Consider the following 109,561-nt stretch of genomic DNA (forward strand, 5'->3'; position numbering starts at 1 on the left):
AGGAAGTGCCTCCTCCTGCTTTCTGGGACCGAAGAACTTTTCCCTGCAACAAGAGTGCGTAGAGCAAGGCCAAGCTGGACGTGTGGGTGGAGGGGTCTGAGGATCCTAGCCTACCCCACTCCTCTGCTAGGAAGGCGCCCTAGGCAGAGGGCTCCACCTGCCTGCGGAGCTGCCTCTCAAGGTCCGTGCCCGTCCTCAGCCTCCCCAGTCACCCCCTCTGGAGGCCCCAGTGACCGCTGCTGCCTCAGGCTCCTTCTGGCATCAGCCCGGCGTGCCAAGGAGGTGGTGGGTGCCGTGTAACTCAGGTGAGTGACAGAGGCCCAGATAGGTGGGGGCACAGTCCCTGGCCAACCCTGAGGCCCCTAGGCCTCTCACCAGCGGCTGCTTTGCCGTAGGACTTGGGGGGCAGGTACCGCCCTACTGGCTGTGTCTCTGGGCCCCTGGCCTTGGTGTCGGTTAACCTGCCTTCTGGGGCCGAGAGGGGTGCTGTCCCAGCTCCCCAGTTCCCTTCGGTGGAGTAAGGCACGTAGCAGAGAGGGGAGCTCAGGAGTCTTTTAAGATTTAAAGGGCAAGGCAGCCATGGAAAGCCACAAAGCTGGGAGCCAGCCACACCCGCTCCCACACAGGATGGGCAGGCTGCGGGCTGTGAGAGCCCCTCCCGGCTTTTGACCCCCTCGCCGTGGCCTCACGGGAGAGCGCTCAGCATCCCTGAGGCTGGATCAGAAGGAACCTGCCTGCTGCTGTGTCCACTTGTTCCTTGAAGACATCTGGTCCCCTCACAGTACCGAATTTGGTCACAGGCCTGGCTCAGTCCAGACCAGGCCAGGCCTTTGGGAGCCGCTGCTTGTCCTGGGGCCAGAGGCAGGTGGGCAGGGAGAGGGCACAGCCAGCGGCCCCAGGGCTCCTCTGCTGCCCTGGGCCGTCTTTACCGCTGTTTCCAGCCCTTGTCCTGTCCTCCAATCTGAAAGCAGCCCCTTCATCTGAGCTGCAGAGCAGGCGCCAGATATGCTCGTTGGCTGGGTGTCCTTAGTGCAGGTGCCTGTGCCTTCGGTGGTCAGACCTGGTCTGTCAGGACCCCTCAGTGTCACCGTAACGTAGGCAAAAGCCCCTGATGGTGCTGTTACACAGCTGGCTGTCACTCAGGCCTCTGCGCAAAGGCTGCCTCCCGAGCCCCTGCCCCGGCCACGCCCCAGCCACGCCCCATGCCATCTCCCGGTTTAATCTGCTTCACAGAAACGCTGGCTGACTGACATTTCTTGCTTATCCATCTGTCTCTCACCCACTAAGATGTTCACTCCGTGAGCGCAGGGGTAATCTGTGGGACCTGGCCCCGAGGTCAGTGCCAGCCACTTCCAGTCCTTCCCATGTATGTTGAATGAATGAGTGAGCAGACAGCTGTGTGACCTCAGGCAGGTGGCCATGCTTAGCCTCGGTTTCTTCATCTAAAATGTGAATCTGACCCACTTCCTAACACAATTGCCTGCCTTGTCTTGAGTCGCCGAAGCTGTGAGCGGTAAGAATTGCCCAGCCCTACAGATGTGGAAATGGACGTGGACACATCATAAAAGCATTCTGTGAGACACCTCTGCCCCCAAACTATAAAGTCGAATACAGTGAAGCCCCTCCTGGGCCTCACTTGTGGTGGGTGCTGCTTTCAGCTTCTAGGGACCCAGACGTGGGAAGTGGACGTGTTTCTTGCCTCCTTTCAGAGGAAGCCCAGAGGGAGGCTATCCGCTGGGCCTGTGAACGTGCCTTCCTATAAGGGCATCTCAGGATTCTTCCTTCTGGGCCCTCTTCTAAAACCAAACCAGGGCACAGATCACTGCCAGCCCCACAGCGCGAGCCCATGCTTTGTTCCCGCACAGAGGTGATATCAGCCCAGAGCAGAGACAGGCACTTGACATTTCCACGAGCCTGGGCAGCCTCTTCCAGGACGGACACAGTGTCTGGCAGCTGCTTTGAGGACTGTTGACACCAGTTCACCGGCTCTCTTCCTGCCTTCAAAACCCCCAGGGGTGTCAGAGGACCCCAGGCTACATGGACCAGTTGTCTAGTCCAGTCCCTTCTCTGTCCTCCCACATCCCAGAAACGCCAGGGCAGGGCCAGGGCTGGCCTCGGAGCCCCACCCATTGCATCAAGACCAGAACCCAGGGCTGTTGCCACACCCTCATGATCAAGCTCCCACAACTTGTCACTTGAGCAAAGCCATCCTGTGGTCCAGACAGTGCTGAGCTCAAGAACCTCCTGTATCTCCAGCCTCCAGCCTCCAGCACCTGCTGTTGGAGTCATCTGTGCCCTTGCTCATCCCTCCAGTCCCGAGACACCCCTACCCCGCTGGCCCCCTCCACCCTAGACCCTCCCCTCTGTCATCTCAGCAGCCCATACCAGACCCTGAGCAGGATCTAAGAAATGTCAGATGAGCATGAACAGATAGATGAATTGCCCAGAGAATAAGTTCTGGAACTTTCTACAGGAAATACCTTTACTCTATAGATAACCCCCATCCCAGTGCCCCCAGAGTTTTGGAGTTTGTAAGAGATCAGTTGTTTCATGATTTATTTTGCATATCTAAGGTGAATTCTTCAGTCAAACCCCATGTTTGGGATAATAACCATGTTTGGTTTTGTACAAAAGCTACATTTCTCTTTTCCAAAAATAACATTTAAAATTACTTATTACCAAGTAAATCAATGCTTCAGAAAGCACACCATATCACTTCTCTAGGTTTGTAGACCTCAGCTCATCACGGAACCAGCAGGGTCCAGGCTGAAGGGCCCAGGTGATGCTACCAAACGTGCTAGTTGTTGAGTGCCAGGTGAGAACTTGGAAGGAGTTGCCACTCTGAGGGCCGCCCCCTCGCACCTGGTGCTACCAGGTAAGTCCAAACGTTCATGGGGTCCTGTTATCAGCCCCCACTTTACAGATGAATAAATGAAACAAACAGGCTGAGGAGTCTGGGCAAGTGGTTAGGGGACAGATTCCTGCACAGGATCAGAAAGAACTTTCTAATGGTTTGTTGTTGAACACTGGGAGGGGCTGCCTGTGGGAGGGAGGTGGGCAGTTTCCTGTCATCACAGGTGTGTGACTAGAGGCTGCACCCACCCGGTACCCAATGGGAGAATTGAGCAACAGACCCCAGCCAGGCTGCACATCAGAGCCATGTGGGAATGAAGAGGGGGTGGTTGTTAAAAATAACATGTCTAGGCCCCACCCTGGACTCAAAAATCAGAACCTCCAGTGGGAGGCCCATGAGTCTGGAATCTTACAAGACCGCATGTGCTGGAGGTTCTTGACTGGAGGCCAGGCTGGAAGGCTCTGCCATTCTGCCCCCTCTGTGTGCCCTTGCGTGATGTGGTGCTTCTGTTTGCCCTGTATCTGCGTGCCCCTGGTGACCTTGGACGAGGTCCATAAATGGATCCCAGGCTAGTCTTCTCCAAATTTGTGAAAACAGAAACAAAAAAAACAGCTGCCATTTAAAGAGTTATAACTATGTGCCAAGCATGTACCTGACATGTGATGTCTCATTTAACAGTTAACGACTTAGCAAGGGATGGGTCTCAGTGACCCCCCTATGGAGATGAGGAAGTAAGACTTGGAGAGGATAAGAAGTCACCCCAAATCACACAGCGGAACTGAGCACTTCCTTCTGTGCACCGATGTTTCCTCTTGAGTTTCAAAGGCCCTTCTAGGGATTCGACAGCGATCTCTCAGGGCCAGTTTAACCTGCTGGGACGTCCTGATTTTCCCCAGTGGGGAGGGAAGCTTTCACAGCAGTGGCCCTCCGAGATCCGAGCTCCTACTGGAGTTTTGTCACCTGGTCTGTCTTGTCCACTGGGATTGGGAACGAGGGAGGTACCGAGCCTTCCCCAACACTGGGACTTGCCCCCTAACTTCATACCTGGTAGGAATCAGCCATGGCCCTGTTGTGGAGGAGCTTGCAGGCTGGGGTACCCCTGACCAAGGTCTGGGGGCCCCTGGAAGGTTGTCTGGAGGAAATGGAGTTGCATCTTAAAGGAGAAGTAGGAGTTAGCTCGTAGAGAAGGAGGAGAGGCAGCTCCAGGTGACCGGAAAGGCCGGACACAGACCCGGACTGCGGAGGGCCCGTGGGGCAGCAGGCAGGCGGGTTAGGGAGGCCATGAGTGCCAGGCTGACCCTTCTCCCAAGGCCAGGGGAGACTGTGCAAGGTTTGAGCAGGCAGCGTGTGAGGAGCTGACAGGGCAGCTAGGAGGCAGGCAGTGGAGATGGTTGAGGGGGGTTGCCTGCACTAGTCTTTTCCAAGAGACTCTGACCCCTCAGGCTGAATCCCAGCAGGCCAGCCCCAGAGCAGGGCCTGGGAAGTGATGTACACACCAGAAGCTTCCACGACTTTGGAGAAAGGGCCTGAAGTTGAAAGGCCTTGCAGGTGCCAGGAAGAAGCACTCTCTGACTGGGTAGTGGGCCCACCACCAGGCCCCTTGGCCCTTGCCCACCCAGCCCCCAGCCTGCACCCTGGTTGAGCCAGAGCAGACCCCTACCCTCCTGTGGACCGGCCAGGCCCTTTGTGCATCTGTGTGTTTGTTGATGCTCCTTGCTGCCCAGAGGGCCTTTTTCAGAGGTGAGAACTGCTCCGAACCCCAAGACCCGGCTAACATCACCTCCCTCCCCAGGGACACCTTCCCCTGCTCAGCCCTGCTCCCAGGCTCCCATGAGCACAGGGCATCACTACCCTGGATTCGGTGAGAACCTGTGAGCATGTGGCCCCTGCACAGGGCAGCGTTTGTGATGGCGAATTGAGCTGGACCCAGCTGCTCTGTGGGAGGGCATGACCTCACTAGAGTGGCCAAGAGCTCGGGAAGGAGGGTGCCCCTAAGCAGGATGCACAGACTGCTATGGGCCTCTTCACAAAAATGTATTAGAAAATTGTGCTTTATGACTGCATTGGTATAAAGACAAATATATGGATTACATATTAAAACATTTTCTTCAAACTGAAAGTTAATTTTTTTCAATCTTTTTGAAAAGAAAGGAAACTATTTCCGTGGGTCCCTAAAAGTCTGGTGGGCCTGAGGCACTGTGTCTGCTGTGCCTGATGAATGGGTGCTGCTGGGTGGGGACCAACAGGGCTTTCGCCAGTTCCCCTTAGTGGGGTGTTCTGCATTTGGGGTCCCGCCCAGCCTTTTGGCACTTGCAAGCACCCCGGGGAACTCAGACCCTGGAAGATCCAAGAAGAGTCCAAGGAGGTGCAGAGATGAAGGCAGACGTGTTCCTGAGCGCTCTAGGCTCCTCGCCTCGCAGCCTTTTCCTTGGCTGAATATCCCTCCTGGTGCTACCTTCCCCTTCTCTCTCTCTAGCAGCAAAGTGCTGAGCGCCAGTTGCGGGCAGCCGCACCCTGTGCTTGGGAGAGTGGAGAGAGGCGGAAGTCAGAAACAACCGGTTAAGACTCCCACCCCTCCACCTACGGTGGGGAGCACTTTGTGATACATATAATCGTTGAATCACTGTCACACCTGAAACTAGTAGAATGTGTATCAGCTATTCTTCGATTTTAAAAATTAGAAAAACACAGATAAATGCATACATACATACTAAGATATTGAAATAAAAATAATAATAAGATTCCTGCCCTGAAGGGGTTCACGGTCTCGGGGAGACAAACCAGCCCCTGGAGATCCAGCCAGAATGGGCCCGAGACCCGGGCCAATGGGGAGGTCCTTCCAGATGACGGGTTCTGGGGAGCTTCCCAAGGTGCGGGCTGGAGTATTTCTGAAGGGCCGGGCTTCCTGGCACTGCCAGGCAAGTCCTGATGACTTTGTTAAAGGTGGCAGATTAAACTCATGCACCAAAATGGTTTCCCTTCTAAAACCCCTTGAAGACTATGGAAAGGGCTTTCTTTTCCTTTTTCCTAAGGTATAAACCCACAAGATGGGGCACTCAGGACTGGAGACAACGTCAGTGCCATTTTGAAGCTGGGAAGTAAAGGCAGAGTGAAGACTGACTCAAGGGACTCAGAAAAGCCACATCCCAGTGAGGCCTGGTGGCCAAGCTTCGGCAGGACAACCTGCAGAGCCACCGATGGCTCAGGCCGAGTGGGCAGCCCCAGGTGGGGCTAGTGGGCAGGGACAGAATATGGAGCAGTCAGATCCCCAAGTCCCTTTCCAGAACTGCCAGGCAGTCACCCTTCCTGAGCCCAGGAGAAACGCAGACTCATTCTCTGGCAACAGTCCTCCAGGGGTCCTGGCCTAGGGCGGGGTCCTCGTCCAGGGAACTGAGTGAGGGCTCAGTGCGGGGTCCTCGTCCTGTCCCCGGCCCTACTCCCAGGGGCAGGCGGGGCTCTGAAGCTTCCTCCCTGGAGAACCAGATCCTCTCAAGAACAAGGTCCTACATATACTGACATGGGGGGTCCCCAACAAGGGTCCCTCATTCCTCCCTTCAGTGGCATATCCTAACACACCCTGAGGAACGAGTTGACTCTTTGACAATGTGTATCTAGAACTTCAATAAATAAGGTGAATGTTAAAAAGACAAAAAGAACCAGCCATGACCTACCAGTTCCACCCCCAGGAAATGAAAACACATATTATCTGTACAGAAATTATGCACAAATGTTCATGGCAGCACTACTCACAATAGGCAGAAGCTGAAACAGCCCGGATGCTTGTCAGCGGAGGATAAGCAGATGTACCCACACCCGGGAATATGACTTGGCCATGAGAAGGAATGAGGTTCTGACCCAGGCCACATAGATGAACCTTGAGGACATTCTGCTCAGTGAAAGAGCCAGACACAAAGGCCACATATTGCATTATTCCTTTTAAATGAAATGTCCCAAATAGGCGAATCCAGAAAGACAGAAAGCAGCTTAGGTTGCCAGGGGCTGGGGCAGGGGGGGTGTTCACTTAATGGATGCAGGGTATTTTTCTAGGGTGATGAGAAAGTCTGAAACTAGAAAGAGATCGTGGTTGCACAGCATTGGGAATGCGCTAAGTGCCACCTAGGATGCTTTAAAACGTACGCTTTAAACTGTACGCTTTAAAATGGCTCATTGTATGTTATGCAAACTTCACCTCAATTAAAAATAAAAGAGAACCAGCCAAGACCTCCGAGCTCTAGGCGGCGGCTCCTCTAGGCTTGGAAAATACCTGGATTACCCGCTTGGTTAGGCGTCCAGTAGAAAGATAATACAAGCCCCAAATGCTATGTTAGGTTTCCCGGTAGTCACTTTTTAAAAAGTAAAAAGAAGTGAAATTAATTTTAATGCTATGGTTTCTTTAACACACTATAACCCAAATATTATATTTCATTTCAACAATTTCATTCAATGAATATTATCATTTCAACATGTAATCAGTATAAAAATTACTAATGTGATCTCTATTTCATTCTACATCTTTGAAATATGGGTGCATTTTACCTGCACAGAACACAAGTGCGGGCCAGCCACATTCTCGTGCTCCACGGTCACTCATGGATTCTGGTCACTCCACTGGGTGGTGTGGCTCTGAAGTGTCACAGACTGGAGTCTCTGGACATAATCTGCAGAATATGAGGGTTTTGAGGTTTAGTGAGGTTTGAATCTATGAATTAAAACCAAAATGGCTGTAATCCTATTTAGGTATCTGAACAACCACCTTAAAAGTAAGTCCTAAATTAAGCATGCAATTACCATAAGATCCAGCAACTCCTTATCTAGGTAAATACCCAAGAAAACTGACCTCAGGGATTCAGATACTTGTACACCAACATTCATAGAAGCATCATTCACAAAAGTGAAAAGGTGAAAACAACCCATTGATGGATGAAATGCTATCAATGGATGAATGGATAAGCAAAATGTGACATAGCCATACAATTGGAATAGTACTGAGCCTTAAAAAGAAAGGGAATTTTGACACAGGCTACTTGTGAACCTTGAGGACATTGTGCTAAGTGAAGTCAGCCAGTCACAAAGACTCCCTCAAGTGTGGTACCCAGAGTAGTCAAATTCATGGAGACAGAAGTTAGAACAGTGTTGCTGGGGGCTGAGGAGGGGTGGAGGGTTGTTAGTGTTTGGTGGACACAGAATTTCAGTTTGAGAAGATGAAGAAGTTCAGGAGATGGCCGGTGGTGATGGTTACTTAATGCTACTGAAGTGTACACTTACAAGTGGTAAAAATGGCAAATTTTATGTTATGTATATTTTACCACAATTAAAAAAAAAAAAAAAGACCTGTCGCCCAGAGTATTTGGGTTTGTGTTGACTAGGGCAGCTGAGACTTTATAGTCACTGGTAGCTAATGAGAAAAGATGGGGAGAAACTTAGGGCCCAGCCAAGGTGTGGGTGCCCAGGGCTGCCATGTGCTGCCCAGATGCTGATGAAGCTGGGGACTCATGGATGGATGAGGGTGAGCACAGGGGATGCAGGTCTGTGCTGAGAGCTGGCAAGGTCTCTTCCTGCTGCCAACTTGAATTTTTATTGGTTCTGCTAATATTCTTTTTATTTGTTTTTTGTAAAACTGCTTTAGTGTTAATGTTGGAGGCAAATATACACACAAGAGGTTTATACCAGGCTCTGTGTCTGTGCATAGCTAAGAAACACTACAATAAAAATAACTGAAGACAGCCCCAGGAGCCATGAGAAACTTTTTCCTTAAAGAAGTGTTCATGTGTTGCTGGGTTTTGAGTAATGCTGTGGTTTGGTTTCTGGGTCTGTGTCCCTTGAGGCATGGTCATCTCTGGGTCCCCAGGGGCCAGTACCGGAGCCAGTCTCTGAATTATTTCCTGAATAAGTGAGTGAATATCCTGAATGCAAGTATGGCAGAAGGACAGTTTCCTGAATAATTGAGTGAATAAGGCCCTGAGCTGAATAAGGCCCTGCCCAGCGGGTGACGGACTAAACAAGGAAATGGTAATAAGTATATCTTCATATGACAAGAGCAGCAAAAGGAATTGGGGGGAGGGGTTCCTTGTGGCCCCTTCTCTGACCCTCAGGTCCATTCCAGGCTCCAGGCCCCTCTGGGGAGGTCTGCCCTGCTGCTCTCTGGAGGGCCTGGTCAGGCCTGCTGTGAGCTGCAAGTCTGCCCTGGCCCGACAGCCCCAGGGAGGGCTCCAGCACCAGCGGCAAAGAAAACCAGATTTGGTGGGGGCTTGGGGCGGTGACTTGCCCAGGATTGCACAGCCTCGGGGGCTCCTCGGAATAGGGCCCAGGCCTCTGACCCCACTGGGCCATCGCATTATATGGCATGGCTGTGTGATCTTGGGCAGGTCATGTTCCAGTTCTGAGCCTCAGTTTCTCTCCTGTAGATGAGGTCTCCAGTGGCAGGCCAGAGCACTGCAGGGATCAGCAGGCCTAGGTTTTCCTGGGAGGGTGGAGGGGGCGGCCCAGGAAAGGAGGAGTAATTGCCCCTTTCCTGCTCTTGGGCTGGGGACGCCAGAATCTCATAGTTCACAAACACAAATGTAGGAGACCTGGCCTGTGCCCTGCTCTACACCTGATCTTGTGGGGCAGGAGTCCAGGCACGGGATGACCCCTCCTGCAGTTTCAGGGGCTGCCATGTGACCATCTCTGCCCCCTCCTGCTTCCAGGGCCAAGAGCCAGCAGGCCTGTGACAACAGAAGGGCCGGGAGGGCCGGCTTCACCACCTACTCAGCTGGGCACTGGAAGTACCAGGGTGAAAAGCAGGAGCTCTGAGGCCTGCCCAACAGCTTGACTCAGGGCTGGCTCCGCACTTGCTGCCTCTGGGACTTCCAAATCTCTCCCAGCCTCGGTTCCCACATCTGTAAAGTGAAGATGGTCCCTTCCAGGTGGCAGGGGGAGCAGACTGTGGAAGGGTAAACCATCCTGTACTGGCCACGGGTGTTTTTGTAAGTGATGATAATCTTGGTGGCCGAGGAGTGGTGGCCCCTAGAAATGGGGACACTTCACATCCTCCCTTAAGCTCCAGAGGATCTATTTCCTGTGAACTGCTGAGAACGTGCTCAGGAAGCTGGGGGACTGAGGATTCCACGCTCAGCAATGTCTCTTTCCCACTGTGTGGGGTGGGCAGCTCACGCCCCCTCTCTGGGCCTCTGCTTCCTCTTCGGAGGCTGGTTGTGAGGATAGCTTCGGGCCCAGCCCCCCAGGGGCCAGCCTAGGGCCCCAGCTGCTTTGAAGCCCCTGGGACAGATGACGTGGCCTGCTTAGGCAACCCTGGCACCCACCCAGGCTCCTTGCGGTGCAGAGATGATCAACAAGATAAAGCAAGGCCAGAGTGTGGGGACAGGGCTTTCGGGAGACAGCAAGCGGGGAGCAGTGCATGTGTCCAGCCTTTAGGAACGGATGGGGAGTGGGAGGCGCAGCTGGGCCTGTGGGTTGGTGTGGACCCCCACCTGGGGCCCTGGCACTAAGGATAGCGGTGGCAGTGGCACCAGGGTGGTCTTAGGGGGTCTTGGTAGCCCTAATCCACCAGCCCCGAGCCTCTCCTGTGTGGACAGTGGGTTCCACTGTCCCTTGGGATGGGCCAAGCCCCCCAGTTTCTGGTGATCTCTCAGACAGGAAATGAGCTGGTGGGAGCAGGGGAAGGAGAGCAGCGAGGGGGCGGTGGGGGCGCCCTCACTGTGTGGCCTCGGTTCCCATTTCTCTGGGTTCTGTGCACCCCAGGCCTCTGAGGGCTGAGCCCTTCCATGCCTCACCCCACAGGAGGGACTAGTGTGGAGGACAGGCAGGCGAGCAGCAGGGGCTTCATGGGACTGGGAAAGGTGTGCTGGTGGACGGCCTTGTGCTCCCCTTCAAAATCGCCCTGGCTGGTGGCCACTGACTCATCCTCATCATCCCCAGACCGGAAAGGACGCGGGTGTGGTGGGAGGAGGGCAGGCGCTGATGGGCTCGCCCAGGTCAGGGTGGAGTCTTGAACTCTGTGACCTTGGGGAAGTCACTTTGTCTCTCAGCCTTAACCCTTATTCTGGCTGCTGGGGCCACACCACGTGCCTCACAGGGGCTAGGGGCTTGGAAGCAGTGCCCAGCGGGTCCCTGCAGCGGCAGTAGCCCCCGTGGAGCCCTGCCGTCTCCCAGGGTCTGGAGCCTGGCCAGCTGGGGAGCAGTCGCCCAACTCAGTCCTGGAGAATTTTTAACTGCAAAGACCCAAACTCCGGGAGCCAGGTGACTCCCCTGAGATGGGGGAGGACAATGGTGCTCTTTGCCTCCACCCCATCCCCTTTGGCTGGTGGGGTGGGAAGCAGCAGTGCGGCCATCAGGAAGGGGCTGTCATCCCGCGGGGCAGGACTATGGGCTCTGGGCCCTCCAGGGAGCCGGGTCAGCTGCGCTCCGCACGCGCCCCGGGGTTCAGCCGAGCTCAACTCACCAGGCTCGCTGGCTCTGCACACTCACTCCAGCCCTCTGGCGCTGTTGTTATTCCCGTTTGGGGGAATCCAAGTCCCGGGGAGGCGATGTTAGTTTCCCAGGCTCCCAGTGGACGTGGGACTTGAACTCGGTCTGACTGTCAAGTTGCTGTGGTCCTGAGATGTCAGGGCCTTACGATTTTGTGACTTGAAGGGTATCAGTTTTTACTGCTGAGTAACAACCCAGCCTCCAGACGTAGTGACGTGCTCCGGGTCCTGCAGTTCACACGGCGCTGGGCAGGGGCGGCTCGCCTCTGCTGTGTGCCACATTGGCCGGGGGGCCCCACCAGCCTCCTCGTGTGTCTGATGCTCCAGGGGGGGTGGCTCAAGAGCCAGGGCAGGTTGGGCCCCTCTCCTCCCTTCGTGGTCTCTGGGCTTCTGCCTCCATGAAGCCTGTCTCTGGCAGGCTCATCCGATTCCTCACAGGGCCTCTGGCTTCCAAGCTGGAGAAAGTGGATGCCGCAAGGCCCCTTAAGGCCCAGGCCTGGCACCTCTCAGTCACCTCCATCTCGCAAGTGGCACACAGGCCGGCCAGACTCTGGGGAAGGGAAATGGCGGGCTGTGCGGTCTGGGTTCCAGGGAGGGACGGGATCATTGGCAGCTGTTCTCACACCCAAGGATCCTGCCCTGGGAGTGGGTAATTGCTGACAGACTCCTGTGACAAGGAGAGTTGATGGTGACCCATGGGAAGGCAGAGGAGGGAGACCCAGCTGCTGTGGGACAGGAAGGTAAGCCAGCTCTGGCCAGGCCCCCAAGCACCGAAAGCCTCAGCACACCCTTCCCCTCATCAGGCCCCAGGTCCTTCCCTCCCTGGGCCCCAGCTTCCCTGCTTCCTGCCCCACCGGCCCCAAGGTGTGAGATGGCCAAGCCCCAGAGGGGAATGAGGCCGGGCCTGCTTGCCTTCATAAACTCATGCTGTGGGCCCTGCCCTGGCTTGGCTTTGCTGCAAAGGCAGGTTGCAGTGCTGGGGCCCTTGACCTTGCTGTGCCCTGCCCTGGGCCTCCCTGATGATGAGAAGCTTTCTCTGGGCAACTCCACCCCAGCTTACCCGAGCCTCACAGGTTCTGAGAAAATGTTGTCCCAGGTAAAGATGTTCATGGGGGTTGGTGGAGAGGAGACCATGCAGTCTCGCCCCCGTGTTCACCCCCAGAGACCACAGGAACTGCACAGACCCCCTGGCACAAGCTCTGGAGTTCAATCCGCTCTGCCACTCATTGGCTGTATGATCCTGGGAAAGTCATTTACCTTTTTTTGCCTCAGTTTCTCCATTTGAAAACTGGGGAGATGAGAAAGACAAACATGCAGGCTGTTTAATCCTCCGCACCCCTGGGGTGTACGTGTGAGGGGTTATTAGTCTCGTTTTACAGATGAGGAGATGAAGGCACAGAGAGGCCAAGTAACTAGCCCAGGGTCACACAGTCATCATCCCAGAGTCTGTGCTTCATTTACTCCCCCAGTGGCTGCTCCTCTCTCGCAGTTCCTTTTCCTTAATGGCAAAATATACATTTCATAAAATTCACCACGTACAGTTCTGCGTCTTCAGTTCATTCACATTGTTGTGCTACCGTCACCTCCATCCATCTCCAGAATTTTTCCATCTTCCTAAACTAAAACTGTACTCGTTAGAAAATATTCCCCATTTCCTGGCAACCATCATTCTTTCTGTCTCTAAGAATTTGACTCCTTTGGGAACCTCCCATCTGTGGACTCACATTATTGTCCTTTCGGGGCTGGCTTATTTCACTCAGCACAGTATCTTCAAGGCACATCCAAGTTGTGGCACACGTCAGAACTTCCTTCCTTTCAAAGGCCGAATAATACTCCATTGTATATACATATACCACCCTCTGCTTATCCATTCACCCATCAATGACACTTTCACCTTTTGGCTATTATGAGTAGAGATGCTAAGAACATGGGTGTATAAGTATCTGTTCAAGCCCCTGCTTTCTATTATTGGATCATATGATAATTCCATGTTTAATTTTTTGAGGACCTGCCATACTGTTTCACACAGTGGCTGCACTTTTCACACTCTTACCAGCAATGCACAGGGTTCCTGATTCCTTCTCGTACCCCCATGTAACTCCAAGCCCCAGGAAATGTTGGCACCCTGGTGGGCACCTGGCAGGGCCAGGTAAGGAGCTGGCAGAGGTAGGCCAACAGCTCCCGAGGGAAGGGCATGCAGGGCAGGGTTTTCATCATCACCATGGAATTGCTTTGGCTGTTGGATAGCAGCATCTCTTCCTCAGTCCCCTGGCTCTGACCTCCCCTCACCCCACCCTGTAGGCCAAGCCACCCAGGGGCAAAAGGGATGAAAGGGGCCAATGTGAGGGACATATCAGCACGGACAGGCCTTAAGCCAAAGGTCACGGGACAGTCAGACTCTCAAGCAGGATGCTCTCTCTGCTCAGCCGGCCCCTGCCCTGCCCTGCATGGCCTCTGCCGACCCCTCACCCCATCATCCCCCCTCCCCAACCTCAGTTACCTCCTCCGCTGCAGGGGAGGGGTGACATTCCTTGTTGGGACAAGTCCTGAGATGTGGCTTTGTGACCTGGGAGATGCCACTCTCCTTTGAGGAATTCCCAAGGCCAAGCCTCTCACTGTGCAGGTGACTTGGTGAGTTAAGGGCTGTGGGCTCTCTTCTAGAACTTTGGCTCCTGGCTCCCACCCGCACCCCACCTCCATACCCAGCACAGGCCACCAGCTTCCTCCTAGGAGGTGTGAGTCCAGCAGGCCCCAGAAAGTCTGAACTCACTGGAGGCCCTGGTCCCAGGCTGAGAGTGGGTGCTGCCCTCCAGAGAAGGGACCAGAAGCAGGGTCCCTCTTCTGCACAGGCCCTCGTCCTGGTGGGACCTCTTTGGGTCCTAGGGTCCAGACCTCTCCAGCCCCAGTCCTGGGCCATGCACTCTGTCATGGGTTGAAGGCCATGGTTATAGGGACTTGTCCAAGCAGCTTCCTACGGCTCTGAGCAGACCCCAGCTGCACTCTGAGCCATATTTCCTCACTGGTGTAATGGGGGTAGGCTGGAATTCAACTGCCCTCAAAGACCCTCCCCACCAGAAGATTCCATGACCCTAAAGACCCTAAACTTCCAGAAGGGGAGGAGAAGTCACTGAGGGAGGACTCTGTGTGGCCAGAGTTTCTGGGCAACATTTTGGGGCATCTGTGATTAGTAGTATAATGGCACTCACTGTATTCTAAGCACTTACCTGTGTTCTAAGCACTTGTTTAATCTGTACCACATCCCTATGCATAGATAAGATTCTTATTCCTATTTTATAAGAGAGGAAACTGAGGTACAGAGACGTTAAATGGCCCAAAGCACACCGTTAACCTATGCACACCCTGAGGCTGGAACTGCCCAGATGTGGCTTGAATTAGCCTCACACCTGTGCGCCTGGCAGGCCGCTGTCCCCTGCAGCTCTGTGAATGGGCCTGTCCTGGAGACCTCACTACCGTGGAACGCTTTGGCTGTTGGATAGCGGACTCTGAACCCTGCCTGCCCGACCCATGCGTGCTCCACAGTCCTACTCCATAACGGGGCTGAGGCTTTTTTAAGTTGGATTTTTCTGAGCACCTGGGCCTTTCCAGGGGCCAAGTCCTTGTGCTCATGTAGCGGCTTGCAGGAAGCACGCGCTGGTGGCCAGAGCCTCCCCACAGAAATAGGCTGCGTGAGCCGGAGGCCAGGCCAGTCAGGGGAGGTGAAGGCGCCGGCCTGTGGCCTGTGTCTGTGTCTGGGGAGGGCAGGGGCACCTGGGAGAGTGGCTGGCATGGAAAGGTCTGGAAGGCCTGTCACGGGAAGAGCCACTAAAGACCTGGGAAGAGAAGTGGTGGAGGGACTAAAGCCAAATCTCTGAAGGACCGCAGTGCCAATGAAGAAACCAACGTGCTCTGACCAGTCCAGGCAGTGGGATCTAGGATTTCGAACAGCCAAAGCTGCCCCATGGTAGTGAGGTCTCCATGGACAGGCCGCGGGTAAACATCACTGGGCCTGAGCCCCCACCTCCATTTATGGCGTTAGAAGCCCTTTCGCCAAAGCAGGTACTGGTGTGTGGTTGAAAGCAGGGTGCTGGGAGGCAGGAGAGGGGCTCTGTGTGGGCTGTGCACAGCCCCACCCTCCCTCCGCTGGCCCTGTGGAATGTTGTCATGTGAGTTTGTGGGGCGTGCCTAGCAAGGCTTTGTGGGTCCCAGGGGTATGTCCTGTATGTGTGCGCAGGAGGCGTGTCTGTGTGTACAAGGCTTGGTGTGCATGTGTGAGTTCAAGGGAACATGTGGATGTATGTGACACTAGGGTGGGGAGTCTTCCAGTGGGCGCGCCTGCTGGCCATGGGGGCACACTCCGTGCATGTGCCAGGTGTGTGCACACAGGTGTGGGTGTGTCTCCCTCTCTCCGCTGGCATGACCACTGGTGTGACCCGGCCTGTGCCCCTCTGGGACCCAACAGGCCTCCCTCCTGGGCCATCCAAGGGCTGCAGTGGGTGTCACTTGCTTAGCTTTTCCCTGGTGATCAGTCTGACCTTCCACAGCTGTGGCACCTTCGGAGCTTGTGGGGATTCTCAGGCTGAACTGCCTGCTCCGTGTCCCCTGCATGCCTTCCAACTAGGACTAGTCCCTTCCCCATCCATGTAGCCTGGGGGCCATTTCCCATTTTTGCTGTGCTTACAAATCTGCTCCAGCCTTGGAGGCCTGGCTGAGGCATTGCCTCAGCTCCCCAAGTGACCATGGCTGCCTCCCGGCTTCCTTTCTGGCTCAGGTTCTCCTGGGAGCAGAGTTAGGCTGATCCATCTCTGCTCAGCTATAGCTAGGAACTCAGGGCCTGGCACGCAGTAGGTGCTCAGCCAATAAATGGATACAGTCTTCACCCCCCCAAGTGCTGCCTTCCTCTCTCTGGGGTCAGCCACTGTAGGCAAGGTGGGTGGAGACCTGGCCCAGCACTGTAGCCCTGGCTCTGCCTGGCAGCCACTGAGGGGCTTGGTGGATCCATTTCCTCACCGGGGCATCTGGCCTGGGAGGCTCGTGGAGGCTGCTTGAGGGAGGCCTGCCAGAAACAGGAGCCGTTGCCAGAGCTCACAAGTGTGCATTTCATGGTACAAAAGAGGACCAGCATCCTGAGCTGGATCCAAGTGCAGCCACACAGCAGCCCTGGCCCTCGTGGGAGGACTTTCCCAGTCCTTTCCACTTTAGTGGGCACTTATCCAGTAGTGACACACAGGAGTAATGTCTCCCGAACATTCATGGAGGCCAGGGAAGGGGTATTGTCTGAGATTTCCTTCCTATGCACATTTACTGAGCACCCATTATGCACCAGGCTGTACTGGGGAGACAAAGCAGGTCGGGACAGGCAAGATCCTTGCCCTGGTAAGGTTATGTTCTGCGGGGCAAACAGGCAAAAGAACAGAAATAGGAAGTTACCTAGTCTGCTGGGAGGTAAAAAGTGATATGGAGCAAGAAGGGAAGCAGGCAGAGGGAACGGGAGGCTGCACCCAGGTGGGGGGGTTGGGAGGCCCTACATTTGCACCAAGAGTGGAAAGAGGAGGAGCTGTGGGTACCTGGGGGAAGAGCATTGGAGACAGAGGGAACAGCCAGCACAGAGGAGGTGGATGAGCACAGGGAGTGTGGAGGGTGGGGGCCAGGCTGGCACCCAGCTAAGCCAATTGGGGCCTTGTGGCCCCCCAAAGACTCTGGGCTCACTCCAGGTGAAATGGGAGCCACAGCAGGACTTGAGCAGCAGAGGGAGGTGATCTGACCCGTGCTTTCCAGAAGCACAGTGACTCCTCCGGGTGAAGGAACAGAAGCAGTGACACCAGTGGGGAAGCTGCTGCAAGAATGCAGGTGGAAGCCATGGAGGGTGAGAGGGGGCTTCTGGAGCCCACAGGCTCCCTGCGATGGGTGGAGCCTCGAGGAATTCGGGGGAGAGCCCCGGAGGCCCTCACCTGGGTCCTGAGCCCTTGAGAATCAAGAACAGCTGTGGACTCTCTCCTGGGAAAGCATGCATGTGGACATGCACATGTCCACACACACAAATGGGCACACACATGTGTTCATGCATACAAGTGCATCCACACACACAGATACTCACACCCATGTTTACACTTGTATGTGCACACTCACACACTTGCAAACACACATACCGCGCTATGGGGAATTTTAGGAGATTCCTGGACCCCCGGCCTGTCAGGTAATGGACCCCTGTCTAAACCATCCCCTCTACTTGACAAGTGTGGAAACTGAAGCTGGTAGAGAGGAAGAGACCTGCCCAGGCTCACCCTCGCAGGCAGGGCCTGATCAGGAGGACCCAGCCCAGACACACCTGGAGCATCAGGGAACCCCTGCCTTAGGGCCCTCTGTCCCCCAGCACTGAGCTCAGCCCCACAGCAAACCCCATCTCACCCCTGTGCCCAAAGAGCTCACAGGGAGGCCAGGCTGGGAGGCCAGGATACCAGACAGGCAGTCTGGACAGGGTCCGAAGAGGGCCTCAGACCCCTGTAGAAAGCCACAAGGTACAATTCAGGAGGAAGTCGGAGGAGACCTTTGGAGAGGTGGCCTTTGAGCTGCACCCTGGAGGCTGGAGTGGATGGAATAAATGCTTAGAGAAGGGTCGGGAAGGGTAGGCAGAGTCTAGCAGTGGCAAAGGCCTTAAGGAGGGAACTCTCCAAATGGGGTGTGTGCAAAGCCTCTGGGAGCCAGAAGTCAGAGTGGCCTTCAGGGGGAAGGGACACTTGGGTTGGGTCTTGAAAGATGAATAGGAGTTTTTCCATAAAGGCTCTCTGGGCAGAAGGACTAATATATGCCAAGGTGCAGAGCTGAGAAAGTTGGAGAAACTGAAAGCCTGTCAGAGGGCTGTTGGCTGTGTGCTTTTGGGAGGGGCTCAGTGATGCAGGGCCGGGTGGATGAATGAACGGGGTGCAGGTGAGGGAGGGTAGGACACCGGGTCTGGTGACTTCATCCAGCAGGGGATGAGGAAGGGTAGGACTAACGTTTATTGAATACTGCTGGTGGCCCATGTGCTGTCAGGCAGCCACCTTCATGCCCACTCTATAGATGGGCAAGGCTTGGAGCCATCTCAATCTGCTAGGGGCACTGCCTTGCTCCCTGCCTGCCAGAAGCCTCAGCAGGGCTGCTGCTGGCTCCCCAAGTGATTCAGGGGACAACGCCTCACCTCTGGACCCAAGTGATGATCTGGGGAGGGCAGGCGGAGTGCCTGGGGCCAGCAGACCTAGCAGTTGTTCTCAGAGCCAAACTGGTCCCGGGTGAGAAGATGGTGGTGCTGTAAGGCGACACCATGGTGGGCGGCTGAGCCTGTGTCTGGGCTGCTTTGGGCTGCAGGCTCCCGCAGCTTCTTGTCAGGCAGCTTGGCCTCAGAGGACGGCTGTGGGAGGAAGGAGCACCGGCAGGGCCCCTGGCTTCCCCCACATCCGTCTGGGGGCTTGGAGATAGGATGGGAGGTGAGTGAGGCGCAGGGAGAGGGTGGAGAGGTCAAATACCACTGATAAAGTGTGATGTCAGGGCAGTGATTACCCCACTTACCCGGTCAGGAAACTGAGGCTTAGGGCCCTGAAATGACTGGGACACTCAGTGGGGTGGGATTAGAACCCAGGTCTTCATCACGCTAGTATTCAGCTTTTCCACCTGCTGGGCACCCACCGTGTGCCAGACCCCTCTAAATGCTGGAGGGGGAGACACAAAGGGGATGATTCCCCTCTCGGCCCGCTCTCTCCGTGGTGGGCTCCCAGTGCCGCCGGGCCTGCGCTGGGATGGTGGAGAGGTGGGGCCTGGTGCACCCAGCTCTGCCAGGGGCCGGCTGTGTCTCCGGTCCTCCCTGCCAGGCGAGGAGGGCAGACAATTGCCACACACAGACCCAGCACACTTGGAAAGCACATTGGGCGGACAGAGGCTGACTCTAGTACAGCCCAACCAAGGCTGACACCCCTGTGGCCTCCCAAGGAGCCTGGGAATCTGGGAAGGTGGGGAGAACAAAGACCTGAGTGGGGCAAGATTGAAGCAAAAGTTATCAGGCCCCCAGAGTCCTGCAGACCCAGCCAGCTCTGGGCAGGGCCAGGCAGGGCAATCCCATTCTGGTTCCTCCACACAACTGCCCCTGGTGGGGCGCAGGTGGCGGGCTGCATTAGTTCCCTCCCTCTGCATGGGCCTAAAAGCACCCACGTGTGGGTGGGGATGCCCTGGTGAGGGATGCACGCTATAACCCACTGAAGAAGGGCCTTGGGGACACAGCTTTCCCAAAGTGGCCATCCTCTGACAGGTCAAAATGAACAGTCACTGCTTATGTTTTTTAAATGACAGGTAATATGCACACAGACAGCATTAATTAATTCATTTTCACCCCCCACCCCCAGGCAAATATTTATTGAGTGCCTTCTGTGTGCCCAGCCCTGCACTCAGTGCCTAGGAGACAGTCCCCCTGCAGTCATGGTGTCAGGAAAGACTGGATGGCAGGCAACAAGGAGGGCACCTTCCATACAGGGGCCCATTTTACCTTATGAGGGTTGCTTCCTTATGCCCATTTCCCAGATGAGGAAATTCAGGGTTAAGCCACTGGCACAAAAACCCAGATGGAAGCCATATCTCTGTGAACCCAGTTACCCCTGTGCAATGTGACCCCCAACAAGTCCTTACCTTTCACTCCACCCCACTAGGGGCTCAAGGACAGGTGAACACATCTGTTCTGCACCTTATTGAAAAACCAAAGGGAGTCAAGCCATAGGTGCAATGGACTGGTTTTTAGGTCACAACAAAATGGCTTCACATCAAATAAGCTGCATTAAAAAAAAAAAATGTCATGAGGGTAAAATCCTTACTTAGAGGGAAACTGGGTGTGGCTGGGAAGCTTACTTTCCCCTGGACATCCTTCAATAATTTTCAATATAGCACTGTGTGTGGCTATTATCTGTCCACCAAATCAATTAAAACATTTCAAAGTTGGACTAAAAGGCATATCTGTGGCTCAGGCCTTAATCCAGACTTGCTCTAGTCTTGAGGGAAGACAGAGCTTATCTGGAAAGAAAGAGGACACCCAGGTGACAGATGAATGGTGCCACCCACCCACCTGCTATGCACTGTCTGCTGAGAAGAGAGCATGAAAAAGTCCCGTAAACCTGGGTTTGAGTCCCGGCTCCAGGGCTTCCAGTCTTGATATCTTGGGCACCCTTTACTGGGAGCTGTGAAATTGAGAGATATGATATTTTGTGCCTCTTTGGTGCTCGGGGGCCAGCCCCCAGGTTTCCAAGGTACCCAGAACAAATCCATCAGGGAAGCTAGACTTGAAACAGTGCTTCTCTCATGGACCAAAGGATGCCCAAGTTGCTGCAGGAGGCCAGGGGAGGAAGAGCAGATTCTCGTGGAAAGGTTAGGGGCAAGGAAAATGTCTCTGAGATGGCTCTTTCCATATGGCAGGAGTCCCCAGGCAGAGGCATGGAGAGGTGCAGGGGGACCTGGGGAGCAGTATGATAGTTCTATTGGGGGGTGGAAAGAGAAGGTGCAGAGAACCAGCTGGGGAAGCAGGTAGGAGAGAGGGAGAGGCTGACATTTTGGGGGCAGGATAGATGCGATCTGGGGGGAATGACAGAGTACCTGAAGCAGGTGAGTCCTAGGGGTGGTACAAAGGGAGCAGCAATGTGCACAGAGCAGTGCTGGCTAGGAATGGTTTTTACATTTTCAAGTGGTTGGAAAAAAATAAAAAGAATAATCATGTTTCCTGACACATGAAAAATTATGACATTCACAGTTTAGTATTCATAAATAAAGTTTTATTGGAACAGAACCACAATCATTCCTTTACATATTGTCTGTGTTTGATTTTATGCAACGGTGGCACAGTTGAATAGTTGAGACAGAGACCCTACCGGCAGCAAAGCCTAAAGTATTAACTATCTAGCCTTTACAGAAAATAGTTTGCCCACCCTCGGCTTAGAAGGAGCCTCCAGGGAGAGGACAGCAGTGGGGGTGAGTCTGGAGCAGAGGACAGAGCCAGATCACCAGGGTCTCCTGCTATGCCTTGAGCTTAAGATGAGGGCAAGTGGGAGCCACTGAAGGTTTAGAGAGGAGAGTGCTCAGATGAATATTGGAGAAGGGGGTGACTGCTTGGCAAGGATGGATAAAGGTGGGCAGGGGGAACCTGGAGCAGGAAGACAAGTGGGGGGTGGCCTTGGGGCCATCCTTGAGGACATTTGCTGAGACCTAGCCTCCAGGTGTCTCCCTGCGCATCCCCAGGCACCTTCCCTGATGGCCCAGAGCAGTGCTTGCTGCATACCCAGGATGCCCTGCACGCGGGGCGGAAGTGAAGGCTCCACCTGGGCCGCCAGAGCGGAAGAGCAGGAAGCGCGGGAGGCTGCTTCGCAGGCCGGAGCAGGAGCACGTGGAGCCGGGGAGTGAAATGGTGGGCACTTGGAGAACCACTGGTGGCCGGATATCAGGATAGGAGGCCCAAGAGGTAGGCAGGGTCAGGGGACCTCCTGTGCCGCTGAGGGGGTGGGGGAGGGGAAGTTTATGTCCAGGGTCCAGAGCCAACACCGAGAGACCGCACAGTACCTTCGGCCATACGCATGGATAGGAGTGTGAAGCATATAGGCAGGCAAAGGCCTGCGGACCCACCACAGGCTGGTGTACAACCTCCCCCACCCCCCCACCCCACACACAGACCTATGTAGACAGGTAACAGGCCGGTGCTATACACGCATAGCCATAGGAGACAAGGCCTCTGCACGCGGTCACAGATGTTTGTACACATAGTCATAGCTGCCCAGTGCCAGGCACGCCCACAATACAAGACCTGGAGGCCTCTCTGCCCGCGATCATACATGTGTGCACACAGTCATGGTTCGGAAACACGCAGACACAGCCGCCCGTATCCACTCACACACCAGAACACAGCTGTGCATACCCATGTACACACACACCCGGGTACACACTGTAGGTCACACAGACGCATGCACACCGAAAACACTGTCACAGACATCCACGCACACACACTACCGGACACGCAGACCCATGAGCACGCCAGACACACACACTCTGACCCGCCCCGCCTCCCGTCGCACACACACAACCGCACAGGACGCACCGGGCCGTAGGCTGGCGCACGCACGGTCATAGGCAGGGGCGCGCGCACACACACACACATACACACGCACACACAGACACACACACACACACACACACATATTCGATCGCACACGAGGGAGGCGCGGAGCCGCGGCGGCCCGAGATTGCGCTCCGAGACGCCCCCGGCCCCGAGCGGCGAGCGGATCCCGGCTGGCGGCGGAGGGGAGGGGGCTCCGGTGGGGGCGGGGCAGGGGCCAGCGCTGCAGAGCCGCCCGAGCCCGGCGAGAGCAGGCACCTCTGGGCGCAGCGCTCGGGCCTCGACTCCGCACCCCCCGCGCGCCTCCGGCAGGGCCCTCCCCCGCGCCGGTGGGCTCGCCGGGCCCCCTCTGGCGGGCTGGGGTGCAGCCAGGCGGCCGGGCCGGGCCCGCGGGACGGGGTGGAGGTGGGGGCGGGGGGCGGGGATCGGGGCCGGGCCGGGGCCGCGCCGCCTGCGATGCCGGGCGCCCGCCGCAGCCGCCGCCGCTGGAGCCCGGGATGGGGCGAGAGGCTGCGGCGGACGCCAGCATCTCCCCGCCGGGGGCCCCGGGGGCCGCGGAGCCGCCGCCGCCGCTGCTGCCGCCGCTGCTGAGACCCAGCGGGCGATGGGTGAGTTGACCCTGGCATCCGGGAGCCCGCGCCGCAGCCCCTGCATCCCCGCGCTCCCGGCCCTCTGCCTCCATCTCCGCGCCGCCGCCTCCACGCTCGCTGCGCTCCGAGTCACGGCTCCCACGGCCCCCTCCCTGAGCGTGACCTCTGGGGGCGGGGGCGGGAGCACTAGGCTGGGGGCCGGGGCCGAGCGGGGGCGCGGGATGCCGGGGAAGCCACTTGGCTCCGGAGCCCCCTCCCCCAACCCGGCTGTTCCGCGGAGCTCGCCCTGGCCCCGGAGGGCAAAGCCTCGTCCCTTCGACCCCCTCCCCGGGCCTGGGCGGGGGGCGTCCCCGAGGCGCGGGGCTCGAGCTAGGCTTTGTGCGCTGCGCCCTTCCGCTGGGCTGGGGGTGGGAGGCCTCAGCGCCCGCCTTCCCCAGCACCCCCTCCCGCCCCGACCCCAGGCTGCTGCGGCGAAGGCCCAGGCGCAGTCGGGGAGCTGGGCGGGTGCGGGGGCCGGGACTGTAGTGGCTCATGGGGACCAGGCAGAGGAGAGTGGGGAGACAGCCCCCCAAGCCTTTGTTGTGGGTGGGGGCCCCCGCTCTTCCACTGCACTGCCCAGGACGCCGGAGGGAACCTGGCTGGGGGAGGACGCTATAAATATCGGCAAATAGTGAGTTCTGGAACCGGGGGTGGGGAAGGCAGAATGCCCGGGTGTATGGAGGAGTGGTGCCTGGGCTGGGTGCCGCAGCAGCAAAGATGGGTCTCGGCCAGCCCTGATGGCCTGAGGTCTGGTGACCCTCCTAGCTCTGGAAGGCACCCCACGAGTGTGGGCAGGAACACTACCCCGAGAGACCCCCCCGATCCCCTAGAACTAGCACTCCCCATCCCAGATACTCCTCTTCGCGCCTGGGACCCCAGTCCAGATCTGCCTCGATGGAGGAGTTGTGGGCAATGGTGTGTCACCTCCTGGGGACTCACTAAAGATCCCGGCGCAGGGCCAAGCAGTGAGGGTGGAGGGAAAAGCAAGACAAGCCCCTGTATCCGGAGGGGCTGGCAGATCTGTGGGGTTTTCAGCGCTTCCCAGTGCTGAGGAGATGGGCACAGCGTCCTGGGAAAGTTTGAAAGAGGGGCTGCCAGTCCAAAAGGGGGACAGAACTTGCCGAAAAGAGGTGATTAAGGGAAACTGGCTGAGTTCACTCAGTAGAGAAAGTGAGAAGGGCATTCTGGGCAGAGGGAATGGCATACACAACGGCTCGGTGGTACGAGTGCCTGGTGGGTGTTGAGAGGCAGAGGTGGGGCTGGCCAAGCACTGTGAGTGGCCAAAGCGAGCAGTGAGGTGCAGAGGGCGCAGGCTGCCCGGAAGGAGGGCCAGGTGGAGGTGAGTGGTGGGCCAGTCCAGGGAGCTGGCCCTGGCTGCTGAGGACAGCAGGGAGCCCACAGGGCTGGGACAGGGCTGGGGTGATGCCGGCTGGCTTCGCTGCCCCTCTTTTGAGGGGAGCCAGTGCCCTGTTGTGTCTGGGCTGCTTGACTCATGCTGGCCCTCCCTTTGTGTGGTAGCTGGACCGCCACTGGCAAGTCGGCTTTCTGAGCCTCAGTTTCCACATCAGTCGAAGGGGAGACACTGCCACAGCATCGTGGAGAGGACTGAATGAGGTGCATGATGGGTGCCCAGCACCTGGGAAGTTGCAGGGAAATTGCTGGCTGCTGTGTCAGTGTTATTACCTATAAAGCAGGGACATTGAGGTCAGCTGGTGGGCTAGGCCCACCTCATCAGGTGGTGGTGAGGATCATGCGAGAGCTGGATGTGACCGGGAGGGAGCGGAGGGCTGGGGAACTGTGTCCGCGTCCTCAGGTCATTCTAGGAGGAGACCCGAGAGCAGCCCTGAGGAGTGGCTGGGGGCAGGGTGGTCTGCACAGACAGCCTGTTCTCGTCCTTATGGGCACCTACCACCTTTTGGCCCCCCAGCCTTGGCATTCAGGACACCCTGCTCTGTTCTCCAAAGCCAAGGCCTCCTTGTTCCCCATACTGTGTGATGCACCCCCTCCTCCCAGCCAGCTTTAGCCCTCCACCTGGGGACCAGGGCTCCCTTCCAGAAGTTTCTTCAGACATTCAGGCCAACAAATGACGTCCTTCTGTGAGGGACACTGTGCTGGACAGCTGGGTAGAGGGGTCACAGGCCTTGCCCTCGGGAGTGGAATCTGGTTGGGCAGCAGATATCACTGGGCACCCATGCTCTGTCTAGCCCTGAGCTGGCTGCATGGGGGCTGGGGGGTGGGGGGAGTTGTAGTAATTACACCATAAGGCACTCAAGTAAGTGCAAAGTTAAAAGCAAGGATTCTAGATCTAGTGGCCCAGGTTTGCATCCCAGCCCTGCCACCTGCTTACTGTGTGACTATGGGCTGATGACTCTGCCACGGTTTCCTTGTCTCTGAAATGGGGACAATATACATTATTACTATATGAACAGCTTGGTCGGTTTCCTGTGGACATTCACTGGCCACCTTCCAGAATGAGTCTGTCGATTCACCGCTGCCTTCTCAGACTATACCGCTTAGTTTGGAGAGGGATGTGTTGTCCGTATCCCCATTGTCTTTGTCTTTTGTCTCTGAGTTCCTGTGGGCAGCGGCCTGCCTTTCTGTGTCCACTGCTCAAGCAGGGGCAATGGTATGCTGGCAGCAGGCTTTCTGGGAAAAAAATTCCCTGATAACAAGTGTTGGCCGATTACTCTGGTGTAAATCTTCCTAGCAAGGCTCATTTTGAGCCAGCAACAGCTTAATATTCTCATGTGGGAGCTGGTACATGCCAGCTTCAGTAGCAGCGCATTCAGAAGGTGTTTAATAATTGATAGTTGTACAGGAAGAAAGGCCTCAGGGACTGTTGGTCAAGTAGACTGGGGGAGCTGCCAGGCCGTACTGTAGCTGAGAGGGAATTGCAGGGGGGCGCTGAGGACCGGGCAAATGGTTCTCCTGATAAGCACCTCCAGTGGGGTGGAGGGCAGAGGGAGAAGAGAACGGGTGGCCTCCTTTCCTGGGGCCCCACCCTCCCTCTGACCTTGCCTCACACCTGCTCAAGTTCCTTCTCCTATGGGCGCCCCCTTGATCTTGGCCTGGTTTGGGGGTTCTGCACAGAATGGCCAAGCTGGACCCCAAGCTTTAGCCTGCCATCTCTGAGATGTGGGCCAAATACATACGCCTCAAACCTCAAATTCTATTCCTTTGCTTGTACTGTTCCCTCTCCCTGGATATCTATTCCATCTACCCCTTCCTGTATCCCCTGAAACTCTTGTCACCTATCAAAAGCCTCCTCCCTGAAGCTGGCCCTCCACCCCAAATCACACAGACCCTCTCCCCCTTCTGCTGCTGCCCCAGCTTTTCAGCCCTCTCCTCTGCACACTGCCTGCTCACAAATATATTAATAGCTAATATTTATTGCATGTGTACAGCAACCTGTGACAGAGGAACCATGATAATCCCTTTTGCAAATGGGGAAATTGAGTCACAGTGTCTTGTTAGTGCTGACCATTCTTTACATCTTAGCTTGAGTGTCAGTCACCCAGGGAAGCCCACATGAGGCTTGATCTCCTTGCTGCAGGCCCGCAGAGCATCATTTTCTTTAATATGTTTGTTACTTATTGAGAGTTCCTGCTGGACTGGGAGCTTTGTAGACCTACAGGTGCTCAAAAGAACAAATGAATGATTGGCTGAATGAATGATTCTCAGTCCAGGGGAGCAGCCCTTCTCTTCTGCCCATTCCTCCCCGTTCCCCATCCCTGATGGAGGAGACTTACCCTCCAGATGGTGGCCTAAGTATAGCTGGATGGTCACAGGGACCCTGTTTGTCCCTATCTCCCAGAGGGGAAAGTGAGACTTCAGGAGGGCCTGGGAACCTCCCCTGGGCTGGAGGCAGTCCTGGTAGGAGGCTAGTGGACCGCCCTCCCTGGCCTAGAATAGGGCTGACAAGTGGCCTGAGGCCTTGTCCGTAATCCAGGAAGTTACCAGTGTCCCAAAATACTTCTCCTTATACTGCTTAAAGTAGAAATTCCCCCTCCTGGCTCACTTATTTTCATCTTTGCTATAAAAGTAAAATTAGAACAATAAGAATCATTCACACACCTAACCTACTCCATTGTTTTACAAATTTAGAGCTTATTTGCTCAAGACTTTAGTTCCCACCAGTGTGGGAATCCCCAGGGGAGCAGGGTGAGGGCCAGGACAGGTCTGTGCAAGGGAGGGTGGCCAGAGGCAGTGTCCAGGATTCTGGTTGACAGAGACCCATGATGGATGACCTTCCAGGCTGTTCTATATCTTGACCTCCAAGTCATAATAATTTGCTATTTATCGAGTACTTACTATGTGCTGGGTACTGGGCCAAGCATTTTGCATTAGCCCAGAGACACCTCCTAACTTTCTTCGAGGTAAGTACTATTATTATCCCCATTTGGCAGTTTGAGGGTGCCTGGGGCTCAGGGCCAGGAAGTGTCAGGTCTGGGATCGTATCCAGCCTGTAGGACCCAAAGCCTGATGGGGTTGCCCAACTAGGACCCCTTGGTCACCCAGTGGGGACCACTGTCTGAGGCTTGGAGGTCCAAAACAATGTCCTCACCCATGTTCCAACCACTAGATCATCCTCTTTGAGTGACTGATGTCTTGTTTCTCCTTTCTCACAGCCCTGGGCCCTGCCTCTGGGAGCCCTGCTCAGCCTCACCTCGGCAGCTTTGGGAAAGTGGGTAACTTCCTAGGCCCCACCCCACCCTGATGAATCAGAATCCCATCACAGGAGGGAGGGCTGGTTTTAAAAATCCTGCCCTGAGGATTCAGAGGCCCATGGACTCCAAGAACCACTGCCTGGCCCCATGGCATCCAGGCTGCCTTATGAGACCCCCTGCCTCCTGGGACATCCATCCCTGCGACACAGCCCAGCTTCGCACACACTGAGCTGCCCCCTCCTTTGCTTTCATCCCTGCCTGACTTCTCTTCTCCAGGAAACAGGTCCTGGCTGGCTGCGGGGCCTTGGCACCTGGCCTGGTGAGTTGTGGTGGGTGAATGATGCTGGCCAGGGGAGGGGCTGGACACACAGGCCCTCGCAGGAGCTGGCACCGGTTCCTGATACAGAGAAGGCATTTGATAAATATTTCTTAAATATTTGTTGAATGGTGATCATGAAAGTGGCGGGTGAGGGCCACTTCTGGAAACAATGCAGAATGGCAGGTTTAGGTGAAAGATTGAGAAGGTGCCTTCCTGACCACTGCCCAGAACTGTGCTTATTAATGGTTGGAATTTGTATTTACGTCATCAGAGGGAGCAAGATTCCATTTCAGTGTCTCAGGGGCCTTGGGCAGCGCTGATGGAGTAATCCTTGTTCCACTGTATGGAAACTGAGTCTCAGACAGGGGAGGCGCCTTGCTGGGGGTCCCGTACCGGGAGATTCTGCGGCACAGAGCCTGCCCGCTGTGTGAGAGAATGGACGAGTCTGAGCGGCACTCCGCAGTTTTTGAAGTGCTTGCACACATAGTACCTCCCTTTCGTTCTCACTCGGGAGCCTAGCGTTCTCTCCCACCTATGCCCGTGTCCCAGGGCAGGAAAGCCTGCAGCTGCAGGGAGCTCTGTGTGTGTTAAGGGGTACTGAGGGGAGGAAGCCCTCCCAGGCTGAGGGGAGGAGCCGGTGAAGGGGTGCATGTTGGGGGCTCAGGTGCATGGTAGGTGTTTGGGAGCCCACTTGGTTTATCAGGGCAGAGCCAGGCCTGAGCTCAGACTGTAGTGCCAGGCTGGCACTCGGTTGGGTCCTATCTGGTCCAGGACAATCTTCAGTCTTAAACCAAGCCCACAGAGTGTGGGCAACTGGTCCAAGGTCACAGCAGTGTGCCCAAGGTGAAGAGCAGAAGGTGTGAGTCTCCACCATGGTTGGGAAGGTCAGGGGAGCCTGGCAGATGGGCTCTGCCTGCTCAGGGTGACCACTGTTAGCATCACTAAACCATGGGGGAGCTGGCCCCAAGGGGCACCCAGCAAACACCCTCCCAGGAATGTCCAGGAGCCAGGTCTCCTCAGGATGGTTCTGGGGCCCGCATGTCACTGCTGTCAGAAATGTTTGAGGTCACACATGACCACGAACGGTGGCCCTTCACCTACCACTGGTGGGAATGTGATAGACATGTGGTCCCTGCCTACAGGCACTGGCATGTGGGGAGGGGAAATGTACCCACAGCTCAACTGAGACAAGAAATCCAGGTGCTGCCTTTCCCCCTGGGCCTGTGCGGGAGCTGTCCCTCTGTCCAGAACACCCTCCCCTCATCTCCTGGCTGGAGCGCGCTCCTCCTTTAAGAGTCCTCTAGGGAGTCTTGCCTGACCCACACCCCAAGGGCGAGGCGAGCATTCTTGCTGGGGATTTCTGTCTGTCTGCCCCATGGGATGGTGAGAATCTTGCCAGCAGGGCAGGTCTGTTGAGGGCCTAGTAGGAAGTAGCAGTGAAGTGAATGCAGAGGACTGGGTGGAGAGGACTCGGACAGAGGTCAGTAGGGCCAGCAGAGGGCTTGCTCTGCCCTTCCTTCTGTCCAGGTGGCAAAGGAAGGGAGTTACGGGAGAGACCAAGGGGCCTTCCGGTGCAGCTCCTGGAAACAACTCGAGGCACAGCCCAGCCCAGGTGACTGTCACCTCAGCACATTTCACAGAGGAAACATTGAGGCCCAGGGCACTTGCGACTGGGCACCATGGAGAGTGGCCAAGGTCCCTTTGTAGAGTGTGGGAAGACAGCCCAGGGCCGTGGGGCTGCACGCATCCCCACTCCTGTCTCAAGCTGGGGCGTTTCTCCATGGGATTTAGATCTGGGGGAGGATGGGAGGCCCCAGGACTCAGGTGTGTGCTCTGGTTCTCTGACTTAGAGAACAAAGCTCCTTAGACAAAGTGCGCACTGCCCAAAAGCTGGCAGGAAATCCATGGTGACGATTCATCCTGGCAAAATGATGTGCAGGGAAAACAGTCTGTGAGAACTTAGGCCAAATGTTAGCTCAGGGGGTGGTGGGATGGTGGGTGATATTGTCCTGTTTTTTTTTTGCTGTGATTTTCCAATTTTCTAGGACAGATGAGAAACTTTTATAACCAGAAAACTGAAGTTGTAGCCTATAGGAGAGCTGTAAGAAAGGGTGCCCTGAGAACAGCCAGCTCCCCATTTGTTGGATTCTGGGGTTGCTGCTTGTGGGCGGCCTCTGGAGGGACCAGCTGTGGGGTCTCAGCTGGGGGAGCTGCCTTCACGCAGACACGTCCCTCATGACAGGTGCACCTGCGTAAGCAGCTTGTTCTCTCAATCCCAGAAACTGGGTCAGTGAGAGCCCAGGCTCAGGACTGTGAGATGCAGGCCCCCGAGAACCCGTCCAGACCTCCGACCTCCTTCCTGTGGTGCCGTCCAGCCTTTGTCCCTCCTCTGCCACACACCCTACCCGACAGCCTCCAGGCCGCTCCTCTTCCCCATGAACGGTCCTCACCTTCTCACCTTCGGCCTTGGCTGGGCCAGGCCCTCCACCCGGAATGCCGGCCCACTGCAGTCCAGGGCTGCCATCTGCCCAGGAAGCCATTCCTGCCCCTGCCAGCCAGAGGCAGCCCTAGGGACCGGAGCAGCGCCCTGTGGGTGGCCCTCACGGTTGACTGCCTTCCTTCCTGACTCCCTCCACGAAGCACCTGTCTGGTGACCTTCCTACGACATGGTCAGGTTTGGCCTTGTGGGAAAGGTGTGGTGTTTGTGATCACAGCTGAGCCCTGACCCTGAGCGCAGACTCAGTCCGTATCTCCAGGTGCCCTGACTCTGTACCTGGTACAGAGCACTTTTCATTCAGTAAACTATTCACTGAGGGCCCCTTGTGTGCCAGGGACTGGGCTATAAGTGTCAGGGCAACAATCGCCGACTTCAAGATGTGACTGTGTTTTCATGTGTATGTTCTGTGCACGTTACCTGCATGTGAGTACATGGGAATCTCAGTCACATGTGCATGTGTGTCCCTTAGGATGCACCCTGTGTAGTTTTGCCGGTACCTTGAATGTACCTGGTTAATTGATCCAGCAAGTTGCCTGCCAGGAGTTACCATGAACCTTAAAGATCAATGACCCAAGGTCTCCACCCTTGGGAAGTGCCCTTCCGTGGTGCCGTCGCAGTGCAGACACATGAGGCCAGGGGCCAGCAGGGGTGAAGTGGTTGGAGTGGCATCTGGAGAGACAGGGGAGACAGGTGGGGGAGGGCATCCACGGCAGTGTGCTCTGCGAGCCCCATGTAGCCCTGGGAGCCCAGCCTGGGCCCTCCGGGCCAGCCCTTCCTGCTGGCTTCCCTGTGACGGCTGCTGGAGCTGGAGCATGGGGTTGTGGGTCCGAAGCCCTGCTGCTGGGTGCTGGGAGCAGTGTGCAGTACCCTGCAGAGGAAGCGTGTTGGCTGGAGAACATGCAGTAGGGACCCATGGGCAGCTGGAGAACCTGGGCTGCAGAATTTTCTAGGGGAGGAGAACTTGGGGACCAGACATGCGAACACAATGTCCAGAAGGTAGAAGCCCTGGATTCAGACCAGAAAAGGTGGAATATGGAACTCAGAGGGGGAATGGAACAGCAGAGCTTGAATGTGGGCCTTCTAGAGCATGGAACCCCGATGTCAGAGCTGGAATATCAAGTCCGATGTGCCCCAGTGGTCAGTGGGAAACTGAGGCCCAGAGAGGGTGAGGGGGCTTGAGCCTTAGTGAGCAGCAGCGGGCATACACACGAGCCAGGCCCTTGCCACAGCTGGCTGGTGCCTGAACTTAGGCAAGTCGTGTCCTCTCTCCAAGCCTCAGTTTCCTCGTCTGTGAAATGGGGATGTGAGGATGAAATGGGATGGAGCACATCACTGGGGAAGGGGTGCTGCCCTTGGTGCCCAGGGCCTCCCAGAGGCTTAGTGGCATTGCTAACCCCACAGGGACCCCAGCCACTGGATGCCCGGAATGACCTCCTCACCTTGGGATGCTTTTGTTGCTGCTGTGCGTCTCGTCGCCTTCCTCCCAGTGAGCACTGGCAGGCTGCTTCTGCGTCCAGCAGGTGGGCAGGATGATGTCATTAATGGAGCAAGAACAAATCAGTGGCTCCATGACCTTAAGGGACAGGGGCTCGGTGTCTGCAGCCTGTGTGGCGTCCCCGGCCATTTGGTGAGGGCTCACTGAACGTGCCCAGTAGAGACAGGCCCTGACCCAAGGGGGCTGTGGCCTCTTGAAGGCAGGGGTGGGCAGAGAGTAATTGGGGAGGGCAAAAGAGAAAGGGCTCATTGTTCTAGCTTCGTGGAAGCTCACCAGGTGCCCAGAGCTGCCCAGCCCACCAGCAGTGCACCTGCTCCATCGGACTGTTCCCAGCAGGAGGCTAATTGTGCTGCTCAGGTTCCCAGGTCGCAGGAGCTCGAGGCTCTGCATCAGAGGCAGCCGCACTACCTCTCCAGGTCTCCGAGGCCCCTGCAGGTGGACCTTACCAGCCTCCCCTTTTATGCCTCGGCAGACAGGCCCACAGAAAGTAGCAGTTTTTGTGGGGTCCCAGAGCAGTGGTGGCAGGACCAGGGTTCAAGTCTGTTCTTGCACTCAGCAGTGGCCTGCCGATCCTCTACTCTGTGCCAGGCATGGTGCTGGGCACTGAGCACGCAGCAGTGAGCTGTGGTCACTTCATGTGGCCCCCTCCCGCCCGTACCTCCTCATGGCCAGCAGCCATCCTGTTGCTCAGAGTGCTCTGCAGGCTGGGGGTTCATGTCCTGTGTCCCCTCTCTTCGCCACTGCCATTCCACTGAAAGAGATGTGGAGCTCATGCAGCGGAGCCACCTTGTGGGGGTGTGCCAAGCAAGGGCCTCCTGACAGGCAGAACTAACCTGCAGCCACTTTTCCAAGCCCCAGACTGGTTTGAGAGCCAGCAGCATTGACAGAAAGGTGCAGGTTGTGGATCTGAGGGGAGGGTTGTTTATTCATTCAACAAGCCAAGGTTGACACTTCCTTCATGTCAGGCTGTCTGCACAGCTTCCATGTGGGGTGGGGGGCCCTGGGGGGCAGGCCAGCTATGAGACAGCTCAGGCCTTTCCACAGCCTGGGGCCAGGGAGGCCTGGAGGAAGTGCCATAGTTCAGCTGAACCCTCCAAAGATGGGTTGGAGGGCCCGGGGGTGAGATTACACAGAAACTTAGAGCCTTCTAGAGGGTTTGGACTTTGTCCTGAGGGCAGTGGTTCCAAGTGGAGAGGACCTGCTTGGCTCATGGGGAGCAGGCTGGGAGCCCCGCAGGGAGGCCACTGCTGTTGCTCAGGCAACAGCAGATGGTGGCACAACCAGCATGGAACAGCGAGTGGCCCAGGAAGAGGGGTGGGTTGAGACGTATTGGGCGGGGAATAGATGAAGCTGGCAGATGGGTGTACCGGTTCAGCAAGGAGGATTTGGGGTGGTTCCTGTGTTCCTGGCATGAGCAGCTGGGTGGATGGTCGTATCACTGACAGGCCTAGAAGGAGGAATGTCCGGAATGCCTGAAACTGTCAAGCATCCTGCGTGCCAGGCACAGGTCACAGGTTATCAGCTCAGGTTGTTGGAACAACTGTTGGAGAGTTCTTTGTGCCTTGTTTTGCAGTGGAAGGTCCCAGGCAGGATGGGAACTGACTCTAAAGCCCGGGCCGCACTGGGTCTGTTCCTCTTTGTCCCTTACCCCAACGGTACTCTGACCTCTTGAGTACACAGGTGTACCCACCACCTGCCTCTCTGTGCACATGGAGAGGTGCCCGCAAGTGCCACTCCTCTCCTACTGCCTAGGTATTAGGGGACTGACCTCTGCCTCCTCCTGTGCACAGGTACCACCTCCCACCTGAACCTGTGCAGGGATGTACCCACCCCTGTGCATGGACATTCTCTACCCTGCGTGTGGATGCACACTGCCCACCCCAAAGCATGGGTACCTTCCACCCCCCAGGTTGCAACACATGGAACAAAGCCTCTCCTGTGGTGCCTGATTCTGGTGCCCACCTCACCCTGTGCTGCCGAAGGCCCCAGGAGGACAGGGGAGGGGTGGGGCATGTCCCCCCTTCCCTTCCCCCACCTTCAGGCATTCTGAGCTGGAGATGGAGCTGAGGCTTCACACTGAAGTGGCCCTTTGTACATTGTCCAAAAGACAGGCGAGCCTGGTGGGAGGGGCTGGCACTGCCAGGCCTGCCTCCGACAGGGCTAGGGGAGTGGGAGGGGCTGGGGGAAGCAGGGAAGGGGGTGCTTTCTCAGGGCCGCAGGGCAGGGGAGAGTGCCCTGCAAAGTGTGGGTGCCTGTTGGGCAGGCCTGCTGCCCTGGCACCCCCAGACCAGACAATACTTGTCACTCAGAGTCTGTCATCACTTCTCATAAAAGTTCCATTCTCATGCAGCAGTTGTTTCTGGAGCGCCCACTCCAGGCCAGGCTTTGTCCTAGGGAGTGGGTAGCAGTGGGGACCGGTGACTGAGGCCCACAGTGACCCTGCATTCCTGTTGTTGACATTCCAAACAAGCAGCATGTGGGTGGGGGAGACAGACCACATAAACAGGGAGACAGCTTCCGCAGTCAGGAGCCCGCTGGAGCGGATGTCCTGGGGAGGGCACAGCCACATTAGCTGGCTGGTTCAGGCCACTCTGAGCAGGCAGGGGCTTGGGGGAATCTCAGGGAGAGGCATTCCAGGCAGAGGGAACAGCCATTGAGAGGACCCTGAGACAGGCAAGCCTGGGGTGTGGGAGGGATGGAAAGGCAGGGACTGTGGCCTTAGCTGAGTGGGCAGGGGACGTGAGGTCTGCAAAGACCGGATTGGCAGGGCCTGTAGGTTCCGAGAGTTCGAATTTTATTCTGAGTGTGGTAGGGGGGCAGGAGCAGGGGAGACATGGCCAGGTGGGGACTTCGAAGTGATAGAATTTATAGGGTCCAGTGCCAAGTGAAGACACAGGCCCCTTGTTCAAAAATTAAGAATTTCAAGACAGAAGAACAAAGGGGGATCAGGAGGGAGGCCAGGGAGGAGGAAGAGAGTTAAGTCCCGGGAACACTTTGGAGGGAGGTGCCGGCAGGCCTGGAGCAACCCAGCCAGGCACATGGTGAGGCCGTGCATAGAGGGGGACACGCACCTCAGCTCAGGAGCCCAGAGGACTGGTGTGTGTCAAGGTTCTTTGATGGGAGATGGTATCCCATTTAATCCTCATGGGTGAGGGGCTGGGATGGTCCCGCACTGCGGATGGGAACTCTGAGGCCCAGGGATGTGAAGTGACTGCCCGGGATCACATGGGAATCGAGGAGGAGGGGCAGGTGAACTTGAATCCAGCTTCGAGTCCAGATTCCAGGGAGCTGCTGCCTCCTTGCAGTGCCCCAGCCCCCTCCATCTTCTGAGAGACGGGGCTGGGAGCATCTTGTACAATCTGGGCCCAGAAATTAGTTCCATTTCTGGCGGAGGCAGAAAGTGCTCAGCCCCAGCCCCCCTGGCCCTGGTTATCCTCACAGTGAGCCCAAGCAGGTGGGCGTTCTGATCTCCAGTCCACAGATGTGGAAACTGAGGCAGGGCAGAGTTGGTGTGGGCCTGTGGCTCTCACTGCCTTTCTTCTCCAGACAGGGCAGGGCAGGTTATTTGAGTCTGGGAAGCTGAGAGGCTAGGAGGTGGGCAGGAGCTTCAAGCCCGAGGAACAGAGGTCTCTAGGGGCGCTTCCCCCACTGGCCTCAGCGGGCTCCGTGAGGACGTGCGTGATAAACCTGCCTGGGAACTGACACAGTCAGCACTTACTTAAGGACTGGCAGCATCTTCCTGTTTATGAACTGGAAGAAGCTGGGTTCTTCTCCTTCCTCTAAGCAGAAGCTCTGTTAATTAATAATGTGCCCAATTAGTTATTAGAGGCTCATGCTGCCCCTCCTGCTGACTTGGTCCTGTCCTGGTGGACCCTGGCCTCTCTCCTCCTCCTCCTCCCTCCACACCTCCATCCCAGCCAGCCTCCCTCTGCTGAGATGACAGGGCGCCTGTGCCCTGGGAAGGCCCCCCATGCCAGGCATCCTCCCAACTTTCCTTACTTGGGCCTGCAGCAGCCCTGCTGGGTGGGGTTGTCCCACCTAATAGACTGAGGCACTGAGACACAGAGGATGGCCACTCATCCATTCACTGGATGTTCACGGCCCTGCTGTGCACCATGTGTCCCGGGCTGGGGTAGGGCTTGGGTGCTCACAGCTTGCAGGGGAGGCAGATGGGCCGGCAGATTTCTCTCCAGGCTGATGGAGGGCTCCTAAGCAGGCTGGGGTTGAGGGTAGTCCCCCCAGGGGAGTAAAGGGCTAGGCTGAGCGTGGGGGAGGGGGAGAAAGGGTCTTGGGAAAGCAGGAGTTAAAGACCCCTCGTGCGCCCATCCCCCAGCGGCATGAATGCTCATGGCTCTGCCACTCAACATGTTTCTGCACCAGGGTCTGATTTATGTCTTTGCTTTCTCAGGACAAGCCTGGCAAGGGTAATTCCCAGCCGAAAGAATGAGCACCTTGCTAATGGTGGACTTGGGTGTGGAGCCGGGCACTCAATGGCAGTGTGGGTCTCCTCTGGGCCCCCCAGTTTCTCATCCATGGCAGAGTCCAGCCTGGGCTCCTGCGCTCAGAGAGCACCCGCCCTCGCCCCTGGGGCTGTGGGTCACTGGGCCCACGTGCAGATGGACAGCGTGGGTTCTCTGAGGGAGAGCAGGATTCGGACCCAGGTCTCCAGGCTCCTCGCTGCCCCTGCCACCCACCCCCGTTTTGTTGGAGACACTGGGTCCCGGCGACAGAGAGAGTTCACTTCCAGCTCCTCCACCTACACCACGCTCCTCCGTCATTTCCCATCCATTTCCCAATTACGGTGCCCATGGCCTCTTGGGAGTCTGCGTGCAGTTCCCCATGGCCTTCCAGCAGAGAGGGAGCAGGGTGAGGCTCCAAGAGGAGATGGGGTGCTGAAAGCCAATGGTGGACTTGGGCGTGGAGCCGGGCACTCAGTAGCGGGGTGGGTCTCCTCTGGGCCCCCCAGTTTCTCACCTGTAAGACGGGAACTTCGGGTGCTCCCACCTCCCCAGTACCTGGCACCGAGGAGTGGCCCCAGCAGGATGGGGCTGCCTCTCTCACTGCTCTTGGTTACCTGTTTGTACCTCATACAAACAAGGACACTGAGGCAGGAGAGGAGAGGTGACCCAACTAGGAACACGTGGCAGGATACCAGCCTGGGTGAAGGGCAGGGCTGGCGCCAAGCCAGGCAAAGGTCGGCTCCCCATGTAGCAACATAACTGCCACCTGTACTCGGCCTGGGGAACTGGGAGCAGCTGTCAGGGGTGGGGGGTGGGAGCAGGAAACAGCCGCCATCAAGCTGTAAAGGCCAGGCACAGGGTTGTCATCACTGGGACAGGACACTGCGCCTCACCTATGGTTGCCACCCCAGGGACCTGAGGCAGGTACCCATCCGGGGAGGGGAGGGGGGCCTAGAGGGGCCCAGGGAGGGGATGGGTGGAGACCAAGTCAGAAGGCCTAGGGTTGGGTCAGACCTGCCTGCCACCTCCAGAATGAGCCAGGCTGGCCATTCAGACTCCCTGAACCTCATCTGTCATGGTGATGGGGGCTGAAGGAAGGCAAAGATTAGAGAAAGGGGGTGAAGCCCGCAGTGCGCCCTGCCACCAGCCCAGGTTACAGACTGGTGAGGGGTGGCCGTGGGCTCCGGGGTTTGGTGTCCCCAGTCATGCAGCCAGACCCCCTGGCTGGAGGCCAGAGCCAGGCCGGCAGCAGCAGACAGCACGCCCTGGAGCGGTGGGTGCCATTGGTGTGGGGCATGCCCTCTCCCCCATCTCTCTTAGGAGTCCCAGCTAGCCCAGTTAGGATGAGAATAATGGAGAAGGAGGGGGAGAGTGTGGACATGGAAGGCAGTGCACACAGAGGGGCATCCTGGGGCAGGTCTGCGGGGCAGGGCAGGGGTCTGCAGTGCAGGGCGGCAGCCAGCTCCCCCCGAGGAGCTTCAGACTCCCCCTCCGAACCTCCTGAACTCCAGGCCTCGCCTCCAGCTTTCCATACTTTTTAGAGCACCAGCCCCCCTTTACTGGAGAGCCCCACACAGGGCCTGTTTCCGCCGGAGTCAGGTGGGGGGATGGGAAGGGGCCTTGTGAAATATGGTTTTAAATCACTGCAGCCCAGGCTTGCAGAGCACCACCTCCGGGTCTCACTGTTTCAGGAGGTGAGGGGGAGCCTTGGGCAGAGCAGTGGGCAGCTGTACTTCTCCTGGGCATGAGCTTGTTGTGGGAAGTCTGGACAGAGCCAGGGAGGGGTGTGATCCACACACAGCAGGTGGAAGCGAGAGGCCCTTTCCCTGGCAAGGCTGCTGGCAGCAGCCTACATCTTGTGCCCGAAGCCCTGAGTGAGGACCAGCAGATGTGGCGTGGGGGGTGAGTCCTGCTGCTGCCAGCTGTGAGCCTCAGGCGGGACCCCCACCGCCTGTGCCCAGCTCCTCACACCCGGCCACCATAAGGATAAATGGAGGAAGGTGTGTGCACGCCACGCCTGGCACTGGGGGTGCTCAGTGGGCACTGGCTGCCATGAAGAAGGCTGTGATGGCGGAGGTGCCACCTCCTGGGAGGAATGTTCCAGGCCCACCGCTACCCGGCCCTGCCCATCTAGAGCGTTTAGCTGCATCAGGATTTCTGACCCAACAGGGCAGTAACCGAGATAGGGTGCCTAGGCCTCTACCCAGGCAGCCCCTTAAGTTTGGGGACTGTCCTTGCTGTCCCCAGGAGGCTCCTCCCGACTGACTTTGCTGCCACAGCATTGGGGGTTCCCACCACAACGAATTTCGTGCCCTCGACCTGCTGCCTGGAATGCTGTCCCCACTCTGGGAGGTGGCTCCCTCTTGACCTTGGGTCTCAGCTGAAATGTCCTCTCCCTGGCAGACCTCCCTGATCTACCACCCTCCTCTGGCCGGTTTTATCTGTCATCTGCCTTTCCGCCGGGCTGGGCTCCATCGAGGACCTCTCCCAGCCTCTTGCTCCCTGCTGCACCCCCACTCCAAGCCCAGGGACAGTCGGCTCTCTGCACGCACACCAGGGCAAGTCAGGAGCACCGGCACCTGGACTGCTGTCCTCCTGTCCCCCTAGGACCCTTCCCTATAGCCCAGCCCCACGGGGCGGCCATGCCTCTTCACTGCATCCCAGGCAAGCCCGCAACTGGGTGCGACCCCCTGTGCCTGAAATCCCACCCGAGAGCTCAGCCCTCTAGCTTGTCCCAAACATTCACTGAAAAGCCTGCGTGGGCTGGGCCCGCACTGGGCACCGGGAACACAGGGCTGACCCGACTTGCTGAATTCAGTGTGGGAACAGAGCTGAACCAGCAGAAGGCAGTGGTTCGGGGGTTTGTTGTGACAGGCAGAAGCAGGGCCAGGGGAGTCGTGGCCCTGGCTCTGTGCGCTCCAGTCAAGCCTGGGTGGGGCTTTTGACAAGTGCTGAAGGCCTAAAGGCCAGCAGCCCCTGTACCCCTGCCGGGCTGTCCCCACATCTCCTCTCTGGGCTGCTAGGGGGACCTGGACAAGAGCCACTCCCACTCCCGGTGTGGCTGTTTCCCAGGCCCAGTCTGCGCCCCTCCTTTCTAGGCTGTGTGTGAGGTGAAGCCCAGACAGCCCTTCTGAGCCAATGTCCACCACTGCCCTGGGTGGTGTACCTGTCATCTGTCCTCCAGGGGTCACACAGGTCTGGGGCTGGGGGCTGGAGATCCGAGATGGAGGAGACCCATCCCAGCGCCACAGGCCTCTCTGAACTTGCTGTATGACCTTGGCTAAGTCACCGTCCTCTGGGCCTCAGTGCCCTCAGTGAGGGATGGATTCACAGAAAGGGTGTTGAACTTTTTCTGGTATAGAAATTTTTCTACATGTGAAATCTATGAGGAGCTCCAATGTTTAAAATTGAACAGCTGAGAGAATATCTTTTAGATTGCTTTTTGGGGGGGTGGTCCCAGGCTTTGTTTCCTCTCCCTACTTTGCCTCATCCTCAGGTCCTAGAGGCACCTTGGGGGGTTCCAGGGAACCTGGCTTGGAAACACCTGCTCTCAGTGCCCATAGAGCTCTTACGGAGAGATGTGTGTGTCTCTCTGCATCCGGCCCCCTCCCCGCCTCCTGCCCGCCAGGAGTCCCTGCTTCCACCTCAGACGCAAAGTCTCCTCCTCCTGTGACAAATGGTGGCCACATGCCCCTCACCGATGCTGCTTATATACGCATACCAGGTGCCTGCTCTGCCAGGCCCTGTTCCAGCACTTAAAATACATGAATTCCCCACCAGAGCCCTGTGACACGGGCACCGTTTTACCCCATTTCACTGAGGAGTGAACTTGAGGCCCAGGGAACCGGAGAAGCCCGGGTGGCCAGCCAGCCACAGGGGCTGAACGCTGCCTGAGGCCGCCTCCTGCCGGGTGAGGCCAGGCCCGCGCCCACAGCCTCACGCACAGGTGCCCTCCCTGCTTTGCTGCTGACCACCCGCATCTGCTGCTCCTGCCAACTCCGCCCCTTCCTATCCTCCTTCCCAGACTCCGCAGACTCCCAGACTGCCTTGCCCTCAGCCCCACCTTCCTCCAGTTCTGCACGCCAGCCCCCCCTTGTTCCTGGGAAGCCGGCGGCCCCCAGGGCTGCATCCCTCCTGCTCCGTCCCGCAGTCACCCAGCGTTTAATCAGCAGCTCGCTAGCGGCGCCCACCCTGGCCCCACATCCCAGACTGGATGCCCAGGCCATGCCCTCGCGCCCTGGCCCCGGCGCCACGCTGTCCTCCCTCAGCCTGTCCTGCCTCTTCCCTCAGGGCTTGTACAGTCCACCCAGCTCCCTGCCTCTGTTCTCCCCAGTCCAGTTCAATAGCTGTTAGCATGTAGGGCTATTAAAGTTAAAACTTTAATTTAGTTATAAAGTAGTTCCTCAGTCTCCTGACTTCAAGTGCACAGGAGCCACACATGCCTAGGGGCTGGTGTGTTGGACAGCGCACCCCTGGCCGTTTGCACCATCTCAGAGTGCTGTTGGCTGGCTCTGGAAGCTGATTGATTGATCTCCCTCAGACACAGGCTGATGAGGTCACTCCTCTCAGAGCCTTCAGTGGCCTGGGGCTGAGGCCAGTGGCACTTCCACCCTACCCTTTTTAAGTGGAGGCTGTGTGGGTCTCAGGCCCTGGAGAGCAGTGGGTTTGCACAGGTGAGCAGAGGCATGCTCTACAAATTGCTTTACCCTGAGCCTCAGTTTCCTCATGTGAGACGGGGATAGCAGTCCCTACCTCTGAGGATGGTTGTGAGGATCAAGTATATGTAAAACCCCCAGACAACAGCTTGCACACACTTAGGCAGACATTAAGTGGTGACCATCATGTCAACATGCATAAGGCAAGGCAGGGGCAGCTCTCGAGAGGCAGGGCTCACGACAGCTGTGAGCCTTAGTGCTGGACGGTGGGAGCCACCACAGACTTCTGAGCACAGCCATCCCATTGGCTGGTGCCTGAGGATGGCTGATCTGTTTAGCCCCCAGTGTGGACCAATAGAACATGTTGGAATGGTGGAAATGTTCCCTGTCTTCGCTGCCTATGGGCCTCTGGGAACCAGAAGCTGATGTCCTGGGGGGACCAATAACCAGTAGGGAAAGGAGAGGAGGCCCCAGGGAGCCAAGGGTGGGCCTTGGGAACCAGCTTTCTCAGGCACACCCGGCTACTCTGTGGGAAAGTTCACAGGCAGCTGGCGAGGGCCTGGAATCAGGCGGACTGGGGAGGGGTTTGGAGGAAGGAAAGGGGCCAGGGTGCCCTGCAGCTGGCTGTGGGTAGGGGATGGGTGGGGCTCCCCGAGAAAAAGGCTCCTGGGCATGGGCGTTGGACTGGAGCCAAGCCAGCAGAGAGAGTGGGGCTTAGATCCCTGTGCCTGGGTGAGGGCCTGGGCTCCCAGTCAGGCTGGCCCAGAAACTGGCTCACAGTGCAGCTCTGTGTCTCTTCCTGGGCCTCAGTTTCCTTATTTGTGGATGGGAACAGCAGCAGCTGTCACACCTGCCCCGTGATGAGCGGGCTTTGCAGGGCCTTCTGGTCACCTGGGCAGAGGGACCTCTTGGCCGGGACTGGCCCCTCAAGCAGACCCCCTTTCTCTGAGGAGGGCCAGGGGAGCAGAATTCCTGGCCCTTGGGGTCATGGTATACCAGATCCTCCCTTGATCAGGCCTTTTGTGTTTAGCCTGGGGCAGGACCCCCAAACCTGCAGCCCTGGTGGGCCCCCGTCCTACCTGTTAGCAGGTGCAGGATGCCCAGGGAGTCTCCATTTCCATCTGCTTCGTTCCCACAAGCTCTGTGTGGCTGAGTGAGCAGCTTAACTTCTTGAAGCCTCCGTTTCCCCATCTACACACGTGCCTTCTTCCGGGGTTGGTCCTGTGAATCGGCCCCTAGTTTCTCCAGCCCTTGCAGCGCATCACCTGGCACATGGCAAGTTCTTGGTAAATGTTCACCAGTAGCCTTGATGATGCACTGGCTGTGACCCCTGCATGGAGGCTTGGGCCCTGTGGAGCCCTGTCTGATGGATATGAACCGAAAGAATGAATAAGAGTATGAGAGGTGAAGAATTGAACACAGCGTCAGTTTCTTGCCAGAACTCCAGAATCTGTTATATTCTGTAGCCATCTCTTACGCCTGTCTCTCCATGTGGGGTCAGGGAGCCTCATGTTGGAAGGTCTCAGAGTTGGGGGAGGCAGTCACTCTTCACTCTCTTCTGATTCCTGAGACACCAACTTGCTCTGCTTAACCCCAAGGAAAGACCCATAAGCAGTAGCAGAATCTCCAGAAATGCTGATTTAGGCCAAAAGAAGGAAGAATTTCTAGCAGCCCAAAGAGACTGGAATAGGTGGCATTAAGAATTAGACAAGCAGAAGCCAGACAGGCACTTGGCAGGGGCACTTGCCTGGCTTGAAGGTTTGGACACTATTCTCACTCAAGGGCCCTTCAGACCCTGGGGGAGGAGTTGGGACCCTCCAGGGAGCTCCAGATCCCCTTGGTTCTGGCCTCAGGCTCTGAAAGCCAGATGAGTCCCTGAGAATGCCTTGTAGGGTGACGGGTGCCAGTCAGTAGCGAGCAGCCTTCCAACCAGCTCAGTCCTTCGGCAGAGCCATCCAGGAACAAGGCCTGTCTCTTCCATCAAGTCATCTGCACTTGGCTGTCTGGCAGGAAACCCAGATGGAAGGAAAGAAACTGTAATTTTTTAAGAGCGTCTACCAAGTGCCAGGCTCCACACAGGATAATTTTACACCATGGCTCATCCAGGTCTCCCACAGGACTGCAAGGGGAGAAGCTATCTTCTACATCTGAGAAGACTGAGGCTCAGAGAAACTAAGGGCACACAGCTAGAAAGTTACGGTGCTGGGATGCAAACCAAACTTCCAGCAACACTGGAGGCTAATGCTTACTGAGCACCTACTGTATGCCTTGGCACAGTTACTAGTACTTTGCATGGATTAACTTATTTGATTCTCACAGCAACCTTATGAGATAGGACTGTTGTACCTCCATCTTACAGAAAGGGGGAACTGAGGCACAGAGACGTGGAGAAACTTGCCAGGGTCAGAGGCAGTGTTCAGGTCCCATAGTGTAACCACTGGCATACCTTGTGTCTTGGGAGTCACTGTGCACGGCAGAGGTGGCAGTGAAGATGCACGCCCTGCCTTCCTCATGGGGATAGGAAGAGCCCTTAGGTCGTGTGGTATAGGATGGGGATGAAGCAGAAGATGAGCACAGGGAGGGGACTTCAGCTCAAAATCAAGATGCCCTTTCAAGCAAATGAACTAATTCCAGGAAACGTGATGAGGGTACTCTGGGCTGGGGGTTGTAAATGGGCAGATTTATGCCCAGAAGTGGAGACTGAGGGTGGGCTGTGTGACCTCCAAGATGTACCTGCCACACACCCCCGACATTCCACCAGCACCCTGAGCACCTACTAGGTGTTACACCTGTTTGCTGCCAGCTGCTGAACCACAGAGGAGGCTGGCAGGGGCTGGTGAAGCCACGAAGGGCACTCCCCTGGCTCAGCTAAGACCCTGGTTAGCGCAGGGAAGCTCAGGACCACGGAGAGCTCCACAGGCACCCTCCGTCACCCCGGTGACAGCTGTCAGAGCCTGTCCAGGAGGCTGCTGCCCGACTGGCCAACCCCACAGTCAAAGCCTTTGGCCTCCATGGAGCACCTATCTTCTCTCTGGCCAAGGTGCCCCCACTGGACTCAGCCAGGGCCCCAAGCCTGACCTCATGGCTAGGTTGTCGGGTTTGGGCTTATCTGCCTCCCTCCCATACCCCATCAGGCTTCCAAGCAGAGCCCAAAGAAAAAGGGCACAAGGAGAAGGGAGAAGTGGAAAGAGAGAGAGAGAAGGAAGAAAACAGGCCCAGCTAGAACCTTCCAGGAACCATGCAAGTGGACAAGGCCACAGCCTTGAGTCAACATACGGAGAAGAGGCCCAGGGTGGTCAGGTCCTGCCACCATCCTGGGTCAGGGTCAGCCTCAGCATCCCATGTCCATGATCATTTGGCTATCAGGAAGCCCCTGGCCCATCACCCCCACCTTCACACAGGAGACCTAGGCCCCTGGGGCGGGGTGCAACTCTTGGAGTGTACTGAGGGAGCATTGCTCTCGGAGCCCCTGGAGAGCCCTGCAGTTCCTGCCTCCCCTGGAGTCCCAGCCCCTGCAGGCTCAGGCTCTGTCCGGGCTCTACTTGTTCCACTCAGGTTCCCCCCCACCCCGTCTCTGCTCCTTCCCACCCTGAGTCAGGACAGCACCCGCCCAGGCCCTGCCCGGGGCTCACTCCAAGCCTTTGCTCTGGCTACTCCCCTGCCTGCAGGCCCTCTCTCCGCCAGGCTGGGGAATAACACTAGCAATAAGAAGAGCTGAAGTTTATTGAGCACTTTAAGTGCTAGGCACTTCACATGGATTATTATTGAATCCTCACTTCATAGACGGGAAGGAGGAAAGTAATTAACCACCTCAGGGCAACACAGACTGGAAATGGCAGAGCCAGGACGTGAACGGGACAGTCTAGTCCCAGAGTCTGTGCACACTGAAGTGATAGTGAGGAGCCCAGTGCAAGGCAGGGCACTCCTACTGAGCACCTGCTGTGCATAGCTCCCTGCCCTAGGGGACTTGCAGTAAGGCTGTGAGGACACGAACATCAGAGGAGATGAGTCAGCATGGCGAGTGTTGGGAAACGGACAGGCCTATGGATTATTTGAAATGGGCAGGTTAGGAATGATTATATTCATTTCATAGATGGGGGAGTCAAAGCTCAGGGAGGCCAAGGGCCTTGAGGCTCAGGTTCATAGTGTCCGTATGTTCACCATACGGTCACAGAGGGTGATGGTTCCGTGCTCCCTGGGGGGAGTCAGGAAGAGGGTTCAGAGAGCTTAGCGTGGGTTCTGGCTTGGGGCAGATGGGGCAGAAGGTGCTTGGTTTCAAGGGAGACCAACCTTGGCATAGAACAGGCACCTGAGAAATACTTGGTGAATTTTACCGAACTGAGTTAAGAGCCTATGTATGGCTTCTGAACTGCCAAGCATTGCCTTCAGCAGCGCGAGGGACACAGACCAGCATTTTGTCCTCACAGAGCTACTTGTGTGGACCTCAGAGGGCACTGGCCCAGCACATGGGAGACCCCAGGCCCTTCCTCAGCTGAACTTGCCTCTCCAGGCAGGTGCTGACCTCCGTGCCCCTCTTAGGGTCCTGAGTTCCTGCAGGGGCTCAAGCTAATGCATCCCAGGAAGTGGGAGTTGGGAGTGGGAAAGTCTACCCTGCCGAGTCCTACCCCTAAAGCCCACAGGGGTGGGGGGACATCAGCTCCAAATCATCGCTCACCCCACCCCCATCCATCCCATGAAGCTTCCCGGTCAGGCATACTATGGAAAGGACGAGATTGGGATCCAGAGATCAGGGTTAATGGCCAGGTTCTGCCCTCGGCCAGCTGTGTGACTGTGGCCATGCCCTTCACTAGCAGCCTGTGTTGGCGTCTGCAGGGAGAGAAACAGTGGACCCCGTGGAAGCAGAGCCTGCCTCGAAGCCCCGCTCTGCCATTTGCCATCTCCTGGTCAAAGGCTACCTCATCCTTCCTGGAGCTGCCAAATTTGACTTCTTGCTCACCCTTGACATCGAGGTCATCAGGAAATCCAGCAGAATCTGACATCCTTCCGCACATACCCCCAGCCCTGGTGAAAGCCACCCCCATCTCACCTGGATGGCAGGTGCTCACTGCTCACCACTCTTGGGGTGGCGGTCGGTTCTCAGCAGAGCAGCCTAAGTGAGCCTGTTCAAGCCAAAGTCAGGTCACGTCCCTCCCCTGCTCACAATGCTCCCTGAAAGCCACATTTCCAGCCACAGCCCCTGGCTCTGCGTGATCTGGGCCTGCTCGTCCCCCTCCGGTCTGCCCTCCTTGCAATCGCATACTCCCAGCAGACACACCCTCCCCGAGTATGGGCTGCTCCTTCTGCCTGCGGCCTGCTTCCCTTGTACCACCATCTTCAAGTCTCCCTCTCCATGGTGATGCTCGCCCTGACCACCCTATTTGTCACCAAACCCTCTCCCCGCTACCCTTCAGCCTGCTTTATTTTTCTCCAGAGCGTGACTCTTTCTCATGTATGATGTTACTTGACTCATTTATTTTTAGTTTACTGCGGTCCCCTGCCCCACCCCGTATGCGTGCTCCGCAGGGGCAGGGGCGCTCGTCTGCCTTGTCCCCTTCCTCCCAGGGCCAGCACAGTGCCTGGGGCACAGCCAGCTTCCAGTAAGCAGGTGCTGAGTGAATGGTTGATGATGGCTGGGGGAGCACCCTGCCATGCAGTGGTGACTGTTCCATCCACTGCTGGTCTTCACTAGTCACTGGTGGACTCTGTGGAGCCCTGTCACCCCGCTTAGGTTGAACTTGGCAGCCGGAAGGGACTCCGAATGCTTTACCACTGGATAAAATTGTGTGTGTGTCACTGAGCAAGTTACACCCTCCCTCTGGCCTCAGTCTCCTCATCTATAAGATGGGGGTGACAACAGTACCTGCTTCATGTTGGGAGGATTCGGTTGAGTTTGTGCATGTAATATACTCAGGACAGTAGCTGGCTTGTAAGCGTAGGTGACCACCATCAGCTTTATTGTCATGTCTAATGGTTTCTCTATAAAGCTTTATAATGGAGGCAGAAATGCTGCCAGCTGGGGCCTAATTTGGTCCCATGGTTTAGCCTACAACCAGGCCACCTGCACAAGGGAGGGATCCGTCTCGGCTGTGAGGAGGGAGAGAGGCGCTGGCTTGGGAAGAGAATTTATGTTCAGGTCCTGACTTGGCCACCTTCATGTCCTTTGAGAAAAATCTCAAATGGACCCACCACATACCCCACTCATTTTTCTGAGTCTCAGTTTACCCATATATAAAAATGTGACAATTAAAAGACCTCCCAGGGTAGATGAGACTTTCATGCAACTCTTGGTTCCAGTGCTTATTTATTTATTCAGTTTCTTATTAAATGCTACTCAGTCAAAAACATTTATTTGAAGCACTTATCAAAATACATAAAGGTAAGATAAAAAGTGATCAGGCCAGGAATAAGAGTTGAAAAAATACATGTGGCCAGGAGTGAAGTTGTCCCAGAAAATGTGGTCTGTGAGACACCAACCTGCTCCAGGCCGGCCACCATGTGCTTTTGAGTCTCATTAGGCAGCCCGAGCAATGAGCGAGACACACTCAGTTCCTGGAATCATCTCCGTTGGGACCGTATCAAGGGGCCTCACCCCGAAGGCCCCAGTGAAAGGGGGATCCCAGGCACTAGTGAGTCTGTCTTCCGAAGGATACTGCCACCGGATGTAATCAGATCTTGAAAGCCAGCCTAGCTAGGGCATCTGGGTCAGTGTGACCTCGGTGGGGCCACAGGGGCCCTTCTGCGCTAAGCAGGGTGTTCTCCTGCCTCCCTGAGTTCCTCCTACCTTGCTAATAATGCCTTTGTTCACTGCTGCCGGGGGATTTAGCCCTGGCCCGCCCTCTGCAGCTCACAAGCCAGTTTGGTCCCGCAAGGGCTGGGGCTGGAGTATGTCCCACAGAGGCAGAAGGATCAGGGCTGCCATGCCGGGTCCTGAAAGCCCTCAGGTGGGTCACCGTGGGGGTGTCTGCTGTGCTGACCTGTCTGCAGTGTTGCCTTGTGCCTGGTCCCTGCCACAGCGGGAATTCCTGGCCACCTGCCTTTATTGGGCCTCACCCCCTTGCCCCACCACTCCCCTGCTGGCCTGGTCTTGCTTTGCCAGAGCAGGCTGGACTTCACCATAGAGAGGAGCCCAGAAGGTCCACTTCAAAGTGTGGCCAAGGAGCAGTGCCTCCCTCCCACCTTCCCCAAAGCCAGTGAAAACCAGCCCACCTCTGCCCTGGGACAGCTAGGTCAGGCCCTCATCCCCATTGGCCTGCCTGCAGTCAGCTGTGCCAGCCACCCGAGGGGCGGCTCCAGGAGGGCCGGGCATTTAAACGGGTGGAGGTGGGACATCTTGGACCTGATGGCGCAAGCACCACCCTGGCCAGTGGGGGTGAGGACCCGGCTGTTCCTCGCTAGCTTCCTCAGGGCTCCTCACCAAGGGGAGGCCTGGAAGGGCATGTAGCACAGGAGTCAAGCCACCCACATCCCTCCCCCAGCTTTTGTAACTCTGAGCAGGTCCCTGATGTCCCCTACATCCTGGCTTCCTCCCCTATCAAATGAAAGTGTTGGAGGAGATGGTCCTTAAACTCATTCTAGATCAAAGATTTCATGATTCTGCCCCTTCTGACCATTTAGCTTAGAGATTATGTTGGACTTTTCCAATCTTGAGAGAAATGAAAGTTATTAAGCACCTGTTGCACCAGGAATCCTGTACCCATTTCACAGATGTAGAAATTGAGGCTCAGAATGGTGAGGAGCCTTGCATAAGGTCACAGTAGTTCGTAGCCAGGTGTATATTTTTCTGTGCTAACCTCAAAGATAGAGAGTAAGGTGGAGAGTATGGAAGGAAGTCACCCAGATGACCCAGAGAAGAACCTGAGAAGTAAGGAAAACCATAGAAAGGACCTTTTTTTTGTTGTTGTTGGTATCATTATGTACAATTACATGGGCAACATTACAGTTATTAGACTCCCCCCATTATCAAGTCCCCACCACATACTCCATTAGAAAGGACCATTTTAAGGAAAAGAATGTTCTAGGTGGAAGGATGGTACCCCACTCACAGGGATCTGTGGAAGGCGAAATGAAAACACCAGATGCCAAAGGTCAGTTTCTGCCCTGGCCCCTCCTGTGGCTCAGTAGGTCACCCCAGTCAAGTTACTGGTTCCACTTGTCTAAAAGTGTGTCAGCTCCCAGCCTGCTGCCCACTTGCCTGGGTTCGAGGATGAATAAGCTGGATGCTTAGAGTCAGAAGTGCTCCCTTGTCGCACAGGCTCACTCAGAGAGCGTGGAGTTTAGTTCATAGTAATGTGCCCATTGCAGTTTCCTGGCTGAGACAAATGTACCATGGTGACGTAAGATGTTAACACTTGGGGTGACTGGATGAGGAGTGCAAGGGGACCCTTTGTACTATCTTGGCAGCTTTTCTGGTAAGCTACAAATATTCTAAAATAGAAAGTTTGTTTAAATTGTAAAAGAACAATATACAAGGCTCTCCATTCCACAGCCATAATCTAATTGATTGAAATCAAACTGTGTAAATGAATAGAGATTGATTATATTCACGAATCGCTCATGAATAGAGGGTGATTCATTCAAAATAACCATTGAATATTATGTGGGATTTAAAAGGAAATGGTAGATTTATTTCTACTGATCTGAAAATCTCTTTAATCTTATCATTAAGGAAAACAATTTCACGTAGACTTAGTGTCCAGTATAATATTGCTTATGAAAAAATATTAAACCAAGAACAGAAATATTGCATATAAAACCAGTGATACACCTCAAACAGATCAAACCATTTATGCCTTGAGATAAGGTCTAGTGCAGGGCATGGGGTCATGAAGGGAACTTTTACTTAATTTTATTCTTTAAATATGTTAAAATTAAATATAATTTTTTTTTTTTTTTTTAGTGAAAAGGTATGAAAAAGATTTGTCAATATAGTCACAAAAAAAAATGGAAAGAAAGCGGGAACAGAAATAGCACCCTGGGTGGTGCAGAAAGGGGCTCTTGCCCACAGCCTGCGGCCCACTTCCTGTTCCCTTGGGGCCCGTGAGCCCACTCTACTGCAGATTATGCTTTTCCCAGGATGCATTGTGTAATGCAGCTGGTACAGCCAGGGTGGGCAGGCCAGGTGGAGGACCAGGCTGCAGAGAGGGGATGTGTGGTGACCTCTGGTCTCTGGGAGCTAGGGGAGGTCCTGAGTCAGGAAGCATTTCCCTAATGTTGGGGCTTCCTCGTACTTCGTACAGCACTTTGGACTTGCCGGATTGACTTCTGGGGGGCAGGAGGTGATTTCATGCAGGGGCACCAGGCACTGGCCAGAACATTCACAAACATGGTGGCAGCAAAGGCTTCCACTGGTTCCTTAGGAGAAGACCTTCAGGTGCCTTTGCCAGGGTCTGCGGACCCTTGACGTACTTTCTCCCTCTTTCCCGCAGGATGAAGATGAGACGCTACAAGCTCTTTCTGATGTTCTGTATGGCCGGCCTGTGCCTCATCTCCTTCCTGCACTTCTTTAAGACCCTGTCCTATGTCACTTTCCCCCGAGAACTGGCCTCCCTCAGCCCTAATCTCGTGTCCAGCTTCTTCTGGAACAATGCCCCCGTCACGCCCCAGGCCAGCCCAGAGCCAGGCAGTCCTGACCTGCTGCGTACCCCGCTTTATTCCCACTCTCCCCTACTCCAGCCGCTCTCACCAAGCAAGGCCACCGAGGAACTCCACCGGATGGACTTTGTACTGCCCGAGGACACCACCGAGTATTTCGTCCGAACCAAAGCCGGGGGCATCTGCTTCAAACCCGGTACCAAGATGCTGGAGAAGCCCCCATCAGGGCGGCCAGAGGGGAAGACGGAGGGGGGCGACGGCTCGTCAGCCCGGGGCCCCGCCCGGCACCTGCTGAGCGCGCGGGAGCGCCCGGGGGGCCGCGGCGCGCGGCGCAAGTGGGTGGAGTGCATGTGCCTCCCAGGCTGGCACGGGCCCAGCTGCGGCGTGCCCACCGTGGTGCAGTACTCCAACCTGCCCACCAAGGAGCGCCTGGTGCCCCGGGAGGTGCCGCGGCGGGTCATCAACGCCATCAACGTCAACCACGAGTTCGACCTGCTGGACGTGCGCTTCCACGAGCTGGGCGACGTGGTGGACGCCTTCGTGGTGTGCGAGTCCAACTTCACAGCCTACGGGGAACCGCGGCCGCTCAAGTTCCGGGAGATGCTGTCCAACGGCACGTTCGAGTACATCCGGCACAAGGTGCTCTACGTCTTCCTGGACCACTTCCCGCCGGGCGGGCGGCAGGACGGCTGGATCGCCGATGACTACCTGCGCACCTTCCTGACGCAGGATGGCGTGTCGCGGCTGCGCAACCTGCGGCCCGATGACGTCTTCATCATCGACGACGCCGACGAGATCCCCGCACGGGACGGCGTGCTCTTCCTCAAGCTCTACGACGGCTGGACGGAACCCTTCGCCTTCCACATGCGTAAGTCGCTGTACGGCTTCTTCTGGAAGCAGCCGGGCACCCTGGAGGTGGTGTCAGGCTGCACGGTGGACATGCTGCAGACGGTCTATGGGCTGGACGGCATCCGCCTGCGCCGCCGCCAGTACTACACCATGCCCAACTTCCGGCAGTACGAGAACCGCACGGGCCACATCCTGGTGCAGTGGTCTCTGGGCAGCCCCCTACACTTTGCCGGCTGGCACTGCTCCTGGTGCTTCACGCCCGAGGGCATCTACTTCAAGCTCATATCCGCCCAGAACGGAGACTTCCCCCGCTGGGGGGACTACGAGGACAAGCGGGACCTCAATTACATCCGGAGCTTGATCCGCACCGGGGGCTGGTTCGACGGCACGCAGCAGGAATACCCGCCGGCCGACCCCAGTGAACACATGTATGCACCTAAGTACCTGCTCAACAACTATGCCCAGTTCCGCTACCTGCTGGACAACCCCTACCAGGAGCCCAAGAGCACAGCAGCAGGTGGGCGGCGGAGCAAGAGTCTGGAGGGCAGGCCACCCGCCAGGGGCAAATTGGATGCAGTTGGAGGTTAAGGCTGCGTGATTTTATAGGGCCAGTGGCAGAGTTGGGGTGGTGGCTACCCCTCCTATTATCTTCCTGCCACCCTCTGCCTTCTGGCTGGTTCTCAAGAGGACCAGGAGTGGATGGGTGGGAGAAGGGTCAGGTCTGTGAGCTCACAAAACCTCCTTCCCCATCGGGAGAGATGAGTGAGGCCCTTGGGGCCGCCGAGAGTGCTACGGCCAGGAGGTTCCAACTGAGAGTGTGTGATGGTTCCTGGGAAGCAAGGGAGGGCAGTGGGGTGGGGCAGGGAGACTGCAGGAACTCCCCAGGGTGGCCAGAGGAAGCTGGGCCCCTGCTGGGAGAAGCCCACCATTTGGCTTCCAGGGGCTTTGGACCTGTGGTGAGAAAGGGGACAGGGATGCCAGGAAGTCTTGGGGCTCTGTAAATAGATGCACTTGGGTCCAGGAGGAGGAGGGGACCCCAAGGTGGGATGGAATGCCAAGCGGCCTCCGACTGGGATAAGCACAGTGTCCTCAGAAGTGCTGGACCAGACGGAGCTGAGACCTCCACTGTCTGCCGCACAGGACACCCCTGCTCTGGATGGTGTCTGTGCTCCCGGGCCCTCCTAAGCTGACGTAGGCCTGGGGTTTAGGGAACCCAAGAGGAGAGGTTTCTTTTGGTCACAAATCTGGCCTCAACATCCCTTCTTTGTGCATTGCTGTCTTGTGGGCTGCCCACTCTGACCTTTTGAGGCCCAGAGTCCAGTTCTCAGGGCAGGATGGAGCCTAGTAGGTCAGACCTGGGACGGGGGTGCGTGGGGTGAGAGGAGGCTCCCATCACCGCTTTCCACTGGAACCCACAGCCCCAGCTCCCCACCAGCTCAGGTGGAGTCACCCTTGTGTCCCTCCTTGGGGCTGGCTAGGGGCCAGGAAGGGTCTTGAGGCTGCCCTCGGCCTAAGAGGGACATCAAGGCCGGTTGTATGCCATCTCATTCCTCTTAGTTTGCCTCACAGAGGTGGGGGATGTATTTGTCAGAGTAGATTCTAAGCTGCTATAATTAAGAGACCCCAAAATACAATGTTTTAAGCAAGGCAAGTTTGTTTCTAACTTAACTGTCTCGAGGGAGATGGTCCAGAGTTAGCAGGGCCCCGCTCCCTGCTTTTCTTCAAACACACCTTCCAATTCTGGACAGAATGGTGCATCCAGGCCTGGGGGGAGCAGAGAAAGGTTAGGGAAGTGCACACCCTTTCCTGTTAAGGGCATGAGCCAGAAACACGTGGTCACCTCTGATCACATTTTACAGGCCAGGACTTAGTCACAAGGCCATAAGTGGCCGCAAGGGAAGCTGAGAAAGGTAGTCTAAAGCTGTGCTGCCTCATGCGTGGCCTCAGCTGGGGGGCCACTCAGTAAAGGAAGGAGGAGAGGATGTATGTGGGGACAGGGAGCAGCTTTGGCCCAGGGGGAAGGGACAAGGGGTAGTAATGACTGGTGGAATCTTTGGATCCTGCTCTGCTGTTCAGAGCTCCTGGAACAACCTGTTCTTGTACCCCCTCACTGCCAGCCCAGAGCTGGGGTGAAGGCTGGGATGCCCCCTCCCGTGACCCCCTCAGACGTTCATCCAGTGACGCCAGATGCAGAGGCTGCCTGGGGAGCGGTACATGTCTGTGCGTGTGTGTGTGTATTTATGGGCATGGGTGCATGCTTGGTGTGGACTTGTATGTCTCTGTCACTGTATCCTTGTAAATATGTGCTTGTGTGGGGTGTGGGCGCAGGGCCCAGGTCTCCTCTTCCCCAGGACCTGGAGTCATGGCCACACCTCCTGCAGCTCCTCAAAATGACTGAGGCAGAAAGCCCTTGGAAAGCCTGGAAAACAAGGCTAAAAGGGACATGGGGTTTGTCTGTCTGTCTGTCTTTCGGTCCAAGGAACGAGAGTCCTCCTGACCTGAGGGCTGTGTAGCTGAAAGCTTACTGCCTTCCCAGCCTGCCTTGCCCCAGCCCCAGCCTTCCGCCCATCCCTTGCCAGCCTCCAGCCGGGACTTCCTCTGGCTGTCTTACTGGAGGTTTCCTGATGGGCCAGGAAGGAAGGTGTCTCCTTTGCCGCAGCTCTGGGGAAATGTCCAATGTGGGCATGGTCTAGGGAGCTGGCCGTGGAGCAGCCTCTGGTGGGCAGGCGTGAAGCAGGCTGAGGGGGCTCTACTGCCCCCACACTCCCTCCTGTTTAGGGGTACCCCAAGGGAACTCCTCCCTTGTAGTTACAGCAGCCCTGCCCTGGCACCCCCTTGGGGCTGAGAAGTGGTGCAAGAGGTCAGAGTGTCTCCGTGGCTCTGAGTCACCCCAGGCCAGGGCCTGCCCTCCTTACCCAACCACCTCCACTCACCCCTGGGTGGGCAGCCCCTGGGGGCTCCGGAGTCAGGCCCGAGCCCCAACACAGGGCCTCCCTCCCTGACGGCTTCCTCCCCCCATGCCCCTGGCACCCTCAGCTGCCTCAGGGATGCCCCCTCCCCAGGCCGCAGGACACCCTGGCCTCCAGTTCACCAGCTTAGGGGCAGGGGGAGGAAGAGGGGAAGAGCTGACTTGCTGCGCCTCGCCTCCCCTCTAAGGCCCAGGGCGGTTCATGGTCTCCGCCCTGGCCATTGAGCGGAGAGTTCAGCCATCAGAGGGGTGAGGGCTGAGGCGTGGGGCTGTTTCACACACAGTGACGTCATACACTGGGAGGGCCAGGGGCAGCGGAGCCCTGGGCCGCTCCCCCAATGTGAAGGGAAACTGAACAGTGTGAACGCCGGCACACTGCCGGCCCTGTGGCCAAATCCCGATTTCTTGGCCTGGCAACTACTGGCCCCTATGACCTCAGACACGAGGACGCCCAGCCCACCCACAGGTTGTGTTGGTTCCCAGGGGCAGGTGTGGGAGGAATTTGGGGGCAAAGGTGACAGTTGAGGTAGGGAGACAGGACTTGGCCTGGGTAGAAGGCAGGGCCCTGGGAAATGTATAATTTAAGAACACCAATAATAATAATACTATTTTTTTTTGTAAGGGAAAATCAATATGTACATCCTGAAATCATTTTCTCTGTAAATGGTTGGATTTCATTTCACCCTTAAAGGGATGCTTAAAAGAGAAGATAATATTAATAATAAAAACAGCTACAAAGTCTGAAGGGTGTGCATGTGTGGCCAGTTTATGGGTGCTCGGGCGTTGGCAAAGACCCCCTTGCTACCAAGGCTGGGGGTTGGGGTGCGAGCCTTCCCGAGGACCTCATGCTGGTGAGAAGGGGACACAGTGACCTTCTAGCCAGGAGAGCGTCCTTCCCCCCACTGGTGGAAGTGGACTAGCAAGGGAAGGTGCCGGGTGGAGGTTGCAGAAGGAAGAGGTGGGCCTGGGACTAGTGATGCCCACCCTCCAAGGGTGGGTGGTGACGCCCTGGGAATCCAGAGAGGGCTTTGGTGCCTCTACCAGAGGGGACCGGTTCTCCCACAGTTGTGCTCTTGGGCACTGGAGACAAATGCTCTCCCGTTGATGTCAATGCTTCTGAGGTCACACAGCCACTTGGTGGCAGAACAGGGCTGCACCTGGATTCCCAGTGCTGGTCCAGTGGCCAGCCCGCTGGGGCAGGTGAGGATGGCAGCATCTCCCTCCCATGGCACTGACCTTGGACTTGTGCTGTGGTGGTACCTGGGGCCATGCAATGTGGGAGCCTCCTAGAGGCTTCCTCTTGGCTGTGGGTACTGGCATTGTCCTGGTTGGGGGAGCCCTCTGGGTATTTTCTAAGGAGTCTCAGAGATGGTGGGAGTGGACACACTCTGTCTGAACTCTGCCTTGGTACCCCGTGGGGTGTGGCTGCACAACTTCCATGTTAGATGGGGAGACTGAGGCCAGGGATGGGGAGACACTATGTTGGTGGCCAGAGCAGGTTGGAGGCATTGACAGGCTCTGTGGCCTTGGGATGGTTGCATATTCTTTTCCAGACTCAGTCTCCTGTCTGTGGAAATGGCTTATCATAGGCTTTACCATACCCAGAGGACAGCATGAAATAAAGGGAAATGCTGTGCAACCTGTAAAGCCCCATCAGGCTGAGAGACACAAAGAAGTAGTGGTGACTGTGGTCAACATCAATTATTAAAGCACCCATAGGGTCACTTTCCAGGTTAGGGCTTGAGCTATGGGCAGTCAAAACCCCCAAATCCTGAAGGGCCGTCATCCTGGAATTCAAGAAAGTCCCCACCCCTGCACCCCGAGTCATGGAACATTCACAAATCTCTGCTTCAAGCTCTGAAGCATTACAAGGCCATGCGCAGGGCCAGTCCTCTGGCCAGCGTTCCTGGCTCCTCCCTTGCTGTTGCAGTAAATTCCCAGAGACTCAGTTATTGCAGGAAACTCACTCTTTTAAATTAAATCACATTTTACATTTTATTTTTTTGTTTATCAAATATTTATTGCTGAAACACAAACCACCCTGAAATGTCAGACACACCCGGCGATGTATTTGCTCGCGGTTCTGCAGTCTGGGCTGGACTCAGCCGATCACTTCCTCTTCCCCACGGTGGATGGTGGGTGGGCAGCTGCGGCAGGGACATGCTCACCTGCTCAGGCTTGACCTGGGTCACTGGTGACAAAAGAAGGGACAACACACAGTAATGAGCCTCAGCCAGTCAGTGAGTGGTTGCATACCCGATGAGATGGAGTGACCCCTGTAAGCAGGAACCCCGGACTTCACAAACTTGTGGAGATGAGTCTGAGGAGGACCCCGCATCACCCCCGACATCTGCTGCCAAAGACAACATCGCCTGAATCCAATCCCAGGGAACACCGTGAACTCCAATTGACAGAGAATCTGCCCAAAAAACTGGCCTCCTGGATGCACCTCTAATCCCCTCTGTGTCCTTTTGTAGCGTTTGCCAAAAAAAGCCCAACCCTGCATCAAGTATCACAAACCACGTTTCAAGCACCTATGCTAGACTGCTGAAAGTGTCTGGAGACAAAACATTAGCAGTGACACAAATCATAGCTACTGTGGCCTCCACATGTATCCTGGCTGTCCTTGTCATCCTGGCTGACTAACGTGTGTGAGCCCAGCTAAGACCAGAAGAATTTCCTAGTTGAGTTCAACTGAAACATCAGTCAAGTCTCATGAACTCAATTGCTTTAGCCGCTGAGTATGGGGTGGTTTGTTACCCAGCCCAATTGTGTAGATAACTGTTACAGTTTGCTTCTGGTTAACGACTGAAAGGCCACCTCAAACTAGTAAAGCAGAGAAAGAATTTATTGGTTGCTAACAGTAAAGTTTAGTAATAATAAAGGCTTTAGGTACAGCTTGAGGCAGAGCTCATTGTCCCATTGTCATCCAGCTCTCTCTGTGGCTCAGTTCAGCTCAGCTTCCCAACTTGTGTTGGCCCTACTTTCAGATAGGTTTGACCTTCATGTTTGTAAGGTGGCTGCAGCAGCTCCAGGCCTCACACCATCTCATCTTATGTACTCACACAGAAGAAATAGAGCTCCTCTTCCTAAAAGTCCAGGGCCTGGATCCCCTTGACTTGGATGAGGCCATGTGATCATCCCTGAAACAATCAGTGAGACTGGAGAAGGGACAGTGTGGGACATGCTGATTAACCTAGATCTCCCAGAGCCCATTCTATGGTGGGAAAAGGAAGAAGGATATCCCAGAGATATTTGGGACACAGATATCACCACTGGCACAACCTCAGCTACCTCCGTCAGGCATTTCACCAGCCCTTGATCAGCTCCATCTCCTGGATCCTCATCTATGAAGTGAAGGTTTTCACTGGACAGACCTCTGGAGTAGTTGTGAGGCATCTCCTAGCTTGGAACAGAGCCTGGGGCACTGTGGGAGGTTTGTAAGTATGAGTTACCATCACCATGACAATGTCCTCGCCCTCCCATGTCCTCACGTGGCGTGTCTGACACATCGGTCATGCAGCCCTTCTCCGCACCCCTTCCCTTCCCTCCGCGACCCCCTCCTCCCCCTCCCTGACACCCCTTCTTGGTTGCCTTCCTGGCTCTTTTCTACCCCATGCGCCCTTCAATAAGGGGGTTTACCGGGGCTCAGTCCTGGACCCTCTGCTTCTTGACTCTCACCAGGGTGGGGATGGCTTACTCTCCAGGAAGTCCTCTCTCCTGAACATCCAGCCCATGGCTCTACCTGCTTGTTAGATGAGCCCCCAAGGTGGCGAGTCACCTCAGACATCATGGGACCAAATGGAGCTCTGCTGCCCCCGAGGCTGTCCTGTGTACCCTGTCCCGTTGATGACACCTGACCTACCCAATCACAACAGCTAGAAATCTGGGAGTCATCCTTGAATTCTCCCTAATAGTAGCTACCATTCATTGAGCGCCTACTGTGCGACAGGGACTATATTATAACTACCAGGGTCCAAATCCCAGATTCCCTCTTGCTAATCACATGTTCCTTAGACATAAGCCTTCATGTCAGCATTTTTTTGTAAAGTGGGGATGACACCTCCTACCTCAAAGTTGTGGGTATTAAATGATGCGTGTAAAGCAGTTAGCGCAGAGCTGGGCACACAGTAGGCACTCAATAAATGCTAGCTGCAGTGGATATTTGCAGTTGCTCTTCCCAGCATCTCTTCCTTCCAGAACTTCTAAATCATGCATTTTGTTGGGCTTGATATGCACACATGCATGAGACACACCCACACATGCACACACCCAGCTCCTGAGGTAGCCCTGAATGGCTAAGCCCATTGGTACGTGCACTGCCTGGTCAGGGAGATTGCTTTAGGGATGGACGAGTGGTCTAATTTGGGCTAGTGATGCAGAAGAAATGGCTGGAGCTCCTGGAATAGAAATTCTCTTTTAAGAATGATGGAAAAGAGCCCCCAATAACCAGGAAAAAAAAGGGGGGGAAGTGCATAAAAAAAATGGAGTGAAATGGAGCCTCACCTAAAACCCACACAATTAGGACTTCTCAGTTGCAATGGCTCATAAGTTCCCTTTTGAGAAAAACTTTGAGTTCGGTTTTCTGTGATTTACAACCAAAAGTATTCCAACTCTTCTAATCAAAGTGTTGGCTCTGTGAGTTCATGTGCACTACTCTCTTATCCCAGAACCCTTTGCATCACTTTGCACACAACTCTTGCTCACTCTTTCAGACTCCACTTGGGTCAGGCTCTCCAGGAGCCTAGTAGGGGAGGCTGCCTCCCCACACTGGGTTAGGTGCCAATCCTCTGGGCTCCCATCATGCCCCAGTCGACCCCAGCATTGCCCTTTGCACATGGTCTTAGGATTGTCTGCTTTTGTGTTTGTCTCCCATACTTGGGAGCACACAGTCCTCACAAGACTCCATAGCGGTCTGTGGAATGAATGACTGACTGACAAATGAACACTGCTAATATATAAGTGGAGGCACTGGGATTTGAGCCCAGGACTGTCTCCAGTGCTGTCCAATATCCCCACTTCCCTGACACCCTGCTCCCTGAATGTCCCACTCTGCCCACCCAAGGCCTGGGATTCTGTCACATACAACCTACCTGCCCACTAGAGGGTGGGAGGTAGTCTATGGCCCAAACTTCCTCCTCCATAGAATGTTGTCCACAGGATCGGCTGTCCAGACTTGCCACATCTGCTATGTATCACACTGGATCAGTCCCATTGGCCTAATTAGAGCCTCCAGCCTGTCCGGCCAGATGGCCTATCTGAAGACCCAGCATGCTTCACACCAGGCCCTGGTTAGGATGCTCTGCCTTCTAGAAGTTCACATGGGACAAGGCCAGGCCCTCATCCATGCGACTGTCCATCATAAGTAGCCAAAAATAACAATCGTCTCTGTTCCCTGATCAGTTCTGCTAGTCCATCTGCTGTTCTTCCAATAATGTGACTTCTAGACTCCTCACCATTTGATTCTACAAACATTGACCAAGGCCTGGGCTTGTTGGGAGTTAGAGAATACAACATTCTTGAGATTATGGAAGGCAGAAAATTTTCTAATTCAGCCATTCCAGTTTATCATGACCACTTCCTGGGGCAGAGGCTCAGAATGGGGGTGTCCAATTCTAGAAAGTTCTTAGAGGGTCCCCTTGATCACCAGCATTTAAAGCAATCTGGTTAGGATGCTTAAGAAACAATTTAGTTTTTTAAAATTGAGTTCATATCTCAGGAAGCCCCCAGTTAGGTAAGCGATCCCACTCTGTGACAATTAGGCCTTCTGGTCTGACACCCACCGGTCCCACCAACAGCTGTGCCACCATTTTTGCCACTGCTTGCCTTTCAACTCAATCGTAATCGTAGCCTCAATTACTGACTGATTGCTATGTGACAGGCTCTGAAGAAGATACAGAAATTGTAAGATACATTTTCTGCCCTCTAGGCTCTCAGAACTGATTGGGAGTAGGTCAGTGTTCCTTGACCTTGGCACTACTGACATTGTGGGCCAGGTAATTCTTTGTTGGGCTGCCATCCTGTGCCCTGTAGGGGGGTTTGCAGCATCCCTGGCCTCCACCCATTAGACACCAGTTGAATCCACTCCCCCAGGGGTGACAACCAAACGTGCCTCCAGACATTGTTGAATGTCCCCAGGGTGCAAAATCACCCAGGTTCAGAGCCACTGGAGTAGGAGTTCACAGCTGGGGCATCTGTGTACGCACCACGCATTTTGCATATATTACCTCATATAATCTGAAGGTATTTGAGAAGGTTCCCCCACTTTCCAGCTTTGGAGATTGGAGGTGGGGAGCCTAAGATTTAGAGAGATTAGAAATATAAATTGCTCAAAGGCACACAGCTTTCAGGAAGGACTTAACAGCCAGGTCTCCACCACCCTTCTCACGGTGCTACACTGCCCCCTAGTGGGAAATACAGGCATGTCCGCAACTCGAGGGGCCTGCTGCCTCCTTTCCTCCCTTCTCACTGGACACCTCATAGCATTTGAGGCAGCTTATAAGAACACATGCCGTGAAATGGAAGAGCAAATGTATATAAATTAGAATCGTGAAAAATTACAAATAGAAAAGAAAACCAAATCTAGGAAATACACCAACTATTTGGAAAAATACCAAACGCTGAAGGCAAATGCTAAGGGAACGTGCAAGTGTTTAAAGGGGTAGGACCTCTTCTCCCCTTTTGCAGATGGGGAAATGAAGGCTCCAGAACTTGCACAGGCGGCCGCGGAGCTTTGAGGATGAACACGAAAGGAGGGCACCTTCGGATCAGTCTTGCCTACGTGGCAAGGCAGCGTGTGTCTTCCTCAACTCTGTGGCCCCAGCACTCTGCTGCGGGCCCAGGCCCTGCATTGTACTGACACCATGAGCACATAATGACTCACCCTTCCTTGGCGACCCATCTCCCAGGCCTCTAGTTTGCATTATTAGTAGTAGTAGATGTTGATACCCACCCCACAGACATGTCCCCAAACAGTCGGGCCCCAGAAACTCCTCTATCCTGGCAGACCAGGAGACCAGGATAGTCAGGATTCATTTGTCCCCCTCTGTCCTCACCTGCTTTTATGTCAGTGGGAGGTTTTGCCGGGCAGTGTCCTCAGCACCCTAAGACCCAACCAAGCACAGGCCGCATGGTTCTGGGTCTCGCCTCACTGCCTGATGAGGGGCGTCAGCCCTGTTACCTGCCCTCCCGGCTGGGTAGGCGTTTCCTCCTCTGACCATCTGATGTGAGAAGGTGGGGAGACTGGCTTTCCCACCGTGCAGGCATACTCGGAGAGGGCTCTTCCCCTTCTCTGGCCTGCCCTGGGCCAGGGGGTTTGCCAAGACACCTGGGAAGGGAAGACTGCTTTGCCAGCAACTGAGTACAAGGGCATCAGTGGGTCAAATTCTAAGACCCAAAAGACCAGGAGCATGTAGTTATCATCTCAACCACACTCAGGTCTTCCCAAGTTCTGTTCATCCTCGGAAATATATCTTGTCTTAATTACTGGTGTCACCACACCCCACAGAACCTAACCTGGAAATGCAGACATCATCTCTTGCTCTTCCTTCTCTCTCTCTTCTAGTCTCTGCTGACCAATCCACTCTCCATGCTGGGCCACTGCCAGCCCATTCACGGCTTTTAGGCAAATTGGGAAGGGCATCCCTTCCTCAAGACGTTTTACTTCCATCTATTGGAAAATTGCTAGAGCATACTGATTTCATTAGGACAAGACAATTCACACTGCCAAAGAAATGTCATAAGATACATACAGCTCTATAAGGGTCTATGATATGAAAGCTGACCCTTGGATATGTGGTACCCTTGTGCAGTGTGTAACATGAACAACCATACCCAGCAGCCCTGCCTCAACATTCTAGATCCAACCCTATCACCACCCCGTCCCAACTTTAAGATACTCTATAGCTCCCCAACATCTACAGTGTCAAGGCAAAGTTCCTGATGTAGCTCCAGGGAGTCTCTACTACCCTATCATACTACCTCGTTCCATCTCCTTGGACTGGGATAGACACCTGACTCAAAGGCAGCCACTCCATCTACAGGCTGAGCAGCAGTGCGCATGATATGGCCTGGTGTGAAGAGGTAAGCTGGGTCCATCAGCAAGCAGGCTGGAATGGAGGCGAATGGACCAGGTGCAGAAAGAAGCAGCCGTGAGAGATCAGCCTCCAGTCACTGGTTCTGATGGACCCAGACCTGAGCTGGCTTGAATGGAGCTCTGACCCATGAACTCAAGGTTGCCCTACCAGAGCTGCGACTTGGGGGAGGTTACTCTGAGCCAAGAATCATCAAACTCAAAGTAGTTACAATATTCTGAAGACCTGAAGACGGGGCCCTCAAATACAAACAGGAATTTAGTAGGTGATTAAGCTGGCATGTCCTGGCACTTGGGGAAAGAAGGATTATTTCATAAATATTTGACAGCCATTTAGAAGAAAGACTAATTACAATCCTTACCTCACTCCTTACACCAAAGTTAATTCCAGGTGAATGCACCAAAGTTATGAAGTTTTTTTAAAGTACAATTTGGCCAGGCTCTTCTCTCTCTGGGCGGCTGTGCAGCTGAGGGTGTGTGCCGGGTTGGCAGGGAGGGACCGAGCTGGTGAACCTCTGTGACAGCTGCCGCGCGTTTCACCCTGACTGCGCCCAGAGCCCCTAAGCCCACTGTACCCATCGGCCTCCTGTGACACTCTCTTCCTCCCTGGAATGTGCTCAGCTCTCATCTCTTTACCCGCGGCTGCTCTGCCATCTGGGCAGTCTCTTTGGGAAGCCCTGATGATGGGTGAGGACTTCAGGTCCAGCGCCCCTCGGGTTTCTAGCTCCCAGGCTGCACCAGAGTCTTCTGTTTCAGTCCCTTTCCTGAGCTGGAGAAGGTTTTACCTGTGGGCTTGAGCCCAGCGATGCCATTTTGGCTTTCTCTTTCTGTGTTTTAAGGTTCAGTGCTTCGTGGTGGCAGCTGGGAAGATCTGTCATTGTGCTTTGTCATTGTGACTGGTGGGCAGCCAGGCTTTCGCTGGTTCCTCTCCCTCTTCCTCCCCCTGTAGGATGAGAAAACCTCACAAGGCCTTGGTGGACTCAGCAGCCTACAGGAGTCCGATGGGTAATACAAATGAGCGAGCACCCGTGGATGAGACGATAGGGAGTGGTGGCAATTGGGGGGGAGGAGCTGGGGAGCTCATATTCTGTCCAAAGGTAGTGGCTTCTCCTTAGCACAGGTGGGAAGCCCAGTGCTGCAAGATCTTCTAAATATTTAAACAAATCCATAAAAGCCTGTCTTTTATAATTTTCTGGGTCTTACAAAGCTCTTTGTGGAGCAAGAAGAACACTCTTGTTCCGTCCAGCATGTAGACTTCCAGTTTGCCCCTTGAGGAAGTGGAGGCTGTAACCAGCTGACGTGTTGCAGCCTCATCTGTGAAGTGGGTTCCTTGAAACCCGGTCCTAATAGGACTGTGGTAGAGACCAACAGGGGATGAAGAATGTAAAGGGAAATCACGTAACAGTCACTGAGCAGTTGCTCTGTGCTGGGCACTAAACAGTCTCCCCACCCTTCTCCTAAGCCCTGAAACACACACAAGGCAAGTGGAGGAGCTGGTGTCTGGGCACCAGCCCAGCATATCTCTGTGGCCTGCCGGAGAGAGGGTATTCCGTGAATGAGCTTGCATTCTCTTTCCTCTTTGCAACACCACCTGGCAAAACATGGGCAGCAAAGATTTCACAGGCGAATGGTGGAACCTCACTCTTGTCCAGGAATATCGGGTTCTAGCCTGCTGAATTCAGGATCAATGACTTCTGATGACAGCAACCCCATTAGGAGGAAGGCAGCTTCCTCTGAGAGTCCCTTCCAGGTCCCTGACTGGCTCACATCCCGGAGCTTTGCTGATCGGGTTACAACCAACTCCTCCAATCCTCCATCAGCCCTGGCAGTAAGAGGGAACCTTTACTCTGCCCTGGGGAGGTGGGGCTGGGCGGAGCTGTGCTTGCTGTCTTGTTATCCAGCAGCAATTTCCCCTCAATTCAGGGCAACAAGCATTTAAAGAGGGTCTCCATTTTACAAGGCCTCCTGCAGGTCAAAGTAAAGGGACAGACTGGTAAGACCCAGGCCTCAGGGTGCGCAGCCTCTGCTCCCTAGGGAAGCCTGGGGCTGCCCTGTGGGCTCCTTCCCTCCCCTCTTCTCTGCTAGAACAAGTACCAGCCCACCCCCAAGCCAAGCCCAAGGCAACTGGCTTTCCTCTCCCTCCAGTCGTCCTCTCATATTGCCCTTTCCCAGCAAAGCCACTGTCTCCCTTTCCGCTTCATTCAGTCTTCAGCCCCTGGGCCTCTGCCCCCACCCCTCGCTGAGCCCGTCAGGCAGGGACCAGCTCCTGCTTGGGGAAGAATGACACTGCACTCCCTGGGGCACTGGCCTTCGCGACCATGTCCTTCCTTCCCAAGGCCTCCACCACGCTGTCTTCTGACTGTCCTCTGCAGGGTCCTTTGCTCCCTTGGCCTTAGATGCCCGTGTTCCCAGGGCTCCCCTCCTTGTCCCCTTACTCCACCCTCGTCCCTAGTGACTTCATTTATCCCACGGGTGGTCCTGTGCTCCAGACCTGAGCTCAGACCCTAGTCCTGCTGCTTATGGCTCTTGAAGATCCCTTGGCTGTAACTGGGACACTGACAGCCTTATCCTCAGGGGGCTGTGATGAGCGTAGAGGCACACAGGAAGGGCTGAGTCAGTGTTCACTCTTACTGCCCCTGGTGACTCTCTCGAGTGGCCTGGGGACTGATCTGTAGGTCTCAGCCCACAGTCTCATCCCTGTAAAGGGGCAAGGGTGCCCTTCCAAGATGCAAGCCTGATCATGGCACAGCCGTCCCACTGCTACTGGCTCAGGGCCAAACCCCTCTAGGGCTGTGGTCATCTGGGCCCGCCTTCCTCACCAGTCTCATCCTGGGCTCTTCTCGAATTCTCTGGCTCTAGTCCTCTGAGCTTTCCAATGGTCTGTGACTCCTGCCCGGACCACTCCTACCCCTGGACCATTACCTGGTCAGTCCTAAGGCTCAGCCATGGTTCTAATTCCTGCTGCAGATACACTTGACCTACTTCTCTCTCATTCCTTCTCAGCATGAGTCAATTTCAAGGCCAGATTGCTTAGGCACTCACTTAATATAATCCCCTTTTATGAGTGTAGAAACCGAGAGTCAAGAGAGGTTGATGAACTTGAGAGGGCTGCCCAGCCGTCCAGTGACAGAACTGGGCTCCAAACCCAGGACTGACTCCAGACTAATGGTGCTGGTGCCGCAGCCTAAGGCACCCCCACCTTCCCGGGAAACCTCAGGGAAGGTTTCCTTCCCTGCTCACCTGTCCAGCCTTGTATTTCATCCCCCGACCCCGCCATCCCCCACCCCTACTTTAGTGCCCACGCCCCACTTCTGCACTACGTCGTGGCTTTTCTGGTTTCCACAGCACCTGCCGAGGCGTCTCTCAGCACCTGTGTGTTCTTGTCAGCTTTCTCATTGACCCTGGCCTTCTTGAGGATAAGAACTGCATGTTTTATTTCTGCACTCCTGCCTCCAGGCCTGGCACCACACTGGATGCTCACTCAGTGCTGGGTGAATGACTTGGTTAGTACATTGGGAACAGTAATGTTAATTCTCATGGGTCATTTGGCAAAAATGTTTTCTTCATTTTGTCCCAGCATCCTGCCTTAGCCTTCTAGGGCCCAGACCCTTGATCACTGAGGCTTGCCAGGGTCGGAGGCCACAGCTTGAGATTCCCTGAGCTCTTGCCCTGAAACAGGTGTCCTGGGTTCCCAAAGTCTGCCTGTGGGCTCATGGTCCATGTACCCATCCCCGCAGGAGAGAGAATGGCATCTTGTAACGTCACAAGCTGCTGCTTCCTGGGTGTTCACTGGGTGTCAGCTCCCCGATGTTCCAAGAGCACCTTGCATGCCTCCCACATTTGATCCTCAGCATCCTCTGTGGTAGTTCTTTCATCTCCACCTCCGATCCACAGACGAGGAAGCCGAGGCACACAGCTCAAGGCACTTGCCCTGAGCTCACCACCACCCCACTGCTCCTTTCACATCAGATGGGACTTCACCAGCCCCACTCATCTCTCCCAGGCCCTCTGTCTTCCTGGAAAATGTTCATTCATTCATTCACTCCACAATTAAATGCCAACTATGTGTGAGTCGCTGTTCTGGTGAGCAAGTGCTTCCCTCTCACCCTCCATCCACGATCCCGTAAGATGCCGTTGCCATATCCAGATATGACACTGTGGGTTATGTCAAAACTCCAGTATCAGCCTGAGAGATGCCAGAAGGCCTCTTGCCCCAGCAACCGAGCAGAGCTCTGGGATTTGGGTCAGTGCCCTTTGCTGGAGTCTGTGGCCTACTAAGGCACCAGGGATACATGTGTGTGCGAGATGCCTGTTTCACTGCCCCCATCCCCCACCCCATTGCCATGGGATCACTGGAAGCAGGAAGGAGCCTGGTGAGCCTGCAAGTAAAGAGAAGACCTGAAAGAGCAAGAAGGGCCTGGCGGAACTCATCTGAAAGGCAGAACCCCAGGGGGCCTCCCTCCTTCCCTCCTAAAAATAATATTCTACACAACAGGAGGGGCAGGAGGCATATGAAAGATGACCTGCTCTTCCAGCTGGAAATGTCACCAATTAGATTTATTTGGGTCACAAAATATTTCTTTAAAAAGCAAACTAGGGCAGCTACAAGAGTGGAAAGAACACATTTCAGAGTCAGACAGACCAGGGCCCCACTGTGAGTTTCTCAGCTGCCTGGCTCAGGGTCCGAAGCAATGACGGAGCCTCTCAGTCTTGGGTTTCTCATCCGTAACACCGGGATAACCATGCCTCCCAAACAGGGATGTTGGGATCAGACATAATAAAATGTTTATGAAGTCCAAATGTCTGGCACACAATAGGTGCTTAATAAAGGTGGCTGTCAGTGCTGGTGCTGCCTCAGTGGGAGAGGGCGAGGGAGATGACTGCTGGGTTTCATCCTTGTTTCCCCCATGCCAAGCCAGATCTGGGGGAATGGTTCTGAATATCCCAGATGCTACACCCACTATTGCTCCTAAGTCTGAAACCTCCCTCCTTGAGGCCCCCACCTGGGCACCTCCGTTTCCCAGAAGGCCCAGGGGCTCACCATCCCCTGGTGCTGCAGGGGCTCCCTATGTCACAAAGAAGCCTTTTCTCAACTGAGTGGAGATCTGAGGCCCTGGAAAACAGCCTCCTTTTAGCAATTTGGAAAACCTGGATGTGTTCCTGATAGGCTGGAGCAGGGAAGCAGCAAGGCAATCACTTCGGGCCCCCAGGTTATGGTTGACCCTTCTCTCTCATACCCCCAATCGGCAAATGGTGTGGCCTCACCTCCCAATACTTCCAGGACCTGACCACGTACCCCTCCACCGCCACCTACTGGCCACAGCCCCGTCCTCTCCTGCTTGACTTCTGCAGCAGCCTCCTGTCAGTCTCCCTGCTTTAGCTCTTGATCCCTTCAGGTATCAGACTAGCCCCACGGAAAGGGAATCCAGGAACCCTTTCCACGAAGATGGAACCGAATGTGAAGAAGAAAGCCTCTGTTCCTCCCAAAGCCAAAGCCAGGGCAAAGGCTTTGAGGGCCAAGAAGGTGGCACTAGAAGGCATCCACAGACACACAAAAAGACAGGGGCTACACAGCACGCACCTGCCGGCGGCCTGAGGCACTGCTGCTCCGACGGGAAGCCCTGATCTCCTTGGAGGAGCACCCCAGGGGAAACAAGCTTGACCCCTATGTCATCATCAAGTTCTCCACCCACAGAGTCCACCATGACACCAACACACTGTGTTCACTGTTGATGCCAAGACCATCAGCACCAGATCAGACAGGCTGAGAAGACGGCCTGTGGCATCATGTGGCCACAGCCAACACCCCAATGGCATCTGATGGAGAGAAGACATGTTTGGCTCCTGACTATGATGCTTAGGATAGTGTCAACAAAATTGGGATTATCTAAACTGAGTCTAGTTGGCTAATTCTAAATACACATTTTTTCACCACAAACAAACAGAAATCAGGTCCCATCACTACTTGCTCTAAACCCTCCAGTGGGTCCTGTCCAGGGTGCAGTTTCCCCTCCCCTGCCCTGATAAGGACCTCGTGTCCCACCTCTTCCCCAGCTCCTGCTCACCCTCATCCCGCGCTCGCCTCCTCTCTGCTGCTCACAGAACACGGAGCTTAAGGGCTCACCTGGAGGCCAGCACCTGGAATGCTCTTCCTGAAGGTCCTGCTCACACTCCCTTATCAGGCCCTTCTGCACCGCTGTGTGTAAAAAAGCAACCTCCTCCCTCCCACCGCGTTCCCTGTGCTTCATCCTCTGAGCAAGCACTTTTCCTCTGGTTCCTATCACCTCCTCCTAGCCCCACTAGAAGACAGACTTGGCCTTCAGTCCACCCACTGTCTGTGGCAGCGCTTTGAGCATTTAGAGACCTTAACGAGGATTTGTCATACGAGTAAATGAAAGGCCGGGCAACCACTCCCTAAGTGCCCACCCCTACGGTTAGATCCCTCTTAATCCTCACAAAAGCGCCGGGCTGAGAGAGGTTAGGACACTTGCCAGAGGGCAGTTGTCTTCATATGGTGGAGCTGGACCTGGGAGCTAGCTGGACCTGACTCCAAAACCTGACGGTTGCCTTCCCAGAGAGACTAAGTTCCTTGACTTCACCCTGAGCTGCTGGGAGGCGGCTTACAAAGTCCCTAAGACACAGCCCCTGCCCTCAAATCTGGCGACAGAGAAGCAAATGGATAATTAAACAACAGTGCCCGGCAAATAGCAGCTGAGTACGTTTCGTTGTTGAACGGGTTAAGGGCTGGAACATTGGTGTGCAGACGTTTCTAAGAGAGTTTGGATGCAGGGAGAGGAAGGGACTGGAAAGACTTCCGGAGGGGACATTTGAGGTGGACCATGAAGGGTAGGACTTTGCCAGGGGCCAACGGGCCTGGGAAGCAGGAACAGCAACGACGGATGAAAAGAAAGCGATGAGAAAACGAACTTGGAAGAGCCCTGAAAGCCAGGATAGGGGATATAATTAGTGTTACAATCCCCCAGATGTCCCCTTGCCCCAGCCCGAGGTGAGCAGACGGTGCTGGGGTCTGGTCGGACCCCTTGACAGCTACGGGATAGGCCGCAGGGTGAAGGCCTAGCAGGGGCAGCGGCTTCCTGGGAGGGCGAGGCCACCCCAGCCCTCCGGCCCTCGGCCCTCTCCAGCCCACAACGCCGCCGGTCCTGGGTGGGCGGGGCCGAGTGGCCGCGGAAGGCCCCTCCGTGGGTGACATCACGCACGGAGGCGGGGCTCAGGATGTGGGGCGGAGCCCGCGGGTGGGGGCGTGGCCCAACGGGGCCCTGGCCCCGCCTCCAGAAAGGCCTCCGCAGGGAAGACCGGAAGTCCTCCCGCCTCCGCGCGCCTCCATCCTCCTTTCAGTCCCTCCCCTCAGATCGGCACGCAAGGTCGTGTCCCGGAAGTGAAGGGGCCATGTTGGTGGGTGACCCCGGGAGAGGTACCCGGCGAGAAGCGAACCGCGAGGTGTGGTAGTGCGCGCAGGCCGCGGGTGAGTGAGGGGCGGCGTGAGGGCTGGTGGCTCGCCGGGCCTCCCTTCAGAGCGGCGGCCGGCGTCCCTGTTCTGGCCCGGGCTACCGGCCTGGCCGCCGGGGGTCTCGCCCCAGCCCTCCCCGGACCCTCCCCTGGGAGGCCGCTCCGTGGCCCCTTCCAGCCTCAGGAGGTCTCCCGGCATCCCCGAGCCGGCCTGCCCTCTCCGCCCCCAGGGTTGGGGGAGGACCTGGGGACCGGCCGTGGATCAGCCGCCCACTCGCGGAGCGACCTTGTAGTAACAGCCTTCGCGTGACAGTGGCTTCCTACTTCATAAAACACTTTTACTGTTGATTTTCTGGATTCATCTCTCCCACATCGGGAGGTCTTTGGGGAGCCCTTTTGCATTTGAGGAAAAAGGGACAGGGACAGGGATAGTGGCTCGCTCACGCTCACTCAGAAAGTTGGCAAGGCCGAAGCATGATGGCTAACTGACCTCGGACTCAAAGTCCAGATCTTTTTTACCAAATACTACCCCCAGTCAGTCTTATTTCTTGATTTCTGAAAGAGGGGTGATCATTTCTTCTACATAGGGACATTGTGAGCATTCCGCCTTTCATTCAATTTGTTTTTGGAGAGTTTGTGGAGCACCCATAAGTGCTGTACACATGGTAAGATCCCAGTGAATGGTAACTATCCTTAAAGAGGCGGGCAGAGTTGGGGTCGGGCGCAGCCCCTTTTACAGCTGTGCCTATGGGCAAGTTATTTCCTCCTGAAAACTTCTGTTTCCTCCACCTAAAATGAGGATAATGGTGACACTGGATTGTTAATAGAATGAAAAGGGTCATGTGGGGCATGCTTAGAACATGCATGGTATATAGTGAACACTCGATCAGTGTTCTCTGTTAATTATGAGCCCTGAACACCTCATAGGTTCCTTAATTTAAATGTGATAATGGATGACAAAGCACTTTACAAATGATAACACTGTACTTGTGTACGGGTTTATTGTTCCTGAAGGAGATGGTGGCAGTTTATGTGTAACTAAATCTAGTGTTTGTCGAATACCTACAAACCAGGCTAGGTGGCACTAGTAATTGCTGTCCCTGACAGACTGCTTAGTATGTGCCAAGTGCTGTTCTAAACACATCTACATATATTATTAACTCATTTACTCCTCGTACCAATCATATGGGCAGAGTACAGTTGTAGCCCCCATTCTACAGATAAAAGAACTGAGATAAGCACGGAGAGATTAGGAAATTTGCCCAAGGTAATCAATCAGCTCATAAATGGTGGTGCCAGGATTCAAGTATGGCTGAGAGTCCTTGTTTTCAACCACTCAGGACCACTCCTTGTGGTGAAGTTTTATTATACGTGCTTCACATGCATTATCTCATGCAGTTCTCAAAATAGCACTGTGGTAGGTACTGTTTGTATCTCCATTTTGCAACTGAGGAAGCTGATACTCAGAGGGGTTAAGTACTTTGCCTAGAGTCATGTGACACCTTAGTGACAGAACCAGGAATTAAGCCCTGGTCCTTCAGCATAACCTATACTTGCCTAGAAGGGGGAATCTAAAGGCTGGGGTCTAGTCCTAGCCCTGCCACTAAACTGTAGTGTGATTTTGGGCATCTGAAACCTAGATTAAGAACTTCTGAATTGTAGGCCCTTCTGGCATTAGTTCTGACTCTAGGCTTCTGTTTTTTCCCTTCTGCTTATAGCTTGACGCCCAGCCCTTACCAGTCCCCCATGGCCCCATGGAGCCGAGAGGCAGTGCTGGGTCTCTACCGGGCTCTGCTGCGCCAGGGCCGGGAGCTTCACTACACCGATAGAGACTTCTACCTTGCCACCATCCGCCGTGAGTTCCGGAAAAACAAGAAGCTAGAGGATCCTGAGGCCCGGGAGAGGCAGCTGGAAAAGGGCCTGATCTTCCTCCACAGCAAACTGGGCGGGATTATTTAGGATCTTCTTTCACCTCCCATCCTAGTGCCAAGGGAAAGAGGACAGAGGTGCCTTCCATAGACACCCCTGCTCTCTCCCACCCCCGCCTCACAGATGCAGTAAGAAGCTTCAGGTAGGCAGATTGTTGTTCCTATAGGTTTCATTTTTTCTGTTGCAGGGGACCGGGAGAGAGAGAGACACTTTCCTTTTATTGACCAAAGTCTTTTCGTCATTAGAAATCAAATGACCAAAGTCATTAAAAATCAATGGAGGAAACAGACATATTGACAGAAGTATGTTCCCTTATTGCAAAAACACCCTGAGTTTCCAGCCCCACCAGAACAGAATAGTTATCACCATTTTATTTCATAGAACATTTTACATATGAAAGTGTTTAAAAAGACATTGGTTAAATCAGAGCTCAGTTCCAGACTGCCTCGTTCTTCAATTATCTTGTGGGTCAGATAACATAGCGCTGTTCTGTTACAACACAGTCTATAAAGCAAGCACAGTGTATGGGCTTCAGAGGATGGTGCCTGGGCTTAAATTCTGGCACTGCTGCTAATGCTGTGGGATTTAGGGCAAATCACAATCTTTCCAGGCTTCCATTTTTTCATTTGTAAAATGGAAATAATAGTACTTACCTTTTCAGGTGAGAATTAAATGAGGCAGTGCACACACAGCGCTTGGAATGGTACTTAGCAAGCAGTATATTAGCCCTGTTTACTCCTGAAACCAGTGTTACCAAGAAGTCCCACTGTAACACATGATTGTGTTTAATTCAGCAACTTTCCCAGAGGGCCCTCTGTGGCTGTGGCGTTGTGGTAGGCTCTGGGAGAGAGATGAGTGATACGGTCCATCCAGGGGCTCAGTCTAATGCTTCCTCAGTCAGGGAAATAATTCCCGTGTGAGCAGCTGTGTACTAGAGCGTCGTATAAGAGCTTGGGGATGTATAAGAGCTTTTTAAACATTTTCATGTGAAGATGTAACTGCTTGGCTTAGTGTTGTGGGCATCACAGGTGGCATAGAAAAGAAGACATTTCACGTCTACCTCAAATGAGAACTTGAAGCTTGCTGGGCAGGTGAGCAAGAATAAGCAAATGTGGAGGTGGAAACTGCATTTTGTAGTCTGGAAACTCTAGTCCAGCATGAATAGGAAGGTGCACCTGTCTGGAAGGCCACTGACTCCCCTGTGGAGGAGATTGTGACATTTGATAGTAGGGGGACCGTTACAGCTTTGTAAGCAGGGTAGGGGTGTGGAAGGAGGATGGTGGCAGTGGCTGCATGGAGGCTAAATTGGTGAGAGAGCCTAGAGGCAGCAAATCTGGCCAGATGGGATTGGGGTGGGATATAGCTGCGGGACTTGGTGACCAGTTGGCTGAGGCAGGAAGAGGAGAAGGAATGAAGGCTTGCCAGGCGCTATTAACGAGAGAAAGCAGAAGAGCCTTCGGTAATGGCTTTTCGCTACCCTCTTCTACTTAGGGTGATGGGGCAGACCCACCTTGTCAGTGTAAGGCCAGGGGTAGGGTGATGCCCATGGGAGCCTGCTGTGCAGGGAAAGGAAGGGGGTCTGGAAGTGCAATGGGAGTCAACTGAGTCTTTGGTTCCTAGTCTGTTTTGACAGTGAGTTGGGTTACAGGTCACTACCACCACCTCCTCAGAAAACAAACACAAAAGAAAACTCCATGTGGTTAATGGGTCACTTATGCAACACATCTTTGCTGTGTGTCAAACACTGCTGGCCTTGGAGATAGAGCAGTGAGTCAAAATGACCCCAGGAAGCTTATGGTCTAGCGATTAACAGAGAGGAGATGCGAACACAGTGAGACTGCAGACTACTTGGGACCCCCTGTAAGCTACTCCTGCTCAGAAGTGTGAGTTCTTTAAGGTTCAGGTTCAGGTCTTAGCTGCACAATTTACTGACATGTTGACCTTGGGCCAGTTATTTAAGCTGTGCCTGCGTTTCTTCTGTAAATTGGAGACAACAGTATGACTGGCCTCATAGGAGTGTTGTGAGGATAAGGGAATTAAGATGTGAGAATGCCCAGCACATGGCACACACTCAATGTATGTTAGCTAGCCTGTGTACTCAGTTAGATCTGTTTAAGTCATATGACTTCTTTCAGATACAGTAAGTTAGGCTTTTTATCATTCTGTGCTGTCGTCCTAGGAAACTGCAGGGCCTCTGTTCCCATCCCCACTATCCTGGGGTGATGAGCCCATTTTTGTATCTAAGCAGACAGGTTGTACTTGCCTGACATGTTGGCAGTGCTGATTCTCTGACCCCCAGCCCTGCCTGCCATCAGTGTTCTTTCTCCTTGTCCTCTCTTCCCCTGCCTTTTTCTTTGAAATATTTTAACTATTTTGTAGTGTACAGTTTAGTAGTGTTAAGAATACTTGTGTAACAGATCTCCAGAACTTTTTCTGCTCGCAAAACCGAACCTCTGCGCCCATTAAACAGTGTTCCTTGACTGCACCGAGGAGCGCGGCCTCCTCTCCTCGCCAGGGGACCTCCTGTCTCCAGCAGCTCCAAGTTAGTGCAGCAGAACCTGAGTGGAGGGTGTATAGTGGATAAGGAGTTTCAAAGGAAACAAGTTTCAGAATAAGAACTTTTATTTCCCTGTTAGAGTTCGTGGACATGCTCTCCTCTATCAGGTCACCAGGTCTTTGACATCATCTGGTCCTTGGGTGGGGGGGCCCCTATAGCATGAGAATAGGAAGAGCCTTTTCCCCAACCTGCTCAATTTGATTCTTTTGATCTCAAGGCCAGATGGCATCAGTGTGAGTTTTAGTCCATTCTTAGCTGTGTCTCAGAAGGTGAAATGTAATGCAGAGGACAGTGGATTGCTGACTGCCTTCTGGAAGTGACCTGTTGTCCTGTGGATGGAAATCTTAAAAGACTTAATGATTGTCCACATTCATGGAATTTACAGTTTATAGTATTCACATATAGTGTTTTAGTAGGTGTTTTTTCCTCACTACAACCCTACGATTTAGGTTCTGTAGGCAGCATTCTCCTTTTTGTAGCTGAGGGGCTAAGTAAGTCATTGGAGGTCACCCAGCTAATAAGTCAGGGCTCAAAGGCAGGAGCTCATTCCCAGGATTCTGACAGAAACCCAGGCTCTCTCTGTTAATACTGTATTATCAGTTAGATGGGCTAAGGCCTGGGAGGCTCCTCTGGCTTCTGCTTAGAGGGAGGATATGCCCTTCTGGTCCTGCTGCATCACATCCAACCTTACTCAGATGTTGCTTGTATCCAGTGGTTCTTCCTACTGTAAATAGATCAGTAAAGGTTCTTTTGTTTAGTTTTTAAAAAATAAGACAGTGGTTCTTTTGGTTAGTTTTTAAAAAATAAGACAGTGGTCATTGTTATGTGTGGGGAACTGAGTAACATTTGTCCTGATTGGATTACTCTGCCTCAGTGGAGTGGATCTGTCCCTCTGTCTCAGTGGCCACTGGATGGAGAGTGACCAGCCTTCTCACCTGACCCCACCCATACATACAAAGTTGAACTCTCCTTCTTGGCCGCGCTTGCTTTGTGGACTTGAAGTGAGAACATATTTCATTTGGCCAAGTAGTCTCTCATCAGGTCCCTAAACCTAAAGCTTCCAGTGACTTTAAAAGGTAGAGAAAAGAAAAGTGCCACTAAGATTGGGAGCCCTAGTTAGGGAAAAAAAGACTTTTGGACTTGACAGTGACTCTTAATTAACTAGTTGCTGGAATAAATAGAGTCATAAATATTTCTTCCTTGAGGAGTGGGCAGCTATAGGCAAGGGGCAGGAAGTGTGAAATAGTAATACCCAGTTGTAAGGGTGTTAGAAAGAATGTTACTTTGCACTGGAAGGTACATCCAGCGATTGTGGCTCCATCCTCTTATCCTGGGTAGAGTGGGACCCTGAATGGCATACAGCTGTGTTTTTCCTTCTGGGAGTGTATAGGACACAGGAGGTAGAAGGGAGTAGCAGTGTTAAGAGCAGTATTCAGATGGGAATCACTTTGCCATTCTTTATGTGGATCAGGCCCAGTGTTCCAACTCCATGGGAAGTGGGCTTATTTGGGGACAAAGGGGAACTTCAGTCAGGATGACTCCAGGAGGCAAATATGTGCTCACCTTGCTTGAATGCTGTACAGGAGGCACCTCTGTTGTATGTGCCCAGGAACTACAGTTTTAGTTCGTTTCCCAAGTGCATTTGAGCAAATGGACTTTTTGTTTCCAATTAACAACTGCATCTACAGCATCCTTTGTGATTATTTTTGGTCGCATGGTGCCCGCCTCACATGAACTTCTTGTAGTCACCCTCCACACCTTCTCCAGGACACAAAGCATTCGTCAAGTGAGAGTGTCCACAGAGGGTTAGTCCCTTTTTTGGACCTTCCTCACATAGGCACTTGGAGTTAAGTCTCCATGTGCAGTATGTTTGGTCCATGTTGTTTGTGGGTTTTGTTTTTTTTTTTTGCAGAAACCGATTGAGTAGGAACGCTTTGATTTGGGTCAGAGTGAATGTGATGCAGTAGAACAAGCAGCGTGTAGGAGCGGGGTGTCCTGAGTTGTAGAGATGGCTCTGCCTTTCCCCTTCTCGGGGACCTGTGGCCAGTCACCTCCCTGTGTGTGAAGTGATGCGGTCGGGTTAGGTGAGCATTCTCTAACCTATCAGGTTAGACCTAACCTTTCATGAAGTAGTGGCCAAAGGATCAAAACGTGACCTGCATTGTAGTTTTGGGAAGGGGTAGGGAGAGGGTTGCCTTGCTTGTTGGCGTACTTCACTCTAGTGCAAGCAAGGATCGACAGCGAGCTTAATGCTTTCACAAAAGGGGTGGAGAGGATTTCCCACAATTACTCTGATCAGTTCCTCCCCCTTGCACCCAGATGCATCACAGAGGGAGCTGGTATCTCCCTCTCTAGCCTGGAGCCTCCAAGGGTTTGGGAGCCCTAAAGAAAGTACTTGTTGGGGACTGGCCTGATGGGAAGGGCGGAGGATGGATGGCTCCTGGGATCCTAGGTGGTGACGGCTGTGTTCTTTCTTCGTCCTCAGGTGCACGATGGCGGGTGCTGGTGAGCGCAAAGGCAAGAAGGATGACAATGGCATTGGCACGGCTATTGATTTTGTGCTCTCCAATGCCCGGCTGGTGCTGGGGGTGGGTGGGGCAGCCATGCTGGGCATCGCCACACTGGCGGTGAAGCGGGTAAGCGTGTGCCGCGGGTCTGGGGAGGGAGAGGTGGGAGGCTGCCTCTGCAGCAGGCCCCTGACCTGGAGCTAGACTCTGATACTGCTGGTGAGAATTCAGCTTGGTAATTTGGTGTCAGTAGATGAGACCGTAAGAGAATTCAGTAAGTCTGCTTCTAGGATTCGCCCTAAAGAAATCACTGGAGAGACAAATAAAGTTCATCCCAGTGAGATAAACGTTGCAAATAACCAAAATGTCCTTATTTAAAATAGCAACACCTCCACCACAATGCACTTCCTATTCCCTTTTCCTACTTTTTCTTTTTTTTAAAAAATTTTTATTAAGGTATGATTGATATATACTCTTATGAAGGTTTCACCTGAAAAAACAATGTGGTTACTACATTCACCCACACCACCAAGTGCCCACCCACACCCCAATGCAGTCACTGTCCATCAGTGCAGCAAGATGCCAGAGATCCACTATGTCCCTTCTCTGTGATACACTGTTCTCCCCATGATCCCCCACAACCTACTTTTTCTTAATGGTTATCTGCCTTCATACTTTCAACTTGCTTATTATATATTGCTATATATACCTCTACTGGACAGAGAACTCAGTGAGGGCAGGGATTCAGTCTCTTTGGTTTACTGCCTTACTCTGTGCACCTAGAACAATGCCTGGCATGCCCTGGCCATTCAATAAATATTTATTAAATAAATGAATCAGTGTTCAATATTATGGTACATTCATAAGGTACAATGTGGTATAGTCAAAAATGTACCACAGTGTTAAACACTGCCTCATTTTTAGTGATGGGGGAAATGATAAATGAAAAAATCAGGTTTCAAGAGTGTATATAGAGTAGGGTCCTAATTTATGAATATGTATTTCCAGAAAGAAATATATCAAAATATTAACCGTTACCTCTGGGTTGTCACATAATTGATTGGTGTTTCTTACATCATTTAGTATTTCCCAAGATTTTCTGTGTGGAGCAAAGTATTCCCTATCCAGAATACAACAAAGTTGTTGAAAAATAGTAGTTAATTCACTAGGACAAAGCTGCTGGGAAGGAGGGGACCAGGACAAAAGGTGGGTCCATGTGCAGGTCCTCTGTTATTTCAGATGTATGACAGGGCGATCAGTGCCCCTACCAGCCCCACCCGCCTGAGCCATTCAGGGAAAAGGAGTTGGGAAGAACCAGACTGGATGGGCTCCCCCCGATTGTTGAACAGGGACATGAAGACAGGCCTGAGCCGGTCCCTGCAGACTCTTCCCACAGACTCCTCCGCCTTTGACACAGGTGAGAAAGGCTGTTACCCATTCTGGGACTTACCTCTGGGTTCTTGGTACTTACTACTCGTGCATGCAGCAAACATTTCTTGAGCACATATATACCAGGCACCACGCCAGTACTGGGCCAAGCCCTCCTCCTTTCTGGAGCTGAGGCAGCTGTAGATCGAATGAGCATGGGCAGAGTTCACATGCCTCTTTCTCTTGCCTTGGCAGATACATTCTGCCCACCCCGGCCCAAGCCATTGGCCAGGAAGGGCCAGGTAGACTTGAAGAAGTCACGACTCCGCATGTCCCTGCAGGAGAAACTTCTTTCTTACTACCGGAACCGGGCAGCCATCCCTGCTGGTGAGCAGGCTCGGGCCAAGCAAGCTGCTGTGGACATATGTGCTGAGCTCCGGAGCTTCCTGCGGGCCAAGCTGCCTGACATGCCACTTCGGGACATGTACCTGAGTGGCAGCCTCTATGATGACCTGCAGGTAACAAGGTTCTCACGAAGGGTAGGGTTGGGTACTGACCAGGATGCTTCTTGGTAGTACTGTTGGACGAAAGATCCGGGTCCCAGCTTGCCAGAGAAACTGAGGTCTTGCTGCTGCTGAATTCTGCAGTGTGATAGCATTTGGAGATCCCTATCTTGAGTCGTCTTTAACCCTTTCTTGTTTTTAGTCATACTTACACTTCTAAGAAGCTGTCTTCCTTCCTCTACTCTTGCTCCTGTCTCTCCTTTCTAGTTTCTTCTCTTTTTGGGTCTTCAAGGCATGGGGGATGTCCTGTCTACTTCTGTGTCCAGAAATGAGGTACCACATGGAATGAGCATGGGCTCTGGTGTCTGACAGACCTGGGTTGAAAGCCTGTGTGAATTGATACAGTGACGTGAAAGAATTCTTAGTTTTCTTTATTGTTGGTGGAATACAAGATGGTGGGACCTATGTTTGGGGAGGCATATCTCATGAGCAGATTAAATCCCTCAAACCCATTTAATTCTGCTCCAACAGGTGGTGACAGCTGACCACATCCAACTCATTGTGCCCCTTGTGCTGGAGCAGAACCTGTGGTCTTGTATCCCTGGCGAGGACACTATCATGAATGTCCCTGGCTTCTTCCTGGTTCGTCGTGAGAATCCCGAGTATTTCCCTCGTGGCAGCAGTTACTGGGACCGCTGCGTGGTGGGGGGCTACCTCTCCCCAAAGACAGTGGCAGACACGTTTGAGAAGGTCGTGGCTGGCTCCATCAATTGGCCGGCCATAGGGTCTCTCTTGGACTATGTGATCCGACCAGCACCACCCCCAGAGGCCCTGACCCTGGAAGTACAGTATGAGCATGACAAGCATCTCATCATTGACTTTCTGCCATCAGTGACCCTTGGTGACACTGTCTTGGTGGCCAGACCACACCGGCTAGCTCAGTATGACAACCTGTGGCGGCTCAGCCTGCGTCCTGCTGAGACAGCTCGCCTGCGGGCTTTGGACCAGGCCGACTCGGGCTGTCGATCTCTGTGCCTCAAGATCCTCAAGGCTGTGTGCAAGTCCACTCCGGCTCTGGGCCCCCTCACTGCCAGCCAGCTCACCAACGTCATCCTCCACTTGGCCCAGGAGGAGGCTGACTGGTCTCCAGATATGCTGGCAGACCGATTCTTGCAGGCCTTGAGGGGACTCATCAGCTACTTAGAGGCCGGAGTCCTGCCCAGTGCCCTAAGCCCCAAGGTGAACTTATTTGCAGAGCTCACACCTGAAGAGATAGATGAATTGGGGTATACTCTGTACTGCTCCTTGTCTGAGCCAGAGGTGCTGCTGCAGACTTAGGGCAGGTGAAGGCAGAGTGGTTGTCAGGCGGTCGGGGACTGGATTCTCCGTTAGAAACACTTGGCTGCAGAGTTGGTGCGTCACAGGGTCCGTGGGTGCCTCCTGACTCGCTGGTCATCGCCTTGTTTGCTTCATGCTGAATAGCATGACATCTGTTTCCTGTTTTCTCACCCAGCCCCTTCTATTTTTGTTATCAAACACTGTGGCCCCGACTTCTCCCCTCCCCCTTGCTCCAGGCTAATTTTTTTCTACTCAGTGTTCTGCGGGTTGGTCCCAGGGTTTCTGCTCCGTCTGTCCTGCCCATTTCTGCCTGCGCCTTTTTGTGTCTCCCTCTCTTCCTCGTCATTCCTTCTGTTCTGTGCTTTTCCCTGGAACACTTACGCCTGATCAAGATGTTGCCTTTTAGTTGAATGTCACTGAAGAGTCACTGCATGTTTCCAAGATGAACTCTGCACAGTGAGTGCTCCGACAGTATTTACAGTATTTAGGGTTTCTGGGGATAAAGCTGGCAGAAGAGCCAGCCTTTGATCGAGGTTCCTGGAAAAGAAGCCCATTTCCCACCCCCGCTAACTTGTATTCCTTAGTGCTGGGAAGGTCTCTCAAGGGAGCCTGAACTGACCACACGGGTGTGAGGGATCAAGATAAACTGGATCCAAAATTATTTGGAGACTGTTTCTCAGTGGCCATAAGAAGAGTGTGGAGTAGGGGCAGCATGGATGGTGAAGAGGTCCTTGGGAGGAGGAGAGTGCCTCATGTCCGTGCCTCATCGTGGCTGCGCCTGCACCACTGTGTGCAGGAGTCAGATGAGACGGAGGGAAGGGGCCACAAGGCTAGTGCCTCTGCAGCAGGGCACTGTTCCCTCCCGTCCCTGCCCCACCGCCAGTTAGGATAGGGCCTTCAAGGACACAGCCTTAGTGTGAGGTTGGAGGGAGGGTGACAGGCAGCTGAACGTCAGCTGGATGACCCAGTCACCAGTGGGGGCTCAGTGACCATGTTTCTCTCTGCCAGGCCTAGGATGCTGCCTTAGGGCAGGAACAGCCCCAGTAGCCAGCCCTTTATTCCCCAGTGGAGCCAGACGAATGGAAAAGGAGTGTTTGCTGAACTCCTCAGCCACCTCCAGAGGCCAAAAGGCAAGCAACTCTGCGCAGACCTCTCCCCGTCCTGTCCCTTCCCCGCTCCTGGACAGCACAGGGATAACGTGCAGGAGAGGGAGGTGGGGACTTCCCATGTTCCTCCTCGTTTCTGGCTGCTAAAATTGCACTATTTATTGCAATGTAAAAAGTATCCTGAGGGTGAGGAGGAGTGTTTAATACACGGTGTCAGTGCATCTTCTTGTTCTGTGTTTTTTCCTGTTTATGGCAAGAGGTTGATAATTTCTGATCTGCCCAGGCAGTATTTTTTCCCTCTCCTATCGCGTCTTACTGCTTTATCTATTACTACCTCTCCATCAGAGGATTCTGGTGAAGCTCTCTGCAACTGTCTCATTCCTTCCCAATACAGTGACATGAAATGACTTCAAATAGCTCTGAAACCTCAGTTACCCTTTGAATTTAGGGTAGATTCCTGTCCCGTTTTTGTCATGGATTAGGAGATTGAGAACTACACAATGTAGTTAACTTTGGATATATTTGGAGAATCCTCCTGCCTCTTCTCTTGTACATATGCAAGAGTTCCTTAAAGTGGTTCAGTTGTTTCATTTGTTTGAAGGTATTGAGAGAGAATGAAAAATGTGAAGCCCAGAACCCTGAGAGACTCTCCACGCTGGTTGTCCATCAGAGTCAAAATGGACTTTAAAAAGATCGATATGCTTGAGTGCTACCCTGGTGCTACCCTGGGTGGTTGGTCTGGGGTGGAGCCCAGCATTGATGGTTCTGATGCTTGCAGCTCGTGTCCATTAGAAGGGAGGATGAGGGTAGGACTCTCATAAAGTGTTGCAAAAGCATGGGTTATTCTTGATTGAGGTGAAAAGATTTGGTTTTCCCAATGAGAGTATCATAAAGCCTACAATTTTCCCAGGCTGGTGTCTCTGACCATGTAAATATTGTCATTTATTTCCATGTATTTCCAAAAATTAATTCCATGTAAAATACTGGAAGGAGAGTTCAAAAGAGAAAAGATGTAAAAAACTAAGTCCCAAATTATCAAAGCCAAGTGTAGCTGCCATTTGAGTTGATCACTTCTCTTAAAGAACATCTTTCTAAGGTCATCTCTGTCTTTTAACTATGTTTTACAAAACCAAAAAGCAGAACTTTGCCATTTCACAAACAAGGACCTCCTGGAAGTCCTCAGAACTAGCAGCAGTGGGAATTCTCAGCCCTGGTCCTGGTGGCTTTGCCGACAGACTGGGCAAGCCTCATAAAACATGGAAGACAGGCAAGCGCTTTGAGACTCTTGGATAGAAAAGGGCAACATTCTGTGCCCTGCCCCCCCAAACCCTTTAATCTTTGGGGAAAGATGTAGTGCCTCTCCCTGCCTTTTCTGCCTTCCTCCTCAGTATTTATTGCCCACCTTTAAGGCCTGAAGTAATAGCATCTGCTCCTAGTTCTCCATGTAGAAATTTCTTTGCATCATCTTGGTTAAACTCACATTGTTAGCCTTGTGCTTAAAAAATATACTCATCAGCTTGAAAACCTAGTCACTTGGAAAGTGTATTTTGTTTCTCTGTTGCCCCTTCCTAAAAAATTAGTTCAGGACAACAGTGTTTTTTTTTACACTCTTTGTTGTGACTTTCCTTTCAAATAAATAATCGAAGTTCATTGCTAAAGTTGTGTTGGGGCCTGTAGTCTTTCCTCCTGGGTCTCAGCCCCTCTTGGTCCACCTGTTAGCTGATGTTGCTCCCTTGTACTCCACTCAAGGTGTAAGTGCAAATGGTTTTGATGAGGAATCAGCTTCAGGATCAAAATGCCCTGGAAAGGCCCCAAGGGGAATTTTGTAAGTAGGGATCCCTGCTTGTGTCCAGAGTCCTCTGCATGGTACACTTCCTTGAGATTGTGACCCTGTTTGAGAACTCCTGCTCTCGCAGGATTTGTTAGAATTCTGAACTTCCTGCTGAAGCTAAAGCTACAGGCCAAAGAGAATGATGAGAGACACTTAGGTCTAGAGCTGTGAGGCTGTAGCCCTTTTAGACACTGCTGATTCTAAGTGGCCAAATACCAGAGATGTGGGTTCTGGGGTTAAGTGCATACAACATGTTTACCTTTTCATTTTAATCACCCTGCCGTCTTTAAATTCTTGGTCCCTAAGGCCAAGTCCACAATGTGCCTTCCAGTCACTTGACTGCTCTTCAGTAGCAGTTGGTAGATTTGGAATCAGTCACCTGTCTTGGCTAAGTCCATATAGAAGCAGCTTAGCTCTGAGACCCAGAGAACAGCTATCCTTTGTCTCCTTGAGGGAGGAAATAAAGCTGGGGAACATGATGTCCTTATACAGCATGGGAAGAAAATAAAAGTCTCTTTCCCAACAGCTTTGACTTTTCTGTATGGCATGAAACATTTTCCTGGAGGAGTGGTACTGGTTCTGCATTTTCAGCCAGGAGCTTTTCAGTCTGGGTCTCCATAATAGAATGGATGGGATAAGCTACTGTTGGGGTCATTCTTCCAAGACCTCTGCATTGTCAAAACTGGGCTGGTGTTACTTTAATTCCCTAACCATCCCTATGGTCATCCATCAGGAGGCACTGACGCAAAAGGAGGACATGCCCTGTGGGGTCTTAGTTACATCTTTGGAAGACTAGTGGCTCAGCAATTCTTACTGCCTTTGCATGGGAAGACTCGATAACTTGTGTATTTTGATGCTTTGTTTGTAGTTGTTGGTTTCATCTTGGTAAATACTAGAGGAGTCCTCTGAGGACGCAGGATGATGTAGTGGAGAAGGGGAGGGAGAACTGGGTGGTCAGGGTTGGAAAACCTGAGTTCTAATAACAGTAATGGTAACAACCCTCTGTTGAGCGCTTACCAGGTACCAGGCACTTTGCTCAGTGCTTTACATATATATCTTACCTCATTCTAAGGGCAAGGGTACCATCATTAGCTTCATTTTACAGATAAGGAAACTGAGGCTCAGCAAGGATAAGTGACTTAGCACAATGTCTCAGCTAATCAGTGGAAGAGCTAGGATTCTTTTGTGTTTGCCCTTAAAATTTGTCTTCTGAGCCCGCTATCCAATAGTGCCTCCACTGGGAGCTGTTACTTTTGGGCAAGACACTTCAACTCTTAAGCCTTCAGTTTACTATTGTAAACGAATTGTTGGGCTAGATTTAATGAAGTCAATGAAGGGTCTGCAGTTATCTAGGACAGTCCTCCCGTTTTTTGACATCACAGCACTGAAATACTCCTACAGCCCACTGAGATTGGAGGTAGCTCCAGGGCCTGACTATGGAGGGAATTGAGGATGGTGGAGAGCCTTCTTGGCACAGCTCCTCAGTTGAGAAAGCAAGTTGCTCTGACAAGACTGCTGCTGAGAAACACAAACCCCCTGCAAGTGGGTATGGGCTCTCAACTTCGGTCCTCACAGGGCTGTTAAGGACTTGATGGAAGCGGTTGTGCCTGTGAGTTACAGAATTGGGAGTTAATGGGAACTATCCTGAGAGAGATACCAGCCGAACAAAATCTCTCCTTAGGGATTATGCTTTATTTTAGCAAAATGAGTACGTAAAAATACAACAGGTTAAGATACAGGATTATGCATCTTCCCGACTTGACTTTACAGAGCTCAGTAAGGATGCAGAGCTAGCTTTTTGATGGCAGGTGTGCATGTATCGAGTGATCTCCTGAGTGAGGTCCTCAGTCCCCCTTCAGCTACTGAAGGGCTTGCATATGGTGAAAACGCACACGAAATTACATTCCCTTTTGCCCAGTTTTCATCTTCAGGCCTGAACCTGGTCGCTAGTCCGGAGCTTCGCTGTGGCCCACCGGGGGGACCGCAGGGGTGGCCTGACGCCTCTGCTTGAGACGCCCTGGTCTCCCTGGGGCAGGCTACCGGAGGGCCAGGCGGAAGAAGTCACTATAGAAAAACTTGACCCAACAGCGCGCAGACACTAGAACGTAACAGAGAAGCTCCCTGACCTCTCCGCTCCTTCCCGCGCGGCATCCTCGCCGCGAAGCCCGTCCACCTGGTAGTCTGAGCCAATAAAAAGCCTAGATATGTATGATTCACCATGCCTAGCCAATCAGCTTGACAGATGCTCTCCGCCCGCATCTCGCGCGATAACCAGGCGGCTTCGGACTTCACAAAAACCTTCCAAGAGATGAAAGACGTCTCTCCCCGCCTCCGATGCTAATACCGGAAGCGAAGCGTGTGTGAAGGATCCCTCCGCGCTCTCTGGCGGCAGAGGGAAGTGACCCTCTGATCTTGGAAGCCTTGTGAAGTAGTGCGACTTTTTACTTCCTTGAGGTCTCGGAAATAACATTTTCTTTTCACAGATGCACCTTGGGCATAACATTCGTGGGTTGGAAACAGTAGGGGGTGTCGGGTAGGTGGAAACGAGGGTGTGGGCGGTGTGGAGCACGTGATCTCGGCGGAAGGATGTGCTCTGTGATGTGTCTCGCGGCACAACGTCTATAAAGGGCTCCGACGCGCAACCGCCATTTCTTCTCCTCCCGCCTGTCAATGTAGATTCTCCCGGCCAGCGCCTTCGCTCCTCCGCTCCCGCAGCGTCGGCGGCCGCCATGGCGTACTAGAGGCAGCAGTGCCTGCGGCAGGTTGGCCTTCGCAGCGGCGGCAGCAGCACCAGGCTCTGCAGCGGCACCTCCAAGCAACTTAAGCCATGGCGTGAGTACCGGGGCGGGGCCCTCGGCGTGCCCCCGGCCGGGGCTTTCGGGTGGCTTGGGCGCGCCCGCGCCTGGGCGGCGTCGCGGAGGGAAGCGGTTTTACGAGCGCTCGGGACGCGTGGCCCTGTTTGAGGGTCCTTGAGACGCCTGCGCCTCTGAGTGGGGAGAAGCCTCGGCGGCTTCGGGCCCCGCGCTGGCCGGGTCCCGCCTGCCTCCTGCGAAACGTGGCAGAGCCAAGATGGCGGCCGGGCGGCGCCGCAAAGCGGCGTGAGTCACGGGGCGGGGCCGCGGCTGCTCTTGGATCCGGGAGCAGGGATGGCTGTACGCCGAGGGCGTCCATCTTGTGCAGCCGGGCCCGGGAGCAGGGAGGTGGGGCGCGATGGCTCTGGGGCGGCGTGTGTCCGACCTTGCACAGCCCAGGAGAGTGCAGGTTGGCCATCCATCCTCTTCGGTGCAAAGGTGAAATTGTCGGGTTGAGTGATCGCTAATGGGATCTGGTCTGCTTCCTGTTCAGGCTTTTCACGGCATCCAGCAGCAGCGTTGCTGTAACCGACAAAGACACTTTTGAATTGAGCACATTCCTCGATTCCAGTAAAGCCCCACAACATGGCCGAGATCAGCTTCCTGAGCAGCGAGGTGTTGGTGGGGGACTTGATGTCCCCCTTCGACCAGTCGGGTTTGGGGGCTGAAGAAAGCCTAGGCCTCTTAGACGACTACCTGGAGGTGGCCAAGCACTTCAAACCTTATGGGTTCTCTGGTGACAAGGCTAAGGCGGGCTCCTCCGAATGGCTGGCTGTGGATGGGTTGACCAATGTCTCAGATAACAGCAAGGGTGAGTGGGTGTCCTTTATCTGCCAGCAGGTCGGTGACGTGGGCCTGCTGCCTTGTGCGTCTGACTTGGTTCTTTTAAATCTTTTCCAGAGGATGCCTTCTCCGGGACAGATTGGATGGTGGAGAAAATGGATCTGAAGGAGTTTGATTTTGATTCGCTGTTGAATATGGATGATCTGGAAACCATGCCAGATGAGCTTTTGGCCACGTTGGATGATGACACGTGTGATCTCTTTGACCCCCTAGTCCAGGAGACTAATAAGGAGCCCCCCCAGACAGTGAACCCAATTGGCCATCTCCCAGAGAGTTTACCAGAATCAGATCAGATTGCCCCCTTAACTTTCCTGCAACCTCTTCCCCTATCCCCGGGTACCCTGCCCTCCACTCCAGACCATTCCTTTAGTTTAGACCTAGGCAGTGAAGTGGATATCTCTGAGGGAGATAGGAAGCCAGACTCGACCGATTATATTGCCACAATCCCTCAGTGCATAAAGGAGGAGGATGCCCCCTCAGATAATGACAGTGGTATCTGTATGAGCCCAGAGCCCTATTTGAGCTCGCCCCAGCATAGCCCCTCTACCTCCAGGGGCTCCCCAAGTAAGGGCCTATTGTCTCCAGGTGTCTTGTCTGGCACCCCCCGCCCCAAACCCTATGACCTTCCTGGGGAGAGGGTGGCGGCATCAAAAGTAAAAGGTGAAAAACTGGATAAGAAGCTGAAAAAGATGGAGCAGAACAAGACAGCAGCCACTAGGTACCGCCAAAAGAAGAGGGCAGAGCAGGAGGCGCTCACTGGGGAGTGTAAAGAACTAGAAAAGAAGAATGAGGCTCTGAAAGAGAGGGCAGATTCCTTGGCCAAGGAGATCCAGTATCTGAAAGATTTGATAGAGGAGGTCCGCAAAGCAAGGGGGAAGAAGAAAGTCCCCTAGTTAGGGTAGTCAGGAGTGTGCTTGTACATAAGAGGCTTGTGCTATCTCTTGTAATAAATTATTTTGTAGTGAAAGTTAACGTGCAGACACGTTTGTCGAGTTGGAATCAGTCAACTCCGTTTGAAGCAATAGATCCGTGAGTGAGAGTTTGGGCACTTCAAATTTGAGCCCAAGAGTGTTGTTACCTTGGGCTGTAGATGAGGGTTAATGGGCCGAAGAAGTACGTTAGAATCCCTGAAACAGGCGGTGGTACCTGAAGTGAGAGCTGCTGTTAACCCCTGGATGGATTGAGGCTGGGGGCTTAACTTAGGGGGCACTGACAGGTTGGCCAGGACAGCATGTGTCCTAATGCTGTGTGCGTTGTGTTGTGCCAGCATCTGCCATTAGTCTCCAGGTACAGCCCCAGTCCTTGTGAGCTGGCCACATGAAGTGACTTGGCTTGCCGGGAAAGTTCTCAACAGTTACAGATCTCTTACTGGAAGAACCTGTCCAGAGAAGAGCTGTTTTGCTTGAACAAACGGCTTGTAGCTTGAATTCCTGACGAGCTGCACTGGAACCCTCATTGATAAGTTCCCTCAGCTGCCGCGGCTGGCTGGAAGCCACTTGGCCTTAAATGACTGGCTGGCTCATTTTTGCAGGTGTCGTGGGCTCAGGCAGACACTTCCGTATTAGGTTGTGAATACAAAAAACACCCCAACCTGGCAGATGTGCTGGAGAGCCTCTTGCATCCTTGGGGGATCAGCTTGGTTTCAAAACCAGTTTTCCATGTGAAAGGCGCATGTAGATGTAGGGAGTAACGCCGTGGTAAGGGTGGCTGATGGGGGCACTAGACCGTCGTGAGCACTTCTGCATTCCATCACCAAAGTCCCCATAATGAGACCATTTCACGGCCTGTGGAGTGGTACGCAGAGGTGGAGGATCTCAGGTAAAGGCACTATTTGAGGTTAGGGGTGTACTGCCAGAGTGGGAGCTCTTGTCTATTTTGCCCCTCAGAAACAGGTGGCCTACGAGGACTTGAAAGTGGGGACCTCAAATTTCTTGACCTTCCCAATGTCTGCATAGTGATGAGACCCAGCCCACTGCTGGAATACAACTAGTGGTGTCCCAGATGGGAACCTTGGCACCAGGGGGAGATGTTTCACACACGGACCTGAACCTGATGGTCTTGCATGAGTTTGTAGGATCCCCTGTAAGGCCGTGATCCTCAGCAACTTACATCAGGGAGGTTACAACCAGCTATTAAAATTGTCAAGCTCACCCTGACCACCCGGTCTAAGCTTAACTGCTACCCCCCTAAATAAATGGGGACTTACTGGATTAAAGAAATAGCAACTCATCTACAAACACTGGTATGAAAAGCTCTTTATTAAATGCTTGTAAGGATCATCTCACCATCCCCATTTTACAGATGAAACAAGCCTGAGGTTGAGTAACTTGCCCACTGACGTAGAGTTGCCCACACCCACAAGGCAAGGAGGGGACAACATAAAGCAAAAATTCCAGCAGAGGCCATAGGCTCAGATCATAGACCGCACTTGGCCTTTGCTGGCCTGCCCTCCACTCTCATCCTTCACTTGTGCTCCAGCCCAACGTCCCTGCACCTCTGTGCCTTTGTACTTGCTGTTCCCTCTGCCTGAAAGATGGAGAGCACTGTGGCATGGTTGTGAGCTCACAATCCTCGGGAACTAGGTTATGGTTCTTCCTGATGCAAGCCTGGGTTTGGATGCTGGTCCAGGGGCAGCTGGTCCAGGCCATGACAGCGGTATAAGACAGGCCATACTCAGGTACTTGTAGGTACTTGGGAGCCCAGCAGAGGGGAACTAGGGGCTGGGCTGGGATGAGTGAAGTCCAGTACCACACTCCACCTTGCACGAAGCAGCTTGAGGCCCCTGCTAGGCCTTGGCCAGCCTGAGTCCTGGCTGTTCAGGGCAGGGCGGAGCTGTGCTCTAAGCCTGATGGAGTGGGGGTGAGGGCGAGGCGCTGCTTCTAGTTCAGCCCCACGCCAGCCGCTGCCTGGGGCCGCTGTTCTCGGCTTTCGCGCCAGTTTTGTCGTCAGGACAAGCCGGCGGGTCCTGGAGATCAGGAAATGGCCTTCACGTTTCTTTACAATTATTCATGAGCATCCACTGCCCTCATTCTGGCAAGGAAGACAAAACAGCAGTAAAATAAGAAAGACACGTGTTGTGAAGATGGCAGGGAGCGCGCACGCGGAGTGCTGGGGTGGCAGGATTTGCTCCTTAAGATGGGTATTTAGGAACGTCTCCACGAGTCCAAGCCGGCAGGAAGCAAAGAGGCTTGGGCCCAGCAGCCGGGGCAGGGGAGGGGCGCGAAGCTAGGGGGCGGGCCAAACAGCGCCCAGGCCTTGCGCCTGATTGGACTTGAGTCTCCTCTGCATAACCTGGGGAGACCCCGGAACGGGAGAGACAAACTGGGTTCTATCTGAAGAGGGCCCCTCCGGTGAGGGATAGGTAAGCAAGGGCCTCCGCTGTCGTCCAGGCAGTCTGGAGGAACCGGCTGGGGTGGGTGGCTGGGTGGGGGTGCGGAGAGCTGGTAAGGGCTCAAGCAAATCAAGCTTGGATGGGGGTGTAAGGGAGGAGACTAAGATGACGCCAGAACAAGGGGAGGAAAGTTTCCATTTCTTGAGTTGGGGAAAACCAGAGGGGAGCAGGGTTTTAATTTCAGCTTTTCGTTACGGGTAGAGGGTGGGCTTGGTCTCAGGTAGTTTGAAAAGCTGCTTGGGCGTGCAGGTGGGGACAGCAAGGAGGCAGCGGAGTTTGGAGACCAGGAGGAGGTCTTGCTGTGGCATCTGAGGGCTGGGGAGGGGAGCTCACAGCCCCGTGGGGAGACAGCAGATGGTCGCTCGGACCAAGTAGACAGTGACAGCTCCACAGCCAGGACTGTCCAAGGCTGGGCCACCTCAGTGGAGGGAGCAGGGACTTCTGGGTGGGAGGGTATGGCAGGCTGCCTGGAGGAGAGCACCTGAACTGGGCTTCAAAGGCTGGGGAAAGTTGACGTAGAGAGGATGGGGAGAGCACCCCAAGAAAGCCAGCCTGGACAAAGACTCAGACGAAGGAATGAATGGGCACACCCTGTACATGCCTGTCCCACGACACCTCTTCCAGAAGGCTTCCCCAGTCCCCAGCTCTGCCAGTTACCTCATGGGGACCCGCCTCTCATTCTCACAAGCTCTGGGTGGGCCTGCAGCTGGAGCCCCAGTGAGGTCATACCTGGCACGGCAGTCCCGTCCACTCCTGTCCAGCCCCTTGGCCAACCCTTCCAGTCAGAGGACCAGGGAGTGTGGGTGGCCCAAGCATCCTGCCCCACTGTGGAAGCACAGGAAGACATGGCTGGAGCCCTCCTGGTTGGTCACCATCCTTCCCTACTTTGTGCAGCTTTGTCCAAGTTCTCAGTGGCCCCAAGCCACCTGGGAAACGAATGCTTCCAGGTGTTTTATATGGACTAACACATCTCAGCTGGGGAAGGCCGCCGCCTCCTCAGTCTTTTTAGCTCTGGCATGAATGTGGCAACTCAGTGCCCCTTTTGGGCCCTATCCTTTTCCAGATCTGTCACCCAATCCTGGGGCTCATGGTCAGCATCCCCACCCCCCATAGCACACTCTCTCCTCCAGCACCTGCACCATAACTGTCCAGGGGGGCTGTTAAAAGAGATCGCCGAGTGCTACCCCGACCTACTGGGCCAGAATCTCAGGGGTGAACACTAACGTCAGGCGTGTGTAGGGGGCATGAATATGCACCTCTAGTGCTACTTGGTACAAATGTAACATAAGGCTTCCTGGGACACTCACAAGCAGAGAAGGGGCAGGACCCTGCCTTCATCCTCCCCCAGGAGTTGGGTGGTCACTCTACACCTGGGAAGGGCGAAGGAACCTGTAGGTTTGATAATGGAACAATCAGTGTGTCCTTGTGAGAACGGGGCCCTGGAGCTCAGTGGCTAGTAACCCTGTTTTTCTGAGAAGACTCCTGGAGAGAAGAGAACAAGTGCCTGGTCACCTTCTTGCTGAGCTGCTTAAAAGCTGAAGGAGCAAGTCTCCAGAGGTATGTGTGCTCCCCTGGGGCCACTAAGCTCAGCAGGTGAAGGGCGCAGCATTGGAGGAAGACTCCCAGCCTTTCCTGTCTCTTGTTCGGCCTCTCATTTGCTTTTGGAACAAGTCCGTCTCAAGAAGGGAGGTCACCATGGTTTGGAGTCACAGCACCCTCCTCTCCTGTCCACCTGGACCTGGATGCACGGCCTGCTTCCTGCTGCTCAGATGGACGCCACCTGCACTGTCCCGTAACTGGTTAATGACCAGGATCAGACCCCCTGGGGCAGGGGTCTGTGTGTGCCTGTGTCACCCTCTCCCCTTGCACATAAAGGACCTGCTGGCTGACCGTCACTCCCAAGCCGCCCCAGCCGCAGGGAACCCTGCAGAAGTCCTCTAGGACAAGGCCAGGACCTCAGGAAGCCTTTCAGGCAAGGAAAGGGGAGAGAGGGGAGATGGATGGAGCTACTTCAAGGCCAGTGTGGTCGGCATCACCTGCTCACTCACAGATTCCTTGGAGTGCCTGTCCCCAGCATGTGCCTACCGGAAAGGGTGCCGCCTGAGTGTGAACTTGTTTCCTGAGGTCACCCCCAAGTCCCCCACATGTGACAGGTAAGAGGGAATAAAAAGGCAGCCCCCCCCACTGCCCACTGGCACACAAGCCCTGGGCTCAGGCTGTGACGCTGCGCTCACTCCCCAGACCCGGTGCGGGCCTCCTGGATCAAAGCCTCTGGTAGCTGCCGGCACTACTTCTGCCTCAGCGGCTACTTTCTCAGCTGTGGCTGTCACCTCCAGGGAGGAGGGCCCCTCTGGGGTGTGTGAGCAGACACTGGGTGAACTGCTTTCTGGGCAGCCACCTGCACTTGAGCTGGACTAGAACTGACCTGGAGCTGTAAGCATCTCACTGGAGATGCGAGGGAGGGAAGGCCCCATGGTGCCAGAGGAGATGAGAGATACCCGTAAATTAGACCGCAGCACACACACAGCTCTTGGGTCCACGTTTATTAAAGCCTGAAAGCCAACTCCTTGAGGTGTGGCCCCCAAGGGCCCAGTCACTGGCCTCTCCACAGCAAACAGCCCAGAGGCCCTACCTGGGCCAAAGCAAACACAACAGTCAGAAATGCAGCTCCTCCAAAGCCTGCAGATGTCAGCTCTGGTCTGAGTGTAAATCCTCCCAGGGCTTCCAGCTCACCATCTCCATTCCAGCCACCCGCTGGCTCCTGCTCCAGGGCTTCCCTGAGCCAGGCCAGCAGCACAGCGTGTGGCAGGGTCCTGAGGCCAGGAGAGGCTCTGAGGTCAGAGGAGGAGGCTGGGCCTGCGTGCCTTTCCCACTGTGCCCTCCTGGGAGCCTAGCTGCCGAAGTACTCCTGCTGGAACTTCTGGAAGTCTTCCTCAGTGAACACTGTACCCTCAGCCTTCTTCTTCTTAGTCTTGGTCACAGGCCGGTCACAAGCCTTGCGACCCTGGTTCTGACGCACAATCTGGGGATGTGTGTGAGTCAGATCCCTGGATGGTGACTCCTGGCATGAGAGACTGCCCTCTGGAGCCACAGAACCTGGCACAGCCTGCCAAGTGCAACCCTCTCACCTGGCCTCAGCTGTCCCAGGAACCAGGGCACATCATTTCCATTTACAGAGGAGCAAACCAAAGCCCACAGAGGCAAAAGGCCAGACCCAGCCTCCCAGCACCGCAATATAGTCCAGCTCTTAGGAGGCCGGGGTGGCCCAACCTCTGCCCTGCGCTCAGGGCTGAGACTCCCATGGGTTCCAGGAACAGGTTTGGCTCTCATCCCCCAGCCCAACCCTCTGACAAACCTGCTGGGTGACCGACTCAGCCACCTTTCTTCTTGTGCTCGTCATAAACTTCAGGTTTTCTCCAAGGTAGCTTCGACACTCTCGCTTCTGGAACTCAGCTGTGGATGGTGGGAAGGGTGGCATCTTTTCAGATGTACTCTCTGGAAGCCCTCTGGGTCCCTCCTGATGTCTTCCCACTCCACCTCCACCCCCGGGGCCCCGTCATCCCCTCCCTAGATTACTGCAACAGCCTGAGCTCTTTTCTATCAAATCTTCTCTCCACACAGGTCCTACTGAAAGCCCCCCATCGGATCCCAGTTGCTCAGGTGATTTATTCAACAAGTATGTCCCGAGCGCTTACTGTGTATCTGACAGTGTTCTACGTGCAGATAACAGAGTAGAAAATGGAACAGACAAAAACTCATGCTCTCATGGAGCTTATATTCCAGTGGGAAGACAGATTTAGGTAAACAAGGCAAATGCTATTTCAGAGGGTGATACATTTTATGGAGAAAAACAATAGTGAATAGAAATGAGAAATGCCAGGATGGAGGGTTGCAATTCTCAATAGGAGGGTATGAGAAAGCCTCACGGAAATAATATTTTGAGCGAACACTTGGAGAGAGTGTAGCTATCTGGGAGAGGAAAGTTTTAGGTAAGGCAAGGTTCACTCAGCGCAAGGGCCCTGAAGAAATGTGATTAATGTGTCTGAAGAACAGAAAGCAGTGGAATGGGATGGTGAGAGCAGCAGAGATTAGGTTGGAGATGGGGCAGACCACGTGAGACCTCTTCAGGCACCCTAAGGCCTCTGGCTTTCACTGAGTACAATGGAAGCCACTGGAGGGTGCAGAGCAGAGGAGAGACTGGTCCGATCTCTGACCTCACAGAATGATTTTGCCTGCTGTGGCGAGAATAACATGAGTGGTGGGAAGAGAGTGGAAGGGAAGAGGCCAGTTACGAGGCTTCTGCAGTAATCCAGGCAAGAGATGATGTAGCTCCAACCAAGGTGGTGGCCAGAGGGGTTCTTTACTTGGGTTACTGAGGCCCCAGAATCCCCTCACTCATCAATTCTGTACAGTCACATGGTGGACGGGGTGACCCCTGGCCTGGCATGCTATGCTCCTGCTTCACACCAGCATCACTGTTGCTCAAAAGTTGTCTCGCTGTCCTGCCTCCCCACTTTGCTCCTGCTGTTTCCTCCTTAGAATTCAGTTCTTTTAACAAGTAAGTACTTGAACACATCTCTACACAAGGCCCTGGGGATTCAAAACATACCAGGAGCTCATCAAGTTCTGTGCATGGCTAAATACCACACACCATCCAGCCACACCTGACCCTTCCCAAGTCTGTACATCTCATGAAGTGGCACAACTTCCAAGATGCTCTATTAGAAACGGGGCTCTGTACTGGGTGTCTCCCTCTTCCTCCATCCTTACAGCCAATTCATCACCAAAGCCCATCAACACTCCTTCCTCACCACACCCTCCACCAGCACAATTCTTTCGGTATCTGCACATCGCCACAGCCCAGGACACAGCATCTCCCACTTGAACTGAGTGGGTAAGAGCAGGGCTCTGGAAATGCACTGCCTGGTTTCTATCTGTACCAGGGGTCTGTTTCTGCAGCTGTGCAATGGGGGTAACAATAGTACCGACCTTGCAAGGCTGCTGTTATGAATTAAATATGAGAACATTTGTGCAGGGCTCAGAACAGCACAGGGCATACAGAACGTTAACTGTTAAATGCTCCACCTCTGACTCCTGTTCATTACATGTCACCTTTACCAGGCTTCTTACAAATTCTCAACAAACTTCGTTCTGACTCTGCATGAGTTATCCTCTCAGAACACCCTTCCTCAGGCTCACTCTTACACTTCCTTCAGGTCTGGGCCGAAATGTCACACATCCTCAGAGGAGTCTGATTTGGTCTTTTATTCTAAATCACCCTCAGAGCACCACAGTCTTAGTTAATAGGCCTCATCACACTTAGCAATTACCCTGATTTTGAAACTGATGCTTCTCTCCCCACTAGGGCTGTAGACCAGCCGGGACAATGTATTTCGTTCGCCTGCGCATTCCTAGGACCCGGCTCCGCACCTGGCGCTCAGTGTTTCAGAAATGCCTGGCGAACGTTTCAAGCCTTGCCTCAAGCGCCCCCTTCGACCCGAAGGGCGACTCGACCATCTCCTTCCCGAGCTCACCAAGCGCCGACTTGGGCACCTTTCCCTTGGCCGAGTTCCGCAATTTCTGGGCCTGGGTCGCCTTCGCCTTCCTGTTCCGCTTCACCGGAGCCCCGCTCGGCTTGGCCTGGCCTGGCGCGGCGCGAGGGGCTGTAGGGAGAGAGAGGGGAATGAACCCGGGTCGGAGGGCGCAGGGTTCCCATTCCACCGGGACCAAGCCCGGACTGGATCGTCCCGCACCCTTAGGGCTCCTGCCCACTGCCCCTGCCGCACTCCAGCCTGCGCTTGGACGTCCGGGGAAGGTCCCCTCACCCTCGGTAGCCCCCAGCAGCTCGAGACCTCGCCGCAGTAGGGCGGCAGACATGGCTGCGCTTAGCTCGGCCCACGGGCCTCACGCTAGGTCCGCCTATACTGCCCTCTTCTCGGCGGAAACCGGAGCGGGAACAGAAGGTTCCGGAGGGGGGCGGGCGAAAGTACGTTCCTTAGGACGCATGCGTTTGGGTTACCACTTCACCACAAAGAGGAAATAGGGGCGGGAACTTGGGCGGGGCCAACTCGCAGAAGGACGCATCTGTTGTCCAATCCCGGCCCAACCGGTCCTTTGAGCGATAGGCCACGCCTTCTCCCGATAGCCGTTCACATCCAGCCCAGCCTGGTTGGTCAAGCTTCCCGGGGCTGGGCGGGGTGTCATTACTCTTTAATTTTTACGAAAAAGAAAAATACAGAGCGGGATTTTTTTTTCATATACTTCAATCAAAGCAGCATATCGCACAGTTCGCGTGCGGCATGAGAATCTAGCTGTTAAAGGTATTTGCAAAAATGCAAAATAATAAGTGTTTTCCCACTATTTTGCTTCGTTAAATGTAACTGTTTTCATAAAAATAGGTTATTTATGTTAACATGCAATGAGTTGGCTACTGTAACTTTAAATGAGTTAATAGATATTTTTAAAAATTCTGTTTTAGTTTCTAATATGGTAAACATTAGTTGATATTTACACGTACAAAAAGGTTTTTGGGATCCTGAATTTTTTTTTGAGTGTGAAGAGGAGTGGGGAGGAGCTTTGTCTTGTTCATTTTTCCATCTGCAGCTCCTAGCCCAGCTCTGGCATGTAAAAGGTGCTCAATAAATGGGTGGTGAATGAGGAGAAACTACTCACTTCACGGAGCCAATATGTTCTTTGTATACCCAACACTATGGAATGTGGGACACAGAGATGATTCCCCTGGACCTTCCTGGATGAACCTCGCTATCTATTCCAGGAGGGAGAGGCCAAGGAACCTGTGCAGGTGGTATCAGAGGTAGGAATCAAGACAGCCTGGCCTGAGCCTGCGTTTGTGGGCTGCACTCCAGCTCCAGCTGCCAAGCAGTGCTGTGGCGTGGGCTGGGGCTGGTCAAGCCGTAAGGGTCAGAAGGCTTCCCAAAGGAAGAGGAGTTGACCCAGTGGGAGGAGAGAGTCCCAGGCCAGAGGAGCCTGCGGTGAGGACACATCCCCTGGGACAGGAGTGGCCCCAGGAAGGCCCGGGCAGGTGGTCTAATTGGCAGCAGACTCCATGAATTTGCCCTGAAGGCTGTGGGGGACCCTGGAGCCTAGCGTTGTATTCAGCCATGCTCTTTTTTTTCCTGCTTCTAAACCTGACACTTTTTTTTTTTTTTACTTTTTTACGTTATTTAATGTGTACCTCCTCACCCATGCCCCACCATAAGCTCCACAAGGGCAGGTATCTTTGTTTTGTTCCTTGTTATATCTCTAGTGCCTGGAACAGTGGCATCTAGTAAGCGCTCCATAAATGCTCGAACTAGATGGGTGAAAGTGGAGTTTGGGATACCCCGCGGGAGGTCGGGTGGAGACGTCCAGGTGATTGATTGTTGGATGTGTGAAACTGCCCCTCAGGAGGGCAAAGGACCAAGCTCTACCGTACCTCCTTCCTCTTCGCGGTCTGAGGCGGTCAGCACCGGGTCCCCAGGGTGGAGGAAGTCTGTATTCCAAAGTCCCAGGAAGCAGGGTCTCCTGGGGCTGGTGGATTCCTGCAGCGTCCCCAGCTCAGCCCAGCTGTCCTCTGGAGTCCAGCTTCGGTCACTAGATGGCGCTGCAGGACAGCTTTCTCTCACTGGGCGACTCGGCTCTCCGGTCGGCCGCCTCTGGGTGGGAGCGTGGGGTCCGAACAAACGCCTCCTCCCCTAACTGGTTCTTTGCAGACGGCACCACAAGGTGTTCTGCTCTCCCTGCCCTGAGGTCTTATAAAACGGAGCTAGTGACACCCCTCCTGGGCCTGGCCCAGAGGAGTGGGTGGGGAAACTGAGGCAGAGCCACAGGGGAGGGTAGGAGAGGGGATGAGGCCTCCTTGGGAGAGGTCTGCAAGGGGCAGCATTCGGGTGCTCAGCTATTGGGAAGGCTGCAGGGGACTGTGTGACCCTAGGCAATCCCTTAACAGAGAGCGCCTCAGTTTCCTCATCTGTTAAATGGGGCTTAGTTCCCTAAGAAGGTGTGTGTGAAGAGCCAGTGAATCAATACTGGTATAGTACCCAGAGCAGGGTCTGGGTGGGTCAGTGCCCAGGGGTGCACAGCAGATATTACAGACACATCCATTCCCACCCTGAGCAAATGGGAGTGAGTGCCAGACCTACCCTGGACCCCTGAGGGGACAGGCTTAGGGAGGGTAGCTCCCTCCTCCTCTGCCCCTTTCCGTGGGGGGAGGGTGGGTCGTGAGTCTCCCAGGTGGTCCCTGTCCTGGCTGCGTGGCTCTGGGTGAGCTGCTTCACTGCTCTGACCCTGATTTCTCTGGCTGTGCCTGGGTACCCCTCAGTATCTGCTTAGCTGGGGCACACAGAAGAAACAGCACCATGAAATTGCCCCCTCCCTAGCCTCTGTGCCCACTTACCTCATCCCTGTCTCCTTTCTGGCTTTCCTGGAACCAGTTTAACCTCACCAGACCTCAGGGGGTCCAGAGGCTCAGAGGGAGGCAGGTTCTTCTGCAAGGTCACACAGTATTTCAAGAGCAGAGTCAGGACCAGAAGCCAGGTCTGTGAGTCCTGAGTAAGAGTGTGCATGAGTATGTGGGAGTGTGGCCTTTAGAATTGTGTGCTGGGGGCAACTGGGATCTTGTGATTTGCTCTTTCTTGTTTCGCCATCATTCTTCCGCCTCTGTGTGTCTCTTCATCCTTACCTTACCTCAGGGTCTTGTCTTTCTCTCCATGTCTGTGTCCTTCCCTCTCTGTCTCTAAGCTCTCTCTTGGCTCTTCCTCAGTCGCTCTCCCGTCCCCCAAGCTCTTGGCTTCCCTCCACCTTCAAACTGAAAACCTAAATGGAATTTCCAATTGCCTTTTCCGACAGGTGATTTCGTGGCTCCTTGTGTCCCAGCCCTCTCCCTTTTCTCCACCGCCTTGTGGTGCATTACTGCTGAGTCCTCTCTCTGCCTCTCACCTCCGACTCCTGCCAGTGGCTTTGAAGTGTGTTTACAAGAGCACTCAAAAGAAAATCCATTTCTGCCCTGTCTGGTTCCAGATTGATGGGGAGGGTGGGGCGCTCCTCTGCCTGTCTCCCCCTGAGCATACTGTCACTAGGCAATAGCTCCGCAGTTTCCTGGGTCAGGGAGGGGATGATAGGGCCAGGACTGGGAGGATCCTTGGGGTCTGGAGCTGACACAGCTGCTCTGATTCCACAGACTGGGCTCACACAGCTGGGTGCCATGAGCAAGCCACCTTCCTTCTCTGGGCCTGTTTCCTCCTCTTTGAATTGGGCTTGGAGAAGTGTTGTCGAGCCCTCGTCCCAGGGCTGGGGCAAAGGTCAGGGTGAGGATGGGGGTGCACTCAGAGCTTTCTGCTCCTGGGTCCTGAGACCTGGAAGGAGCATGGGTTCTGGAGCCAGGCTATGCATTCAAATTCTGGCTTTTTAATTTACTAGCTGTGTGACCTTGGATAAGTAACATAACCCCTTTGTGCCTTGGCTTCCTTTCTGTGAGCTGATTATAATCACAACCCTTACCTCCTAGAATTGAAGGACTATGGGGACTGAATGAGAAGCATTTGGAATAGCACACTGGGCACCGAGTAAGCACTATATATTTGTAAATGAATGATTGCTATGTGGGTCAACAGTTTGCATGCATAAATATGTACCCATTGAACCTCTGCTCTTGTGATCAGCACACAAGTGGTTTGGGGCCACAGAGAATTATGCCAAGAGCCTGGAGTCAGCAGGTCTGTGTTCAAATGCAGCTTTTGCTACTTACCAACTGTATTTCCTAGGGAGGTTACATCATCTCCCTGAGGTTCATCGCAGGCTGGGGGCTCCTCCCTCACAGGTCTGTTGGAGAGTACAATGAGAAGTTGCATGGAATGTGCTCAGCACTGGGCCTGGCGCTTAATCATGTATTCCCTCAACAAACACCTCCTGAGCACAAACTATGAACAAGGTCATGTGCAGGGAGGTGGGGATTTGGGGTGATGAGAGGCTCTGTCCTAGCCTGGGGTTCCTCACACACTCATGTTACACCCTACACAAGTGTGAGCCTCTGCTGCCCCTCTAGAGCCTGTGTTTGTGACCCCAGAGTTTGTGGTACCCATAGACAGGCCCCAGGAGAACAGCCCCACTGGGGGGCATCTGGTAGAGGCAGAGAGGCTTCTTTTCAATGATTTGAAAGATAAAATTGTTGGCATGACTGATTTTAAGAACTTAAAAGACAAAGGAAGAAGTGGCTGGAAAATCTCTATGGAGATCTGGAGTTGGACAGCAACTCTGGGGAGGAGGTTGAAGATGAGGTCTTTTGAATGGCTTGACCCTCACCAGCCAAAGACACAGCTCTGTCAGGAAGTTGCTGTGTGCCCCTGGCACATCCCTTACTTCCTGGGCCTCAGTCCCCCCTGGGGTAAGATGAGGGGGGTTTCTCAGCCCTGCCAGGCCCCCAGGACCACTGAGATGTTGAAAGGTTACAAGGAGAGGAAGGGGTGAGCCTGGAAGACTCAGGGGACTTGGGGTCCCTCAGCATGCCAACACCCATCTCCCCAGCTAACCGGTATCCTGAGAACTCGCCAGCAGGTAAGGGCCAAGTGGGGAGGTCCTTAGGCAGAGTGGATGGAGCCCAGACTCTGGGGACCTGGCCTCACTGTAAGCCTTACATATGTCCCTTCTTTGTTCAGGGTTAGGGTCCCCACCCGGGCAGTGCGGATAGACACTAGGAGTTTGGTGCTGGAGTGTCAGGGTGGGGCTCTGGGAGAGGGAGGGGTGGAGAGGTTCTGGCTCCCAAAGGGAGGGGGATGTTTCTGTCCCTTCCAGCCTCAGCTTTTTAATTCTAATTACATCCATTAAAATGCAAATTTACAACAAATGCTGGGAATGGAGGCCCTGTTGTCATGGCAACTGGAGTCTGGGGGTAGGGAAGGGGGGAGCCCATCTCCATCTCCTGATCCTTCCTGACTAAGCTGGGGCCCGCCTGGAAGCCCCCACCCCCGACCTCAGGATTAGGAGCATCTCACCCACAGCTTGGGGGGTGTCCTGCCCTGAGACTAGGTCTTCAGGGAAAGGGAGCTGGGTAACTTTGCATAAGTCATTTACCCTTTTGGCCTCAGTTTCCCCATCTGTGAATTGGGAATGACGTTACAGGACTCTCTTGCAGGGTCACCCTGGGGATTCAGTGAACTCTTGTACAGCCGTCAGAGAAGGGGTCTGTCCTCTGGCTGCAGTGCCAGGGGACTGGGTGAAGCATGGCCCGGACCTTTCCCTGTGTGGGCTCAAGCTGTCCCCTGCCCTGGAGTTCTAGCCTTTGACCCATCTGTGGACATGGAGCCAAAAGATGGTGTGGGAATGACCTTCAAGCCCCATGTGGACTCGATTCTTCGGGCTGAAGCTTCCCTTGCACTAATCTTATGGCCTTGGACTTTGTGCTATTCTCTCCCCCCAAGGGGAACGTGGATATCTAAAAAATGGTGGGGGGTGGATCTTTCTGCTCTCAGTGCATCTTAAAACAAGGGAGGATAGAGAGAAGGCACTTCAGGGAGGGAAAGAATTGGCAAGAGAAGCAGGAACAAATGAACATATGGACGGAGAAGTTTCCCTTTTTGCCTCTGCTGCTAAGAAGCTCAGACTGAAATGTGTTATTACTGTAATAAATGTAATTTATTACATTACTATATTGTTAACGGTAATAAGTGTTCATTTCAACTTTCTAGCACATCTAGCTCACTCCTATTTCCTAAGTGATTTCTGATCTATTTTGCTTTTTAAGAAATCCTCTTTAGAAACAGCTGGGAGTATAAATTATAAATTAACAATTATAAGAGAGAGAGAAGGAAAGAGCATGGGCTGCTCTGTGCAAACGTTTCAACCCCCAAAACCTCTGGGTAGTTGTGGCCTTATGCTAAGTGCCAGAGGGGAAGAGGTGGGGTGGTGGGGAGTGCAGGCTGTAAAATGCATCTGATGATTGATTTTGAGTTCTTAATGCTAAACTGGTAGGAATGCATCCTCTGAGAACAAGGGCCTGGCTGAAGGGGCTGGTCTGGGAGGGGCCTGTTACTGAGCCAGATAAGGGCTCATTTCCCAGAAGAGGCTAGAGAATTAGAGAATGTGCATTAACTCCCTTACCAATCTTGACAGGACAGGGCTCCGCATTCACACTCTCTACCGCAGCTTCCTCTGCAATTAGGCAGGGCCAGGAGCTGACTTCTGGCCGAGGGAAGGTTGGTGGCAGGGATGACGCCACTCTGAGCCTGACTTGGCTCTTGAAAGCATCCCTTGCAATCTCCAGCTCATTTTTCTTGCTACTGTGACCTTGGTAAACGTGTTGTGGGAGTCGGGACTGTCTGGTCAGGTGACACATATAAGCAATGAACTATTGTTGTGTTAAAGCTCTGAGATTTCAAGGTCTGTTTGTTATGGCAGCACAACCCCATCATATCCTGACTAGTACCCCTCCCAGTTCCCTCCCTGAAAGTCACTCAGGAACCCCCGGGGTGGGGTTAGGCTTGGGCTCTGGGATGACCTGTGGCATGTGAGGGGCCTGTGAAGAGGCAGAATGAGGGGAGTGGACTTTGTCATAGCTTCAGGGTCATGAGTCTGCTTGGTTGTGAAAACCCGAGTCCTCTGAAGGCTCAGGTTTCAAGAATGCAGAGGACTGAGAAGCCTGGGGCTTGGTCCCTCTAATTCCCAGGCCAGGAGCTAGGGCTTGACAAGGCCTATGGGTGTGCCATGCCTTTGCCTGGGCCGCTGGAGCTTCCTTAACCACAGAGGAGGAAACCTGAAGGTCTGGAGATGGCTTTGAGGTGGGGCTCAGAAAGGAACAAGGGTTAGAGTCCGGCCCTTTCATCCTTACCCCTGCATGCCTTTGCTGGCAAGCCCAGGAGAGTCAGACACCTTTAGGCTTCCTTTGCCAACCTGGAAAGGAGGTTGCACCTGCTCCCCTCAGAAGGACCTCCCTCCCCACAGTCTCAGGTAGCTTCAGGATGCCCACCGTCTTCCTACACAACTTTGCACAAGGCCCTTCCTCTCCCAGGCTCAGTTTTTTTCATCTGCAAAGTGAGATGAAGTAGGAAGGAAAGATTCTATTAAACTTTTTTAAGATTGCTTTAGGTAGTAAGTTTCTACCTAAGAACTTGGAGACCTCTGCCTTTGTAACACCTTCCTTGCTCAAGGAGTAAATTTGCACCCTTCTCCCCCAGTTCTAGGATATTTAGCCAAGCATTTCTTTGGCTCAGCTCAGTCACACAGAAGGAAAGGAAAGGAAGTGAATGGGTATGACAGGCTCTGTGCTAGCTGCTGGGGGTGCCGAGTTGAGTGAGATACTTCCTGCCCTGTGGTGTCCGGTGGGAGAGACAGAAGAATTGGGCCTAGAAAGAGAAATGGGGGAAATAAAGACACTGCAGGTGGGGGGAACAGCATGTGCAAAGACCTGGAGAGGCAGAAGACAGTGTAGGGATGGGGCAAGTATAACTGGAGCATTGGGGAACAGGTATGTGTCAGGGAGCAAGGCTCCTGAGCCTGGCATGTGATGGGGAAAGGGAGGGTTAGCACTCTTCTACAATCCCAGAGGAAAACAAAAATTTAAAAACTGTCAGAAATGTGATGGAGCTGTCAGGAGTGCATGAAACAGCCACGTACCCTGGGAAACGGTAGTCGGGGCTCTGTTCTGTGACAGTGTGAAAAATCACAACCTTTTCATCAAGATGGGTAATAAAAACAGGAAAACTAGCAGTGCTTTGGTTCATCTCTGCTGAGGAGATTGCTCCCAGCCCGCCCAGTTTCCGCCCTCTGGCCTGGATCTGTTTGTGCGTGTCAACACTCGCCCAGCTTTGCAGACACCTCACTCCGCCCTGGTTCCTTGATTTGTCAGCCATCTTCGCTTGTGATGGTCTTCTTGGTCACTGTGGTGATTTGAAAATGATGTCGAAGAAGAAATCACTTTCTCTCCTTGCAAATCTCTGCCTGGGGCGACCTGACTCATAATCCCTCCCCTTTGTATCCTTTCCCTTCCTTCCTGCCACCATCTCTGCCCTCAACCCTACTGAACTGCAGGGAGAGGTGTGGGTGGGAATGGACACCGTCCAGCCCAGGGAAAGATGGGCGGTTCAGCACCATGGACAGCGACACGCCGCCGGCTCTCTTGGAAGAGACCCTGCGGATTCAGCGTTGGGCTGATTGGGTGGCCGGGAATGCCGCCCTAGGCGGTCGGGGTGCAGGGCGCGGGCCGCAGGGGCAGCAGGTGGGGTGTGGGGTCGGGGCGCGCGGTTGATGTCAGAAAAGCTCCCTGTGGGCCCTGAGATGATTTTGCCAATGGAATTCTCTCCTTTGTCGCAAGACTCCCAAACCCCTTCCCCCGAAACGAACACACACAACTCCACTGCTCCCCTGCTCTGCAGCCCTCGGCTGTGCTCTCACTTGCTGCATGCTCCACCCTCCCTTCTCCAGCCCCCAGCCTGCCGGCCCCGGGGCACTCAGCCCCACCACCCCAGGCCCTCACCCCCATCTCCCAGGGGAGTTGCTGGGCCGGCAGTCACAGGAAGCTCTGCTGTGGCTCCTCTAATTACACTGTGTGACCTTGGGCAAGCATCACCCCGCTCCCACCCAACCTCCTGGCATCAGAAAGGGGGTGCTTTGGACCACGTTGTTTCTGAGCTTGGAGCCAAACCTCATGGTCAGCTCCTGGCAGCCAAATACCTTGGTGGGGAGAGCTGTAGGCAAGGGCACGACGTGTGGATGTGTGCCAGCAGCGGCAGGAGGGCACAGGCAGGCCCGTGGGCTTGGGAGTGGGAGGCAGGGACTCCAAGTGTGTGTGTGTGTGTGTGTGTGTGTGTGTGTGTGTGTTTATGTGTGAGTGTGCGTGCGCGCGCTGGGGAGGGCAGGGCGGGAGGAAGAACGCGGAGGAGCTGCTGGACCAGAACAGAAGAACCCCTTATCCTGTATATTTAGCTCATCGAGGTATATAAACAGAAACCTGGCGCTGGCTCCGCGCTCCCCCCAAGCGTGAGTCATCAGTGCCGCGGCAGCTAAAGTTAGGCTCCAATCACAGGCTCCCAGCTCCCCTCCTCACTCCCTGTCCCCTTCCCGCTTCCTTATCTCCTTATCTTTTTCTCCCCATTTTCCCCGCGCCTCCTGAATGCTCTCATCCAGCTCCCTCCCTGATGTGCGAGTTCCCTCACTCTCCGTCTCCCAGTCTCTCCGTGATTTTTTCCCATCTTTCTTCTCTCCAACACTTTACTATGTCTTTCTCCCTTCCCTCCTTTCTCTTTTGGGAAAGGGTATTTTTGTGCTTGTGTTCATATTTCTGTGAACTTAATAATAATAACATGCATGTGTCTGTGTGTACTTGATAGAGAGTGTGAATGTATTTGTGTGAATTTGTGTCTTGGTGGGAGGGTGTATTTAATAAAAGTGGTATCTGAGTGTATGTGTGAGGGTGTTTATGGTGTTTGTGGGCCTGTGTGAGTGTGTCAGTTTGAGTGTGTCTGTGTGTGTGTACACGGGAGTGTGAGGATCGCGTGTCAGTATCTCTGTGTGCTTTTTCTCTTTTTGGGGTGGGAGGCTGCTTTGTGATCTAGAAGTAAGTGCTCCTGATTAAGCAGTGGAACCTCAAGCCCAGTTTCCTCCAGAGGTCTGGGGTGCAGGGGGATCCCCAGGCCTCTACATACTAGGAGCAGTGTGGCCAAGGCTCCAGGCTATTTAGAGAGTGGACCCAGACATGGCTTTTGGACCTTGCCACTTTCTGCTGTGTGACATTGAGCCAATGTCTTGGCCTCTCTGGTTCCTCATCTGTCAGAGTGATGACCCTGCTCACCTCCAGGCTAGGGGAGGAAGCAAGGAAATTCATGAATGTGGAGGTGCAGGTGGATGGTGGGAAAGACAGTCGCTGGCCCACTAGAGTCCCCTCTGTTAGCTATGTTTTTTCTGCCTCAGTGGATTGGCTTCTGCTGCTTCCCCATCTCTGTATTTATAATTTATACCTATGTTCAAGCAGAACTGGAGGCTGGACACCCTTACTGGAAGTGTTTCCCTCTTAATCTGTGGATGTTCATTCCTACCTTCAAGGAACATCTTGAAAGTGGCCCTCGGCAGGAAGCCTCCCCAGATCTCTGGCTGCCCCGCCCTCTGCGGCCTCTGACACTCCCGCCATCGTCTGTGTACCGCCCTTGATGGATTCAGGAAAGGTTTTACACAAGGGAATGGTGTGTGCATGTGGGCGTGTGTGTGTCCTGGGGACAGGGTAAGAGAGTGAAGGCGGCAGGGGTGAGATGGGGCTGAGAGCCTGGTGGGGCAGTTTGAGCCCCAGGCTCTGCTCCCCCAGAATAGAGAGGTGTCTGGACGCTCAGATGGGTAGGCGGACCCAGACGTGGGGGCCCTGTGCATCAAGGACCAGGGAGCAGGAGTCCTCTGGCCCTGGACTGGGTGGCGACTGGTGAGCAGCGCCCCCTCCTGACCTATTCTCTGAATGGCACCCACGGTGATCTTTCAGGATTTGAGTCAGATCATGTCCCCGACCACTTAAAATAACGCCACCATCCTCACACTTCACCTGTCTCTCCTGCTCTATTTTTCTCTATAGACTGATTATCATCTGCTGTATTATTCACTCCACGTATTTATCTTGTGTATTTCTGACTCACCCACTACAATACAAGCTCCACGAGGGCAAGGACCTCCTTCTGTTCACTGCTGCACTCCCCTGCCCTGCGCCCACAGCCTAGGCTGTGCTTGCACGCAGTCGGGGCTCAGAAGAAGCTGCTGGAGAGAAAAAGCCCTGCCATTCTTCCTGTGTGATCATCATTCATTCATTTATGCATTCATCAAACTTCAGGTACCTACTCTATGGCCAGCTCTGCCCTCCTTTGCAGGGTTCCCAGTCTGCAGGGGTAGGGCAGAGAAGTAGGCCATCAGGACAGGGCAGGAGTGTGGAATGAGGGACCCCTGACTTGGTCTGGTGTGATCCCGGAGGAGATGTCTGAGCTGGGCTTAAGGATGTGAAGGCACTGTCTTGGGGGCACATTTGATTACAGCCTTTTCTACCCCCACCCCCAAGGCCATGGCCAAACAGAGGGCAGAGCTGGGGATTTTTCTAAACCCAGAGTCCATTTAGGCACACACTGGCCTCAGGGCTGGGGAACTGACCTCCGTGATCCTTCCCAGGGGGTTCCGGTTTTGAGAAAGATCAAAACCTTGAATGAAAGTATTGTAGCCCTGAGGTGGACTTTCAGGCCCTCTGGGAGGCTGAGGAGCTGCCTACCTGCCTCTGGGCAAAACCAGCCTGCTCCCTAAAAGGCCCACCCTGAGCCACTGGGGGTCAAAAGGTTGCAGGGCAGGAGCCAAGGCCAACCTGGGGTAGCCTCCTGATCCCAGGGCCCCACTCCCCCCTGCACTAACATCTCTCCTTGGTGGTGACCTTGAAAGTGGCTTCCTGGAGTCCTAGCGGCTGCCTTTGTCCAGCTGAGGATAAAAGGGAGAGCTGCCTGCTCTATTATTCTTTCTCCAAGCAGCAGGCGAGTTAGACAGAAAAAGAGTGAGAGAGTAAGAGCACACGTGTGTGAGAGACTCCCACACGGAGCAAGAAGATGGGAGAGCAGCCAGCCAGGAGGGCAGGGCACACGTGGGGTTAGGGAGCTGGGAGACGCTGAGAGGTGGCCGCGGAGAGGAAGGAAGGTGGAATTGGGAAGGAGACAGGACTGAGGAGCAGCTGCGGAGGGAGGGGGCCGGGCAAGGTGAACAGGGAACAGGAGGAAGTCACCCGCAGAGACAGACCCCGCAGGGCAGAAAGCAGGGGCAGAGGGTGGCCCCTCCTGCTGTGTCGTTTCTCTCCTTACCTCCCTCCACTCTGCCCCCATTCCTCGGCCTGAGCTGGTCCCCCTCTCTCTCCCATCACCTCTCTCTCCCGCGAGCTCTTCATCTGGCCCTGTCCCGTCTCTGACTCTTGTCTTCCCTTCACTCCGCCTGTCTCACTGCCGGCACAGCTTCTGCCTTCCTGGGCTGGGGAGTCTCTGGGAACCCGGCTGGGAGGAGCCCTGGAGCTGGGCTGGGGCTGAGCTGGGGGAGCTGTCAGGTACCACGATCACACAGGCCTCCCTGCTCCCTGCTCCCCATCCTTGCGTTTCCAGGTCCTGTCCCTCCGCTTTCTAAACATCCCTCAAAGCTGTCCCCTCTCTCCTGTCAGCCTTACAGCCCAAGGCTAGGTCAGGCCCCTGGGCTCATCTTGCCCCCTGGGCTCATCTTGCCCTCTCCTGCAGCAACACCCGGATAGGGTGACCTGGCCATTCCCCACATACACCTCTCTTGCTGGGCATTTGAAGGGGTGGCCTAGCCCCATGGACTTCCTGTTGTTCCCACAGCAAGCCTGGCCCTTCACTCCTCCAGGCCGGGCGTTGCTCCCGCTGTCACCCCGCAGCAGGATGAGATGCCAGGAAAGTTCTGCCTTGTCCTGGGTAGAACTTTGGGTAGAAGTCCTGGGTAGAAGGCTTCTTTGATGCTCCTCCCCCAGGAACAGTGGTTTACTCTTAGGGGCCCTCACTTCTCTTCTGCTGCACTTAACCCAGGTTGTCTTAATCTGGCTGCCTCCTGGCTGAGCTGGGTTTCCTTTGTCTCTGTCCAACACTTTGCATATAGTAGATGGTCAATAAATGTCACTGAGTGACCACCTGGGGTGACCAGTAGCATGTCATACCACCTCACAGTGACCTTTTTCTCCTCATCAGTAAAATGGACCAGGAAGTGACAGCTTGGAGTGCTGGCATTCAAGGAATGTACTCAGCAAATATTGAGCACCTACTGCATGCCGTCTCTGCATGCCAGATGTGGTGAGGCACAAAGGTGATGTGCCAACAGACAAGGGCCAGTCAATGTGAGAGGAGCTCTGGTGTCTGTCTGGGGTTGGGGTCTCTCCTGACATGCACACTGGAATGAACCCATTGCAGTTCCAACCCCCCTGCCAGTTGCACACTCCTGGGGCATTAACAGCCCTTTCCAGAAATGCCCAGAATGGATTCTTCAAGCCCAATCCAGGAAGCTTCTAGGACATCATTGGCCTCTTCTGACTGAGAGTCAGTGACTTACCACCTGGCAGGAACCTGGGGATCCTGCCATCTGTCTCTTCTCTCTCTGCATATCCCCAGCCTTCCTGGGCATGTGGGAAAAGGACCTTTCCCTCCCTCCCTCCCCCTCTCTCTCTCTTTCTCTCTCTCACTCACTCCCTCCCTCCCTCCCTCCCTCCCTCCCTCACTCTGGCATAGAATC

General features: G+C 54.3%; 5 protein-coding genes and 2 long non-coding RNA genes across 15 annotated transcripts; 4 read left to right on the forward strand and 3 right to left on the reverse strand.

The window, feature by feature from the left end:
• Positions 1–4,019: 4,019 nt before the first annotated feature.
• LOC140843651 (uncharacterized) lies at positions 4,020–12,124 on the reverse strand. 2 transcript variants are annotated; one of them, XR_012121611.1, is made up of 5 exons: positions 11,295–12,124; positions 7,391–7,512; positions 7,119–7,197; positions 6,605–6,740; positions 4,020–5,368 (listed from the first exon to the last, which is right to left on the reverse strand). It is a non-coding gene; the product is annotated as an uncharacterized lncRNA (long non-coding RNA). The 2 variants fall into 2 exon arrangements; XR_012121612.1 differs by lacking the exon at positions 7,119–7,197 and having other exon boundaries at positions 11,295–12,121.
• A 10,741-nt stretch (positions 12,125–22,865) lies between these two features.
• On the forward strand, positions 22,866–55,298 carry MGAT3 (beta-1,4-mannosyl-glycoprotein 4-beta-N-acetylglucosaminyltransferase). Of its 4 annotated transcripts, XM_073213898.1 has the most exons (3): positions 31,241–31,678; positions 31,943–32,061; positions 50,577–55,298. In XM_073213898.1, the coding sequence occupies exons 1-3, from the start codon at positions 31,454–31,456 to the stop codon at positions 52,177–52,179; spliced, it is 1,947 nt and encodes a 648-aa protein (XP_073069999.1). In that variant the 5' UTR covers positions 31,241–31,453; the 3' UTR covers positions 52,180–55,298. The 4 variants fall into 4 exon arrangements, with proteins under 4 accessions (XP_036862820.1, XP_017516239.1, XP_073069999.1 ...); XM_037006925.2 differs by lacking the exons at positions 31,241–31,678; positions 31,943–32,061 and adding an exon at positions 22,866–23,037; XM_017660750.3 differs by lacking the exons at positions 31,241–31,678; positions 31,943–32,061 and adding an exon at positions 23,267–23,689.
• A 1,230-nt stretch (positions 55,299–56,528) lies between these two features.
• LOC108397357 (uncharacterized) lies at positions 56,529–63,616 on the reverse strand. Of its 2 annotated transcripts, XR_001853163.3 has the most exons (3): positions 63,014–63,616; positions 57,854–57,986; positions 56,529–56,750 (listed from the first exon to the last, which is right to left on the reverse strand). It is a non-coding gene; the product is annotated as an uncharacterized lncRNA (long non-coding RNA). The 2 variants fall into 2 exon arrangements; XR_012121794.1 differs by lacking the exon at positions 57,854–57,986.
• An 8,248-nt stretch (positions 63,617–71,864) lies between these two features.
• On the forward strand, positions 71,865–72,077 carry MIURF (mitochondrial elongation factor 1 upstream open reading frame). The gene has a single exon (XM_073213899.1). It carries the CDS (start codon positions 71,865–71,867, stop codon positions 72,075–72,077), a length of 213 nt encoding a protein of 70 aa, XP_073070000.1.
• Positions 72,078–77,096: 5,019 nt separating this feature from the next.
• On the forward strand, positions 77,097–83,084 carry MIEF1 (mitochondrial elongation factor 1). Its single transcript, XM_017660751.3, has 4 exons — positions 77,097–77,240; positions 78,351–78,528; positions 78,735–78,997; positions 79,514–83,084. Exons 1-4 carry the CDS (start codon positions 77,097–77,099, stop codon positions 80,318–80,320), a joined length of 1,392 nt encoding a protein of 463 aa, XP_017516240.1. The 3' UTR covers positions 80,321–83,084.
• A 2,812-nt stretch (positions 83,085–85,896) lies between these two features.
• On the forward strand, positions 85,897–87,919 carry ATF4 (activating transcription factor 4). Its single transcript, XM_017660754.3, has 3 exons — positions 85,897–86,089; positions 86,603–86,920; positions 87,010–87,919. The coding sequence occupies exons 2-3, from the start codon at positions 86,695–86,697 to the stop codon at positions 87,843–87,845; spliced, it is 1,062 nt and encodes a 353-aa protein (XP_017516243.3). The 5' UTR covers positions 85,897–86,089; positions 86,603–86,694; the 3' UTR covers positions 87,846–87,919.
• A 4,952-nt stretch (positions 87,920–92,871) lies between these two features.
• On the reverse strand, positions 92,872–96,361 carry RPS19BP1 (ribosomal protein S19 binding protein 1). Of its 4 annotated transcripts, none has more exons than XM_037006922.2 (4): positions 96,097–96,361; positions 95,878–96,006; positions 93,699–93,796; positions 92,872–92,975 (listed from the first exon to the last, which is right to left on the reverse strand). In XM_037006922.2, exons 1-4 carry the CDS (start codon positions 96,218–96,220, stop codon positions 92,937–92,939), a joined length of 390 nt encoding a protein of 129 aa, XP_036862817.1. In that variant the 5' UTR covers positions 96,221–96,361; the 3' UTR covers positions 92,872–92,936. The 4 variants fall into 4 exon arrangements, with proteins under 4 accessions (XP_036862817.1, XP_017516218.2, XP_017516219.2 ...); XM_017660729.3 differs by having other exon boundaries at positions 92,872–93,156; positions 96,097–96,357; XM_017660730.3 differs by having other exon boundaries at positions 92,872–93,365; positions 96,169–96,351.
• Between the last annotated feature and the right edge of the window lie 13,200 nt (positions 96,362–109,561).

This window comes from Manis javanica, chromosome 10 (genome assembly GCF_040802235.1).
Source record: "Manis javanica isolate MJ-LG chromosome 10, MJ_LKY, whole genome shotgun sequence".
Taxonomy (NCBI): Eukaryota; Metazoa; Chordata; class Mammalia; order Pholidota; family Manidae; genus Manis; species Manis javanica.

What these genes read in the sequence shown, in the direction of transcription:
- MGAT3 (XM_073213898.1), top strand. Translation starts at nt 31,454, where the DNA reads ATGGGCAGCTGGAGAACCTGGGCTGCAGAATTTTCTAGGGGAGGAGAA. An exon ending in AAGTCCGATGTGCCCCAGTG is followed by an intron (nt 31,679 to 31,942) that starts GTCAGTGGGAAA and finishes CTAACCCCACAG; the next exon opens with GGACCCCAGCCACTGGATGC. An exon ending in GCTGCTTCTGCGTCCAGCAG is followed by an intron (nt 32,062 to 50,576) that starts GTGGGCAGGATG and finishes TCTTTCCCGCAG; the next exon opens with GATGAAGATGAGACGCTACA.
- MIURF (XM_073213899.1), top strand. Translation starts at nt 71,865, where the DNA reads ATGGCCCCATGGAGCCGAGAGGCAGTGCTGGGTCTCTACCGGGCTCTG.
- MIEF1 (XM_017660751.3), top strand. Translation starts at nt 77,097, where the DNA reads ATGGCGGGTGCTGGTGAGCGCAAAGGCAAGAAGGATGACAATGGCATT. An exon ending in CCACACTGGCGGTGAAGCGG is followed by an intron (nt 77,241 to 78,350) that starts GTAAGCGTGTGC and finishes CTGTTATTTCAG; the next exon opens with ATGTATGACAGGGCGATCAG. An exon ending in CTCCTCCGCCTTTGACACAG is followed by an intron (nt 78,529 to 78,734) that starts GTGAGAAAGGCT and finishes TTGCCTTGGCAG; the next exon opens with ATACATTCTGCCCACCCCGG.
- ATF4 (XM_017660754.3), top strand. Translation starts at nt 86,695, where the DNA reads ATGGCCGAGATCAGCTTCCTGAGCAGCGAGGTGTTGGTGGGGGACTTG. An exon ending in TGTCTCAGATAACAGCAAGG is followed by an intron (nt 86,921 to 87,009) that starts GTGAGTGGGTGT and finishes AATCTTTTCCAG; the next exon opens with AGGATGCCTTCTCCGGGACA.
- RPS19BP1 (XM_017660728.3), bottom strand. Translation starts at nt 96,220, where the DNA reads ATGTCTGCCGCCCTACTGCGGCGAGGTCTCGAGCTGCTGGGGGCTACC. An exon ending in AGTGGGCAGGAGCCCTAAGG is followed by an intron (nt 96,007 to 96,096) that starts GTGCGGGACGAT and finishes CTCTCCCTACAG; the next exon opens with CCCCTCGCGCCGCGCCAGGC. An exon ending in CTGAGTCGGTCACCCAGCAG is followed by an intron (nt 93,366 to 93,698) that starts GTTTGTCAGAGG and finishes ACACATCCCCAG; the next exon opens with ATTGTGCGTCAGAACCAGGG.